Below are 143,359 nucleotides of genomic sequence, written 5' to 3'. Positions count from 1 at the left end.
GTTTTCACCTTCATGTAAGCAAACTTTTTATTTTGCTCTAAGCAATAGATAAACCTCATTCTTTTTGTTCCTATTCGGTTCCATCCTCTTAATTTCATTGTTTAAATAGTTGCCTGAACTTGACCAGACCATATTTCAAAAAGTATGGTGTACTGTAACCATAAAGAAATACAATAAAGGGATATTTTATTTTTATAGTTACAGTGCTCAGTACATTTTACTGCATAACAGGAATGACCCAATTTGACAATAAAAATCAATCAGCAACACTGCTAACATTTTGCACCACCCTACAGCAGAGGATGAACAGAAGGTTACAGCTGCTGTCTAAAAAGAAACAGGCTTCACATAGATAAATAACAAGAGTCTTTATTGCCGTTCAAATCCCTATTTAATTGTGCTCTCGTTTACAAATTGGGAAATAATGCAGTGACATACAAAAGCAAAAACAAAACCACTGCTGTGTAAACTAAGAACAATAACAAATACTGCATTGAAAAAAGTGCTTAAAAGACATTGAAAAGGGACTAAAACTAAAGTATCTCATACCCACCTGTAACAAACATTGCAGTAGGCGATCGTTTTAAACCGCAGTCGGAAATGTGCCCGATGACAGCTCATTGTGTACCCGAGGCCATGCAGCATGAAAATGCAGCTATAATACACAGCACTATTTTAAGCTCATCACAACTTGAACATTATCCACTTGTAAGCATTTAGAGTATCCAAAACACAGCGTTGTAGAAGACTGCACATAAACCCGTTAGTCAGAAGAAACCCTTATATGCTGATCAAAAACACAACAGCTTTATAGTACATAAGAGAGAAAAGTACATGATGCAGATGAACGAGTACTGTTACATTATTGTGTTTGTTGAGAAGACTGCATCAATCTTATTGCAGTATAGATAGGGCACGTTTTGGTCCAAGGAAAGGGGTTTGTGATGGATTGAACAGATTGAACAGATGAGCATGTCTTCTTTGAATAATCATTGTCCACTGGTCAGATAGTGCTGCAATACTGTAATTTTTAAAAAGCCTTCCCATTTTACAGGAAATAATCTGGAGTGCGACGAGTAACGTGAGGCTCTCCTCTGCGTGGTGCAGGGTCAAACTGTAAACTAAAGGAAATCATTCTTTTAATATTCATATTTATAACAGCAAAATTACTGATATATAACACAGGGGACGGGGAATTATTAATAAAAACAGATAATGTTATATGTTATATACGTACAAGGAATACTTAAGCGTGTCATCGAGTTCCATGATGGCAGCCTGGTTACCACATCGGTAGCAATAATTAGGTGCACTGAAGATGGTTACAACATTACGTTCATGACACCAGTTATAACCCTGTAGAAAAGTTTTACAAATATGTTAGCCACTAGCTAATCTACAGTTGATGGGTGTATTATTATTCAAATTCAAAACAAAAATTACATTGGAATTGTATACATTTCTACAAATTTGTTTCAAATTTCTATTACACTTTAGTTTCAGATATGCTGCACTTTTTCGTGTTACATTTTAATTTACTCATGTAACAAACAACATTAATCATCTTCAAAAATGATATACGGCCTATATGAGGCATGTCATAATAGCAACACTATGTAATATGTAATAAATGTACATCTAATTCATGGAAATACTCAAAATAACCCTCTTAATTACAGTAAATGTGATCAGTTTATAAATGATATCACTAGTAACCACATAACCCTTGTGGCCTTCTACAAATAAAACATTCATGTATCCAACTTATATTTATACATGGTAATTGGTTCTCTGTTACCTCCATCACTAACTGGTGAGCTCGTGAGACCAGAGTCAAGCAGTTGGCATGGTTAAATGTTTCTGAGATGTCCTGGCCAAATGTGTACCCAGCCCCCCTGGGGGAAATCCCCCAGCCTCCGCGGTCATCTGGATCTGACCACAGCAAGTCACACATGGGACCCTGCCAATGAGATTTCATAAGACCCTGTGACCTATTCACAGCTGGGACTCTTAACGATTTTGAATATAGTAACACAATACATCTTTCTGATATTCACAGGTGGAAATTATACCTCATGCGGAACTTCTTGGATACGGTCCAATGCGCGGATGTGATCCAGCGTGTCAATGGAAGGTGACAATCCTCCGTGGAGACAGAAAATCTGTGGAGACAGCGCAAAGCTTAAGCTTTATGTGCCCTCAAATTACTACGCATCAGTACAGTTACAATGGATGAAACACTGTTAATCACAAGCCATTTTACCTGTGTGTCTACGAGGGCTGTAAGAGGGAGGTAGTCAAAGAGGTCTGTGAAATATTTCCAAACATTTGCATTTCCGTATTTTCTAAGGCACTCGTCATAAAAGCCATACACTTGTGTGATCTGTCTACTTTCATGATTTCCACGGAGGATGGTGATTCTCTCTCGATATCGAACCTGGACAATTTAAAATGACAAAACAAGCCTTTAACAATGCAAATGAATTTTTCTTTAAAAAATTAATTAATTAATTAAAGCTGTATCCATTCACGTACCTTTAAAGACACCAGCAGTGTGACTGTCTCTACTGAATAGTACCCTCTATCCACATAGTCTCCCATGAATAGGTAATTGGTATCTGGTGATTTACCCCCGATCTTAAACAGTTCCATAAGATCGTGAAATTGGCCATGTACATCTCCACACACTGTGACCGGGCAACGCACCTCCTGAACGTTTGACTCTTTGGATAAAATTTCTTTAGCCTGCAACAGATCAAACCGGCAGGTTAGACTAAAAAAGCAGACAAACAGTGCTCTGAACTATTAACCTTAAGTGCATTTAAAATTCCTAACAAACTGCTAGAGGCAATGTTGACATGGATCAGTGATTAATGAATATTGGGATATGCCTAATATGCCTTTGTTCTTGGAAATGGATTGAGGGCCTGAATTAAATGAGTCTAATTGGCAAAAAATAAAAATAAAAAAAATAAAAACAATGAACAACATTATTAATTACAATAATACTACTACTTATAATAATTATTATTGATTTTTTTTTTAAATATATTATAAAAGATGTATATTTCTCCCAATACAACTCAGGTACATCGTCCTTTGTGCTCCACAGTAAAAAGTCAGTCATGCAGGTTTGGAACAACATGTGGGTGAGCACATGATGACAGGATTTTCATTTTTAGGTCAACTATTTTCAGGCAACAAGCGTACATTTTCACTTTTACAATGTGCAGGTAAAGTTGCAGGACATTGAAATATTTGGTTTAAAAGAATCAGGTCATACTGATTAATGCAGGTGGCCACTTGAAATAACCTGTGCATCTTTAACATTGCAGTCACAATTTACATAAAATGACTATTTTTAACAAATTAAAAGAACATAAATTATATATATATACATATATAAAACCCCAAAATAGGCTGTTTAGGGTTTTTTTAAATAAAGCTGGTGGATCTGTACGTTTGCTTAGAAAGCAAAAGGCAAACCCAAAACTCTGCCTGACAACGAATAACAGTAAAGTGGGCATAACCTGACGAGCTCTGGTTGCTAACTGCGCTGCACAGCCAACAACCAATAGTCACATTGATGGCGCACAGACGGCCAATAATAGAATAATTCGGCACCGCCATCTTCGGGTAAGCGGCCAGTGGGAAGGGCACACTGCAACTGTATCTGAGCCGAAAACAAATATAGCCACAGTCTGCTGCTGCGCCCACGGACCGCCTGACAAAACACGTGTTTTAACATACAATGCAACACTGACAAGGGTGAGGATGACCGTCACGCGGAACTCACCTTCTCGCATAAGATTTTCACTTGGTTTTCCGACAGTTGCTTGCACTCGTTTAGCTGCTCGATCCATTGGTCCAGTTCTTTCGTGAATACCTTCTCGTCCATTCTCGACAATTCCTTAAATCATTCAAGTAATGTTAAAAAATGAGGTAAAATGACTCAAAATGTTTTGTTTGGGTTTGGCGTCATGCGTCAAAGGAATCAATCCCAGTTAAAAAAAATAAAGCTGTTGAGTCTTTGGTCACTTGAAAAACTTCAAGGCCTCAAAATGAAGTGAAACGATGTTACTTTTACTCCCTCAAGAATAAATCGATGAATTACTATTCTCTGTAAACATTAAGCGATTAAAAGTAAGCCTGAAAGCTCCTTTGATTTCGGTCAGAGTCTGGTTATGATGCGCAGCAGCGAAGAAGAATCTGCTCATGTAGGTTGACGTCATCTAATCCGCATTCAAAATAACGAATCCTACTACAGCGAAGGCGTCCTTCTTAATATTCATGAGCCAGACTCTTTATGACCTAATTAATATGTATAAGCCAAGGCGTTCGCAATAGGCTGGCTGTCAATGAACGTCAGCATGACCTTATGAATATTGACCAGTTAAGTCTTCGCCATAGTAGTCTTTGTCGCAGATATATTGCTTTGTCTCTTGTGCGTTTAGTGCCACCAACTGATGTACAAGGGGAATGACACTAAGTTTTATTTTGAGAACCGCTACATTGTTAGGTTTAATAAATAAATAAAGTAGTAATAAAAATGATATTATCATCTATTACTTCTACTACTACATTATGTTCTGTTGCTGGAAGGTTAAGGTACTTTTTGCCTATTACTATTATTATTATTATCATTATTATGTTCTGTTTCTGGGGGGTGATGTTCTTTTTTAACCTCTGTGTATCTTGTAAAGAAGCAGCGTTCATTATGGTCTTTAACATACTTCATTTAAATATCGTTATAAATATACTTAAAATATTATCTATCTATACATTGTTTTCATGTTCATAATTTTTTTACTTTCTCATATACCATAGTTTATTCTTTACTCTGTGCTTTTCATTTAACTATCTCTTTGGATATATGACTTAAATTAAGATAAATAATATTAATAAAAAAATCCTTGTTCTGTGTGGACACAAGTGACATGGTGACATTTTCAAATGTCCTCAGCGAAATAATATATATAAATGATTAAATATCGAGGACAAAACTGGCGCGTGAGCTGACACCAGGACCTTCTGGTATTTGCTAAAGAATAGTATAAATTCCCACCAGTGCTGACGCATGCGTATAAGCTTTTCTTACTATTTTATGATTTTTTTTCTAGTGAAAATGGCTGCCTTTCAGCTTTAAACCTCAGCGGTTCAGGAGGAAAATATCCATCCCATAATCCAGAATTAGCACGATCGTTTAGGAAGAAAGCATTTTGCGGTTGAAGGATGTCCATATTCCTGCGTAAATAACATTATGCTTTTGCTTTCAAGAATGGAAGATAGATCTGTTTCATGTTTAACCCATTACATTCCGTGATCCGCGTTCCAGATGAGGTAAAATACTTTCTTTATTGCATTATTTAACGCAAAATTACATCTGTTTTATACTTAATTTTATTTTATTTGCAGTAATTACAAGAATAGTCTATATTAACGACCAAATAGAGCAGGAAAAAAGATACAGAATGACAGGACAGCGACGGACTTGCATAAGCGATATTCCGCGGTCGCTCTACATTTTATGACCAGACATTGTGTTTATCTAACTGTAAAGTGATGCGATCTACATAAAGTATGAATATTTCCATAGTTTATATATAGTTTATATAGCCACTCCTTCTTCTTCATCGACTTTCAGTGGTTAATTGCACAGGCCTGTTGTTTTCTTTTTGATTGACGTCTTCAATCAATCACTTTCGATCCACGCGGTCGATGTAAGATGTTGGAAAAGTATTGCAAAGCCTCACATTCAGTTGTTATTTCACAATATACTTTTCATTAACCACTTTATCTTGAAATATATCAAATGTTTTCAAATATAATTTATTTGAACAGAAAATGATGCACCAAGTAGCCAGCAACAGCAACGACTATGGTCTGGGAAGCATTGGGGATGATGGACAACACCCAGCCAGTCACTTTGAGTTGTGCAGTTCACAGTCCAATAAATTTTACACCACCGCCCCACCTCCTGCACTACAACTGCCACTCCCAAACTTGCCCCCCTTGCCACAGAGCATGATCAAGCCCATGTCCTGCCAGATGCAGGACTCCCAGAATGAATTTCACTCCCAAACAGTTCGAATGAGGGCTGCAGATGCTCCAGAGGGCTCCAAGAAAAAGAAGGGACTTGGAAAGTCTGGACGACGAGGCAGGCCCTCGGGTACTACTAAGTCCGCAGGCTACAGGACAAGTACAGGACGACCGCCTGGCACCACCAGAGCAGCAGGCTTTAAAACCAGCCCAGGACGGCCACTGGGCACCACCAAAGCTGCAGGCTACAAGGTGAGCCCAGGTAGGCCTCCAGGCAGCATCAAAACTCTGTCAAGGCTTAACAAACTGGACTATGGCGCCTGCAATGGTGCACCGTTCCCTTTTACCATGATGCAGAAGAGGGCCTTGTGCGAAGCCACTGTGAAAGAGAAAGACACTACTACAGAGTGAAAACTGTTTTTTTATTTATTGCAAGGGGGACTCTGGATGTGGGTGCATGTCCAAAGTCACAGTAAATTGTGTTTAAGATGTCAAACTCTTGCAAGAAAGAAAAAAAAGATGGATTTTGATACTACAGCTCATGTGTATGTGCCAGTGTTATCCTTTTTTGTATCTTTTTCCAAAGACCATTAGCATTACCTTTCTCGCAATGACATATGTTAACCTATAATGTGCATGACGGTAGTATTGTGAAATAAACTTAAAGTACTGAACACATATTAACCTTTTCAGTCCCTTGGACTTTGCTGAAGTGAGATGTAGAGAGAACTGCAATTGTGTTGTTTTACATTTAACTTGACCTTTTCCTTAATACTTTCAATGTAATGTTACTGCTAGGAACAGTCTTCATCACATAGTGGTTTCACTCTAGATTTTAGAACATTGCATTTGACTTGAAAAATCTGATCACTAGTAATAACTTCTCTGTTCCCCTGATGTTTATGTGAAAGTGCTTTGTAATGTCCAATGACATGTTGATCTTTTTTGTTGTTGCTGTATTTATGAAATGTCTGGTGCCCTTTTCAGACAGAGGATAGTGTGAATTTTTGATAAAATGTCAAGTCACAGATTTCAGCAATGACATAATGCTCTTGTAATTATAACTGTGAGTTTATATCAGCCATTGTTTTATGTTCAACCTAAAACTGTTTTGCTGATCAATGATCCACTCTAAAATTCCACTGGACTAAAACAAGTCTTGGTTTTGTGTAATTGAATACACCTGATCTGATAAAAAAATAAATAAAAAATAAACAGTTATTACTCCAAAAAAATAAGTTGTGCGGGAAAACTTCTAAAATGCAATTTTTTTCTTTACAAATTATGTGTTTTTTTTTTTTTTTTTTTTTTTTTTACTGATCTATTAAGTTGGTGTGAAATTGTCTCTATTATCAAGTAATTATATATGACTGTAACTTTGTAAACAATAGAATGTATGTAGCAAAAATATGTACACAAAATATTACAAATAATTTAATAAATAAATAATTTGGATGGGCTAAATAGGAAGTACAATATACATGTTGTAAATATGCACATATTTACAAATAAGACAAAACATATTGTAAGACATAGCATTAAAATAACTTTATGAGCGTAACTATGTAAAATGAAACCTAAAGAACTATACTGCACATATAAACATTTTACTTAAAATTGTTACATTCTTTTCCAAAAAGAATTGTTCAGAACAACTAAGATTTATGCAGAAACAGCGGGCAATTCATTAGTCTTATTATACTGTCTTTGTTAAATATGTTTTTATATAAACACTGTAAGCGGATGAGCTAATATGACCAAAAAATCAAAAAGGAAAAGTTGACAGATAAGAATAGCTTTTATTGCAAAAGAAATGCCACTTCTATATTTATTTCTCACGGGCAATCTTAAAATAGGCTGATAGACGAGTTACATTTTATCTCATGACACAATGGATGTTGACGCATGTCTGTGGCAAGCTAATTTAACATTTAATCTAACTGCAATCTGTTTCTGTTGATAGTACACATTAGTGCTTTTTAAAATGAATATTAACTATTCCAATAATGATTCATATATTATTTAATTTGATTAATTAATTTCTTATTTAAATGTTTTAATTCGATAAAAAAAAATGTTTTAATGTGAATTCATCAGATATTAGGATTTATTTTTCTGTTACTATCCCAATAGTGACAAACAACTATTCCATTTTTACAGAAATTAGTTACATCTTTTCCCAATTATTAGAGACACTGGTCTCTATCAAAACGGTTTACTTGCTTTTTTACTTGTTAGGCATATATATCAGCATGGTTCATTTATAGAAATTAAAAAATCTTACTATTAAGAATACAAATGTTAACAATTGGATTACAGCCTAATGTCTATGAATATGAGTAGTAACAAAAGGCACCACAGTTAGTGACTAGTAAGGAATGCATGTTAAACCCGCTTGCCATAACTGTCTGACATATTACACTTATGCGTGGCATGGCCTAATTTTCAACCACCCACAAAATGCGCAAAGAAAACTTAGAAAATGAAGCATGTAGGACCATGTGACTATTGATCGAGACCAATAAATTGTGTTCTCTGCTCATATGATTTATTGTGGACGGCTACCTTGCAAAGCACGAGCGGTCTCTCTAAAATGGAGGAAGTTACGCCTTTGTTAGGACAAGGAAACAAATGGCGTGAGGGTTAAAAAGCAAGGGCTCACTGTTGTGTCGTCCCATGCGCCCAACACGCACCGCGTCGACTGTTACTGTATACAGGACGCATTTGGGACAAAGTTAAACTTGCGTTTGCTTGCACATTGTCCACATGCATTTAGCGCAAGTGAGAGATGTACCTGGGAAATAGTGAGTCGGGTTAAGTGGATGTGAATGTATAGTATACTGACTGGGGGTTGGGTGTGCTGTGCCGATTGGTCGCTCTCACCAGCACACACACACACACACACACACACACACGAAGTCAGTCAGGGCTTGTTTTAACACACACATACAACCAGGGGCACACTCGGCAAGCGGGGCAAACAATCATGTATTTTAATAGAAATCGTGGCCGCTGAAAAACGTGCTTTCGATGCATTGACGTGGTGCTTCGGGGGAAGATGACAGGCGCTCAGTTTCATTCTCGTTTATTTATTAATCTCCATTTTTGATGTTGGAGAGAGAAATGAGTGCCGAGGCCGGGCCTACTGTTGCAAATGCTGCTGGGATTTTGCAGATCCGCTTTCACAAATTGACAAAAAGTAACGCTACATGCTCGAATTTGAAGGGCTTTCCGGTGGTTTTGTCGTGAACGAGTCGTAAATGGTAAGAAACCGGGGATTTCCCTCATGTACCTTTTTTTATTTAGTGCGTTTTTCATCTCACCGTGTGGGTGACGTTACTGCTGTACGAGAGTGTATGGAACTGTTGATGCACATGATGATAATGTAACATACTTTACCAGCGTTTTCACACTGAAATCGCGGCAGAGGTCATCTTTAAACAGTCCAGTAGGGGCATATCGAAGTGTCTTTGACATAGCGATTCATGTTGAGTTTTTCAAGCTCTCTTATCTTTGTCTTGATGGATTCTTGACAAGACGGCCTAAGAGCTTGTGACTGAAACCCGAGTAGCCACCTTGTTACAAAATCCGGTTTATGATGCTAGCAATGTTTTGGAACATGATAGCTGGTTTCTAGCCGGTTTAAGATGGTCATTAGCTGGTCGACCAGTTTTCGTGCTCCAAACAACATTATGACCACCTTAAGCTCGCATCTGGTTAGCTTGTCAAAGATGGTCTTCAAGCTCGCACCAGTTAGAAACCAGCTAGCAGTTTAATCAGCATTTTCAGCATTGCTATCGCATGTGCATGCTGGTGTTTTTCAGCATTAGTGTTTTTGCTGTCAAAATTTTAATGTAGAATCATCTTGTCTCCTGGATAATTGTTTTGAATTAGATTGCAATGTTCAGTTTAATGCACAATTCATCAAGTGTTTTGTGTCCAGTTGCAACACACCCTTTAAGTGTTATTATTCTTTAGGTCAAGCATTTAAAGCATTTCCCTGTATTTTGTCGCAGGATGGAGCCATGACAACATGAATCGGTCCTACAAAGTGGCTTGCAGGGATGGCTCGGGGTGTCGTGGTGATCCACAGGAGACTCAACTCAACTCCTGTGGACACCAGAGCACAAAGCGACAGGGGGACCAGGGGTCTGCCATTCATTTCTTAAACTCTGGCTACAAACTCTCGGCATCGCCGTTTGTGTACAATCAGAGAGAATCCAACTACAGTCCGCTGAGGAGACTTCAGGATCTGACCACTATGGTGAACCATGCCGACATGAGTTTGCAGGACAAGGACTTTCACGGACGAAGTAAAATGCTCATACACAATCCCATCGGTCGAGGAGAGTTCGGAATAGGCCTTTATCACACGTCCAATTCGCAAGGAAACACTGACAGGACTACTATTCAGGATGTGGACAAAAATGGTTTCTCACCAGTAAGCTCTGATAGCTTGGAACATTTTCCATCCATCCCAAATGGAATTTTGCATTTCGAGTCGACCCTGTTTGATAGTGGGGACAGCAAGGATAATGATGAAGAGGAGCATGATAGGGGTAATGCTGTGGCACCATTTAAAGACACGTCAAAGAAATGCCAGAAAATAAATCTGGCAATTGCAAAGCCTCCTAGCAGCCACAGGCTGGACCTAAGTACAAACAAACATGGAAGTAGTAACCTTGTTTCTAAAAATACAGCGAAGTCTAACCCTCCTGGTAGTCCCTCACATTGGCCTGCCGAGGTCATGATGGAGGATTTAGACAGTATGGATGATTATTCAGACAGTGACTGCGATCTTCCAAGCACTGAGAACAGTGCTTCAATATTCAACTCTGGTCTCTCTAAAAGACCAGATTCACCCTGTGACTCCCATTCAAATCCTGTAAGATGTTTTTATGTTCATCAGATTTCTTATTTTGTTGTCTTGATTGTGTTTTTTTCCTAACAGGTGTACAAGTTATATTGTTAAAGAGTTTCCACCTAAGAATGCAGGAAGGAAGATACATTATTTTTTATATACAGTGTATATATATATTCATGATGACACACACACACACACACACACACACACACAGCAGTGGGGTCCAAAAGTTCAAAACCACATTGAAAATCTGTTATTTAGACCTTGAAATAAACTTAATTAAATTTAAAGAAATGTTATTAATTTTTTTTGAATATTCTGAACAATTTCTAAGTCACTAATTTGGAAACCAGAATAGTGACCTTGATCATCTGACCTAATATGGTTTTGTTTACACTAAGGCACAAGGTTTCAAACCATGCTGGACAACACAATGTTTAGGTTTTACTCAAATATGTGGAGCATCTCAATTGCTTCTCTGCTTAAAGCAAATTAAAGTTGTTTTGTATTGGAAAATGGTATGCAGTAAGTAATGAAAGCTATCTAAGTGATGAAAATGCTTATATGATAAATATAAGCATTTTCATTAGCAGTGTCAGATTTTTGGACCCCACTGTATAATTACAGTGCATAATTATTCAATTATTTACATTTTTAAGTACACATTTATTTTCCACAAATTAAGAAATATTTGAAAACCAAATGTGTAGTATAACAAAGGTATTTCATTCTTTTAATCAAACAACCAAGAGGAATCACTTCTGTCAGTTAACCACAGTAATTGACTGATGCAGATAATGTCAACATGAAATGTTTGTGTACTTTTTAATTTAATGAACCGTGCAGCCAAAATATGCATAATTTTTAGCATATGTGCTAATAAGTAGCACAATATCTATATCAACATAATTCCATGTTTCCTTAGATAAAAGTGCTTTTTTTTTCTCATCTTAATATGTAGAAACCCAATTTATTCATAAGTGGATTTGGCAGAAAAGTATAAACACTGGCACTATCAAAACATCGCTTTGCCATAACAACTTGGTTTTAACCAGTATTTGGAGTTTTATATCTGGTGTTACCCAGATGTTTTTAAATTACATGTTGTCATAGATGGAAGTCATTTGTATTACCACCTCTTGCACCACACAGTTGCACTGAATTGTTGAGTAGGAGGTGTAGGCTAAGTGCTCGTTGGTTCATACTTCTTTTGTGAAACTTATCTGACCAAGATCTTTGACACAGTAAGACAAAGGCTGTAGTATGGTGGGTTGCAGTTAGGTTGTCACCCACTAATGGCTCTTTGCAAGGTGAAAGTATCTGTATTGATAAAAGAGTAGCCTAAACAAACAACTCAAGCTGTCTTGACGCATGTTATTGATGATTAATGAAGTGATTAAACTAACAACTTTTTATTTTAACCCAAAGTCCAACAGCCCAAAGAAGAAGCAGCTCCCAGGTATAAAGTACTCTGTTGAAGATGTTGTGTGGGCCAAATTCAACCGCAGACCCTGGTGGCCCTGTCAAGTAACCACTGACCCACAGATTGAAGTTCACACCAAAATGAAAGGTGATCTTTTTTGTTTTAATCACCTTTTGTATGACTATTCATAGTGGATGCCTAATTTCATATGGGTGATGTAACACTTCTGTAGCGGCACATGCTATTGACAAAATATAGTTAGTTATCAATGTTTTGTTTTGTTCTATGTCTTATAGGCTTACAGGGATACTCCACCCCAAAATGATTTTTTTTTTTCATTAATCACTTACCCCCATGTTGTTCCAAACCCGTAAAAGCTTTGTTCATCTTCAAAACACAATTTAAGATATTTTGGAGGAAAACCGGGAGGCTTATGACTGTCCCATAGACTGCCAAGTAAGTTACATTGTCAAGGTCCATACAAGTATGAAAAGCATCGTCAGAATAGTCCTGATCTGCCATCAGTGGTTCAAACTTAACGTTATGAAGCGACGAGAATACTGTAAGTAAAGAAAACAAAAATAACGAATTTCTTCAACAATTCCTTTGTCAACAGTCTCCTCTGTGTCTCTTCACATCACTCAAACTGCCTATGCTCTTCTGTGTCAGCCGCGCCAAAAGGATAAACTGTTTCTATATGTATTTATGCTATAATTTGAAAGATCCTTGTGGTGCGGCTGACACAGAAGAGGGTAGGCATTTACTTACAAACAGTATTCTGGTCGCTTCAAAACGTTACGGTTGAACCACTGATGGCAGATGGACTATTCTATCAACGTCTTTCATACTTTTCTGGACCTTGTCATGTAACTTATTTGGCAGTCTATGGGACAGTCCCAAGCCTCCTGGTTTCCATCCAGAATATCTTAAATTGTGTTCCGAAGATGAGCTTTTACAGGTTTGGAACGACATGGGGGTAAGTGATTAAATTTCATTTTGGGGTGGAGTTTCCCTTTAAATAATTAAATATTATAACATTTCCTTGCAGATCCCAGTCGTCGGCCATGTCGTCTCTATTTTGTCAGGATGTTTGGGGAGATCGTAGACCAAGCTTGGGTCCCGGCAAAAGCCACTTTTCCTTTTGAAGGAGGCCATCAGTTTGAAAAACTGCCTGTACTTAGACGAAGAGGAAGACAGAAGGAAAAAGATTACAAATACACGGTAAAGCTAACTTGCAACTGTTTTGTTCTCATATTTTGAAAAAGTGAATGCTTATGATTAAATGACATTTAATGCTTTTGATAGAAAGTTTATGATTTTATTTTTATTCTACAGGTTCCCAAACGTCTAATGCCATCATGGAAAGCTAGTGTCTTGGAGGCAGAGGCAGCACTGACCAAACGGTTAAATAGCGAACCTCCATTGACTTTAATTCGGGATGTGCACATGCCTATTACAGAAGACAAGGCACCAAAAAGTCCTGCTTGCCCGACATCTTCTACACAGTCCACATTATCAAGCTCACTTTTGTCCAATGGTCTCGATCCATCCGTTAAGAACAAAGGAAAACCTGCCACTGGAAGCAAAAAGAAGGCAACTAAGAAGAACAGCTCAACTGTAAAATCTCTTGTGAAAATAACTGAAAACTCTTTATCATCAAAACCATTATCAATCACTTCATCAGGCAGCTACAAACCTTCCACAGCCACCGATCGGCACAAGCCGGACCCCCTAGATAGTCTGTATTCAGATATTGACTCTGTCCCGAGGATCCTGTGTCCCAAACGTTCACAGCAATTGCCACAGGAAGAGGCAGCGAAAGAACTAAGCACTAAACATAAGAAAGTACAGCCAAGTAAAAAGATAAAAAAAGCCAACGTGGATAAGCAGGTGAAGAAGACAGAGGCTGGTTCAAAATGCACAACCAACAGTAAGCTAAAGAAGTCAACACCCAAAGAAAAAACACTTAGGGCTACGAACTCCAGACAGAAGGAAAGCAGTTCCCCAGGGTCCTCAGATGGGTCTTTTGCCATGCACTCTTTTTATTTTCCTGCCAGCACTGGCTTAATCTCAAGAGCACTTGCCGCCAGTGAAGAAACCAAGGAGAAAGATTTAAGTCAGGAGCCAAAATCTCCCTCCCCATGTGTTGGCGATGAACAATCAGAGTTTTACAAGTGTTCATCCCCCACCGCCCATTCTGAGTTCTCAAAACAACAATGGCAGGTAAAAACAGAGGACAGCAAAGAGTCCACAGATGCCTATATCTCTCACACACCGCCAAACCCAACTCTTAAGTTTACAAGAATCCAAAATGAGAAAAAGGACGTTCAGAATGGACCTCGACATAAAGGTTTCAAGTCAGATGTGACTGAATCCTCCCACAATTCTGTTAAAATCAAAAACGAGAGCATAATCTCAGACACTTCATCTTCGTCCTTCCCGTCTCCCTCCATCTCTCCCATGGACGCTTTCCAGGATATAAAGGAGCTTTCTTTCAGGTCTCTTGTCAAAGAGGAACGCAGCTCAGGAGAAACTTCGCTCCATGCGGATTCGAACTACAAATTCAGCACTTTCCTAATGCTCCTGAAGGATCTGCATGACAGCCGGGAGAAGGAAGGGAAACCTTTAACCCTTCCTCCCACATCTCCATCCTCTCTCATCAGGGAAGAACCTTCTCTTATCCCACCTGGAGAAGAAACAACAAATGAGGCGATTGCGGATCAGAACAGTCGGCAGGGAAAGACATCAACGCCAAACAGCTCAAAACAGAGCAAGGCTAAGCCAAAATCATTGGTGAAAAAGGAGACGCATAAACACGATGGTGGGAACAATTTAGTTTCTCCACTGAAAAAGCAGAACTCATCAGCAGGTTTGGATGCACTTGAAAAGAGTTTTCCTCTGTTAGCTGAACTTTCCAACTCTCACTGTGATGCTGTTCCTGATGTCTGTGGCAAAGGCACCATCTCCAAGGTTGCTCCTAAAAAGCGATGGCAGACATTTGAGTCTGGAATTGGGAAAAGCACCAAGCCAAAGAGCGATCTGGTTGGTTTGAATCAAGATGTAGTGAAGGAGTCCACAGAGCTAAATGGAGTTTTCAAAGACAGTCTTGAAGAAACGGCTCATTCTGACGTCCCTGATAAAAAAGATGCTTCAGGTAACTGAGATATTACATGAAATATCAATAGTTAGATTTAATGTTAAATGTTGTAAACCAAATTCAATGATTTTTAATGATTCTGTTGTCAGAAAACAAAAGGCTCAGAAAACCAAGCAAGAGGCTTATTGAATGCAGTGAAGAATATGAACCGATATTTTCCACAAAGAAAAAAGTCAAGAAAACTCCAGAGTCCTGTAAAACAGTAAGCTGTTTCTTTAACTCTTTACATTGTTTCTGTTGGTCCAATGGACTTCAAAACCACAGAAGCAATTCAAATTTATTTTCAGTAATTCATCGAAAAATGAACATTCTGTCATTCTGTCACTCATCTTCATGTAATTTAAGACATATTTTACTTTCTTCCACGGACACAAAAGCAGAATTTTCGATGCCATAATATTTTGCTCTTCTCCATACAACAAAAGTGGATACTAGAATTATCCGGCCTGCAAAATTACAAAAGCATATAGAAATTATAGTTTCTTTTGTAGTCTTGTTCATGCTTGCATTCAAGACATTTAAATCCATGCAAGAGCCAATGATTGTTTGGTGTCAATGACACAACATGCAACACGAAGTGTCAAGTTTGAATATACACAAATGAGATTTGAGAGCATAGGCTATAATTGATGGGTGCAAATTTTTCATACAGCAAGGTACCAAAATGATATCATAATTCAGTTTTGAGTGAGGTATTCGTAACGTGCACCAACTGTATTTCTATATGTGAATAATGTTATTTCATACCTTTCCTGAAGGAATCTTTGATCGCCAACACTAATGCTGAGCAGCTGGCACCTGAGCAGATCGCACCTGAAGCTTTAAGCTCTTCACCTGAAAAACCCTCTGAGCAGGCCACACCAGAGGTGCAGATCGAACCAGCAGATGGTCTCGTATCACCTTCAACACCATTATCACCATCCTGTGGAGGCCCATCGCTAAACAGAGAGTCATGTGAGAAGAAATCTGGTAAGAATGTATAGTTTAAGGCACTTTACTTGTAAATGTTAGCTGTAGGTATAAACATATTTTATATTGCTGTTGCAGCATCCTCAGATAGAAAGAGACCACGTAAGACTGTGCAGAAAATTCTTGACCGCATCGTTGAGGGGGATTCTGTAAAGGTCCCAAAGAAAGAGGTTAGGGGTCTATATGATTTCTAAAAAAAAATTAAATGTGTTGGGGTCTTCTGTATTTGCTTATTTTTTTTTACTTCTGTTAAATCAGGAGAGTAAACAACAACAAAATACCAGCCCAGATGAATCGGATCTCAAGGATTTGCAGGTAATGTTATGGGGTGTACTTCAATGTGCAATTAGTTTTTTAGTTATGTTTATAATTGTAATAAATTGGTAACACAAATAATAAGTGTAATTATAATAAGTATACATTAACTTTAAAATCATTTGCACAATAAAATTCATTGTTTATAATACACTATAGTTTATAATATACACTAATATGGTTTTGAGATGAAATCTAAACACTGAACAAAATTATAAACGCAACACTTTTGTTTTTGCCCACATTTTTCATGAGCTGAACTCAAAGATCTAATACTTTTCTATGTATACAAAAGGCATATTTCTCTCAAATAATGTTCACTAATCTGTCTAAATCTGTGTAAGTGAGCACTTCTCCTTTGCCGAGATAATCCATCCACCTCAGAGGTGTGGCATATCAAGATGCTGATTAGACAGCATGATTATTGCACAGGTGTGCCTTAGGCTGGCCACAATAAAAGCCCAATCTAAAATGTGCAGTGGGGTCTGAAAACCAGTCAGTATCTGGTGTGGCCACCATTTGCCTCACACAGTGCATCACATCTCCTTCGCATAGAGTTGATCAGGTTGTTGATTGTGGCTTGTGGAATGTTGGTCCACTCCTCTTCAATGGCTGTGTGAAGATCCTGGATATTGGCAGGAACTGGAACACACGGTCATATATTCTGATCCAGAGCATACCAAACATGCTCAATTGGTGACAATAATCATGCTGTCTAATCAGCATCTTGATATGCCACACCTCTGAGGTGAATGGAATATCTTGGTAAAGTAGAAGTGCTCACTAACACCGATTTAGTCAGATTAGTGAACAATATTTGAGAGAAATAGGCCTTTTGTATACATAGAAAAAGTCTTAGATATTTGAGTTCAGCTCATGAAAAATGGGGGCAAAAACAAAAGGGTTGCGTTTATAATTTTGTTCAGTTTATATGACTGAATAGTTAAATTGACATGTTTGCTTTTTCTATGAATATAACCACTGCTGCTGACATGGTGTTAAATCATAAATAATTATACACTAATATGTCATGCACAAATAGTTAGTTCTTCATTCATTGTCATGTTTTATTAAGTTTTAATTATCCCTTGTTACCAACTTTTAAACAATACCTAACTCATGTACAGTATTTATATCCATAGTAAAGAAGTTGTTAATTGTTTATTAGAAGTATGATAAGGTCTCAGAAATTATAAAATAAAGGGAATAACTTAACTTTATAAAACATTAATTGCATTAATAGCAAGCGTTCCTAAAATGTTTACAAAAACCTTAAGCATAAATGTCTATCAGTTCTCTTTGCACATAAGAATTAACTATTAATGAATAACTATCAACTTTGTAACTCATGGTGACGATAACTAACTCACTATTTGTTAATAGACTACGATTTATAAATGATTAACTACAAACTGATAGTTGATTTTAAAAGTACTTTATTCTTTATACTATATTTTGTTTTACTTTTTAAATGTATTTTTAACACCCATTTAACCATTATAAAATGTTATATTAAAAATGTATTTCGACCAGCAACACTACTGAGATATATAAATATTTTATATTTCTTTATTTTGAACAGAAACAGGAAGAGCCTGGACCTAGACCGTCAAGCCCCTGTGCTGCATCAGGTTTGTTTTCTCATGTGTGACTTTTGTCATTACAATCATGTATTTGCTGTATTTTATTGAGAATATTGTAATTGATCCACCATTATATTTTCTAAAAATGTACAGTGATATTTATTTCTGTCATCCTTAGCAGCACCACAAAGTGAGGATGAAATAAGAACATCGTCCCCGATCCAGCCGGACTCACCCAGTGTCTGCCAGATCCAGCTCGAAGAAGATCAGTGCAGCCCGTCAAAGCCTCAGGCAAATGGCGAGGACTCGCTGCTCTCTGAGGTTATTATTATTAGCTGCACATTTTTCATCAGTCTGAAATTATGATGTCATCACTTATCCTCGTGATTCAAACCTTATGATCTAGCTTCTTTCTTGTTTTGATTCTTTGATTCATCATGGTGAGATATATCTCTATTTATAGATTTATATAACTTTTTTTCATTTTATTTTATTTTTTTCAGGTTTTTGGTGCAGGACTGAATGATAGTGCTTTTTCAAGCAGAGATTCTTTATCAGGTGACTTATCAGGACTCTCAACCAATAGAAAATCAGGGGAGAAAGGTGGAGGTGCATCGTTGAAGGAGAATGTTTGCCAGGTAAAAATCTTTATATATATATATATATATATATATATATATATATATATATATATATATATATATATATATATATATATATATTAGACAATGTAATTTCACCTTTGTGTATAAGTTAGCTTTATTTTAGGGATGCACTGAATGTTACGCAGTGTGGAACCATTTAAAACGTTTTTAAAACCATTTAGTACTGTATTGCATGTCTTCGATGAGATGAGGAAGTTGTGGTTGTTGCTGGCTACTGTATGGTGATTTAAAATCACCATACAGTAGTTTAAATTGTTTAAATTCCCTTAAACAATTGTTTTCTAATACACACACAAATTGCATGTATTCTGACAGAGCAGCATGTGACAGTGTGAAATGTGTGACAAACATCTTCCCAAATTTATAATGAGAATCCTTTATAAATTTGCTGCTGTCAACAAAAAGGGGCACTGAGGTCTTCCTGTGGGGTCCCGCCAAAATATAAAGCTGAGAAAACAGCAAGAAGTCCATCAACATTCATAAATGTTTGTATTGTAATTTTACTCGTTCTGTAAAATAAAATAAAAAAGACAGTAGAAAAAGTAAGAACAAAGTAATAATAACAATAAATAATAATTACTCTTAAATAAATATTACTAATAATAACTCTTCTAGTAAAACATTTATTATAAAATTCACACATAGTGTTCAAATTGTAATATTTCTAATGTTTTGCCCCAGTGTTTTATTTTGTTTGGTTTCCGCTTTGGCCAATAATTTTCATTTCGATGCATCCCTACTTTATTCTTCCGAAAGCATTTACAATCTTGCCAACCCCCATCTTTTGAATGGTAGTGTTTGTCCTAAAAATCAGTGTAACACTGTTTTTGGATTATGTCTTGTAGGTCTGTGAGAAAACAGGTGAACTGCTCCTCTGTGAGGGACAGTGCTGTGGTGCCTTCCATCTGCAGTGCATCGGCCTCACAGAGACCCCTAAAGGCCGGTTTATCTGCCAAGAGTGTAAGACGGGTGAGTAACCACTCCATAACCAATATATCAGCCAAACTTTTTAGCCATTTTGAAACTGTTAGGATGGATAAAAACGAACACCTTCATTTCTTTGTGTGTCTTTCCTGTTCTCCCTTTCTGTAGGTGTGCACACATGTTTTGTGTGTAAGAAGCCTGACAAGGAGGTCAGGAGGTGTATGATCCCTGTGTGTGGGAAGTTTTATCACATGGAATGCATCCTGAAATATTCCCCCACCGTCGCTCAGAACCGCGGCTTCCGGTGCTCCCTCCACGTCTGTCTGGCTTGCTTCATCACCAACCCTGCCAACCCTGGTATCTCCAAAGGTGACATTATTTCAGATATTGTGTTTGCAAAGATTATTAAACTAAATCAAATCTGTTGTTTCTACGTATAAGAAAAGCGTGGTTTCTTGTCATTGATCAGAACTTGTCCATCTCACAGGTCGCTTGACCCGCTGCGTCCGCTGCCCTGTGGCCTACCACGCCAGTGATTACTGTATGGCTGCCGGCAGCGTCCCACTGGCCAATAACAGCTTCCTGTGCCCCAACCACTTCACTCCACGCAAAGGGTGCAAAAACCATGAACACATCAACGTTAGCTGGTGTTTTGTGTGTTCTGAAGGTATGCAGTCCAGTTAGAAATATTACTTGTGCTTGCTAAGGCTATTACTATCCAAGTTGGAAAAGAGTGTGTTCTAGTGAGGACAGAGCAAACATTTTACTACGGTTGTTTATTGCAATTACATTTGTTTTTTGTCTCTTCCTATAGGAGGAAGTCTGCTCTGCTGTGAATCTTGCCCTGCTGCCTTTCACCGTGAGTGTCTGAACATTGACATGCCCCAGGGAAGCTGGTTCTGTAACGACTGTCGAGCAGGAAAGAAACCCCACTACAAGGACATTCTGTGGGTCAAAGTGGGCCGCTACAGGTTTGTGTGTTGTTTCACCACTACCACTTTCACTTTTGTAGTATTGATGATGTTCTCTGATGCATTTCGGACCTTTTGTTCCAGGTGGTGGCCTGCTGAAGTGACTCAACCCAAAAATGTTCCTGAGAACATCTACCGCATGCGGCATGAGGTGGGAGAGTTTCCTGTGCACTTCTTCGGCTCCAAAGACTACGTGTGGACCTATCAGGCTCGCTGTTTTCCCTACATGGAAGGGGATGCCAACAATAAGGAAAAAATGGGAAAGGGTGCAGATGCTGTTTATAAGAAAGGTAATTTTACACTCCTGCAGTTATCTAAAATAGTTAGTTAACACAATTAGGTTATCAGGTGCCATACTTAAGATTCACACTTAATATCATTACATATTTGCTATCTAAAATATAACTGTGGAATAGGATTTTGTGGTGGTTTTGTTGATGGTGGAAGTCTGAATAATCTGCTGTATTTTGGCACTTTATCACATTATGACCGATTATGACAGTATGACAGTTTGTTTTATATATAAAAGTTGAAGTCACTGTGGAAATGTAATTAATATATGTATGCTGAATCCACTTAAAGCCTACTGGTTGTGTTGATTAGAGTTTACAATGTGGATTCTTTCAACATTGAGAGCAAATTGGTATTTTTCTTAGCTTTAAACGAAGCGGCCGAAAGATTCAGGGAACTGCAGGCGGAGAAGGAGATGAGACAGCTTCAAGAAGACCGGAAGAATGACAAGAAACCTCCGCCATACAAACACATTAAGGTAATAATGTCAAATGTTTGGTTAGTACAATGTGACTAATTTTGTTTATTTACTTGCATGTCATTTTATTATTTTCCCTGGAGCACATTATCAAACTTGTGATGAATCTTGACCCTGGTCCTTTTCATAAAACACAATTTCCTGGTGATATCCCCAAAAAAATTCCACGTTACTCAAATTCTCCCTTTGCGTTCTATGAAAAAATAACTGGTTAATGTCATGAAGGTGAAGGGTTATCCTTCAAGACTTCTTCAGCATCATGTTGATCTTCCTTTCTTAGAATTGGCCTAATGCTGGCTTCTCAGACTGACACTGATCTCTTTTGAACACTGATCGATTTTCACGTAGGTGAACAGACCGATAGGGAAAGTGCAGATCATCACGGCAGATCTGTCTGAGATCCCACGCTGCAACTGCAAAGCCGAAGACGAGAACCCGTGTGGCATTGACTCGGAGTGCATCAACCGCATGCTAATGTACGAGTGTCATCCTCAAGTGTGTCCAGCATCAGTTCGCTGTCAGAACCAAAGCTTCACCAAACGCCAGTACACCGAGGTGGAGATCTTCAGGACGCTGTCGCGTGGTTGGGGTTTACGCGGTGTGTCTGACATCAAGAAGGTGGGCTGTATTTACTTGCGGATTTATTTGAGAGATAATAATACACACAGAGCTGGGTAGACTACTTACAAATTTTAGTCTGTTACTGATTCCATGTTACATGACACAAATTGTAGTTATTAACTCAATCCAGTACATTACACATTTTAGGTAATATAATTACTTTTGACCTATTTTGTTTTCTCACATAGATTTAAACAGGAAAGTTTATCAAAATAAAACACTTAATGAAAAAATTTAATATTTGATTTGTTTACCTGCATGTTGTGACCATAGCCAATGAACATGCAAGTGTGATACTTCATTATTAAAATATTTAAATAAACTTTGAATTCTTTAAACAAAAATATATTAGGTGAAAGAGTATCAGATGACAAATTGGAGAATTTGTGCACCTTCCAAAGTAATACATGGTAAAATAACCGAATGAGTGCCAATTCAAATAAAAATAAAGGATTTTTGTGTGTATTTCCACAAAACTGGAGGACTTTCTGATTTTATATTAGCAGTAGGTTATTTTAAGAAAGGAAAATTTAAAAGATGAAAAAGAGGAATTAGGGAAAATCAATAAATTCAGAATAAATGATTTCTATGATGTAAATAATGTTATCATAATGTAATCCCTAAGAAAGTAACTGTAGTCTGAATACGACAATTTAAAAATGTAATTGAATAAGTATTTAATTTTAGGAATCCAGTTACGACCCAGCTCTGACCACACACATATGAGACTAATTATGTCTCTCTTACTCTTTTAATCAAATTACATTACTCCACCATAGGGAGCTTTTGTGAATGAGTATGTTGGAGAGGTCATTGACGAAGAGGAGTGTCGAGCCAGGATCAAACATGCACAGGAGAACAACATCTGCAACTTCTACATGCTCACACTGGATAAGGTCAGTCACTTGAGGCATTTCTCAATCCAGATTATCCTGATAACATGTTCTCCACTTATCTTGACACGGGGCTCTGTTTTCTGCGCATGTGCAGGATCGGATCATAGACGCCGGGCCGAAGGGAAACCAGTCACGTTTTATGAACCACAGCTGCCAGCCGAACTGTGAGACGCAGAAGTGGACGGTGAATGGAGACACCAGGGTCGGGCTGTTTGCATTGGAGGACATTCCTACAGGTGAGTTTGAATCTAGATAATATGGAAATAGAAAGGGGTGAATGCTTGTTTAATTGGTTTTGTTGGCTGTTTGCAGGTGTTGAACTCACTTTCAACTATAACTTGGAGTGTCTTGGTAATGGGAAGACCGTGTGTAAATGTGGAGCGCCCAACTGCAGCGGATTCCTTGGTGTCAGACCAAAGGTACGGCATAGCGTTGTTTTTAAGGTATATTCAGGGTTAAAGCTGGTGTACTCGATGTGACACAACTTTCTGTTCAGAATCAACCCTCATCTGATGACAAGATGCGGAAAATGAAGAAAAAGGTTGCAGTGAAGCGCAAGAGCCAGTTGGAGGTCACCAAGGAGCGAGAGGATGAATGTTTCTTCTGTGGGGATGGTGGGCAGATTGTGTCTTGTAAGAAGCCTGGCTGCCCCAAGGTCTATCACGCCGACTGTCTGAATCTGTCTAAGAGACCTGCAGGTGAGTGACTCCTTTTCAAAGAGCAACTAGTTTGTTTTGATAAGTTTCATTTCATGTGTCACGGTATTTTGCCTTGTATTGAAGTTTATGATGTGTTTTTTCCCATGTTGATCTCTATTTTTCTTTTGTTTTTATGTATTTTGTATTAAAATAGGAAGGTTGGGGTGTCCTCTAAAAAAACAACAAAGATGAAAGCCTTTAGTTTACACTAATGTTTAAAGCTTTAGGAGAACTTTTAAGGAATATAAAAAAAAAATCTCTTATGCTTACTTGAGTTTGACAAATACAATTATTTGTCCAGAATATAATAAAAATAATATAACAGTAATATTGTGAAACATAGTTACAATTTTAACTGTTTTAAATATTCTTTTGTTTTCTCTTTTTAATGTAAAGTTTTAATCTATTCCTGTGTTGGCAATGTTTAATTTTCAACATCCGTTACACCAGTCTTCAGTGTCACATGATCTTTCAGAAATCATTCTAATATGCTGATTTCGTGCACTTGAAACATGTCTTAGTATTATCAATATTGTTCTGTTTGTTTCTTTTCAGCATTTTAAAGGAGTTTTCTTGTTTTAGTAATGTTAAATAGTTGAAAAACTCTCCCTCTATTCGCTATTCGGTCAGCTTAGGATGTTAGTCAAGCTAAATCATGATTGAATCTGCCTTATATGCATTTTCCAGGCCGCTGGGAGTGTCCATGGCATCAGTGTAATGTGTGTAGACGGGAGGCGGCATCCTACTGCGAGATGTGTCCCAACTCCTACTGCAAACAGCACCGTGAGGGAATGCTGTTCATATCCAAACTGGACGGCAAGCTGTCCTGCAGCGATCATGACCCGTGCGGCCCCGATCCTCTGGAACCGGGAGAAATTCGAGAGTATGTGCCCGGTACACCTATCCTACCACCTCCGCCAAATATGTCAGTGTCAGGCCGAATACCTCTGCCTGCCCTACCGCCTGCTGCCCCGCTCTTCATCCCCGCCCCCAACACACCTGCGTTCCAAGCCCAAAGAGACCCGTATGCAGATGAAGTAGTGGACAATGTGGTTTTGCCTTCCTCTTCTCCTTCTAAGGACATCAAGGAAGAAGATATGAGCGATGAAGGCGAGGTGATGGAAGGGGTGATCGGGGATGAAGGGGAAGATGAAGGCCTTGAAGTCGTGGATGATGATGATGATGATGAAGAAATGGAGTACGGAGGAATGGGATTCGAAGACGAGGATGAAGAAAAGGAAGAGGAGGACTGGGGAGATGAATATGTGAATGATGAGTTCGAAGACACTGAGGACTTGGGGGAAGTGGAAGGGGACGACCAGGAATCATCGTGGGATGAGTTTGTCGAAGGAGAAAAGTGAGCTCTCCTGTATTTTTGCTAGACATCCATCTCTCGCACACAAACTCTGTTTCTGATGGGCACGGCAGGTGACCTGTAAGGAAAGCCAACTGCTGTTTTCCAGTTGGTGCCCAGCTGAACTTTTGAGAATGATGGAGATGTGCACCCTTCTTAAGTTGTTCAGCTTGCCTTCTCAACCCAAGTCCTCTTGGAAACGTTCATAAAGAGGGTTGGACCTGGTGCTGTGGGACTGTGATTTTTTTTTTTTTTTTTTCAGTCCTTTTGTTGGAATTTAATTAGTGTCTGGTGCTCTTTTGTGGTTTTTTTGTTTTACTTTTTCCTCCTGGACTTGTTTACATTCTCTGATCTACACAAAGATGACCTCACGGAGGATTGAAATGGGGCACCACAAACCATACGGTTGTGTCTTATTAACGGAATCTGCATAGATTTTGATTACGCTTCATTGACAGAGAAAAGAGAACATAAAGCAGCAGATAACTAATGTTTAGTCCCTTCACCAGGTGATAACAATGAAATAGCTACATCCTTAGGCCAAAAAATGGCTCCACGGGTCACTGTACTTGAAATGATTTCTTCAGGTCCGTCTGTTAGTGTCACAGAGTTGCTACATGAGAACGAATAATAGGCATCCTAGTACTTTTTTTAGCTGATTTGTGAATAAAAAAAAAAGTACTATCAAAAAGGACAAGGAAGATTTATATTCCCAGCATCATCCTGCTTCATTTCAATCATGCACTTTTTTTTTTGTCGCATTTGTGTTTGTCATTTTTACTTCAGACATTGTCGGAGAAATTAAAGAAACTTAGTAGTTTTAAGTTTTTGTAAAGTCTAGAGGAAGTGATTGTATCACCTTTCGTTCTCCATGCTTGTGGCCTTTGAGTCTTGAAAGCTTTTAGGAAAGATGAGTTTGTACTTCTTGTTACAAAGGAAATACAAAGGCCTATTTGTACTTTCTCTAGTTACTTAAATTCAACCACCATTTCAAAATACTGTTCAAAAATCTCCAGATGCCTCATTGCAGTAACCATACAGAATGTCAGAGAAATCCCCCCCCACCCCACGTTGTGTTACAAATCTGCAGGTTATGTTTTCCTGCTATTTGTTTTTGTATTGTGTCTATGAGCAGGTTAACTTTAAAAGGTGCCTCTGAATGTTTTGCACTCTTTCAGAGATCAGGAGAAATTCAAAGCGTCTTTTATATTCATGATTCCAAGCTGTTCATTCACCATCCTGTGTTGATCTGCCTGATGAAACCTATAGCAGCTCATTGTTGGCTGCTTTGTCATCCTCTATTAAGATTCAATCAGTCATATTTAAGGGATGCAGACAAGCCCTTAAAAATGATTATTAGACAAAGAAATTCCCTAAATGATTTGTATTTTAATTACAGATATCATCATACTGGAGCCTATTTTTTTCAAGTAGTCATATTTTGGTTTAATTTTGCAGTATATATATATATATATGAAAATTCCCATCACTTGATTCTCAAAAATTATGAAAGCACCTTTTGTTTGTAACATCATTGTGCACCAGGTACAATTCCTGGTTGAAAAACTGCCTCATGTAATGACGTGATGTTCATATTCATAGAACTTTTTGAAAACCTTTTTATTTCCATCACTGATATTGTACAATGTTTTCAGTGCCTTTAGGCCTTACGCTTATTATTTCTGGTTCTGTAACTTTGTAACCTAATCACGCAGATGCTTTTTTTCTTCTTTAGCAGCATCATCATCAACCTTTGTACTTTGCTTAGCTCTGTTTTTCTTCATACTTTTTGTCACTTTGTATTTATGGTCCTTGTATAATCTTTTTCACTCGTTCCTTGTTTCTTGTATGTTTGTTAAATCTGCTGCTGTGTTTCAGCACTATGGGCCCTTGACACCATGAACAGGACGAAATGCAGATGAGAGTTTCCTGAGGACATTTGGGCAAAATGTTTGCTGCCATGTTAGAGACCCATGATTTTGTACTGTACCTTGTGCATAATAAATATAAGTAAAAATTTTACTATAGACCGCAGTTGTTTCTGTTTTTTTATCAACAGTCCTTATGAAGGTGGATCAAACTAGATCTAGTTAATAAAGGATGAAATTTAAATTGCACAACAATAATTGCTGACAATGTTTAGATCGAAAAATTACAAAATCAATAGAGCGTTACATATGTGTACACATGCTATCTTCATTAGACATTTTCCTAGTTTTTACCTTAATTTTTTTTTTTTTAAACTAGCGTACATATTACATACCATAAATAAAACCTATCGTTGTAAAAAGCTGTTATACATTAAAATATTTTTTGCTGTGGATCCTATGAAAAACTCCTGGACCACAAAACTTAAGTCTCAAGTCCCACAGGTGTATTTGTAGCAATAGCCAACAATTTGTATTGGTAAAAATTAGCGATTTTTCTTTTATGCCAAAGATCATTAGTATATTAAGTAGAGATCATGTTCTATGAAGATAATTTGCACATTTCCTACAATAAATATAGAAAAACGTTATTTTTATTACTAATATGCATTTCTAAGGACTTCATCTGGACAACTTTAAAGGCATTTTTCTCAATATTTCGATTTTATTTTTTTCGCACCAATTCCAGATTTGCAAATAGTTGTATCTCAGCCAAATAGTTTCCTATCCTAACAAACCATACACCAATGAAACACTTATTTATTCAGCTTTCAGAAGAACCAAAATCTCCTTATGACTGGATTTGTGGTCCATGTTAACATATGTTTATATATCTGAAGTCCGTGAGTACAAGCATATTTCCTCAGATTTTGTTCATTATAGTTTGTTTTGAACTTGAACTCTTCTAGTTTGCTGGTTTTATAGACACTTTTAACCAGCTAAGAACATTAAAACTGGTCCAAGCGTCATTTGTACTTGCATATCAAAAGTTTTTGTACTTTGTTGCTCTCTTGAGGTAAATACATTCCCCTTCCAGGCCGCAGGTGGCAGCAGAGCGTCAAACAAGTGCATCGCTGCAGAAGAACAAGAGTCAAGGCATCGCTTCAGGGACGTCTGCTGGTGAAGTGGTGTCAAAACAGGCAAGAACATCATGTGTTATTTAATTTACGCGTTTAATATAGCCTTCTAAAATTCGCTCGAGGTCAGCACTAGAGTGACATACTTTAATGGATTCGTTAGTGTCAAAGTGCATGTTGAATTTTAGACTGGTTCGTATGGCTAACTTAGATGTATTGGTGGCTATGCTAACAAGCTAACTGATTGTTTTGATCCTACAGTTGCTCATTTCAACGCACAAGTTTAGAGATTATTACAGTTTTCTTTAGTTAGACATACATTTATTTGCAGTGTATTATTGAAACAGTTAAAACAAATTGGGAATAATAGCTGTGGGCTATTGTGGCTCATCATTTTGCTGTGTTTGGGCTGCATAGGCTATTTTTGTTTTGAACTGAAAAGTTCAAGGACGTTTATTCATGTTTATATTCATTCAGAGTCCTTTATGACTGATTAATTATGCGTCAATAAAGTATTGCATTTTAGAGTGACATTTAATTCCAGTTAGGATTAGTTGTGTAAAAAGTATTTCAGTCTTTCTAGGCTGTTTATTTTTATGACAACAGGCCTTTAAGCCTAAATCCTTGGAATAATATCCTATGAGTGCCTGCCTGCTAACCTTAAAATGACATATTGATAGGTATTGTATGTCTAAAATGTAGGAATCCTAAGATTTGTATTTATTTTTTGTTCTAAGGGTTGAGTCAGACTTTTGGCTCAGATTTATGATCAGATCTTCTTATCTCTAAAAATCATTTACTGACCCATTGGCTTTATTTAATCAACCCTCAGTCTCACAAACAAGTTGTTAGCTGTGAGGACCATTCAGACGATTCATATGATTCTAACAAATTAATTTGACAAATGAGCTTCTCTGAAATGCTTGGTTAAAATCTTGTCATTTATCAAAACAGTTAAACTTAAAATTCTGCTGTAATTCACTGTGTGTCATGATTGACCAAACCAGAGTATTTGCACACCTTGACAAATTTGTTATAATTGTGACCCCCCCTCCCCCCACACTAATACCTGGAATTGACCAACTAAAGAACAGAAGATTTATGCAGGGTTTATAAGGTAGTAGTATCGAGATCTGTATATGAGATTGATTTCTACGTTTTCCTGTTTTGCAGGACTATGTGTGTGTGTGTGTGTGTGTGTGAGTGAGTGAGTGTGTGTGTGTATGTGTGAAAGCTGTAACGCTGTGCTGATGGAGCAGTGTGGTTTTGTGGAACGAGAGCTGGAGAAGGTGCTACACAGGTTCGTCACATATGGACATCAGTCAGAGGAAAGGCTGGATGAACTCCTGAGGAACGTCTGTGAGCTGAGAAGTCAATTGGTTGCCTATGGTGAGCTTAGAATCCACTTGAACACCAAATTTTGGGCTTTGGTGCAATATGATCATCTAGTAGTTTAGTTTCTATACTTTAGGCCATAAATCAGCCATGAGTAACGGATGAAGTGAATGCTTGGAGATTTAATCTGAATGGCACACATTACAGAAATAAGTATAAAGAAACTGGAAAATATGAAATCTTGTTTCTGCCATAGAATAAAAAAAATTGATTAAAAATAAGGGAATTGCAACTTTCTCTCACTTTATCTCTCAATTCTGCCTTTTTTCAATTCTTAGATTATATCTTATAATTTTGACTTTTCCCAAAATTGGAAGATTATATCTCACATTTCAGACTTCTCTTCTCAGAATTTGGAGTTTATGTCTGTATGATACATAATGTGAGATATAAACTCACAATTGTAAGAACAAAAGTCAGAATTCTGAGATGAAAAAGTTGCATACATTTTTTTTTCCATGTCACCAGTTGTCAGCTTGTGTGAGAGAGTGATTCACAAGTCAGTGCTTGTACATGAAAACAAGTCTAAAGAAGAGGAGGAGGAAGTCAACCAAGTGCTTTTACAGCTTTGAAAAAAGCCAATTCAGTGATGTTAAGTCATGAACAATAGATGTACTTTAGATGCCTGCATAAATAAAAGCCTGCAGTGCAAACAAACATACAAAAACACAGGAAAAACTGCATTCAGCTGTATAACCTCTAGCCCACACGTTAGATTTGTAGATGGTTATATAAGCATAACTCCGTTACAGAGATGAGTCACAGTAGCATATGTCTGTTTAGATCAAAGTTCACAGAGTTGTTATATTTCATCATACTCCATTTCAACTCTAGGTGTTCAAGATGCAGATTTGTCAGTGCTCCATCAAACAATGGCCAAGTGCTGCAAGGAAATCAAAGAAACCGTGCAGATGCTTGCCTCCAGGCACAAGGACATCCATGGCAGTGTGTCAAAAGTGGGCAAAGCAATTGACAGAGTAAGAATTTGTAAACTTAATTGTTTAATTTAATCAAGTATTAAATGGACATTCAATTTAACAACATTTTATCTTAGAGTCTCCCAAACTGGGGGTTGTTTATGATAAATATTTATATTACAGAAAATAAAATGTTCATTTTAAAATAAAAACAAAAATACGTACTAGTGAAGGATAAAATATATTATGTTTGATTGAATAAATATCTTCAAATGAGGTCTTCCTCTCTTTTCCTCTATATTTTCTGTCTGTTAAAAGTGAAATGTGTACCTGTTTGATGATCAAATTTGACTTGTGATTTAATTTTTTTTAGTAAATCAATCACCTCAAAGTTTTGTCTAATATGTTTCTGGGTAACACTTTAGAATAAGGTTCCATTAGTTAATGTTAGTTAACTACTTATGTTAACATGAACTAAGCAAGAACAATCCTTCTACAGCATTTATAAGTCTTAGTTCATTTTAATTTCAACATTTACTAATGCATTATTTAAATCAAAAGTTGTGCTTGTTAACATTAGTTAATGCACTGTGAATTACCATGAACTAACAATGAATAACTGTATTTTCATTAACTAATATTAACGAAGATGAATAAATACAGTAATAAATGTATTATTCATTGTTTGTTCATGTTAATTAATACATTAACTAACATTAACTAATGGAACCTTATTCTAAATGGTTACCTGTTTCTGCTGTTTTCTTGCACAGAATTTTGATGCGGAGGTAAGTGCAGTTGTAACTGAGAATGTCTGGGACTCTCAAGAGAGGCAGAAATATCTCAGTGAAACCATCGTTGAACATCTTTATCGACAAGGCATGCTGAGTGTTGCAGAGGATCTCTGTCAGGTAGGAGTTTCTTTTGTAGCATTTCTGTTGTGAGTTTTTCAGCTCGTGTATTTTGTTGACAATTTGTCCCCAGCGCTAACATGTAGTGTGTTAATCTGAACTGACAGGAGTCTGGTGTAGTAATCGACATGAGCATGAAACAGCCATTTCTGGAGCTCAACCGCATTTTAGAGGCTTTAAGAACACAAGATCTCAGACCAGCTTTAGAGTATGTATCACATCCGTTTGCTTTCTACTTCTGGCTTTTATTTTTATTTGTGTACAAGGCCTTTCAAAAGTTTTCCTTTTTTAAGAAATACTTTTGCTCAGCTAGGGCACATTAAATCAATCAAAGTGATATATCTATATGGACATTTATAATATCACAAAAGATTTCTATAATAATAATAATAATGAGCTAATGAGTCCAAAACCTTTGGATGGTCTATTTATCCACATCCTCTCAGTCTTTTTTTGTCAGAACAGTGAATTTGATTACGCGTGGCTTAAATATGTGGATTGTAGATTTGAGATTACTCGTTGTAATTGTTTGTTTGGTTGTATGATTGCTGTGGTAGGTGGGCGGTGACAAACCGTCAGCGGCTGCTGGATCTAAACAGCACCCTTGAGTTCAAGCTCCACAGACTCTACTTCATCAGCCTGCTCAACGGGGGCATCAGCAAACAGCAGGAAGCTTTACAGTACGCACGGCATTTCCAACCGTTTGCCTCGCAGCATCACAGAGGTGAGGAAAGGTTCAGGCCGGAATTCATGAACCACAACTAGGCTTTATTTTTATAAACATATGGGTGGAACTGAAGCACCATTGAGGCTGTTTTATCAATTACATCATTGATGCAGTTATTTTGTTCTGTATTACACTACCTGACTCAATGTTATGCCTAAAGTTTAGGATAACGTCTGAGTCTTGTTTGTGTGTGCTCACTAGATATTCAGATCTTAATGGGTAGTTTAGTGTACCTCCGCCACGGGATCGAGAACTCTCCGTACCGCAGTCTGCTGGAGACGGATCAGTGGGCAGAGATCTGTAACATCTTCACACGAGATGCTTGCTCTCTTCTTGGACTCTCTGTGGAGTCCCCACTCAGTGTCAGGTCTGAAAAAAATCTCTGCTACACTCTGCTTTAACAAGTCCTAAGATTTCTACCGGTCCTGTAGGATTTGCAATATGGCCCATAACCAATTATTAAATAGATGGCAGGACTATTTTAGGAACCACTCAATTCAGTAATGTGTTGAAGTTTTATGAAAGTTTTACATGGTGCTCCATGGAGAGGAATAAAAAAAGAGTCCAAAGGCATGCTTTTAAAATTCAAATATTTCAAAGTTTTAACTTGAAATGCCACTTTTTGCAATGTCTATTCAGTGTTTTATTTGTCGGCATAATGTAAATGTAAAAAATCTTGGGGTAAGATTTTTAAATGATTTTGAAAAAAGCCACTTGTCTTGCTAAGATGGGATTTATTTAATAAAAAATACAGTAAAAAGCAGCCATATTGTAAAATTATTACAATTATTGAAAATTTCTGTTTTCAGCTTAAATGTTTTTTTTTTTAAGGGGTCATATTAAATTGCTAAAAAGAACAATATTTTTTTATTTGTAATACCATATAGTTAATTAGATTTAAATTAATCGAATGACCAATGTACTCTGTTTTAGACATGCATGGTTTTTTTTTTTTTCATTTGTATTGAGTGAATGACGAATGATTGTTTAATTACTGAATCCTCCCTCAGTTTTGCGTCCGGCTGTATGGCGCTGCCAGTGCTCATGAACATCAAACAGGTTATTGAACAGAGACAGTGCAGTGGTGTTTGGACGCATAAGGATGAGCTGCCAGTAGGTCTCTTTCTTTCCCTTTAATGCTTTTATTCAATCATATTCCTTTTTCTGAAGGTTTCAAACATTTCAAAGGTTTTGTTGAAATCTGTTAATTACATGAATTGTTTTTACATTTACATTATAAATAGGGATGCACCAATCACTTACTAGAACAACATTTACTGATACTAATACTTTGGTCTTTCTTTTTTTTGACTTTTCTTTTCTCTGGTAATTAATTATGGAACACAAATAATTAAGTACACAACAAAATAAACTGAAGCAGGTTTTCAAAATTTATTTAGCCAACACAAGGTGCTTTTTTAGGTGAACTTTCATAATTCAAGACCAGCAAAGATATGAAAAAAAGAAAGCGATTTTCATTTGTCAAATTTAAACCAATGAACTACCAAAATTATGAATGATAAATGACACTTTTGTTCATTTCCCTCTTCAGACTGTTCGATTTCAGATTTTGATTGCAGCTGGCTTGACTAATTGCTCTGTGTCTGATAGGTGCTTGATGCCTACTTTTATTTGCTGATATATCTGCTAATTATTATTATTAATAAGTGTGGTCATTTTAAATACATTAATGCCTCATCTGTTCATCGCTGCTGTTTGTGTGTGTGTATGTGTTTAGATTGAAATAGATCTGGGGAAGAACTGCTGGTATCACTCTGTGTTTGCCTGTCCTATCCTGAGGCAGCAGACATCAGAGAGCAATCCACCCATGAAGCTCATCTGTGGGCATGTCATATCCAGAGACGCGCTTAACAAACTCACCAATGCTGGAAAGTAAGACTCTGACATATGCATCACATTCTACATTACGTTTAAAGTTTAATCAGTGCTAGCAAACAGACCCCAGACCTGATGCCTGATGGTTATTTAACCAGGGTTAAAGTGCAGACTGCAGCTGTTGCTACAGCATTAGCACCAGTAGCCATAGTTGATTGACAGATGATTGCAAATAACTTAACTTAAGCCAGGTACTCACTGTATGATTTAATAAATCCCTCGTCTAAAATGTATTTTGAGGTGACATTTTTAGATTATAATTACACAAATAACAACTGTGGTGTATTATTTAATAACTACATGTATTTACTTTTGGGTTAGTTGCTTGGGTTAGTTTACAATAGTAACAAGGTCTCCATAAAACAAAGTGTTGCCACAATAAATGTATGGAAATTAATCTTTTATGCAGTATTAATGCTGATATTCCTTGATTACAATGTCGTAAACTCTCTCTTCTCAGGCTTAAATGCCCATATTGTCCAATGGAGCAGAATCCCTCCGATGCCAAACAGGTCTTCTTCTGATGTCTTTTTTCGGAGCGTAGCTGAAAGTCGTGTTAAAGGCTTTTTGGAGCCGCTTTTCGAATGATCCTCATTCACAGGCATGACAAGCCTTCTGTGGCGGCTTCTCCCCGCAACGCAAACACTTCCCTTTCCAAAGCTTTTAGTTTACAGAGGCAATGGCCACGGCTACATACCTGTAGAACCTGAGGCAGTACCTAACGAGGAAAACGATCTTTGTGGATCATTCGTTTGTTAACAGCCTAGTATGAATAGGCTTTTACAAGAACGTGTGTGTGTTCGCATTTCGCTTCCTCTCCATTTGTTTTAATTGCCGAGTATTTTTGTAAGTTTCCATGGTATAACGCCTCTCTTTTTCTTTCTTTGTGACTCTTATTAAGCAAATGGGCGTGATGCATCTGTGTGGGTGACTTCTTGCCGGAATATATTCATGGTTTCCTCTTTTGAGATCACATTTAAATACATGAATGGGGATTCTTCACACGTGTACATGGTAGAAAGGGCTTTTCAGTGTGTATATTAAGAGTGACATAAGGATTCGTGGATTTTAAATGAATCGCGTCTCTCTTTCCAGTATAGTAAAGGCGTAATTGGATCGAATGGCGTTTTAGTTTGATGTGTGTTAGTGTGAATATTCATAATCTGAAATCTGAGGATTTGTTTGTGCAGATTGTGTTCTTGTTCCTTGCACCCATCTGATGTCTGAGAAAACCTCCTTGTCCAAGCCATGTGTCTTGCTCTGTGTATTTAAAAAAATAAAATAATAATGTTTCATTAATATACAGCAGTGATTTGTGATGGTATAACTTTTCATTAGTATTATTACATATGTAATGTATTTAAATGCACAAACAAACTGTTTTATCATGGAGTTGAATGGACTTGCAGCTCCAGGCTTCTCCACTTCCATAATCAAAACGGGTCTATGTGTTGATTCGAGAAATGCATTAATACATTAATGTACAGTTGATGGTAGACTGACTGTGTTTTAATGTTCCCAATCAAGACAAGAGTTTCCAGGTGTTTCCCATCATCCCTGAACGTAAAAGCTCACCCTGTTTATATGTGTATAGGTGATGGGAGACGGTCGAATAATATTTTGTCCATCAGGATGTTCTTTAAATCCTCCCTGGCTCTTTGACTTTCTTGAAGGTCGGGCATGTACCAGCATAGCTTCGTTCTTGGGCGAATGATGTCTGATTTTATTTTTTTGCCGTCATCTTGTTTAATACCTTCAAGAGGCGTGTAGTAGTGCTGTGTGGCCAGTGACGTGCTGATAATAAACATTGTCTGTTTTTTCTTTTAGTAGACAATCATTTATTACCTCCTGGAAATCAATCTGTAAGATCAAAGCAGAGTACTGTGGGTTAAAACATGGGTTTAAGGAAGTGCTTTTTTGTTTTAGTTTTCATTCAGTGATTGAGTAATGACTCTGCTTTCTCTGCTAACATCTGCAAGGCAACTATTGTAAATATTGATCTTCAAAAAGTACAATATGTTTGCATCTAAAAAATAAAAAGATTTGTACTCAAAGTTTGAGTTTTTTTTTGTCTGGCTCTACACACAAATATGTATCATGGTTTCCACAAAAATATTAAGCATCACATCTGTTTTCAATATTGATAATAGTGAACACTTAATACTGGGGTAATTGCTGCTGAAAATCAATGAAACATGATGCTGTACAATCATAGGAATCATCTTCAATTGTAATATTACTTTACAATAGTGCTCTTTTTACTGTGTGACAACATAAATGCAGCTAAGATGAGCATATGAGACTTCTTTCAAAACATAAAAACTGTTAATAACAATTGCTGTGTATCAGTGATTTTGGGCGCATTATTTGTGTTGTCTTAAAATTATAAACATAAAAATGCAAACTGAAAACAATAGCAAACTGTTTTAAATGAGATGTTGACCCTTTACTCCCACAAGAGGGAAACCTCAGTTCACTGGGGAACCTGTAAGGGCTTAAACTGAGGCAATCGATATATATATATATATATATATTATGGGAATAAGAAATAGTTTTGCAGAAATATTTGTTTATACTGTTAGTTTTTTTTTTTTTAAACGGACGTAATAAAACGTCAGTCAAAATTGCATTTATCAATGTGATCACAGTGTAGGGCAAATGTTCCCATTAAGGATCTCACTCTAAATCTCACCACCCTTTTACAGGTTTTCACCTTACAGTGACGTCTGTGAGTTTCTATGGAAACACCGGTTTCTTGAATGAAATTGAGACCCTCCAATGTTTGCACACAAAGGCTCTGTCCCAAAGGGAACAATCGTGCACTTTCGGTCTTGCGGAGTTCCAGTGGCCGCCGAGTGTACGTGTCCGTTAAGTCCACTAGACCGTATGTGTCCCAATAGGGCCTGTCCTAAATGGTGCACTTCATGTGGACTTTCGGTCTCATGGACTTAAAGGGTTAGTTTACCCAAAAATTGTGTCATTAATAATTCACCCTCATGTTGTTTTAAACCCGTAAGACCTCCGTTCATCTTCGGAACAGAGTTTAAGATATTTTAAATTTAGTCAGCGAGCTCTCAGTCCCTCCATTGAAACTGTGTGTACGGTATACTGTCCATGTCCAGAAAGTTTAGAAAAACATCATCAAAGTAGTCCATGTGACATCAGAGGGTCAGTTAGGATTTTTTTGAAGCATCGAAAATACATTTTTGTCCAAAAATAACAAAAACTACAACTTTATTCAGCATTGTCTTCTCTTCCGGGTCTGTTGTGAGCGCGTTCATGAACAAATCATTCGATTTAACCGGTTCACTAAATCGAACTGAATCATTTGAAGCGGTTCAGGTCTCCAATAAGCATTAATCCACAAATGACTTAAGCTGTTACATTTTTTAACGTGGCTGACCCTCCCTCTGAGTTAAAACAAACCAATATCCCGGAGTAATTCATTTACTCAAACAGTACACTGACTGAACTGCTGTGAAGAGAGAACTGAAGATGAACACCGAGCCAGATAACGAACAAAAGATTGACTCGTTCTCGAGTCAAGAACCATTTCTGTCGGATGCGTCCAATTTGAACATTATGTATTATTACAACTGTATACATTATTTAAATAAGCATGTAGATATTGTCTAATGCCCAGGTGGCATAAGCAAAAGCAACCAGACCAGCCCGTTATTTCTGGCGTGACGATCGAGTCTGTCCAAAAAATACCTCTCAATGCGCCCTCGTGGACTCGCACCAAGGGCCCTATAGGTCTGCACTACATGACATCACCAAAGTGGTGATTCTGAGGAAGTCCACAAGTCCGGAGTGTGCCATTTGGGACAGGGCCAATCACTGTATAAAAACAGGTGTGTCCCATTTGTAATTTTAGCGTTCTAAAGGGTGCTCGCGAGCACTCCATTTGGGCTAGCTCCGCAGCAGACTTCTACCCAACAGTCAAAGCGGCACTACGTCACCAAAGTGCAGACTCAGAGGAAGACCGCAAGGGTTTAGGGTGCGATTTGGGACAGGGCCTAAGTTAGATAACCTCTGACCTGCTTTAAAAGAGCTTGACAATATAATGAACACTAGGGGGCAAAGCTATGCATTCAAGAACAAGATAATACAGCAGGATTTTTTTTCTTTGAAAACAAAAAAGTTTTATGTAACTTTTTAAAAAGTAAATAAACATTTTCTTACATTTTTTAAAGTTAGATATATATATATATAATGCTGACCCTTTCAGCGTTCTCTTAAACTTGATTTCCTTTTTGCTTCTAAAGAAGCAACTTACCTGGAGACTGAATAGACTCTTTATTGTCCCTGTGGCAATGACCCATTCTGGTCTATCAAGCACTAAATCTGGATCTGATGTGCAGGGGCTTGTGGAGGCACATCCTTGTGGGCTTGCAAAACTGTTCCTTACATGTTTGTTTATTTATTATTATTTTTTGGTTAATTTTATATATTAATATGCTTTTAGCACATTAATTATAGTTTTTACGCTCAACAGTTTTCTTCTTATTTCAGTGTTGTTTTACATGTATTATGAGAGATATCTTTATTGAATGGTATGCATAAAATTATCCTACTCCATGAAAAAAAAAAAAAAAATATATATATATATATATATAAATATATATATATATATATATATATATTACAATGTGGAAATAACTTTTTTAGCCAATTAGAACACGCTTTCTGTCTGTCAATCATTTTTCTAATCAGTTCTAAAACTGCGTAGTTTACATAAGGAATAATTGACTCCAGGCCGTTGAATTATTAGAAAAATAAGGCACACCCTTATTTACATTGACACAATAGCCTACACTTAATGATACTTTATTAACATAATAAACTTTACTTTTATTATGGACTTTATTAACATAATAAAATATAGTGTTTGTGAAAGAAAGCACTAATTGAAAGATACATTTGAAACTTTTATTTTATTTATTTTAACTGGAAGACACATTATAGAGCTGTTTTTACAGAACAAGGGAAGTAACCTTCAGTCAATGTCAGGGAAAATGGCAAGGTTTATGCAACATTGAGGAAAAGAACACCATACCTGTATAGTACAAATCTATACAATTAATACATGAAATAGAAGATGAAATTCAGTAGTTTTTAACAAGTCACAGTATAGTTTGCTATATTAAGATATCATAACGTGGGATCTAACGTTACCCTTAAATCAATGACTTTTCAACAGTTCTATGCACACACTGCCATCAAACTTTCCAGATTTTTAATTTCACATTCATGCAGTTATACACATCTTGGTTCAAAAGAATAGAAAAGCCCAACAGAGCACAACCAATACACATAGTAGCAGAAATGCTTCTATATGGATATGCTGTTTACATATTTTTTTTTCAAATGCAAAGGACAACTTAAAAGTTGTGTGCTTTTAAAGTGCAACATGAGTTTTAGGGAATGCACACTTCTGATTTCAGTCTTTAAAAAATGGCAGCATAAAAAAAAAAAATTATATTGGGATTTATGATTTACCATCCACTGGAACTGTCATGATGACCCTGAGCAATATTCGGTACCTAAAGCACGAATATACCATAGAATCAATGAAAAAATAGCGTTAGAACACTCATTGAGACTGTTTTACAATCCCAAAATCAATTATGTCTAAAATCAAATTTGGGACGAGTCACTGTTTTGATGATTCAAATTTATCAAAGCAAAATCCCTTCTGTGATACAAAACAACCCATATTATTCAGCTTGCTCCTCTGTTTGGTACACTTTTTGGTCGAACTTATATAGTTTAGTTTATTTATTCAGTTTAAAACATTGTCTTGGGTTAAGGAGCCAGAGCTGTTGGCATCAATCTAATCTCTGATGCTAAAGAACATTTGCAAAGTCAAATTTCCGAGGACTCAATCCTCTCTATCCAGGGCAGACCAGTGGGCAGCTTTGCTTCTTGTAAAGCCCCGCCCTCATCTCCGCCCCCTGACCCCACCTCTTCAACTCTTGCCCTGCCCCCTCTCAGCATTGCCAGTTCTCTCTCTAAGGCCTCATTCTTGTGGTACATCTCCAGGTAGCTGGCCTGCAGTTCCTTCTGGTAGCGTATCACCTTCTCTTTCTCATTCTGCCACGTGCTCCTCTCAGTTTCAAAAGCTGATGCCTGCGCCTCGTTCTGCCGCCTTTCCAGCAGCAGTTCAGCTCTGAGACGCTCCTCCGTAGCACCGGCTCCTCCGGTCTCACCTGCCTCTGCTCGATGCTCCTCGAAAGCAGGCATGGGGCATTTCCGCCGGGCGCCCTGTAGAGCCATCTGTAGCATGTCGATCTGACCATCCTTGCTCCGGATCTGATTGCGTGCCTCATGCAGTTGAGTCTTTAAGAGGAAGATTTCACTCAGCTTCTGTGTAACCTCTGCCTGAGAGTCCCGAAACTGTTGCTTCAGTAAAGAGATTTCTCCAGACTTTTGGCAAACCTATCAGAGAAAAACAGTTTAGTCTTTTTTTCCCTGCTTATACAATACACAAAATACGATTTGAAAAGATTGGAAAGATTGTTCATAACTAGGATGGTTGCTGTCCTTTGTTTTAATTATGAAAGCCTCACAGGGTTTTGTTCAGACAGGCAACTAAATCTTTTTTTTTTCAAACTATTATTATTATTTATTTGTTGTTTCTGATTTAAAACAATTTAGATTTTTGTACAGTCTAAGAAGTGAAAAGAAAACAAATGAAATCTGATCAGTGTGTGTGTGTATATATATATATATATATATATATATATATATATATATATGGGTCATTTCTTTAATATTATATTTGTATATTTAATTAGATATACAACGTGTCAATTCACTTCCATCTGCTCCTATAAAATATATAAATATATTTATCTTTTTCTCTCTCTCTCTCTCTCTCTCTCTCTCTCTGTCTCTCTCTACGTAGTCAGTAAACAATTCAGTGGTTCTGGATGACTGTGGTGAGATTTCCATAAAATCTGAAAGGGAAAAAAAATCTAATTTTCCATTTTCTCTGTACAATGATATATACTTTTTAATTCCTTTTTTTTCTTTGTCTCTTTTTTGTCATCACTAGTGGCAACCGATATATCGAATAGTGACTAAACTGTTTGAACAAATGGCTCTGATTATTTGCAAAACGACTGTGGACTGTCAGCCTTAAACATCTCATTTAAATTTGTGTTCAGTGTGAACAAACTAACAAGTATACATGATACGTTTATGTTGCAACTTAAATTTCTTTCCTTTATCTCTTCCAAACTTTTCTGAAATCCCCAGAGCTCTGGACCAATTGCTCTGACTTAATGCATACCTCCCATTGGGTCTCTTCCAGCTGGGGATTAATGCTTTGGCTTTGTGCCGCGGGGTTTTGACTTCTCAGGGTCTGGCACTCCAGCCTGACAGAGTCCAGCTCCTCCTGCAGCCGGTTGCGTTCCTGCTGTGCCTTGACCAGTTGCAGCTGCAGGTTTCGTTGTGAACGCTGGGACTGCTGGGATACCTGCCGCAGTTTGGCATTGTACAGGTGTTTCAGTTCTGTCACTTCCTTGTCCCACAGCCGCTGCTTCTCTTCAAAAACCTACAGGAGGACACAAACACAGAGTTTGGAAGTTTAATGTCGTTTTATTTTGTAATAATAGTAATGTAATGCTTTATTTTCAATTTCTTTATTTTTAAGTTTCTTTTCACATTTAATGTGTGGCCTATGGTTCAAATTATTTCAATGTATTATTTTATAAGGTATCAACCTTTTTAAAAATAAAAATAAAATTAAACCTTTTTTTCTAAAGAAATTTATACTTTTATTCAGCAAATATGCATTAAATTGGTCAAAAGTGGCAGGAAAGACAAATATATATTCTTTAACCATGTTACAAAATATATCTAACTGAAATAAATGCTGTTCTTTTAAACTCTGTATTCATTGTAGAATCCTGGAAGAAATGTATAACGATTTCCACAAAAAAATATACAGCACAAGTGTTCTCTACATTAATAATAATAATAAATATTTATCGAGCAACAAAACACCATATGTCTGAAGAACCATGCGACACTAAAGACAGGAGTTATGATGCCAAAAATTCAGGTTTTCCATCACAGGAATAAATTGCATTTTAATATATATATATATATATATATATATATATATATATATATATATATATATATATATATATATAAATTTTTTTATGTAATAATTTTTTCACAATATTGCTTTTTACAGTACTTTTTGATCAAATAAATGCAGCCCTGGTGAGACAAACTGACAATTTTTTTTAAATAAATAAATTACATATATATTGTATAATATATTATGAAAACTAGCACAGTTATTTTTATTATTAATATGTGTTTATCATAAGCATATATATATATATATATATATATATATATATTTACTTTATAAGAATATTTCACAACATTAATGTACATTCTTATATGAATATATACAGCATTGTCGAACATAAGAGATATTAACAACATAAAAAAAATCAATCTGAAAGATGCTGACCTGTGCAATAGCATCTTCGCTCTCATCCAGGTTCCTCCTCATCTGAAGTAGCTCATGCTCTTTTTCCTGCAGACGGTCCTCCAGGTCCTTCACCACGTCCTCCAGAGAGTGCGACAGCTCGTAGGGTGGAGGTGCCTCGCTTCCATAGCACTGCAGGCGGTTCAGCGTAGCCATACTCTGACAGGACGCGTCTGTGGCCATGGAAGCGGCTCCCTTGGAGCCCAGCGAGTTGCGATCTAGTGAGCCGATGTGGTTGATGTGACCCATAGAGGCACTGATTTGTCCCAAGTGTGGGCGGAACGGCGGCCGATAAGGTGGCAGGCTGTTCATGGAATTGTGCCCCGAGTCGGACGTGTTCTCCTCTTCCTGGCTGAAGCCCCGGGCTGCTGCTAGCACGCCTTTGCTGACACTCGCGCCTGGCCGTGAAGGGGAGGAGGACGAGGAAGAGGTGGACAGCGATTTGGACGCTGCTTTGGCATAGGATGGATGCATGCCGTTGGTTAAGCCGCTCTCTACCTTCTCTGACTTGAAGGGGTAGAGGTTCTGCATTGAACTGAAGTTTTTTGGGGTGACCGGTTTAAAGGCGGAAGGCCTGAATCGTGGCTGTGGAATGAAAAGGATAAGTCAACTGCAGCATGTGCATCAGGAGAATAGATCTACACTTAAATTATTGGAGCCATGCCAAACAACTTAAAGTAATTTAATGTAGACCACTTTTACTTCCATATTTCTTTGGTCTCGCTGAATTTCCTGCTCAATAACGTCACCTTAGGGAGACTATATTTGATTACAGAGATAAATTTAGCCAGCAGTGGCTAGTCAGTTAGTCTACACGCTGCTGGCCTGAACAGCTTATATGATTTATTTCCGTTTGAGATTGTTGGGAGTAGCCCACCTATCAATAACTTACACTTGCCTGTCAAGGAGAAAAATTGCTCTTCTGGAGCCGGACTGGAAACATTGTCACGATTCCTGCATTTCTTTGACAGTCTTTGAAACCACAATGAGGAACCTATTCATCTTGTTTCAATCCAGTCATTGCAAAGTGTGTTTTTAACACCTGCTCCCTCCCAGATTTGTTAAGTACTTACTGAAAACAAATGCTGATGGGCAAAAAAAAAGCCAGAAACTATGATAAATTCATCCCTACTTTCCTACAAAGTGGTAACCAAGTACTGAACAGTTTTTCTTTTCTTTCATTCCTGTATTAAAGAAAAATAATTTTAATATGAACAAAAATGCTGCTTTTAGGTCATGTCTGAATTACCATATTACTTTGTTTTGTTTAAAATGAACTAAACATATTAACATACTAACATACTAACTACACAAATTAACATAAATGATTAGTTTCCATGGCCAAGCTCATAATACCCTAATTAATCAATTTATTTCTCCACTCAAGCTCTTTATTTTATTATTATTATTTAAACTGCTTAAATTAATAATAATTTTTTGCAAGAAAATGTCAGATTTTAACTTGCTGGTGTTACATAAAATTAGAAGAAATTTGTGCTAATTTGTGTTTATAAATATTCTGTAATTAAAAAAATTATGAAATAAAATAAAAATAGCAGTATATATAATATTTAATATTATATGTAGTTTTAGTTTTTTCACTTTCTGCATAGTGAATTTACTGAGACCTGAGATGGTCACCAGCATAATTCTTGCGCAAAGTTTGCACATTGCTAATGTGAAATCCCTTTGCTCACCTTAAAAAATACTGAATTATGTGAACCGTTACTCCCGTAATATATATACACACACACATGCACACACAATGTGTAAAATATATGAAGCTGAAGTATGTGATTTCTGCACCACTTGAGTCTTTAAACACAGTATCAAAACTAATAACTGTTTATAACCAGGTTCCTAAACACTCCCTGTATCTACCATTGGCCAGAGGCTCAAACCTGTAATTTTTAACTTGACAAACATGGAAAATTACAATGACTGTAATTCTTACATGACATGAATGGAGCAACTCTGTTTACAGTTGTGTAGAGTGTGTACCTTGTCAAACTTGCCACCTATGGGAAGTGAGTTCTTTCCCAAATCGACCTCCTTTCCATCCCTGTGGTAGACCTTAGTGTAGACGTCGTGGTCCTCTCTCCTGTGCTCTCTCTTGATAGAGGAGGTCCCAGAGATGAGGTGCTTGCTGCCCTTTGCTTCCTTCTTGGTGATGTTCAGATAGTTAAGCAGCTCTCTCTGGTTGAAACCCTTCTTGAGCAGGCCGTGGCTCTGACGTCCTTGCACTTGTGGAACTGCTCTGTTGCTCTTGGTTGGTGACACGTCTGGTTTCTCGATTAGGCTGCCTACACTTCCCATGATGCAGCGGCCTGATGCCAAAGTGGACGCTGGATAACCGACACAGATGCTTTTGCTGGGGTCCTGGTTCAAGGACAGGGCCTGGACTGCTGCCATTGGTTACAGGATCGAATGGCTCCACTGGGATCTCTAAATTGAAAGAAGAGAAATGAGAAACAATGGAAACCCCTTCACAGGATCAAATATGAAACCTGAATCCTTCTTCTGCAGAAAATATTTCAAGACACTCTGGATGCATTCGTTTTAATGTTCCACATCATGAAGCAAGCTATTCATCTTACCATCCAACTTATCTTTACTTGCTGGTTTTCCAAAAAAGAACATGTCTTAATTATTTGATAAGGCACTGCAGGACACCATTTGGTGCTCCAAATGTCAGCTACTCATAAGAACATTTATATATGTAGTCTAATAAAAACCATTTTATTTAAGGCCACGACATGAAAATAGGTCAAAAGCTTCTGCTTTCCTTTTAGAAATGAGAACTACTGTACACGCTGAAGTTCACAAGTCTGTTATATAACTGAGATGATACAAGCTGGGAATCGTCTCATGAGCCAAATACCCTGAAAATGAGGGCAGATGCCTGTGGAACGCAATAAAAAAAAACAACTTTTAATTTACACTGCAATACTGCTGCATTAATCAATGTCCTCTGGTAATCACCAATCTTTCCCTACTAAAAAAACCCCTCAAAACCTTAGTTGAGAACATTTCCTCTCATTGGAAGTGAGGCTGATCTACTTATTCGCTCAAGTGCTGCCCTGCTTTAAAAAGGTCTGGGTTTCAATATATTTGCTTAGTAGTGCCTCCTGTCTCAATCAGTTTTCTCTTTCCAGATCACTTGTATTGATTTCACCTCAATGACCTTCTCTCTCATTGCTATAAATGTAGGCTACTGGCCTCAAACACCCATAAGGACAAACGCACTTCAGTGTTTCTGCTTGTGTGTACACTCATATACAGGCACATCCCGTGTGAATATATACTGTTTGTCTTCTATACATGTAGGACACATTTCTGTAACAAAGAATAAACAGATAGAAAAAGAACTAGTGCCTTCTGAAAGAGTCATTAATAATATAGTGACCTTGTTCAAACCACACTTAGGCCAATTGTGTATTTTGGTGGAGCTAATAGAGAGAAACGGAGGCCTTAAATATTCTAGCACTTCGCCAGATCACTACTCAGCAGCTCTGGGTCATGCTGAGAGCATCTCTAAGTGTTTCCTTTTGTCTAGTGCATCTTCACCTCTGGCATCTCACCCAGAGAAAACATTCGCTCACTGTGACCTTTCCCCAGGATGATGGATCTGGCTTTAAAGGAGCCATGCTATATATTTTTTTAAATTAATTATCTATTTTTTTTCCCTGAAGTCCACCTGGTAAAGTTTTGTTGTTGTTGTTGTTTTCCCCAAACACTAATGAATTTATAAAGATTGATACTGTAGATAAGAGAGGGAATTCTTTGTCCTGGAGATTACAGGATGTTTTTATGGTGTTTATACTGTTGTATTCCAAAAGGTCAAGGAAAATAAAATGTCTTATGATAGGTGTGTTTCATTAAAATATTAATAAATACCAACGTGCTGGGCCATATATCCAAGTTCCTAGTGAAAACTGCTTTTTGAAGCTCACAATATCTCTTGGGCATTCATTTTCATTGAACGCTGAAGCACAGGTCCTGCAGTCCTGGTAATTAAAACGCAGAGAACTCATTTATTCCGCTGGAGTTACAGTATTTTTATATACTGTAAAAATAAATATTTTGTCTTGTTTCCCATAAAAATATCTAAACATCTTGAAAACAAAATCAATTTACATTTTATATATTTTAAGGGAATGTGTCTTAGTTCAGTTTTGAGCATAAACCTCACTTAATTAAGTTTTTGCAGAATCTTGTTTATACTTAATAAAAACAATGGAGAAAAAATACTTAAAATGTGATAAAGTACTTCTTAAAACCTCAACTAATTTTGTTAAACCTAATTACATTTTGTTAACACTTAATATTTGTGCTAAACAGAAAAAAAAAAGAATTCTCATCTCAAGATATATTCTCTAAAAACAAAGGTGTTGTTTTCCCTGAATAATTTCTTAAAAAATGATAATAATAATATAAACGGGTGCACATAATTGGTCCGCAGGTCCACATGCGCGACCAAAATAAAAAATGTGTTATATGTTCTTATGAGAACCAGGCTGAAAAAATTATGTGCACCCCTGAATATAAATATTAATTTGACATTGTTTGCAATGTATTAACAGCTAAGTTATACTTACAAATGCGCAGTTAAGCACAGGATCCCCTCCAGGGTCTTCTTTATATCAACAAAATGATAATTTATCAAATTCAGCCTTACATTACTGGAGTGATTATGCAAATAGTTATAGAAGAGGCAAAGAAAATGTGGCACTTACGTTCAGGCTTCTACCCATAGAGAGATCAAAACGCCACCTCATGATTTTATGCATGAGATGTGGCCGTGCTCTCTTCAGTTTTCTGCCATCACAGCACTCAGCTAACTACAACACTTACAGCACAAGACCTGCGTCTGCGCAAGCTCTGATTATAAATATGCCATGACTCGGAGTGCCACTTTAGTTATGACTGACAGGATGAATTGTGAAGTATTCTAACGTGGGAACTTAGAGTAATAAGTGACTGCTCTCCCACAGTGTGAAAGGAAGTGGGTGTGTTGGGAAATCATTTTATGACTAGATGCTGAGTTCAGATCATTTCAGGTTTGATATGCATGATGATGCTTTGTGTCACAACATGAGTAAACACGGACTGTTATGCTTCTATCCCTAAGTGTAGAAAAATGGCTGCTACAATTATGTTCAGATAGCATAATTCCTCCTAAAATGCAGTCAGGTGAACCAAAGTGATGTTGACACACAAACAAACCAGGAAACTGATGTCTAGCTTTATTAGATATCAAAGTATACAGTTATTCATACAACATATGAAGGTTATGTTATAATATAATTCTTAGTTGTGTTTTTTGGGTAAGTTAATCTGTATATGTATGAGGTATTTCAATCAATTATATTTGTTATTTGTTGACAGGAGTAGCAACTGTGTGAGGAATGGCTGTAGTTACAAGAAAGCTTGAGTTTTTATGACGTGAGCTGAGGAATTGGGGGAAGGTTAGCAAAGGTTCAAAACCTTTTTAAAAGTGGCCACAAATCTTGAAGGACAGGGAAAATGTTGCGTCCAGTCTTTTTCCATAATTGCTTCAGACTTTTAACAGCCAGAGTGAGTTGAGAGATCAGGTTTGATTTACAGCCTAGTCAGGCCGTTCAGAGTCACACACACACACACACACACACACACACACACACACACACACACACACACACACACACACACACACACACACACACACAAACACACACACACACACGCGCACACACACACACACACACACACACACACACACACACACACACACACACACACACACACACACACACACACACTTTCATTTACATCCTCCTCCTGGAAAAGCTTTAATTAGAGGCCTGTCTACCTCACAGTGGTTCACTTCAGTTCATTTGTTTAAAGAGCAACAGAAACGTCTCATTTCTTCCTTCTGATACTGTTTTAAATGTCTCGTATTATATACATTTGCATTATGTAATGATTCTGAATGTAACAAATGACATCCAGGAGTTTAAATTTGGTGTTTGGATAAAAGTTCAAACATTTGACAAAGAGAGGGCATCAGAACTCTCAATATAATATTTAAGGTAAATTCTGCAACTCTCACTACTACTTTTGAACACTTTCTTTTAGTAGTTATTTTACCCAGATATTTAGAGTATAATGTGTCTGCCTAAATCATATACATTGGTTAAATAGCTTTTATACAAACGTGCACAAGAAATATAAAGCTAAAGCAGGTCTCAAAGATCCTTCAAATTCCAAACATACCTCTAACAATCAAGCTGAGACTTGCATTTTCTCTCATCAAGACAGTTCCCTGTCTAACTTGATGCATCTTTTAAAAAAATCTGAAGTTTACTTCCTTCTTTGGCTCTAAACATTTGTACATTCTTGTGCACAGACCAGCACAACCTTGTTCCAGCACAGACAAGAAGGTGATGTTTGGAATAGCATACTACTAACATGCTACTACTCTTACTATTTCTGCAATATGCAGCATGGATGTTCTTCATCCATTACCTGTGTGACTACATTTGTCAAAACACTGCTGTACAGAGTATACTATGTGTGCAATGTATCCTACAATGCAGTTTAATCAAAGGTAATATATTCATTATTATCCTACTATTATTAGACTAAAATTTTTAACATCATTATTAATATTTAAAGAAACAATATAATGTGTACTATGCAGTAAGCGGTACACTAGTCTTCCATTCAGAACAACAGGTTTATACTTAAAATGACTTTGGTGCCCCATTAACTGAATCTGAGAAGGACTGATATGCTGACACCATCACAGGAAATGACACATTTCATTCCACAAGGCATTTTCCAGTCAGCTATCATTCATGTACTGTCAGTCAAAAAACAACTATTCACTCATAGCTCTCTGGTCAATGATTTCTGTTACATCCTAGGCACCATGTCGTGATTAGTATCATTTAACCGGAGGCCATAGACAAACCTAGACACGAACCCTTCTGTGCATCATCACATAAATGAACATGACCAGTGATTACAAAACCTAGTAAGCTGCCTCACTGCCTAGTGCCTACTAACAATCCCCTCCCAACCGAAAAGTACTTCATAGTCATCACCTCAGAAAACAAAATGGATAAAACTGATCAATACTTTCCTGAACGAAATTAAAATAAAAGTTTATTTTAAGTTTGTACAATATATCAGTACCATATAAGCTGGTACTGTGATTTATTGGTATGGTTTAATGCTAAATACTTGTTGGTCGATATTAAATGTATTTAATTGTGCATGCTTGTTTTTCAATTTGTAAAAAATATTTAAATGACTTTTGTTGTCATCTAACTAACGCTCACTTCATAGAATACTGTAATTATCAACTTATCTGTATTTAGCAGAATTTAATATCAGCGTCTGTAGTATATTTATAATACATTTTCTGCCAGCTCACTTAACTGTGTGAACATAACAACAGCCTCTTTATTGTTTACTAATTATAGACGTTAATAAAAACTCAGTTGAGGTAAAACTGCTGGGAGTTTGTAGGACCCAAAGTGACGCCAAGTCCCCTTTTATCATCCACCCATTTAGCACCAAACAGTCATTTGGATGAATATGACTCCCTGTGAAATATGACAAGTCGAATGGTGGCGACTTCATTCATTGAAAAGGCCCTAACTTAACACTAGCTCTCTTTATAGGGATTGCATCACGTTCTTTAGAGGTCTTATTTTGGCATAGAAGCACCATTCATTTTTGACAGGCACACACACTGGAGACATTCTCTTTAGTGAGTACAGAGCCACTCAGTCATGCCACTGGAAAAGCACCATAAACTTTCCCCTTCAGGGTTAGAGACTTGGGGTCAGACAGAGAGGGCAAAGAGGAAAGTGAATGTCTTATCACAAAATAATGACCTGAGGGCCCCACAGAGACCTGAGGCACACTGCAAGTTCTCTCTGGTGCTAACAATAGTGCTAATATTAGGAGTTTATGAGCTGAATATATCAACCAGCTTTATTTTTTATTTAGTTTTTAAAGGGTTCCATATGACCACTGCTACTTATGTTAGTTTCTAAATAATTATATATATTTTTTAAAGGGCACCTATTATGCAAAATTAACTTTAAAATGTTGTTTGAACATAAATGTGTGTTTGCAGTGGGTACACAACCACCCCACAATGATAAAAATCCACACTAATTGTTTTTTAATCCCCATAAATCATAAGCAGTACCCCTAATATGTGATGTCACATTTTACAAGCCATGACAATGCCATATTAGCACAGAACCCCCACCCCACCCCCCACCAAGTGAGTCATACACAATCTGCCATGTTTACCTTCATGCTAGAGTATGTAAAAGCAGAATTCAAGTCAAACATTGATTTTTTAAATATAAATATATTAGTTATTCAGTTTAGAACAGTGAGTGTTTTTTTGTTTTTTTTTATTGATTGGGTCATATGAACAAACAGAGTAAATTGCAGTATAGGTACTGTATATAATGCTGCTGTACATTACGCTATTTCTTTCACAGCTGTTTAACTTCACACACGATTGTGTTTTTGTAACTTGTGTTTTTAACATAAACTTGTGTGTATTTGACAGTTTAAGCACAATAAGACACGAAAGAGAACTTAGTTTAATATTCATATGCCATGTGACAGTCGCTTTCTGTGTGCGTGCTTCAAAAGTGTGTGCTCAAAAAAAAAAAAAAAAAAATGTTGACCTATAATGTTTTCTGCCAACTGGCAACCTGGGGAGCCGAAATACAATTGGGAAAACTGGCAGTGGGCGGGTATCAAAAACCATCAGAGACCTACATTCTGGAACGCACATTTTCAAAGGAGAATAACTGACTGTAGCATTGTTTTTGGCAGAGTATCTGAGGTTCGAGCTGTGAAGGCACAGCCCTATTCTGGAAAAGGGGGCGGGGAGCAGCAGCTCATTTGCATTTAAAGAGCTTCCACTCAAAATAGGCATTTACAACATGATAATAAAAGGTCTGGAAGGTATTTTGTGCTGAAACTTCACATGCACATTCTGGGGACACCTAGGCTTATATTACAGATTGTAAAAAGGGGCATAATTGGTGACCTTTAAAAAAAAAGAAAAATCAGCATGTATTAAATTGATGTGGCAGTAAAGCTAGAAATGTTACAAAAGATTTTCAAATAAATGTTGTTCTTATGAATTTTTAAGAAATAACATTTTTCCACCTGTGCTTATGTACACAACAAAATTCGTAAATGTGGTCTGAAGCAGAAGCAAGCCATGTGGAGGTGTGTCAAATCCTGCACGTGCATTAATGTGAAGATCAGCTTGCGAGGAGGCTCTGTGGAGGTCACTCTGAGAGTGTTAAATCGTATTAGCCCTAAAGCTGTGAAGTGCCCAGCACAGACCTGAGCTGCTCAGGTTTGTTCTAACAGAGCAAATCCTTGTCACCCGCCTGCAGAGTGCTGTCAAAACTGACCTAAAGCACTTTTTCAAACAGTTACATGAGAAATTAGTGCATCAGGAGATTCAGATGTTACTCAACTGCAACGTGCAACTTTAAGGGCACTTGTATGTATTTTATGGATGCATTTTAAACAGTCTCCATGGCAACTGAATTGAAACTTCACACCTACCTTTAGAAACTTTCAGTAAATATAGCCAGGATGTGCTTTGCCTGTTAACACCTACAAAGGCTTTTAATGCACCATACACTGCTTTTAAATTATGCAGCAGGGTTGATTAGCATTCAGAGGGTTGTGGAAAAGAAGTATCTACCAATATATTACAGCAATCTGGCTTATGTATTTAATTGCACTAAAAATAAACGCAAATGTCCTTGTTTACAGTCGCATTAAAATTAATCAAATATAGGTCAGGGTTGCCATACTTTTCACCAATGAACTTCGATGAACTTATATGGATGAGGAATATCTCTAATATCTGAAAGAAGCCTACATTTTACAGGTACCAAGTAACACTTCAAAAGGAACAACTAGTTGCAAACTCCAGGTGTAATGTCGTAACAGGTCAGTGGTGAGGAGGGGCATCAGGTTCTATTGTTTAACAAGCTCTTTTTCTGTGTACTTTACTCATTGAGTTAATATTAGCCAGACCTTCTCTCTGTCTGACCCTTTTCAGTGGGATTCCTGTGCCCTGAGCCGAATGGTACATTCTTTAGGGGAAGTCAGTTAGATAAGTGGGTAAAAAATGGACATTCCTCACATTTCTGTGGAGGTAATAATTAATATGAGATTTATGGCTGTCTTGGTGCTGATACAAGACCAAAAGAAAGAGAAATTGCAGAGAAAGATCAACCCAAATCTACACAAGATATGGGAAATTCTGCTGTTTTAGAAATAAACAAAAGACTTACTATTAGATTGCAGCAATAGTAAAGCTTTAAGAAACATAATATTGTGAGAAATACTGTCTGAAACAGTCTGATTTACTGCAATCAGAATTCTATTAGAAAAAAGCATTTTATGTCAGAGTTTCACTGTTACTTTCGCTCACAAGGTCATGACATCGTCTTGGATTATTATTAAAGGATTACCTACTCTAGGTTCAATGCAAGATAAGCTTTATTAATAATTAATCATTTAAATTTCCCCCGCATTATGTAAAAAGATTGCATTTAGAAAGCTTTGTAATAATATTTCATAATATTACTGTTTTTACTGTAAGAGACATTAATAAAAACATTTTAAAAAATCGTAACATTCCCAACTTTTAAATGGCAGTGTGTTACAAAAACAGTATATATTACTTAATATCAATATTAATATCAATAGCTGTTATGCATAATCAGATATAAAAATTAACTGTTATAGTATCCTTCCACATATCTTCTGAAACTTAGACCCCATTATTAAGTAAATTAATATGTATGATGTTTTGCATATTGTTGCAAACAGTGGAATTTTTTACCTTTTATTCCAATATGATGCCTTGCCCCTTAGACTCATTAAAAGTGCCTTATTATAAACATGATTTTTGTTTGTTTTTCCGAACTGAAGGATGAGTCAGAATTATTTTATGTTTTATGTCATAACAGCATCTCAAATAGCTTGAATGTAGCCCAGAACATTCCATTAATTATGACATGTCACAGCATGAGATGGAAGATTTCAACCCTGTCAGTGGTCTCTAAACACAAAGCATGGATCTGAACAATGCCACCCTTGCGCAATAGCTTTTCGAATTACAATGTTGTCCCTGCAGGGAATGAGGATGTATCTTGTACTGGCAAAAAAAAAAAAACAATGCAAATTTTGTGTTTTCATTTGATGTCTGTATTAAAGAAAGTGGGGCAGTGCATTTCAATTGCAAATAAGCTTCCCAGAGCTACAAAGAGTCTCACTTCACAACTTTCTTAACAGTAAACAGAATGGAAGTTAATCAGCCAAACCATAATAGGTTTGTATACTGAGAGAATCTTTTATAATACCTTCTGTGAGGCAGAGAGAGCTGAATGTCACAGTGAGGCAGTATTTAAAGGCAAATGTCCTGTCCTGTTCTTATTTAATAATGCTACAAACACTAGAGAGAAGCCCACAATGAAATGCGGCTACATAAAATCAAATGAAAAACAAGATGTTCACCTGAGAAAAAATTGCTGCTGCTGCTCTCTTGTCTTCCAGTCAATGCACATATATTTGATTTCCTCTTAATGTCGCTGAGGAGAGATCCAAATTACCCATCAGCAGTTAAACATCTTTTCCTTCACTCCCACGGACCTGCTGCCAGACTATGGCCAGGAACACCCCTGGGAATGTCTCTGGTTACTCTCTCCTGCCACCACTACACTGATCACCCCTCTCTCCCTTTTGTAAATAAAGCACACCTTTCTTCGGTGCCGGTATGGAAGAACCTGTTCTCCTTGTTTTTTGACAAATGTGAAGGACACTAGTTGTGCTATGGGCAGCAATACTGAATTAATGCGGAACCGACTAGATGTCGGAATACAGAAAGTGGAAATCGTTTGGTTTGCTGCCAAAGAATGTTGTTTGTGATGGAGAGGTTCATAGGCTCACCACAGAATCTGGTGTCCAGTGGAAAACAAGTTGTGTTGTCATCTTGCAATGTGTTCAAACAATAGGCTTAGTCTTGCAGGCTACATCAGGCAGCCTTGGCAAGCTCTCAACTGCATCAGATTACATCATGCTGGTGGGAGACACTTGAAAAAAATGAGAGGCTTGTTCTACAGGAGAACGTTACAGAGCAAATGAGTCAGTTTCTTGTGGTATCCTCGTGACTAGAGAACCATTATTGGTTAGATAGATTTTTTTTATTTATTTTTTTATTATTTAGCAGTATTCATAATCATTGATTACTGATCATAGTTATCATGGTTTTATTTTTTATTATATCATATTATTATATTTATATTTTATTATATTAATTGATTATTATACACTGATTGTTGATTATAGTTATTGATTATGTATATTAGCTATTGATTCTAAACTGATATAGGATGTGCAAAACATTTTGTACTCAATACTTGGTCGGGGCTCCTTTAGCACAAACTGCATCATCAGTGAGGTGTGACATGGAAGCGATCAGCCTGTGGCACTGATGAAGCACTATTGAGCCTTCAGCTCGTCTGTATTGTTGAATCTACTGTTCTTATCTTTCTCTTGAAAATATACCATTGATTCCATATGGGGTTCAGGTCAGGCACGTTGACTGGCCAATCAAGCACAGTAATATCATTGTCAGCTAACCACTTGGAAGTGGCATTGGCAGTGTGGACAGGTGCTAAAGTCTTGACTTGGGACTTGATAAAACACAATGGACCAACACCAGCAGATGTCTCGGCACTTTAAATCATCACTGACTTAAGAAACTTCACACTAGACTTTGGATTCTATGCTTGTCCAGTCTCCTTACAGACTCCAGACCTTGATTTCCAAATGATATGCTAAATTTACTCGGACCACTGGGCAACAGTCCAGTTGTTTTTCTACTTAGCCCAGTTAAGATGCTTCTGACGTTGTTTCTCTTTCAGATGGGGCTTGGTAGCCCTTTTCTTGAAGCGGTCTGAGCATGATGACTCTTGATGCACTGACTCCATCTTCAGTCCACTGCTTGTGAAACTCTCCCAAGTGTTTTAATCGGCTTTGATTAACAGTATTCTGAAGCTTGCAGTCATCCTTGTTGCTTGTGCACCTTTTTCTATCCAATTTCTTTCTTACAGTCAACTCTGTATTTAATATGCTTTGATACAGCACTCTGTGAACAGCCACCCCTTTCAGTAATGACCTTCTGTGACTTAACCTATTTGTGGAGGGTGTCAATGATCGTCTTCTGGACCATTGCCAAGTCAGCATTCTTCGCCATAATTGTGGTTTCAAAGAACAAAAGATACCCGGGATTTATACAGATTTCTTCAAGTCGTTGCATTTACCATGTTTACTATGGTAGCCTAATGTTAATGGCTACAGTGGTTATAGTCTTTTGCATCAGTTATAAATATTTCTGCCTTGCATGGTGATTATAATCCACATCAGATCAAGTTATTTCAAACACTTGCTTCTTACTAAAAGTGAGTTTGAGCTCAACTTATTTAAGTACGTTTTAAATGCTGGTGTTATAGCTGTTAGCTTTATGAAATGATTCGCAGTGCTGATGCTCTCCAGATGTGGAGAAACTCCGCCTTTGTTCATAACCACTCCTATACACCAAGGTTTTCATTGGGCCAAAAAACACGGGCCGCTGGCCTATAGGAAGCACCGACAAGGCACGATCGAGCCCTGGAAGTGACAGTGGAAACACGACAGGCCCTGGCACACACTAGCGCACCCGCTTTTGGTCCAACAGTGGAAACGCAGCTAGGAGGAACTTCGAGGAGAACTTCGCTAAGAAGAGCTCGTTTCAGTGTTGCTGTCTGTGAGAAGCGGTTCTCTGCATGCGCACCGAACACAGCACGCGAGTAACCAGCTACTCAGTTGAGCTTTTCCGCGTCTTGTGTTTGAATGCTTTAAACTCTTTTCAATGTTTAAATTGGAAAGTGGCGAGGCTTAAAAACACATGAAAATGATAAGCTTTCATGACCACACGAAGCAGTGTCCTGTCAACTGTCCTGATCATCTTTTTAGGCTAGCCTCAGCCAGTCGTTTGAGATCGCAGGGCCCCCCCCTCAGCTGTGGACCCCTATAATAGTCACCACCTTTCACCCCACTTGCGACGGTCATAAGTACATGTACAGTAAATTAACATACTTTCCAGAAAGCCAACAATTCACTAAAAATGCTTTTTTAATTGGTCTTATGAAGTATTTTAATTTGTTGAGACAGTGAATTGGTGGGTTTTTGTTAAATGTGAGCCAAAATCATCAGTTAAAAGAACCAAAGACTTAAACTACTTCAGTTTGCGTGCATTGAATTTATTTAATACACAAAGCTGAATTACTGAAATAAATGAACTTTTCCACATTATTCTAATTTATTGAGCTGCACCTGTATTACAGGTCTCAGAAAGGGCCAAATCTCACCTCTGGAATGCCTCAGCTGACTTTTCTGATACACTTTAACCAAAGTACAATACGTCACTCTTGGCCAGGGATCAACCAGACAAACAAATTCATTCTGGGAAGGAGATTTTTGGAAAGGCCATATTTACATATGGGTTATTTCACTGGCAGAGAGATCAAACTGAAAAAATAAATAGCTACTGAAGGACGAAGCAGACTTTATAATGAGTGCCCCAGTCATGTTTCTTAAATACAGTGTTGCATATTCTCTCCCCTCCAGGCAAGTCAGTCTAGAAGATTCCATAAATTCAACTGGCAGGAGACTGCTTTCCCAAGATGACAGAGGAGCAAGAAAGAAAGAGAACAGAGGGAGGATGAGGACGTGTAGTGTGTTAATGTAGACAAGTTGAAGCCTGCTCCAGTTATCTATCTGACTCCTGATGACAAACAACTAACTGAGCCGGACCTGTTTCCTGAGCCTCAGCCCATCATAAAAATGTATTATATGGGTTCCTCTTAAGAAATGTAATCTTGAATAGCTATGAAAAAACCACATTAATTGCTTTAAAAAAGTCATAGCACAGCTTTCTTCAACAAACCAGGTGATTTGAGCTATTTTTCATTGTGAGCTGAAAAACAGTTCTCTGCCAACTCTGCTTTTTCTATAGTAGCAGCATGTACAGAAAAAAAATACACAACCCTGTACATTTCTGGAGAGCAGCTATTAGCCAGCTATAAAAAGAAACAATAAGTACCAGAGTTTGATCCTCTTCTACACCGCAGCCCAAGAGACCATCAGAGGAAAAACTGCAAACTGATTTCCAGGTAGTTTTGAATTACAACCTGTTTGATGCTATGAGAAATATCTGAGTGATGAAAACAAAGTGCTGTAATCGATATCATCCTGTTGCTTATTGATGATCACACAAATGATTACTTAGTTCCTCATTGACAAATTGCAGCATTCTAATTGCAGGGAAAGTCCCCTGGAGTAATCTACAGTTAAACGATTTTCAAAAAAAAAAAAAAAAAGGAACTAAGAATTCAGGAATTTAATATGTTAGGATTCTGACTAATATTAATATACTCATATATTAGTATGTACACTGAAAACATTGGTGTAGCAAAAATTTTAATTCATAAATTGCTGGTAAATTTCTTAAACAATTACAATTTTTTTTAACCGTTTAAGCACCATTTTTAAGGTAGAAACATTAAGTGGAATAAACATTTTCCAATAACAAATTATTTTGGGAATGAAACTGATCCTAGCAACCTTAAGCATTAGTTTCGTTAGCCTACCTCATTATGTCAATCCAGGAGCCACAGAAAAACTACCACCGCATTCTTCATTCTATTCAGTACACAATAGACCCACATACAAATGTTTCTAACTGAAACCCTATATAAACACTGGCTGTCAAGACCATTTTACACTCACTGTTCTTTTCTGGCCGTCAAACCTCTAAAAAACAAATGTTTAAGAAAGCAGTCCCACGGTGAAAGAAACAGACCAGAAGACTGATATACAGACATGAAAATGCCACAAGTAAATGTTTCATACTGTCAGCGAAACCAAAAGACTGTTGTGAAACCACTTTCACAAGAGTAGCAGTGCTAGGTTTGTTTAGTATGATGAAGTATCACATGGATCAGCTATATGCTTGAAGGCAAACACAGTCCAGAATGACTTCTGGCCCAGCAGAATGCAGGATAGATGGGAACGCTTAAATGTAGTCTTGATTATTTTGAGGTAATGTTGCAGCCGCAAATCTTTAATTACAACGACAGACGCGTCTCTCAATGGATAAAAGGATCTAAAGAATCTGAGTGGTGAGTGTGAGCGCGCTGTGCGTGATGTTGTCCTGAGAAAGAAAGCGGACTAATCCTAATCCTACGCAAGACTTTCTATGCAGTGTCAGAAAGAGGTTCGTGGGACAGAAGGCTAGCAAGCAGAGGTGAAGGGAGGATGATTATAGCTTAGCTTATCTGGGTCCAGCTATGTTAAAAGCCCACAGTCTTCACTAAGGTCCTGGAACTACATTCCTGTTACTTCTTCTGGCATAAAACAAGGAAGGCATTTGAATTATTGACTTACAGCATTACACAGATCCATTTGGACAGCTCCAATACTAGATTACACCCTAATTTACTCTATATAAATAAACAGTGCACTACATCGCTAAAGGTAGCTCGATACCAGATAAGCTACAGTATTTTAAAAACAGATAGACTATTGTCACAATACGTAGTTATTTCCCAACCCTAATGACTTGAGCAAAAGTTAGAAAAAAGTTTCCAGGTTTCAGATACTCAAAGCAGGAATTACGTGGCCTATAAAAATGATTGTGCCACAGGATAGAAGCACAAACAGGTGAAGGGATTGCATGCTAATGCTGAGCCACAGCCCTGCAGGGACCAGCTTTAAAGGTGTAGTTAGTTTCTGATAATCTTCACACCTGCTCTCCTGATGCTTACGCCGAATTAGTGTTAGTCACTGTTGGATTATGTCTCTTTTGGATGTTAATAAATTATACATTACTGTTATACATTACTGTTTGGAGTGTAAGTTTTTGTTTTTGAAGGAAGTCTCTTATGCTTATCCAGGCTGCAATTAGTTACTTGATGAAAAACACAGTAAAAACAATAAAAATGTAAAATGTTATTACATGACAAACTGTCACACTTTATTTTAAGGTCCAGTTCTCTGTATTAGCTAACAAATAACTATGATTTTGCCCCAATAAACTCCCAATTACTGCTTTTTAATAGTTAGGCAGGTGTTAAGTTTAGGAGTTGGGTAGGATTAAAGATGAGCAAAAGTTAAAATAAATATATGGTCATGCAAAATATGTGCTTTACAAGAAAGAACTAATAAACTGCCAATATGCTAGTAATATGCATGATAACAATTAAGCAACTGGTTAATAGTGAGGATAGATCCCTAAACTTAGGTGTCACCAAACAAAGTTATTATAATATATTTAATATCATAAAAATAAAATGTAGTTTATTTCTGTTGAGGCAAAAGCTATAATTTTCAGCAGTAATTACTTTAGTCTTCATTGTCACATGATCTTTCAGAAGTCTTTCTAATATTGCTGCTCAAGAAACACTATTATTGTAAATGTTAAAAACAGTTGTACTGCTCATTTTGTAGAAACTGAGATAAAAATGATTTGAAACATGTATAATTGAATTAACATACAGGAAGTTCCACCCCAAACTCAGACCATTGGTTGACCTTGTGTTATTATGTCTTGCACAGTATAGTAGCACAGTTACTTAACACTGGATATATTCAGCAGTGCAGGTCAAGGATGGCATGACAGTTTGTGCCAGATCTTCTGCTTGGACGAGAGCTTCTACTACTAGTCTCATTCGACAGCTCTCCTTTAGGTTTTCTGCAAGGTGACAACCAAACACAAAAGTTTAAACCCCTAAAAATAAAGCCCTAGCGCAATGGCTTGTATTAGTAGCTCTGTTTGCATGCACACTGAGAACAATTATGCCGCGTTTCCACTGAAATTACCCGGAACATTTGTACCAGGAACTTTTTTCCCAGGAACTTTTTTCCCCCCAGACCCCTTGCTTTCTGATTTTGGACATGCATCATTGGTAGTTAGTTCTGACTTCGTGCATTCGACTGGGGAGTGTGATGTCAGCGACTACGCGAATCCTGTAATTTTCCTCTCTGTATATTTACAATAAAACGAAATAGGATATAAAATACCACTGCCTCCTTTGGTTTCATTTAAACATAATAACAGCTGCAGAAATGTACTTAGTTCAGGGATATGTGTATATGCAGCCATTACAATGAAACGAAATATTATATTTAAAATATTATATTATAATATTTTATTTTCATTTTAACATATAGATAAATTGAATACAGACCAAAGAAAACCTGTTAGATTTACCCCGCAGCTGAATTATGTTATGTTTAACCACTAAAGAGACATCAGAGCCAGCGGCACATATCAGAAGATCTGTCCGAGATGAGTCTGCTCTCTGCGGATACATGAGGACTGAGCTTCCGCTGATCGAGTGGAGCTCACCGTCTACGAGATCGGCGAAATACATTTTTAAATAGGCGCTGTCTTTATAAATAAACCATAGATTTGAGATTTAAACAACTACATTCTCGCCTGAAATACTTTTAAAATTACATTTCATGACACAATAACAGTAATATTTGAAAATGATCCAAATAAATGGTGTTTGAACTCAACCAATGCTGCGTGAACTCAGATCGCTTTGGCTACTGTTATTTCCCCCTCAGTATATTTACAATAAAACGAAATAGGATATAAAATACCACTGCCTCCTTTCGTTTTCATTTAAACATAATAACAGCTGCAGAAATGTACTTAGTTCAGGGATATGTGTAATGTTATATACAGCCATTGCAATGAAACGAAATATTATATAGACTTGCCTTTTTTATTTTCATTTTAACATATAGATAAATTGAATACAGACCAAAGAAAACCTGTTAGATTTACCACGCAGCTGAATTATATTTTATGTTTAACCACTAAAGAGACATCAGAGCCAGCGGCACATATCAGAAGATCTATCCGAGATGAGGCTGCTCTCTGCGGATACATGAGGACTGAGCTCCCGCTGATCGAGTGGAGCTTACCGTCTCTGAGATCGGCGAAACACATATTTAAATAGGCACTGTCTTTATAAATAAACCACAGATTTGAGTTTTAAACAACTACATTCTCGCCTGAAATACTTTTAAAAATACATTTCATGACACAATAACAGTAATATTTTGAAAATGTTGATTCGAATAAATGGTGGTTGAACTCAACCAATGCTGCGTGAACTCAACCAATCAGAATGTTTAGCGCCAAAGTCCCGCCCCCGAAAGTTCCGGAACTTTGAAAAAGTACCACCTCGCCACCAGGGACTTTCTGAGGGGCATTTTTTTACCCGGAACTTTATTTAGTTCCTGGTTCCTGCGGTGGAAACACACCGAGTACCAGGCCAAAGTCCCTAGTTCCTGGGTAAAGTTCCTGCGGTGGAAACGCGGCTTTAGAGAATTTCACAAGAAGCTATCCACTGTCAGCCGTCGAACTGCCTTGTCTAAAAGCCACCCTAAGTGTATTTTCATGTTGTTAGACACCCCATTAATACATTCTGTGCCGCTGAAAGGAGATGTGAGACCCACAGAGGAGCTTCACGCCCTCTGACCACCTCCACTTAAGAGCCATTCCCACAATGGGCCGTGACTCTATAGGTCAGGGGTCCTGTTTTGGCCCCTGGTTTCCAAGGTTACTGCCAAGCAGAGAAGAGCTCTACGCAGTTCCCCTTTGTCCCTAAAATAAGGGCATCAAACGCAGAGCAGAGCTGGAGTCTAGAGTAAGGACTCCCACCCAAATATTTCACAACAGTCACCAGTAAATACATGTAGACACTGTGCAGAGTGAGTGAGATGGGGTCCGAGCGCTCTGCGACCACCAAGGCAGATGACAGAAACAGGCAAGCTGTACTCCAACTATGCAAAATGGCTTTTTTATGATTTGTGGCTGAGAAACCTTCTTAGTGACCTTACTTTAATGGAGCTGACCTGCTGGGAGGGCAAAGCAATTGTTTTTCAAACAAGAGTGCACTAATCTATCTCTGCACATAAAATGACTGAGATGATAACAATATCCTTCCATGACCATAAAGAGAAAATAAATGATAAATTGCGGTTAAAAAATAAATTACATATATATAATTATGTGCTATCCACTACTTATTATATAAGTGTTATACGCATGTATGTTCAATTATTTTGCCGCTCTTCAGGGTATCAAACAGAAAGACACCTGTAAACTCATTTTCAGATCACGTGCAGTAAAAATAAAGTTAAATGAATTCAAGTTCAGTGGTGTGCACCGTTAAGCTATGTTTACAGACAGATCAGGCTTAATTCTATATGTGGCGGTCTATATAGAGATACTGCAGCAAGTGCAAACCGACTCTAAAGTCACAGCAGACTCACCATTATTGCTGGCGCACAATCACGATACAGATGAGACTGACGATTTTTGTTTCTAATTGTTTTAGAGGAAAACAATGGACAGATATTCCTCGGCGCTGATGGCGATCTGTAGAGACGCGGTGGAGATGATCTGATGTCGGAGTCTTGCACAACGCAATGAGAGTTTCCCTCGCTGAGATTTAAACTAATCTGCATTAGAGCGGCTTCAGTCATTTATTACAGCGACTCTACAGCGACACCAGGCGATTACATTGAGGAACTGCTGGATGTTTTCTTTCTTTCTTTCTTTCTTTCTTTCTTTCTTTCTTTCTTTCTTTCTTTTAGTAAACAACCATTTTGTGAATATCATTACAATTAAAAATAACACTTAAAATAAAATGTGTCTATTTCAATACATTTTACAATGTAATTAATTCTCCTGATGGCTGAATTTGTGTCAATTGATCATTCAGATATAATTTTTCATCATATTGAAAAAAAAAAAAAACTTTGGAAAACTGGAATACATATTTTTCAGAATTTCTATTTTTATGTGAACATTTCTTTGTTTTAACAATTTCAATGCATCCTTGCTAAATAAAAGAATTTCTTTCAAAATGTTAAATAAAATTCTGCTGACCTCAAACATTTGAAATGTGATAATATACAGTATAAAAAGGTATAGTATGGTGATCTCTCCTTCATTTCCGCTGTGTAATTTGGAGCACAAATGACACCTTAGGCTGTGCTGTGTAAGAGCTGCATCAGCTTTATAAAAATTTTATACAGACAATGCATTTCCGATGGGAACGAACAGAACAGAATGATCAAAGAGGTGTATCCTAAGCTCTGACACATCCCCTGATTATAATTATTCATAGAACTAGACAGAGAGTCGTATCTGGCCTCCAGACCTCCTTAAACAGAGTACTAGTGACAGCACCCTGTCATTAACGCTCCTCTCCTCTCCTCTCTCTCTCTCTCTCTGATGACTGTAGCCTCTGGGCACACACCTGAGTGCACACCAAATACTTCCTGTCCTTTGAGGATAGAGCAGAGACATCCTGAATGGTTTCATTTCAGCAACAATAAATTTTGAAAACTGAAAATAAATCAACTTTTAACCAATAGAGCCCCACTGTAGCAAAATTGTAAAAATAGAAATAGTTCACACAAAAATTTAAATTTGCTTAGAATGTAGTCAATCGGGTCATTCAGGATGTAGAGGAGTTAGTTTTTTCATTGGAATAGATTTGGAAAAATTTGCAATTACAGGTACATCACTTGTTCATGGGGTGAATGGGTGCCGTCAGGATGAGAGTCCCAACAGCTGAGAAAGAAATCACAATGATCCTTACGTAAAAAACCCAATTCCTAACTCATAAATGTGATTGTTGTTGTAATATGAACACATTGCTTTTGCTCTTTCCACATCTTTCCTGTGTTTTCAATAGCGCAAATATGTCGCCCCCTGCTGGTAACGTTAAAGCTGTGGTATTTCTGAGATTCAGTGAGCGTCACAAACAATAACTTTACTCATTATAACAGTAGTACTCTAAATGGCGATAAAGAACAAGGATAACAGAAGCTGTCATTAATATACTGTGTTTTATTTGTATAGTATACAGGGTTCAAAAGTGCACAGTATTAGAAATATGTAAATAGCCAGTAGTAAAATGTTGTAACAGAGACTAAGATGGATAAATAACCTTTGTTCCAATTTTTGATCCATTTATACCAGCATTTCTATAGTTGCATGTTTGATTGTCATAATATTTATTTGTCTGTGCTCAAATAGCATTTATACAATCCTCTTTGCTTTCTTGCCATGGGGTTAATGAACAATAGTAATGCACATACTATGTAATTTAAACACTGTTTCTGCTTGGCTCTGTTGCTCCTGACTTGTGTCTACTCAGAAGAAGAATCAGTGTTCTATGGTGATCATTCTGTTTTTTTTTTCAGCATTTCAGTATAGTATGTTTCAGCTGAGAATATCATGACTGGCATGCTCCCGGTTTTCAGGTTTTTGCAGGATTACTTTGAAGGACTTTGGATGGTTTCTTAGGCTTGGTGTTGGTTCATGCTGACTGCACATTGACACTGGTTGATGCAGACTTTGAACCCTCTAAGTTTCGAGCTGTACAGGTGTATGTTTCCTGGTCAACCTCTCTGACCTCATCCACCAGCAATATCGGATGAGTTTGCTGTCAGTTCTGTCCATCCACCTGCACTGTCTGCACACTGTCTGGGTGTACAGCGGGTGCCCAATCTGATAATACAAAACATAAATTATCATTAAAAAGAAGTCTTTTAACAATAGAAATATAATTTAATTGAATGTCATTTTTGTTTATGTATGTTCTAATAAGTTGTGTGTCTTATCTCTAGTCTAATCTTTTGTCCAGGATATTCCCAGGTAAAATCCACCCCCATGTCCTGCTTTCCTCTCACAGTGCATGTCTCCTGGAGATCCTGTCCCACTGCCACAGTGTCGGAGGAGGCCTGAATCACAGGAGACGTATATCTTATTATAAAATATTATAACATAATATTATTATTATTGTTATAGTACTCCCCCTTCGAGGAGAGTATGCTAACTGATCTGTTTTTTGCTCAGAAGTTTAAACTGATTTGGTTTAAAACACATGATTTCAGCGCGATACACATGTAAAAAGAGGCATAATAGGTCTCATTTAAATTGAAATTCAGATTGTGATATTATGCAGTATGTAAGTTATACAGTCAGACCATAAAAATCTTTTCATTACTTCATTATTATATAACTTCATTATGATATATATTTTAGAAATTATTGTCTTAAAAAAGAAAAACATAGTTCATTGCGATGTATTAAACAATAGGACTAGCAACCTCATTTATTTTATTTTTTTGTGAAATCTGATAACTCTGACCGTCCAAAATCTGCAGACTGCAAATCACTTTTGGCAGCTAGGGTTGACACATCCAAATTGCAGAACTTTTAACAGATTTAACTTTAGATTTACGTCATATTTTTGTTACCTATAAAATACTATAATTTGTTCTCTGTTCATCACATTATATTCTCATATTACCAAAGAAAAAGGTGAAGACTTGGATCCTCACAGTACATAGCATAGGAGGTGTACTTCTATCTGCCACTGTTGAATTTACCAAAAACAGTATACCATAATGTACATGCTGACCTGTCCTGAAAATGCAGACAAAAAACAATTGATTACTGAATGCAATCTAATGCGATCACAGATTTAATCACACGTATATTAGCTCATACCTGAGTAGTCCTTCATCATCATATTCCAGATATGCAGGAACGGCCCACTGTACAGAATTTCATTTACATCTCAGCTCCAATGCATCGCCTACATGGACAGTCCTTGTGTCCCCCACTTTCTGGAACCTTTTCATGTTTACCACCTGAGTGGCGCTCAGGAATTGCTATTTGGTCTCTTCTCATCTTTGTTCTTCAAGTCAGGTTCAGCCTTTTGGCTGGATCATTCATTTGTGTTCATTCTACCAGTCAGAGTCTTAGGAGAGCTGACCATCCAACTGAAAAAGCGGCCAGTGTTTATTTAGCTGTAAAAACTCAGAGGCATCAGTCTAAGGTCTGCTCTGTGACATTTGTCACTAGGCAATTTATAATTACTGAAGACTTTGTGTAAAATTGATCCACAAATATGATACCTTGAAAGAAACTGCTATTAGCTTCAAAGATTTGTATCATGGTGTGGAGCTGTGAATACAACCTTAGTATGAGAATACAAATAGCCACAAGTGAGTAGGAGAAGAGGGTTCCACTCGACATCATATCAACCAATGCCTTCAGGTCAAATAAAAGAGCCATTATTGGTGGGATAAAGCAGAGCACAAGATTTCCAGGGCTTCTGTATTTTGCTCAAAAGCTGCAGACTATCTACTGTTCATCTTAAAGAGAGAAAAATCTCCCTAGTTTTATGGTTTGGTTAAGTATGTCGTATGTGTCAAATGAAAAGAGGGCCAAACTATTTGATACAATTTGTAGAATTTTGTTTTCTTTTTTTTTTTTTTGTACACTTACCCACAACAGTGGCAGAGGAAAGCATGGCCACCACTGGACTGAAGCTGACTTTATACAGTGATTTGAGCATAAGTCTGTCCCTGGCCATGGCGAACAGGGCACAGGGCATTGGGAACGTGGAACTCAAGAGACTGCAGATGAAATTAAATGTCTGTAACTGTTCCAATAAATAACAGAGATTTAGATCTCAATGTGTGACTCCTTTACTTTGTTGACAGAGAACACAGGGACCCGACTGCCACAACATACTTTGCAGCAGCCCAGCCAGTGTAAGTGAAGGCCACAGGAAAAGGACTCTGAATGTCGAATCTGTAATATGATATCAGCAAAGTGAGAGCAGCTGAAACACCAAAGTATGCCAGGAAACAGATGAGCAGAGATGCCACGATACCCACAGGTATAGACTTCAGAGGATTCTTCACCCCCTCGCCCAGAAAATCTGTTCAAACGTATGACTACCGTTGATAACATGCACTAACTTTTAAAATTTGGGATCAGGAAGATTTTTTTAAGAGAAAAATACATTTCTTGAGCACCAAATCAGCAAATTAGAATGATTTCTGAAGAATCATGTGACACTGAAGACTGTGGAGTAATGATGCTGAAAATTCAGCTTTGACATCAAAGGAACAAATTATTTACATTTTAGATAGAAACGGTTATTTTAAATTATAATAATGTTTCAATACGTAAAGTGATTCTTCTTAAAGAGGCAAAAAAAAAAAAAACACAGGAAGTGCTTGTAATACCAAGTTTTAGAAATTGTTAAAATAAGTACAATCTAGAAAGAGAAGGAATAAATAAAGAGAAAGACCTGTGTTTTTTTTTATTTTTTATGATGAAGCCAAGTAGGTGAAAGAGATGAGTTTTCAGCTGTTGCTTGAAAATTGTCAGGGATTCAGCGTTCCGGATAAAGGTGGGAAGATCATTCCACCAGCCAGGAATGATGAACGAGAATGTTCTGGAAAGTGATTTTGAGCCTCTCTTTGCTGGTACCACGAGGCATTGCTCACTAGCAGATCTCAGACTTCTGGAGGGGATGTAGATTCGTTATAGTGAGTGGAAGTAGGAGGGTGCTGAGCCTGTGGCTGTTCTATATGCAAGCATCAATGACATGAATTTGATGCGAGCAGCAGTCAGTAGCAAGTGCAAGGAGATAAAGAGAGGTGTAACATGAGCTGTTTTGGACTTGTTGAAGACTAGTTGTGCCACTGCATTATGAGTCTCATACAATGAAATCAAAGCCAACATCTCATGCAATGCAATCAAATCAATGCAATCAAAGCCAACAAATGCATACAGATACATGTCTGCCCCTGCAAGTGTTCCTTCAAATCCAAATGGAAAAAAGCCACCTACTCCATACTGAGTGGTGATGTTGATGGTGGATGTTAGGTTTCTAAAAAACAACAACAACAACAAAAAAAAAAAATAGTTTTAGAAACTAACTGAAGATGTGACTGAATTTGGAGTAGCATGCTAAGATACTAGTCCTACTATTTTTTGCCATAATAGAAAGAGTAGTATGCTATATTTGGTATGTAACATAGAGAATGAGCATTTTTATCTATTTTGTTTAATTTATGTCTATCTATCTATCTATCTGTCTGTCTGTCTGTCTGTCTGTCTGTCCGTCCGTCCGTCCGCCCGCCCGCACGCACGCACATACCAAACTCAGCATAGCAGAGCCCAGCAAAGACAGAAGTTAAAGCAGCAGTGAAGAAGGAGAGGATAAGACTTGGTCCAGCCAGTGTCCAGACTACCTCTCCAGAGAGCACATAAACACCTAAGGTGCTGCCCACTCCCAAAGCCACCAGATCTAATGTTGTAAGACAGCTACAAAAGGTGGACATCTCTTTGTCTGGTTCCAGGTTCTTTCTGCGGCACAGGGCCCTCAGGAAAGACAGCACTGACTGCATTATTGGCTTTTATAGGCGAGTGAGAGTAAAATTTTAAAGGTTTACTTTGAAAATAGCTTGTGTGTGAGGTTAATGCTACATCCATTTTTTTTAAATGAATTGTTCACCCAAAAATGAACCTTTGCTGAATATGTACTCATCCTCAGCACATCCAAGATGAGGATGAGTTGTTTTTTGTTTGGATTTGTTTCTTACAAACACACACTTGTGGATTATTGTTATGTTTTTATCAGCTGTTTGGACTCTCATTCTGATGGCACCCATTCACTGCAGAAGATCCATTTAGTAATGCAATGCTCAATTTCTCCAAATCTGTTCCTATGAACAAACAAACTCATATACATCTTGTGTGGTGTAAGGGTGAGTAAATCTTAAACAAATTGTAGTTTTTTGGGTGAACTATTTCTTTAAATTAATGACATTTTTCTGCATTTTCATTAAGCTAAAATGACTTTTGTTTGATAGTATTATCATCAAATCAAATGGGATTTTTTATATAATTTTGATGCTAATGGGCCCTATTTAAACGATCTGAAACGCAAGTGTCAAAGCGCAAAGCGCAAGTAAGTTTGTGGGCGGGTCTCGGCGCTGTTGCTATTTTCCCGGCGGGATAAATGGCTCTTGCGCCCGGCGCAAATCTAAAATGGGTTGGTCTGAAGTAGCTTCATTATTCATAGGTGTGGTTTGGGCGTAACGTGAAATAAACCAATCAGAGCGTCATCCAACATTCCCTTTAAAAGCAGGGGCGCAAGTTCCATTATGGATTGCTATTATTATGGCGTATTTACCAGGCGCACGCCAGGAGCGGTTCACAGCCGAGGAGACTGATGTTCTTGTAAGAGCAGTGAAAGACAGAGAAGTTGTGTTGTATGGGGATGGGAGAAACCCACCCAAAATAGCGTCGGTTAAACAGGCGTGGGAGGAAATAGCCACAATTGTTTCATCGATTTTTTTTCCTGGTTCTTGACTGACAAATCAATTTGTCAGATGTCCTTATATACATATATGTCTTGCCACCATTGGGCAAACAGGTCTGATCCTTAATTACTACAATTAGCCTGAATAATTTGTAAGCTAGATTTATGCCTATTTTTTCACATCTTCGTGGCACACCACAATGATTTCCGTCATTTCATGTGTTAATATTTTTTTTAGTGTAACAATTTCTGTTTTGCAAAAATAACTGTTGCATCTGTGTAGATTACATGAGCAAAGTGTATGCGCGTTGTGCACGCTATACATTATGGTCAAGCATGCGCCCTTAAAATAGCATAATGAACAACGCGCAACGCGCCACTGACTTTAGACTAGGTTTTTTCTGGTCAGTGGCGCAATTGTTTAATGGAACAGCAAAATAGCACCAGGGATTGTTTGCGCCGGAACACGCCTCCTTTTTTGCGCTGAACCGCCCAGGGAGCGCAAGTTCATTCACTAGTTTAGCGACGTGCTTCTGTGGAGGGAAAAGCGCGCTTTGCGCGGGTGCAAAATAGGAATGACACATGCGTCGGTGTACAAAGTCAATTGCGCTGGGTGCAAGATAGGGCCCATTGTGTCATTGGACAACTAATCTGGATTATGCTCAGTAATCTGCTTGAAAAATAATAGTTTTTAATCTTTTGCATGCTGGTTATTTATTTGACAATTCATTTTTATCTTCCCATTTACCTTATTACAATGTCTTCATGTTTTCACAACTACTGATTGTTTGTTTTTCTTTGTTTCTTTCCTTTGAAACCTTCAAAAAATAAATAATTTAGACTATAACGACTAAAGAGCTTGCAAAGACATTTCTTAACTCATCAAATTAGTGAATGTTTGTTTCTTTACCTTAATTGTCCAGAGAAGTTTGCAGTCTGTATCTTTGTAATAACCATCTAAATATATCCATGATTTTTTACAACAATATATACAAGAGTGGAATGTTTGACCCACCCACCCAATGCATTAGCAACAAAATAGCCTTTCTTTTCTTGTTGAAAACCAAAGAAAGATTTGTAACATTGCTTTGAGGTTATGATGACCGTATATCTCAGGAAATATTCGCACAATAAAACAGGACATAGTTTCATACAAGAAAGAAATAGGACATTCTTCTTTATTAAGCAATTTCAACAAACAGTTCACTTTCTGTACACTCGATGGCAGCCCAAATCACTTTGCCGTGATTTCCTGTTCACTGACTACAAAGAAATCAGGATGTAGATGGCGACCTTCATGATTTGTAGAGCATTTAATAATGCTTTATGTGATTCCAGCAGTTGAAGCATGTTTTACCAATAACTGTAACAAAAGTGTTTGGAAAATACTGTCAACAAGATGACACTGTATTTAGGAAGAAAAGTTTACTGTAAATGAGTAGTGGCTGTATCGGTCCCCTGTCTCTCCGTTCTGCTCTTCTGTGCTGTTCTGATCTTGGATTCCTCACCCTCTTATGGAATGACAGAAAGGCTCGGACAGAAATAGCCCTGTCACAATCTCACGCCAAGGCAGACACGATCAGCCACTGGATACTAAGAGCAGATCAGAAAACACTCTCTGCTTTTCTCTTGAAGTTTATTCAGAAGACACTGTGTTTGATTTAGTTTGTACATAGCTGCAATTCAGACTGCATCTGAGTGCTTCATTAACTGTTCTTATAAACAGTTTAAAAGATATCTCTGCCAAATATGGGTTAGGCTGCATTTCCAAGCAAGAACTTTCCTCAAGATCTTTACTTTTACTGTTTCATCTTCATGGCTAATGAAGCCTGTATGTACAGTGCCGTGAAAACGTTTTTTGCTCTTTTCCTGTTTTTTATTTATTTAAATTTTTTGCATATTTGTCACAATTAAATGATTCAGATCATCAAACAAATGTTAATATTACACAAATATAATGCAAGTAAATACCAAATGCAGTTTTTAAATGATGATTTCATAAAAATAAAAAGTATCTACATGAAAAAACAACGCTTTATATACAGTGTGTGCCATTATTATAATTTCATCAGAATATCAAAATTTGTGAGATTCAGCCGGTCAAAACTGTTTGAGGTTAAATGATCTCTCCAGAAAATTTTGATTTTTTTTATACTTTATATGATATATATATATACAGTTCAGACCAAAAGTTTGGACACAGCTTCTCATTAAAAAAGTTTTCTTTATTTTCATGACTATGAAAATTGTAGATTCACACTGAAGGCATCAAAACTATGAATTAACACATGTGGAGTTATATATGGAATTATATACATAACAAAAAAGTGTGAACAACTTAAAATATGTCATATTCTAGGTTCTTCAAAGAAGCCACCTTTTGCTTTGATTACTGCTTTGCACACTCTTGGCATTCTCTTGATGAGCTTCAAGAGGTAGTCACCTGAAATGGTCTTCCAACAGTCTTGAAGGAGTTCCCCGAGAGATGCTTAGCACTTGTTGGCCCTTTTGCCTTCTGTCTGCGGTCCAGCTCACCCCTAAACCATCTCGATTGGGTTCAGGTCCGGTGACTGTGGAGGCCAGGTCATCTGGCGCAGCACCCATCACTCTCCTTCTTGGTCAAATAGCCCTTGAGGCCTTCAGTGTGACTCTACAATTTTCATAGTCATGAAAATAAAGAAAACTCTGAATGAGAAGCTGTGTCCAAACTTTTGGTCTGTACTGTATATATATGTATATTCCATGAAATAGATGTAGACGTATTTGCTATTCGAAGAGACCATGTAGACTAACTGAGAGAAATTAATTGGAAATCATAGTGATGATTTTACAACATATTTATTTAAATGTAGGCAATTATATATGAATATTTTTGTAAAGACAATTTTCAATAGAACTGTTCATTTAGTATTTTACATATATATTAATGACACTTCATATAAAGAATGATACATTAAAAGTACATTGTTCTTGAGGAAGGCACTTTACAATCTATCTATTTATCTATCTATCTATCTATCTATCTATCTATCTATCTATCTATCTATCTATCTATCTATCTATCTATATATATATATATATATATACATATATATATATGCAAGCCACAATTTACTTAAAAATGCTTACCTTAGTTCCTTCAAATAAACTACTTTAAATATCATATAAAAAGGAGTCTATTTCGTAATGTTTCAGATATTAAAGGTGCAGGTAGGCTACTAGTTGACTTTTTATCAGGCTATTTGTCCTAAAAGTAACAGTGTTGGGATACAAACAACTCCTGTTCCAGCAAAGTACTTTTATGTTTGTTTTTATAAAGAGGCAAAAATACAAGCTTATATAAGGAAAACTATGAGAAATGCATACCACAGATGATCATTTGATGACAACATGGTGGCTGCCAGCTACAGAAATTCATTTCGTGAAGAATAACGATGTTTAATTCCCATGTCAGTCAAAGTTATTTAAGAAAAATATATTTCTTACATTTATTTGTGTAAAACTTTGCTGAGTAGATCTTTAACCACACAAATAGCCTACTGTGCATTTGTTTCTCAAATTGTCATCTTGACTCATCACTGACAGTAATCCCTACGTCATTTATGAGCAGTGGCTATCACGACACGCCGTGGACATTACGTCATAGCTGCTTATCCTGAGCTGAACACTGCGTGCGGTTTGCGCCGCATACGTTGCGTCAGAGAGGAACAGCTGATCCGTGCACACACGTTTCTTCGCGAGACCACTGACGAGAGACAACGGACCACCGTCAACCGGAGCTCGAGACTCCCTGAGATTAAGGTAAAATGCTGCTTTTCATGTTGTTATTATTTGTAACTATTCTTAACGGATGTATTAGCAAATATTGGGTCATATACTGTAGCATATAAACGCGCGTTTCATAGGCAAATGGTGCAACTTTTAATAACTTTAGCGTTCACAGATGATTTCACTTACCAATAGTATCAGTTTTTCCTACTAAACTTTATATAGACACTCATTTTTATAAAATAAACACGTATAATATTGCAAAGGTCTTAAGATTATGATTGTAGTAAACGTTTTTTTATGTCATATCAGATTCATTCATTTTTTTTTTAAATTCATTATAATTTGTGGTATTGCTGCTTGGGTGGGGCTGTGAATGTCTTTCTCAGACCTTAAATGTATTTCTGACTCTGACCACACAGAGAGACGTGCCTATTTTTGGACTGCACTGACACACATTTACAATTTTAAACAGTACAGAAAGTTGCCTATGATCTTCCATTTTCTATATTTTCTTTGTTTTGTTTTGTTTTTAAAAAGTCTGCAGAGTCAGAATGCACAATCAATAATGCTTACACAACATACAAGAAGAAGCAAGAAATTTGATGAATTGTGCAGTAACTGCTTGCATCTTCCAGATGATTTCTGCACAAGTTTGCCATTATAAGACAGAATCAAATTTCCATTGGCCCACTGCAGACTGGACGTTCTTCCATCACAGAGAGTTCCCTGTTCTGTATTTGCCTGCTATGATGTAGTGAAAGAGAGCATAGTATAAGTTCACGAGGTGGAGCTAAACAAGAGTATCCTGTGGAAAATGTGGTTTTGCCTTCAGCGTTTAAACCTATAGGAAGTAGAAGTGGTTTGAATTAGAGGAAAATTATTTTTTAGATCAAATGTGTTTAAAAAAAAGTCATTAAGATTGAACGGTTTGGGATACTTGTAGCATTAAACTTATGGAAACATTCATAATTGATTTGCTTCAGAAGCAATGTTTTTTATACACTGTGAATAGGGGATAGATAATATATATAACATATTTACATTATAACTTAGTAGACATAATTCCAGATTTGGAAAGTAATGAGCTGCTATTTTAAAAAGCACATTACATTTTGTCTTTAATCATACACAAGCTAAGGACAGACTAACATTCATTTGTTTCTTCTTTATTCTCTCTCCAGGTTCAAGACTATCATTCCACTGGCCACCAGTAACTGATCAAACATGGGCAAAGTAAGCCAAAACTTCTACTTGCAATATGCTGATGAAACGTTTGCATTTTGATCATGAAGTTAGAAAAATTGCCACAAAGAGATGACCTCTGCCTTGTTTCTCATGGTAACGAATCTCGTTTTTCATCTATTGTAGTTCAGAGAGTATAGGATATCACAGTTTTCTTTATGGAATCTCAGAGGTCAATGAATTGCTCATTAAAAAATTAGATCTGTTGCGAACACCACAATGCGGCATGTAGACATGTGGTGGCTCAGTGGTCTTATTTTTGAGTTATTATACCATTCTTGATATCTTACCTATTTTTTTTATAGTAAGTAGCAAAAGGCACACTAATAATTCATTATGTATTATTGATGTTTGTAAAATTAAGCATCACTATTGCTTTAGCTGTTATTAGGATTAGGGATTTGAATAAACCTCTTATCCTAAGCATTAAACCTTGCTTGTTCTACACTCATGAATAATACCTTAAATTATGCAGCTTATTGAGAGGTGAGCTATTACTTTTGTTAGCTCAAAATTTACAATTGCAAAATGATAAAATAGGAGGAAAAAAAAATTCAAGGAGGCACCATGCTGGTGAACCATATAGCAATGGTTTCCACTTACCACACGGTGGGGAGTTTGCCACTGATGTGTAGCAATCACATTTTCTTTAGAAGTTTATAAATTATTTTTCACCGTTTTCTTCTTTCTGTAGTTGAAATTCTATGTTTCCAAAATTTTCTTAGTGACATCTTAGATCTTTTTTGAAAGTAAGAAACTGCTTGCCACTACACTAATTGACATAAAGCATTTCTCATTATATTGTAGAAGTGTGCCTAGCCGGATGTTTGTTTGCCGAGGTCTGTGTTGCTAGGGGTCTGTTGCTGTAGACGTGGAACCCTACAGCTGCTGTGTTGAGTGATAGCTGCTGGACAGGACTTGAGCATGTGCACAGAAGCATGATGGGGAGGACCCTGGCTCTGTGCCCTACTAAGACGTACCAGCAAGGCCAATATAATCGGGGATAATTGTAGGGAGACAGTGAGTGCAGAGAAAATGCACAGTCATGCAGCATTTATGTCCTGTCAGATGTGAGGTCTGCTGCTCTCTGAAGGAGAACGATACCTCTATAGATTCTGTAGGGTTGAAAGTGTAAGGTTACAGACATTTAAGTCACATACAGGCTTTCTGTCTCTCTTTGTCACACACAAACTGACTTTTGCTGCTGACCATAACACACAAATGCTGCACTGACAGGTGTCAGCTGTCCACTCTATAGTCCCGCCTGGGTTTGGACTAAAGGCCAGATGAGGGAGAGTCTGATTGTTGGTGTAAAATTACATATTGGAATTATATAAACACATGGAGCCTGTCCCACCCATGAGCAACTTAAAATACATTCTTGAGTTCAGTATAATGCACGAGACTGTAAAAGACATCTAAATGCACGGCAAAAAAAAAAAAGCATTTTGTTTTGTTTACAGTCAAAACAAGATGAATTAACTTAAGAAGATAATGATTCCTGATTGTTTTATATATATATTTCTATATACAATACTGTTCAAAAGTTTTTAAAGAAATGACTTCTTTTTTCAGCAGACGCAGTAAATGATAACATTGTTACAAAATATTCCTATTTCAAATAGATGTGAACATTCTATTGATCATATAGCACAGTTTCCACAAAATCATTAAGCTGTTTCTAACATTAATAATAAGAAGAAATGTTTGTTGAGCCCCTAATTATGTATCAGAATGATTTCTGAAGGATCTTGTGGCACAGAAGACTGGAGTAGTGATGCTGAAAATTCGGCCTTGCCATTATAAGGATATTACAATTGTAAACAAATGAAAATAGAAAAATGTAAATGTATAATGTGTAATATTTCACAATATAACGTTTATACTAAAGGTTTTTATTTAAGCTTAAACCTCACTAAATGTATGCTTGAAGACAGAAACAAATATTTCGGGAAGAGCGTTTAATTCAAGTTATTTTCCCTGAGAATAAGTCGTAATATTTTGTGCAGTTTTGCTTCAAGGAATTTGATCTTGTAATATGGAAAGAAAACATTTTGAATGCTTATTATTTATTGGGTTTGACAATATTAATCTTGCAACAACTCTTGGAATTCACCGCTCAATAGAAACAAATACATTTCTTACATTGTTATAGGAATTCAGAGGTACAATTGCAGATCACCCTGACTTTGATGCAGGCAGTGATGCAGAGGCCCTGTATAATGCCATGAAAGGCTTTGGTGAGTGTCAGGACTCCTCATCTACAGATGTTGAATATGAAGCCAGTGGCTGCTGGGATATGTCCATATGATCACTTAAAAGTATTCTCTTTTGTGTCACAGGAAGTGACAAGGAGGCCATCTTAGACCTGATTGCGTCACGAAGCAATGCTCAGAGGCAGGAGATACGTGCTGCCTACAAATCACAGTTTGGGCAGGTACTATAAAAAATCTGCGGCAAGCTTTCAGTAAATGGATAATTGACTTATAGTACAAAATGCGCTTTATCAAAAGTATGTTATTTTGTAGGATTTAATTGATGATCTGAAATACGAGCTGACAGGGAAGTTTGAACGTCTGATTGTGGGTTTGATGAGACCTCCAGCCTATCATGATGCTAAAGAAATCAAGGATGCCATTAAGGTATGTAAGAATCTTGATGCTTTGAGAATTTGAGACATTCAGTTAAATGTGCTATGTCTGGCTGATGGGATTGTACTAACATGAACTATTAAATTGCATGGCTTGTATTTAGATAGATGTGTTATGCTGTATTATTTGATTCTATTCTTAATATTTTGTCCTTTTGGAATTATAAGGTTCTATCTGACATTTTAGTCAAAATTGAGTTATTCACCTATTCTTATTCTGTGACAACTTATTACATTATGTGATAGATTTATTAATGTTGAATACATTTTGGAACTTTTTATAAAAAAACAAAACAAAAAAAAAACAATAAGGTTCTATCTACTGTCATGATTCTGCCCTCGTGTCCTTGATTTTTCCTAGTCTTGAGGCAGGATCATGACAGACCCGTGTTTTGTGTACAAGCGCATGGCCTTGTCTTTGGGCCATGTGCTTGTGTTGTCTCGTTCCCTTGCCCCGCCCCCCTTGTTATCCTAGTCGTGTCGTGATTGTCCTATCTGTAACACCTGTCGTGTCTTAATTGTTCCCCCTATTTAGATCTCCTAGTGTGCTCTGTCCTGCGTCGGTTCATTGTGTTTCTCAGATGTGTTCTACTTATGTGATCGTGTGTGAGATTGTGCTGTACCCTCTGAAGTCCTTGTATTACCGTGAGTGTTTGTAGTTAGTGTCAAGAGTTTGTTTGTCTTATTAATCCTGCCCTGTTAAGTTGTTTAGTTCCTGCCCTAGCTGTTGTTTTCCCCCTCGTGGGTTTTGTTTTCCCTTTTTTGTAATAAACCCTTTGTTTGAGAATCCCTGTCTGCACCTGAGTCCCTCCCTTACCAAGATCCTGACAGAATGAACCGACCACAAAGGAACTCAGCAGACAGGATTCAATGCTGGATGGCATCAGCCAGCCAGCGAGATTGTTTTGAGGGCTCTCGCCTTGTGGTGTTCCGGGGGACCAGGGGAGGTCGTTCCGGAGCGAGCGGGCGAGAGGAGGAGCCCCAGAGGTCCCCACCTACCCAGCTGCTGGCGATCCCGGAGGGTCGTGTCCTGGCCGTGGCAACCCTGGGGGGTCAGGCAGGCCCCTCCCAGAGTCCTGAGGTGCCCTCCTCAGCCAGCAGTCTCCCCATGAAACGAGGGAGACGGTTTTCATGGGAGTCGGCTTCAGAGTCTTCGGCGTCCGAGTCTGCCCTGTCCGAGACCAAACTCCCCCAACCCGCCTCTGACCCAGCTGTAGCCTCTGCACCGCGCCCGAGGAGGAAGAGGAAGAAGAAGGGGCCTGCCGGTCCTGTGACCCTGTCTCCTCCCGAGCCAGCAGCGGTGAGCGCTGGCGTGCCCGTGCCAGCAGCGGTGAGCGCTGGCGTGCCCGTGCCAGCAGCGGAGAGAGCTGGCGTGCCCGTGCCAGCAGCGGAGAGAGCTGGCGTGCCCGAGCCAGCAGCGGTGGGCGTGCCCGAGCCAGCAGCGGTGGGCGTGCCCGAGCCAGCAGCGGTGGGCGTGCCCGAGCCGGCAAAGAAGAGAGCTGCAGTCGTGAGAGCGGAGGAGAGAGCCGCGGCCGACTCTGCAGCAAAGACTCTTGTACAGTCGGTCTCATCCCATAAGGAGCTGCCTATTGTCCTAGCTGCTAAAGCATTTTCTGATTATTTGTCCCGTCTTGTCCAAATTTTAGAAGTCCCCGTCAGTCCTGTTTTGTCCCCTGACCCTGTCCCCAGAAGTCCTAAGTGTCCAGCCGTTGTCTCCCCGTGTCCTGTTGATGTGGCCCCGTGTCCTGTTGATGTGGCCCCGTGTCCCGTTCATGTGCCCCCGTGTCCAGTAGATGTTGTATCCCCGTGTCCTGTCGTCTCCCCGTGCCCTGTAGATGTAGTCGCCCCTCGTCCTGTTGATGTAGTCGCCCCTCGTCCTGTTGATGTAGTCGCCCCTCGTCCTGTTGATGTAGTCGCCCCTCGTCCTGTTGATGTAGTCGCCCCTCGTCCTGTTGATGTAGTCGCCCCTCGTCCTGTAGATGTTGCCCCGCGTCCCGTAAGTGTTGCCCCGCGTCCTGTGTCTGCTCCTGTCAGTTATCCCGAGAACCCTCCCCGCCCCTCACCACCCAGACCTGCCCGTACCCCCCGTCGTCAGCCTTCGTCCTGTCCTCCTAGGATTCCTACCCCACCCACCCGCCCTGGTCTGTCCCCCATGAACTTTGTGGTCCCGCCCCCTCCCCTTCCCTGTTTGTTTTTTTTTGATTTGTCACCCCAACCCTGCCGTTGTGTACTCATGTTTGCCTTTGTTGTTATTTGTCATGTCCTGTTGGTTTGTGTCTGTGTCCCAGTCTGTCATGTCAGTCGTGTCCCGTGTTTGATGTTCCCTTGAGGAGCGTCTGGAAGCCGCTCCTTAAGGGAGGGGTTCTGTCATGATTCTGCCCTCGTGTCCTTGATTTTTCCTAGTCTTGAGGCAGGATCATGACAGACCCGTGTTTTGTGTACAAGCGCATGGCCTTGTCTTTGGGCCATGTGCTTGTGTTGTCTCGTTCCCTTGCCCCGCCCCCCTTGTTATCCTAGTCGTGTCGTGATTGTCCTATCTGTAACACCTGTCGTGTCTTAATTGTTCCCCCTATTTAGATCTCCTAGTGTGCTCTGTCCTGCGTCGGTTCATTGTGTTTCTCAGATGTGTTCTACTTATGTGATCGTGTGTGAGATTGTGCTGTACCCTCTGAAGTCCTTGTATTACCGTGAGTGTTTGTAGTTAGTGTCAAGAGTTTGTTTGTCTTATTAATCCTGCCCTGTTAAGTTGTTTAGTTCCTGCCCTAGCTGTTGTTTTCCCCCTCGTGGGTTTTGTTTTCCCTTTTTTGTAATAAACCCTTTGTTTGAGAATCCCTGTCTGCACCTGAGTCCCTCCCTTACCAAGATCCTGACATCTACAAAGTCGAAATGGAATGCAAAAAACTTTGAAGGTCAATACCTCAAACTACTCGGAATTCAGATAGAACCGTATAATTCCAAGGGGATGATTTTCTGACAATATAATAACAAAATGGCTATAGGATATGTGGTCTTTACTATATCTGTCAATCAGCTAAACAGAATAGTGACTTTATCTCTAAGCATCATTCATTAATAGATAAATTACAATATCAGCTATATTCTGTTATTTACTGCATGTTTTGTTTTGTGAATCTATTTTGCTGTTGCTATCATTAGGATTCGGTAAGTAATTTTCCTCAACTAATTAGATGGCAATAGTTAGGCCAGTTCTTTCTTTAGTGAGTGTTAACCATTTAATGATCTGTATGGCTGTGAAAAATCTGAAAGGCTTCAGTAGTAGAAAACATAGAAGAAATGTCTGACTATTCCTTTGGAAAATAACTAGATGTATAAATGTAATATGTATATCAGAGATATAGAACCTGGTTTGTTTCAACTCTTAATGGGGAGTTTAAACCTAAACTGCTGTTTATCGCAGATTAGAACTGCTTTCTGCAAATGCCTTGTTACAACAAAAGATTGCATGGTTTGAAAAAATGTTTCCTATACTAACACTATCCTATATGACACAATAATATTCTCACATTTGAACACATGCTCAATTTCAATACTTAAATATTTATTAATTTCAGTATATATACAATACTGTAATTTCCATATCATTTAATTAACTGCACTCATATCCCTCTGAATAATTATACTTGCTGGCTATACATTATCTCTTACAAATAGACAAATACAGATTAAAGATACAGAATACGCAATTTGTTGCTCAGTAATTGACCTTCTTGCTCTGCTTTAAAGGGAGCAGGAACAGATGAAAAGTGCTTGATTGAAATTCTCGCTTCAAGAACCAATGAGCAGATGCAAAATCTGGTGGCAGCATACAAAGATGGTGAGCTTTTCTTTATTTTATTTTTTTTTTTTTACACAAGATAAGAAGAGATTCTTCTGAACTGAGGCAAAGCCTGACTCTGTGATTGTATTTACAGCATATGGCAGAGACCTTGAAGAGGATGTTATAGGGGACACATCTGGACATTTTAAGAAGATGCTGGTTGTTTTGCTTCAGGTGAGTCAGATCTTGTATATGTTGATTTTATGTTGTTGTTTTTTTTGGAAATCCAGAAGCTGTGTAATTGAATTGTGTTTTGTTTCTCAGGGGACCAGAGAGGAAGATGATGTTGTAAGTGAAGACCTCGTGGAGCAAGACGCTCAAGTGAGTGCGAATATTAGAATATTAGACTTAGAACTAGCTATAAATTACAATCTGATTCAAACAGACCACTGGAAAATGATACTATGCCCAAACAGTATTACATTGATTCTGATTGGTTGATTGTGACCTTCTGTGGTCAAATGTTATTTACAATGATAGTATAACTCTGTGCTCTCTTTCTTCCCACATAAAGAAAATAAAATGTAACTGTATATTCTATGCTTATTTACATATTTATTTGGCTCTTTAGTGTTTAAAGGCAACAGGAAAACTATGTAGCATACTAGAATACCTTACCATGCAACTTTGCAAGTGTGTGTTTGACCTCCTGACTTGCATCCTAAAAGAATGATTGTGTGTTATCTCACTGTGTAGGACCTGTACGACGCAGGAGAGGCACAGTGGGGCACAGACGAGGCCAAATTCATCATGCTGCTGGGAAACCGAAGTGTGACCCATTTGCAGTTGGGTATGAGATCCGCAGCCACACACTGGACACAGAGATTTCTGCTGACTAACACCCCTCCTCCACTACACAATCTCTCTTCTGTGTGTGTAGCACTCCTCACCGCAACTGCCGATTAGATTTGACCATCAGGTTGCTGCTTTTAATACCCTGACACAAAACCACTGTGCAGTGATCGAAATGATGTGTGATTATGCAAGATGCACCACTGTGCAATTTTATGATTGTTAATGAATTTAGATTATTAATGGTTGAGATTCATTGCATTATTCGGATTAACCAGTGTAACATGGATAAATTGTGTATGACGTAACAGCAAATAAAAACCTGTGTTTTTCAGTATTTGATGAATACCAGAAAATTGCTGAGAAATCCATTGAGGACAGTATTAAGAGTGAGCTCTCCGGAGACTTTGAAACACTGATGTTGGCTGTCGGTAAGCTTTGGTACCATGCAATCAATACCTGAAAGCTCACTTCTGCATTTTCTCTAAGATCTGCTTTTTTTTTTGTTTATCTCCCATAGTTCAGTGCATCAGGAGTAAGCCCATGTTCTACGCCAGACGCCTTTACAAATCCATGAAGGTAGTGTTACCTGTTAGAATGAATTGTAATGGAGTATATATGCTTATATCAATGCATTGTCATTTTTCCCATCTGTCTGCAGGGTCTGGGCACGGCTGATAACACTCTGATCCGCATCATGGTCTGCCGCTCTGAGATTGACATGCTGGACATCAGAGAGTGCTTCAGACTGCGCTATGAGAAATCTCTGTACAACATGATTCAGGTGCATATACACAAACACATCAGAATATGGACATTTCTGCATTCGCTCAGTACATTCATCTGTGTTACATTTATTATTATTTGAAATCATTTCCAATACAGTGAAGTTTTCTCCTTGGCCTTATAATTGCATTTGTCATTTGTTGTGTAGATACTTAGGAAATATGGTTTATTCATGTCGTACATTGATGGCTCATATTTTAAAAGTTACACACAGGGTGCATGTTGTGTGTGTCTGTAAATAAATTATTAAATAATAAATTTTGCCATGCATTAACCCAACAGGATGACACATCCGGGGACTACAAGCGCACCCTGCTGAAACTGTGTGGAGGAGATGATGAGTAAGCTTTTTTAAGGGGCATGTTAAAAATCCTAGCTTTATATGCAGGGATAACTTTAAGTGAGTCATTCAAAGGCCGATTCTTCTCAAAAACTTAAGTCATTATTTTTTTAACTACATTTAATGATTCCAGTGGTGCAGAAATCACAAACTTCGCTTGATCAGTTTTGCTATTTGCTATAACTATTAATAATCAGTAGAGGGAGATATTTGTCCATCATAGTGTTATAACATAAATGTTGTCCATAAAACAGTTTTAGATATATAGAAATAAGAAATTAGTTTCTATCTATACTTTCTATAAGTGTACTTTTAATGCATGGCACTTTTTAAAAGTATTTTTTAAATGTTTTTTATGTTAGTCTTATGCTCACCAAGGCTACATTTATTTGATGAAAAACCCAGTAAAACTGTAATATTGTGAGATATTACTACAATTTGATTTTCTGTTTGAATTAATAGACATAAAGCTAAACTTTCAGCAGCCAATACTCCAGTCTACAATGTCATATGATAAGAAATCATTCTGCTGTGTTTATTTGGTACTCAAGAAACATTTCTTATTATCATCAATGTTAAAAACAGTTGTGCTGCTTAATATGTTTGTGAAAGTCATGATCCATTTTTTTCAGGATTCTTTGGTTAATAGTAATAATTTGAAATAGAAATCTTTTGTAATTTTTATTTTATTTTTTTTTTATAATCAATTTTAGGCATTATTGCTAAATGAAAATCTTTACTGTCCCCAAACTTTTGAATAGTAGTGTATTTATATAAAGTACCTCCATATTTACAGTACATACTGTATTATATTATTTGGATGTTTTTGCAGATTTCATTGAGCCAGGGCCAGAGATCAACAATTGAAGCTATTTTGTTTTTGTCAAGCCCTCAATCTAGAATTGTTATTCTGTCAGCACAAAAGGCTAAAGAGCTGTTTGTTTTTCAGTATTGCAGGGGAGTTTTTCCCAGAGGCTGCACAGATTGCCTACAAGATGTGGGAAATCAGTGCCATGACCAAAGTCCAGGTTGGAGACCCCCACGTTTTCTCTCAGCAGCATGCATTATATTACCCTTTGCACCGGCCAGGCTAGAGTTGATGTAGAGCAGAGTTTTTGTCTGCGCACAGATAGCATCCAAATGCCACTCAATTTGCTAATCAGAGTCTTGATTTGCTGCAGTTCTTGTTACACATTTCAGTGTCACACCAATCCCAAAGATCTCAGTGTGTCCTTATGTGTGCTTGTGCTGCTGCGGTTGCTGTAAATCAGTTAACAAATATGCACTGATAGATCAATGTTATCAATGGGTGTATGTCTTTTTAATGTGTATCATTTTGTCATACTTATGCATCACTAGTTGAGAGGAACTGTGCGACCATATCAAAATTTTGACCCTGCGGGTGATGCTCAAGCTCTGAGAAAAGCAATGAAGGGATTTGGTATGTGAAAACACAGTATGTTATGGATAATAGCATGCATTAGCCCAAAAATGGCAAAATATAATATATGATTTCCTGTTCTTTTTCAGGAACTGATGAAGATACGATTATTGACATTGTGGCACACAGGAGCAATGCACAGAGACAGGAGATCAGACAGACTTTTAAATCTCTTTTGGGACGGGTACGACACTCCCCTGACTAGCTTTGTTCCCATTTGAACAGAGTATATTACTGTGGTTACTGTAAATGTGCATGCATTTGGTGTTTAACTGATTTATGCAGTTGCTTTCCATCAGGATCTCATGGCTGACCTAAAATCAGAACTGTCCAAAAACCTGGAAAGACTCATCCTGGGTCTCATGATGACTCCAGCAGAGTTTGATGCTAAGATGATGAAGAAAGCCATGGAGGTACAGAGAATAAAATTGTAATGGCATGATGGAACCAAGCAAGATTCTTATTTGAGTCATCGAAAAGACTGTTTCATCATTTAGGCAGATCGACATGCTTTTGCTTTTTAACCTCTGTGTTCATTTGTTCACTGGGGGTCAGTGACCTTTCCAAATGAGAGCAGAGTTGATCTGTTTGTTTGCCAGTGTTGCTTTCATGTTGAGCTTCACTGGGTTAGTGAAAATGATGTCAAAAGCAGTGTTTTAGTGATATGTGTATATGTTTAAATATAATCATTTAATTTTTATTAGGGTGCAGGGACTGATGAACATGCATTGATTGAGATCCTGGTCACTAGGAGCAATCAGGAGATTCAGGAGATGTGTTCTGCCTATCAGGATGGTAAATAAAACCTTGCTGTAGATGTAATAATACATTGTCCCGCAGGCGGCGCCATTGATCTAGGCTAAAAAGATCAAAAGTCTTTGTAATTGGTTATTCACAGTTTTTCTCAGTTGCTTTGGTACATTTCTCGAATTATCCTTGAGATTGGAAAACAGTAAGTGCATTTCTCAAAAAAAAAAAAAAAAAAAAAAAGAAGAAGAGCAAAACACAGTGGATTACCTGCAAAAGCCAATCTCTTGCTCAAAATCCTTAGTTCATCTCTCATAAATAAATATCTTTGTCAATGAACATGTCAGTGCCATCAGAATGACAAGTCCTTGTGTCATAGTTTACGGATAAGACAGTCAAATTGTTTAGTCATGTTGTCAATATAACAGTGTACTCTGGAGGGATGTTTTGATGTAAACTATGGCAGCATTTTAGATGACAGTTACTGTATTAAACAGTATGCCAAATGTATGCCATATATCCATTTCAAAAGTACACATTTACACATTACTGTATGTGGGATATTGACTGAAAGAGACTGCATAGATTTCCCAGTTACACTTTTACTAGTGGTCTGACTAAATAAATAAATAAATAACTTTTACAATGTCATCGTGACATAGAAAAGGAAACAAATATGGGCACAAAGATGAAAATAAGTCATGAGTCATTTCAGAGAAATGGTTGATCAGTTATCATTATCTAATAATAATGTGTAAAAATACAAATAAAAAATGTGTTTTGCAGTTTATGACAACTTGATTAAGCATCTTGCAATGACTTTAATGACTTATAAAATGAACTAAAGACTAGATGTTTTGATGAGTAAGACTATTGCGCAGAAAACTATAAAATACATTTTGAGCGACATGACATTAGCAACTGATAATGTAGGATAAATGTGCATATTCAATTGAATAAATGTACAAAAGCAATCGCAGCTTGTTCAAAAGAATGAGAAACTGGTTTTATGATGTGTATAAATGACTAGATGATGTGGAGGTTGTACAAGTAGTTTTGAGAATTTCATTTCTGATTTGAGAAATGCACCAAAGTGACTGAGAGAAACTGTAATACAGTTTCAACAATTATTTATTTATGGACAAACTGTCCATCACTTTATGTCTATCCTATCCTACATTACCTTTCTTCTACATAGCCTATAAAATAAGTTTGGAGGACGCTCTCGCATCAGATACATCTGGGCATTTCAAACGGATTCTGATATCTTTGGCGCAGGTACATCTACACAGTTCTTGCATCCAAATACTGACTCACAGTTCATACTTAGTGCTTTATGAACTCATATTTTACTTCAATCTGATGGTGTTTGTCAGGGAGCCCGTGAGGAGGACCCAGCAGACATGGCCAGGGCCTTAGAAGATGCCCAGGTAAGTGTGAAATAAAAAAAAAATAAAAATAAAAACACAGCTGTCTTTTGTTAACCATGTATAAAGGTAATGCCAGAGTATTATTATAATATTACATTTTTTTGTCTAATTTGAGGAATTGGCAGATGCATGCAATGCAGACTCCGGTGACATGGAGGACAAGTTCATGAGTATTCTGTGCACGAGGAGTTTTCCTCACCTGAGGAAAGGTAATGTAAACTCATGTTTGCTTCTGGCACACATGCTAATACACGTCTTCATGGACGCTGCAGCCAACATTTGCTGTATCCCCTCCAGTGTTCCAGGAATTTGTGAGGTGCAGCAACAAAGATATCGAACAGATCATAAAGAAGGAGATGTCAGGAGATGTTAAAAATGCCATGTTTGCTATCGGTAAGACTTCTGTCAGGACAGTGACCAAGCATCAGGAAAATACTTTTTTATTTTATGACAAATTACTTAGATTTACTAATACAGGGGTCATATATATATATATATAGTTTAGCTTTATTTCGATTAACAAAACAATTTTTATAGTTTTAGTTAACAATAAAAACTCTTAGTCAGGGTAGCACCATATTTAATTTAAGCTGTGAGTGACAGAAGTACAGTGCATTTAAAGGACTGTACTGTTGTTTAACAAAATAGCGATTGTTCAGATGATGAAACATCTTTCTGAAAAACTTTCAGTAGACATAGACACCATAAAATAGTTTTGAAAGTTGTGAATTGTGAAAATGACATGCTCTAGGACCTTTATACCGTGTTCCACTGTAAAGACTGAAAGTATGTCCTTTACTGTCTTGTTTTCATCCGCATTAAATTCAATATGGTGTCTAACCTGATTAAGGGTTATAACAAAGCTGCAGACATTGTATACATGCGAAAAGTACGTCTTAAAGTCTTGCAGATGATTAATTTATGACTCTGTTTTCTAATGTTATAAGGGGTGTATGATACGACTCCTTTAACAGTTACATCAGCAAGCAGTGACATTCATGATCACATGTTTTACATTCAAAAAATCATATGACTCCAGTCATCTAAAAAATAGCAATTACATGTTTTCCAGTGCGGAGTGTGAAGAATCAGCCATCTTACTTTGCTGACCGATTGTACAAAGCCATGAAGGTAAAAGTGCATTATGTAATACACTTCCCTCAACATCTGTCTCTGAGCATGAGGAACAAACTCAAACAGCTGATGTAGCCCAAGAACGTGACATCAGTCAACTCAAAGTGACTACAGAACAGGAAAAAACTCCTAACTCGGGTCTCTTTAATATCTAAAGTGTTTCCATGCTCCCAGAGAAAGTGTTGTTCTCACACAACAGTAATCACGCTCCAGTAGTCTGGAGTTTTGAAGACATGTTTTATAATATCATTTCATAGCTCTTACTACTGGTAAACAATGAGTCCGCACACCAGAAAATGCTCCTTAGCAATTTTAATGATTGCTCACCACGTGTAACGTTTCGGGTCCAAGCCCTTCATCAGACATATGACATATGACATCATTGTTTACCTTTGCAACTACTTGTCTGCCCAGCACCCAGTTTTAAGGTTTAGGATGTGCGTGCTGTACCTTTGAATTCTATAGCTCTTACTACTCCCACTCTTACTATTTCACAAGTTAAAGCTGAAATAAAACAGAACTGAGGACTCAGTTAAGTCTCTGAGTAAAACCATTACAGACACTGATTAAAAACATGCTTTACTGAGTAAGTCGCTCACTACAAAATGAAACATGTTTTATGGTCTAAGTTCTTGTGAGCTAAACACACTTGTGTAAAGCAACAGTCATGTAGAGCTCATCTGATGAGAGAGTATCTGTGCCAGGGATGGTTCTCAGGCTTGATTATGAGTCACAGGCCCTGTGATGAGCATCTGCACAATTGCTGATGCTTTACTTCATAACCATCACACAGATCAGCGGTCAGGCCAGAGTTTCCTAAGCACTGTGACTTTCCCTGCAGGGCCTGGGAACAGACAACAGGGCTCTGATCCGTATCATGGTGTCCCGCTCCGAGATTGACCTCTTCAACATCCGCAAAGAGTTCAAGGAGACCCATGACGCCTCTTTGCATGAATTCATCCAGGTAGAGACATTTGTTGTAAGTTGTGTGCTCCTTCTCTTACATACTGCATGCATTTGTGCATGTGTTACTGGTGCGATCAGACGTTAGTGAATTTAAAAGAGAGTTGTGTAGATATTGTGTTTTGTCTTACTGTAGGCGTTGCACATCCTCTTTTGGTTAAGTCGAGGGGAACAGAGTGTTTGACAGGTTCCTGCGGTGTACTCGCTCGACTCAGCTGTTTAGGAATTCCCCCTGCATGCTTGACTTCCTCTCAGTTCGCTGAATCTGATTGGTGGAGTGAATGGAGACAGGAAGTGTTCAATAACAGGTCTATTCTGGCTCTGTAGGCAAAACTCCCTTTAGAGATCAATAACAACACTAAATTATACATTTTATGTCTTATTTTTTGGGCTTATCATGCTATTATTTGGGCAATTATGCAAATGAACCAACAGACACAAACTAATGCTTCATTTAAATTCAAATCATATATATATAAAAATCTAAAATAAGAGCATGATTTATTTTTAGATGCTTGCAGATAAAGCATGCTGAGAACAAGTCTTTCTGTCTGTGCTTTTAAGGTGTGTGTCAAAATATTTCCTAATTAGATTTAATGTTTTGTAGAATTTTCATAACATTTTAATTTGCATTTGCAAACATTATTTCCATGGAAATGCACTTTAGACTATGAAGGAAGGAAAGTGATCTGTAATTACGTAATGCAGTGAATTTCATAATGGCTTAATATCATCATGCAACACAAAACTTCCACTGATATGATTATGATATACGCTCCCAAATTATGAGGGGTGTGTTTTGTATGCTTTATTTCAAAATGTTTCGTCTGACCAAATCATATTATTTTCTCAGGGTGACACATCAGGAGACTTTCGTAAAACCCTTTTGATTCTCTGTGGAGGTGAGGACTAGAACATTGTCCGTCGTCTGGGATGTGTCACACAGGATATTCATGCCAAGTAACCAGTGCACCCCGTTCCCATTCATTGTTTGTGAGTTTCTAGTAACATACAGTCTTTGTGCCCTCTGCTGCCATGTCTATGCCAAAGCTAATGACCTGCGCAGAAGCCATACCTTGTCCCATTTTCTAAAAATCTTGTGAAACACATTTTTTTTTTACAGTTAAAAGCACTTTTTATAGTGTAACCGTACTACTAGTGCTTTATTTGTTAACCAACATCCTGTTTAAATTGATTACACCAGAAATAAAAGACGTGATCGTGTTTGAGTTTTTATTGTTGATATGGACACCATTCTTTTTGTGTTTTAATACCAAAAGTTGCTTTAAATCTAGTACAGAATGTGGTGATATGCTTCTGAACACAGTACCAAAATTGCAGATAATACAAAAGATCTGCACACTTGTTATTCTCCTTTTATTTAAAAAAAAGTTTATTTTTTTTATCTTGCACCTGGCCAAGATGTGCGTACTTTGACTATTTTCATAAAAATGTAAACAAAAAAAATGACTGACTTCAAGTGTGGTCACGTACGCAAACTTTCATGGGCATTTCAGTAGGAATCCACATTAATATTTTGCCATGCATATTTTGCAACAGGTTTCAGTTGGTCACACAGATTACACTGTTCACAATAAACAATGGACCTTTTCAGCCGCACCTTTAGCATTTTCATGAATTGCATAGGCTTATTGATGTCATGCAAACTTAATTTATATGACATACTGTGGGCTAAATAGGAAAACTGACTAATTCGTTTTTAAAAGCCCATTCACTTCCATGGATGATAATTTTAGCGAGAAAGAATATAGTTTTAAAAATTGGTCTGATTTTAAAGGGATCAAATAAAAAAAAACATTGTTTTGTGTATTTGGTGTAATGCAATGTGTGAATGGTTTTAAAGGGTTAGTTCACCCAATAATCAAAATTATGTCATTAATGACTCACCCTCATGTCGTTCCAAACCCATAAGACATCCGTTCATCTTCTAAACACAGTTTAAGATATTTTAGATTTAGTCCGAGAGCTCTCAGTCCCTCCAATGAAACTGTGTGTACGGTATACTGTACATGTCCAGAAAAGTAAGAAAAACATCATCAAAGTAGTCCATGTGACATCAGAGGGTCCGTTAGAATTTTTTGAAGCATTGAAAATACATTTTGGTCCAAAAATAGTAAAAATATGAATTTATTCAGCATTGCCTTCTCTTCCGGGTCTGTTGTGAGTGCGTTCACTGCAGTTTTTGATATCTGGTTCACAAACTAATCACTCAATGTAACCGGATCTTTTTGAACCAGTTCACCAAATCGAACTGAATCGTTTGAAATGATTCGTGTCTCCAATAAGCATTAATCCACAAATGACTTAAGATGTTAATGTGGCTGACCCTCCCTCTGAGTTAAAACAAACCAATATCCCGGAGTAATTCATTTACTCAAACAGTACACTGACTGAACTGCTGTGAAGAGAGAACTGAAGATGAACACCGAGCCGAGCCAGATAATGAACAAAAGATTGACTGGTTCTTGAGTCAAGAACCATTTCTGTCAGACGCGTCCGATTCGAGAACTGAGGAGCTGATGATACTGCGCATGTGTTGTGTGATTGAGCGTGAAGCAGACTGATTCTTTTGGTGATTGATTCTGAACTGATTCTGTGCTAGTGTTATGAGTGCGGGTAAACCGAAGTCTTGAATTAAGGGCAATCATCGCAAAAGACATCATTAGGTCGAGCGCAAAAGAACCAGTGAACCGTTTTCTTCAACTGGTTTATTGAATCGAACTGTACGAAAGAAATACTGGTGATCTGAAAAACCGATGCAACCGGTTCTTCACTCAAGAATGATTCAATCCTTTGTTCGTTATCTGGCTCGGCTCGGTGTTCATCTTCAGTTCTCTCTTCACAGCAGTTCAGTCAGTGTACTGTTTGAGTAAATGAATTACTCCGGGATATTGGTTTGTTTTAACTCAGAGGGAGTGTCAGACACATTAAAAAAAAGTTAACAGCTTAAGTCATTTGTGGATTAATGCATATTGGAGACACGAATCATTTCAAATGATTCAGTTCGATTTGGTGAACTGGTTCAAAAAGATCCAGTTACATCGAGTGATTAGTTCGTGAACCGAATATCACTAAACTGCAGCGAACGCGCTCACAACAGACACGGAAGAGAAGACAATACTAAATAAAGTCATAGGTTTTGCTATTTTTGGACCAAAATTTATTTTCAATGCTTCAAAATATTCTAACGGACCCTCTGATGTCACACGGACTACTTTGATGATGTTTTTCTTACCTTTCTGGACATGGACAGTATACCGCACATACAGTTTCAATGGAGGGACTGAGAGCTCTCGGACTAAATCTAAAATATCTTAAACTGTGTTCCGAAGATGAACGGAGGTCTTAAAGGTTTGGAATGACATGAGGGTGAGTTATTAATGACGTGATTTTGATTATTGGGCGAACTAACCCTTTAAGGTTTAAAAAACACATTATTTTCCACATAATGTACATTATTGTTTCTCCTCTATGCCTAGCATATGCCTAGAAATGCATTGTTTTTTTACAAAGCTCATCAGTCTGAATAGCGAGATGTGCTCTGATTGGCCAGCTATCCAGTTAGTTGTGGTTGGCTGAATGCCTCAAGCATGTGACAGAAATGTTACGCCCCTCACCATACTGTGATGCTGTCTCCCGGCACGACAAGACAAAGACAATAAAACCCATTCCAAACAAGGCATTTGTTGCATCCAGTGGGGACATAATTACTGATTATAATGACTTATACTGTGTTTTTACGCATTTTGTACGTTTTACGTTTGTTTTGTTTTTGTTTGTTTTCGTGCTACATAAACATAAAACCATTTCTGCATTTGTGAGAAGGGGAAACAACAAACAACAAGTGCTACACTACACTGCTCAAATCTCGCATTTGAATCATCAGTGGCAAATTCTTTAAATATGTAAACGAACTTACAGGCTGTGAGTCTGATGCCCAGACTGCCCTTGCAAAGTTTGAACTGCCCAACTTTATAGAAACAGCCTTTGTGCATAGAAGCATTGTAGGCTTCTGGTTCAGGAAACAGTCCTCGTTGTGCGTAAAATGCGCTGCACATTTTTGAATATTTGGGTTGAACTTATCTGGAACAGTGTTATAAATACAACTTAACCACTGATATCTAGTTGTGTCCTCTTTTGGAAGGCCAAACAAAGTAGTTTCGCTTTCACAACAAAACACACAGTGACTCCACGACATGATTTTATTTTACAAAAAAAGTTACGCCTTCTTTTTTTGTGTGGAATTTTGGGCAGTGTTATGCAAATCATCCCACATCATGATATAGACATGTGGGTCGTGTTAGAATGAGCCATTTTAGGTTGGAGTGGTTGACTCTTAACTTTTATGAAGAATATCTCTTTGGATTTGAGACTTAGTCTTTGCAACTTTACAGATCTTCTTTATGCACCAAGAGCTTGTAACACTCCATAGAGAAAGGAAAATTTAAAACTGCATCATATGACCCCTTTAAAAGGATAGACTTGGGTCCACACCACAACTATAATGATAAAAGCACAGAAGGAAAGATAAGATTGCTCACTTTCAGAATAATTTTTTTTTTTTTTCAGCTGATGAATGCTTAAAAACACTGACAGCCAATCACAATCAATCATGCTTTCTTGAGAAAACAACAGGCGACAAAACTGCAGCATGTTCTTATAATAAACATAGTGGACACTATCATAGTTGTTGTTATAATTATTATGGGAATAGGCATTTAATGATGTTTTCATGATCTCAGCAGCCAATAATTCACAAATTGGTGTTTATGCTCACCTATATAAAATCATATTTTTATGTAATGGGTCATATATATTTTTAGTCTGTGTAGTTTTTTTTATTTTTATTACAGGTGTCAAATTAATTTCCTAACGACAACAGAAGGCACAGGACAAACACTTCCTACTTTTTTAAAGTTAAGCATATTTATTTAGCTTTTTTATATCTTTGCATGATTATTATATAACTAGTTGCATTTAATGATTAGCATTTTCACATGATTTTCGTTACCCTTTGATCCATTTTTCAGTCACAAAAAATCAAATACCACTGGCCTTAAACATCCAGTATTTATTTCAGCAGAGGATGTTTCTCACGTCCTTATTTTCATTAGTGGCCTGAATAGCTGATTCACCCAGATCAGTCATTAACTTTATTTACATGACAGACGCCACATAAGGAAATTCCCTCCTGTTGTAATCTATGCAACTCTGTTCTGAATAGGAAATATCTGGTTATAAACTGCAGATGGTAAATGTGATCTTTGATGCTCGGTAGATTTCATTTAATTTTCTAAAGATAAATCATGCAGTATGATGTTGATAAAAATAAAAGCAGAAGGACATAAAAAAATGGAAAGTAAAAAAACATAGGACTTGATACATATATAAGTGCCTGCCCTGAATACGTTGCTTTTGTTGGATTTCTTGATGCACATCACACCTTAATTACATATCACGTGCCATTTCGAAGTTTTTTTTTTTTTAATTGTATTTCAACACATTTTCTGTTCTCTTGGGCTTCGCACCAGTTTCAAGAGAGGTTTCCCAGATAGCAGACAGCAACAGTATTGTTATCTGCTGATTTCAGGGTGTGAGTAGTAGCATTAATGGATCTTTTTCCGTGCAACAGCCTTCCGATCTCAAAAACCAACCTTTAAACCATTAATTCATTATACTCTTTTCTGCAGCTATGTGTGCATACACGCATCTGTTTGTGTGTGTGTGCAGACGTGTCTTTGTGTGAGCGCAGCTGTTGTCAGGCCATCTTTAGTTAAAAGAGGAAAGAAGAAAAAAACTTGTGGGGCTAGGAAATCCCCTGCAAGTAGACCAACATCCCATCCACCATCGATGATGTCTGCAATAGCAATAACATTGTTAAATTCAGAACAAAACATCAAATACATTTTCATAATGATATTTTCGACTGTGTGTGAACAGTTGCACATGCAAAAGCAAGACAAAACTGAACTATCTGGGGCGTTGTGAGATGTTTAATGTCAGAGGTAACAAGAGGTTACTATGCAGACAAAACTTAAACAACATGAGTGCATTTCTAAGTGTACTTTTTGTTGAGTTTGCAAATCTGCATGCAGCTTTGCATTTAAGAAATGTAAGGCTTTTTATCAGTGCACATTTTGTGCATGTAACCGTGATGACTTTTTGTGGTTTAAAAACGTTTTAAAGACAACCCAAATGCAATTATACTCGTTTTATGGACTTTCTTCTTCATTGAGCTTTATTTATGGGACAGTTTTGAGGCAAATGCATGCAGTATGATGATCATGATGATGTATTTCAATTCTCTAACTCAGTATAAGGCATTAAACTGCTGATTTATGAAGTAACTATAAATAATTTGATGCAGTAATCCTTTGCTCCTTTTTACAACATATACTTATAGCATTGTAAACAGTCAAAATATGCTATGCTGCTATTTACTATTCCACTAATTTATCTGTTGTCTGGTAACACTTAGCTAAGCAGTCTCAAGTTCCTGGATGCATACCAGGTCCCACTTTTGAGCTAAAAAAAATATCAGGGCCTTTCACTATGTGGGAATTCCCCCTTATGTTTAAAAACACAGCAAACGCTTCCCCCACTGCCACCAGTTTCCTTAAAAAACGCCTCTCGGACACAAGTATAATGTGTAGGTGAGTAATTGTACCATGTTTTTATTTTTATTTTCTAGTATTACTAATAGAAAGAGAAATTGATGTTTCTTTTTTAAAGCTTGGATAAAAATGGGAAATTATATCAGTAAATTTGGGTTTCCATAAAAGCTGTGACAAAGGTGAATTTATTTTTGATTATGATGTTGATTGTAGTACATTTTAAAGGAATTTTTATGAAAATTCACCTACTTATCTGTTGTTTACTAAAAGCATGTGTTATGCACTCGAACTGGAGTAAAGTAACTTTCTAAAATATATTTAGCTTTTTAATCAATTCCTTTTTCCAACTATCCTTGAGTGTATTTTATATATATATATATATGTATACATATATATATATATATGTATACATATATATATATATATATATATATATATATATATATATATATATATATATATATATATATATATATATATATATATATATATATATATATATATATATATATGCACTCTAATTTGGAGACTATTTACTGTACATGCAGCTGTACAAGTTTTTAAGTTGCTTGACTGTATACAACCGTTATTTAAATAAATCAAGTTTTCTTATTTTTTTGTATTATTAATTTTGATAAGTAACCACATAAATTGATCATTAAACACATTTAGATCACACACATATGTGGCAGAATCTAGTACGAGTTTGAAGTTAATCTTTAGTTTCCACAAGATGTCACCATTTATTTTCAAAGCAGGATAAGATTTACAAATAGGATGTTAGGAATAATCATTTTGAATTATGGCGATGGCTGCCATATCAATGATACTGAAAAAATGTGTTGTAAAAGTCACATTAAATTTCCTGTAAGAATATTATTGTTCTGTGGTGCTGTAATGATGGACACTGAGCTCATACTTGGATTACAGGACAAAAAGTTTATATCTGGCTGGAGTGATCCTTTTGTTCTGAAACTTTCTGTGGATTGCATGTGCAAGGTTTTTTTTTTTTTTTTTTGCACTGATTGTAAATTAAATGTAATGAACGTGAATATAAAACAGATTGGATATGGTTAAATGAATAAAGGGACGTACTAGTAGTTTTTTTTTTTTTTTTTTTTTTTTTACCCAGAATACTGTTAGAATTCTGATGATTAATGAATTTTCCTGAAGTTAACCTCAAGGGTCATAAAACGCGTTCATCCATCCATGTGTTTACTTTCATAATGAGCTTCAGTTTCTGTTTTCAATAATGGTATCATTGGAAAAATGCTGAAAATTACAAACCCAGAGATTTCCTTTAATTAATTAGACCTACCATCTCTTCATAATGGAATTTTTTTCCCACAAATTCACAACTCCTGACAGCTTTTCCTGTCAGTAATGTGAAAACCGTGGAATATTTTGACAAAAAAAAGCAAAAACAAAAAAACAAAACTAATATGCCAAGCATGTTCCAAATTGCAATGACTGTACTTTCAAAGTATTTCTAAAATCTCATATTTCTCAAATTTAAATATGTACTGTGCGTCATACATCATACATACCAAACTTAGTGTATTGATTATGCTAAGCATGTTGAAAATATGTAATTTTCATATAATGGTTTAACTTCCAGAATTGCCCAATAACGACAACTCTTCTGTTACCCAATTCAAAATCTCATTTTTTAATTTCTTAATTTCATCATGTATGAACAGCCTTTTAATTTGCATACTCAGATTGAATAAATATTATAGAATGAGTTGAGTAGGCTATAGAACTATAGTATAGCATTTACTACTGAGTACTTTTTATTTTATTTTTAATTTTTTTATTTTCAGAATAGCTACTGGGGTTTAGAACAGCTGAGACAACCAATTTAGTTTCCTGCAGTACTGATTAACGTTTTCGAGATAACTCACACCAGAATGAGTAAGTATGACAGACATCTGAATCACCATTAGGTTGCTTAATGAATGCACAGTTATTCATTTACACCCTGTTTACTTCATATGTGGGTAAAAAAAAATAATAATGCAGAGATACAATTAGATGCTTATTCTTGTCAATGAAAATACATTTTATGATAAAGTGGATTTTGCGTGTCTGTTCCATTGTGTGTGTCTAACTTTATTTGGCACCAAGTGAATTATCACTGTAATAAGTGGGCCTACTGTAAATATGTAAATTAAATTAAAAAAAAATTATTATTAAATATAAATCTGAAATATTTTATATATTATATACTACTACCAATCACTTAACACACACACACACACACACACACACACATACACACATATATATATATATATATATATATATATATATATATATATATATATATATATTTTTTTTTTTTTTTTTTTTTTTTTTTTTTTTGGCTTTATGTTAATCACGAACGTTTTAGAAATATGACATTAGATACAAGAACTAGTGCAAAGAAACGTAACATCAGATGGAAAGCAGGCGAATCATTTAAACGAATCATTTAAAGTTAATCATAAAATGTTGAAGATGAGTCAGTTTTTTTTTCTATAGCCTATATGAGCTCAGCCTAAACCACTAAAATAGTAAAGCCATCGTGTGCCATCGAAAGAACGATGACTGATTCTTGAACGAATTGTTCTTTCGAATCGAATCTTTATCATGAATCGTTTGAACCGGATAATGGTCCAGAACAATTATTTCACGAATTGCACTGAATCGATCCAAGCGGTTCGTAAAGAGAATCGATTCGTAATGATCCACGAACCGAGGAGTGCGTTGTACTGTAACTAATTTGAGAGATATTAAAGGACTGGTAATATATTTGAGGCCTGAATAAGACAGATCTTAATAAAATGTGTTAATAAGCTACAGTTCAATAAAGCATACAAAACCTTTGGCTTTTAGTGTTGTTAAAGCAAATTATATTTGTGTTCTAAATGGCTGGATGTTTTACAAGTAAACACGGGCTGCAACAAGCTGAACTGGAAACAGGAAATACAATAAACACCCTTATTATTATTATTATTATTATTATTATTATTATTATTATTATTATTATTATTATTATTATTTTTATAAAAAAATATAGAAAAACGTGTATTACATGACAAAATATACAGTGTCTTTATTTGAACGTTTCAGTTCGTGTATTAAGGGACCACTTGATGGCGCAATTACGCTCTTACATGAAAGAATCACTTCATTTGTGTTGCATCTAACGAACCGTTTGAATAAACCGATTCGCGGAAAGGAATCGGACTTCCCATCACTAGAGCGAACGCGGCTCTGTTTACATCTGCGGAATTTCCCAGCTCGCGCCGCGAACCACTTCCGCAAACCTCCGGCCGATCAAAGACGCGTCTCCGTCAAGATACAGAAAGCGCTCGTCGTTTCATTAAAAACAAAGAACTAGGGGTCAAAAACAGGTATGTATAAATGTTATCGTGCGACCAGTTTGTTTTTTCCCCTCTTAGGACATTATTGAGTGTATTTAGGTGCTGTTTGTGGCTTTAGGGAGAGCTAGCGTGAAAGCTTTGTCTGCTAGCGTGGTAAACACATCACCTGCTGTTAGCCGGATGCTAAGCTAATAGGATCATATTTGTTTTGAAAGTGAGTCATTTATTTAGAATACAAAATACGTTGGGTTTGATCTTGTGTGGGCAACGTTAGGGGGTTTCGGCTCATTAATAAAAGCTCATGGTTTCCATACTGTTTCTGTTTGAGGTCGTATTGTTAAGTGAAGTAATTCGAGAGCTGTTGATTAAGAGCTTGGAGGGGATCAGAAATAAACATGATCATCTAGATAAGGTTTCCTGTAGTCTAAGATCATCTATTAGCGTGATGTTGACACTACCAGAGCTGATTAAACAGGTCTTTTCATGGAAAGGAAAGTGAAAGGGTTTAGCTTTAGATTTAGTTGGGTTTACAGTTGCTGTGAAGGTAGGTGGCTGTGTTTTTCACGATTCTTTGTTTTTGAGATATTGTCTTTCTAGGATACGAGATATTGTCTGGTGTCTGGCTGCTGGTTTGACCTGTCACTTCATGTAACGTTAAATGTCACTTGTCATGGTTATATGGAAGTGAGGATTTATGCTGGTCTCGGTTGACTGATTTATTAAATGCTGATGGGAAAACCATAAGCTGTTTTAGAATATCTTAATGACTGCTATGACACATTTAGTTATGATATCAAAGATGTGCATTCAAATCATTATGTCTTGAAATAGGTAAAGAGAAATCCCCAAGATGCCATTATTCAAATGCTTCTCTTTGAATTGCAAATTGACAATTTTTACGCCCTTCAATGCCGTCAGTTCATGTTACAGTGCTTATCTGAGAGTTTTTGTTTAACCTGTCTGTACAGTACACACATATGAATGACCACCTGATTTCTTTGTTTTAGTACAGGGAAGCATGTTTGGTAAGTGACGGGGGTGACAGATGGAGGGAAAAGGCCCATATCGCATCTATGACCCTGGTGGGAGCGATTGCCAGGTGAAAGACGAGGCCAGCAGCCTCAGCTACAGACAGCTGCTAGAGGAAAACGCCGTTTTGAGGGAGAGAATGAAAGGGCTGAAGAGTTTAGGTGAGAGATCCTAAACTGCCAGCTATTTTTAATGCCTTTGAGCATAAAGAACCTGATTGATCCGGCTGGTTTGGTCAATATGAACCACCTGGGAAGAATATAGATAAATCACTTTATATTTTCAATTTCACCAACTGTAAGTGTCTAAGATGAGGTTACGTAATAGTTAAATGCCTTGTGTGTTGCTCAGTCTGCGCATCAAACTCATTAGATCACTGGAATCTTGTGTTGCTAATTTGGACGTTGGTTCAGAAATGAAGCTATTCTGGATTTTCAGCTTTTTGACATACAATTATGTCAGAGCAGCTGCTTTTTGTCATTGTCTCATTGTTTTCTCGTGACTGGTAGGAGACCTGTTAGAGGAGTCTCAGACAGAGGCAGCAAAGCTTCGGAAGAAGGTGGAGGAGCTGGTGAGGGATAACGAAGCGCTGAAGTCGTCCACGACCAGCTTTGCCTCCAGTCTGTGCATGGGCGCCCCTGTTCAGACAGATAGACAAGGTAGAGTTATATCATTTTTCTGATGGAGTGAAGTCTGTGAACCAAAGAGACCTCTTCTTAACCCAGATCTCATGTGACTGTGGCTTTCTTTAGGTCATGGAAAACATCACGCTCATCCTACAACAGAAAGACAAGAATCTCGGGATTGTTTAACTGGAAATACTTTACGACCAGAGGCAACTGTAAGCACTTCTACTGAAACGTTTGGAAGCATGCTATAAATATGATACCATCCAAATTTTAAGTCAATGATGTTATCTCACATAGTAATATAACTTTCAGTTTTGCGAATTGCAGTTAATTTGAATCCCATGTGAAGTCAAAATAGGAACATATCCTTTATAAATTCATACTGTATAACTGACATGTTATAACTAGTTGGATTTCCATTATCCCTTTATTGTGAAAATCCCACACTTGGATTATATATGCCAGTTAGGTGAATTGCTGGTTAAGTAGTTTCGACCTGAACAGTGAAATATCCTTCATTACTTAATATTGTGTGTGTTTATCGCAATGCACGTGTTATGATATATTCCTAATTTCCATCATAGCTGTGTTAATCGTGAAATTTTTTTCGCAACATGCTTTACAAATCTGAATGGAACTTCTAGTTTTACTTGTCATTTTCCTCATCTGTGAAGGGTAAATTATTTACAAGTTGATGTTCTGTGTGACAGTCAGAGCAAGTGTTGTAATGCTGTGAATTCTTGTATTTACAGGAAAGTTCGTCTGAGTTTGAAGTGGTGAATATGGAAGAGAAGACGGTTTCGGAAACCCAGACGGTGAGTTTTAGGGATGTTAGGAAATCCTGGGCTGCTACAGTCACTCAACTGCACGTGTGTGAACTTGGTGTGTATTTTGCTGGATTGTTGCTCCGTTTCGAACATTCCGTATTCTGTCATTTTTTGCTACGCGTGCAAGTCATGTGTGACACATTCCAGTCACTGTAGTTGCTCAGCTGTTTTCTTCCTTGTCAAGGATATATTCATTGTAATGAATCAACGTATCTGTATGAGGCTGTTCCTTCGATGACTCAGAGGGAAACTCCAGGATTTAGTTAGTATGCAGATAGACTGAAAAACTCATGCATGTGTATAAGTTTATGGAATACCTCTTTGGTTAGGTTTACAAAAACTTCTGTACACAAATTTGCAAAACTGGAAATGTATAAATAGAGGTATTTAAGGGTTTTTTTCACTTTCAGTTTATGGTTTCGCAGTGCTTTTCTTGTGTATTGGGGAAGATGAAGTCTAGATATTGACAGTAAAGGTGCCACTTGATCCCTAATGATTGTTATTATATGTTAGGGTGTTTTTGGGAAGAACGTTTGGGTAAATTCTGCTTTATAATGCAGACTGGAGGGATGCACCTGCCACAGGAGAACATGGAGCTGGCGAGTCAACTCCGGCGACTGGAGAGTTCTTTTAGTGTATTTGCTGAAGAGTCAAATCCCAACCAGCTGATGGCTCACCTGGGCCGCATGGCTGTGGAATTCCACCACTTATCATCCAAGGTCCAGAAGAACGAACAGAGAACATCTCTCCTGCAGGTGAGAGGGCTGAGCTTGTGACACCTTTTGGGCCTCTGGATTGGCTGTGAGTCCTGTTATGTGAATTAATCGAGGTTTGATTTACTGAGAATTTAATTCGCTCTTATCTCTAGACACTCTGTGAACAGCTAAGACAGGAAAACAGCGAGCTTAGGAAAAAAATGGAGGAGGACCTCCATTACCGTAACCGAGATCTGGAACAGCTGAGGTAATTTGTACATTTTTCTTATATTCTCATCTTTTATTTACTCATGGAACAACTAAAAGCAAAAAAGCCCGCTGTGAATCTGTGAGAGGAATCAGTGTGAGTAAACTGTGAAAATATCGTAAGGGGCCACAGTATTTCCTGCTGTGCTGGAACTGAGGGGTCTTTCCATCTGAGGCTTGTTCTCTGACTGTGTCAGATAGAGAATCCTGTTTCCAGTTTTGAGTTTGGTTCTGTGTGCTCTGGACAGGCAGGAGAATTTGAAACTGAAGGAGCAAGTCAGCGGAGGAGCCCAGGCAGCAGCTATTGAGCAGCCGAGTCCAAAGGAGGAGCCAGTGAAAGAAGAGATAGTCAAAACTAAGGTGGAAATGACCGTGACTCAGCAGGTGTGCACTTTCTTTCTTTTTTCTTTTCCATGAACCTCTTTATCGCAGGTGACATCACCATAGAATTCCTGGTGCTGTTCTAAATTTGTGTTGGGTTTTTTTGTCTTTAAATTCCCTTTCAGACCAGTGAAGTTGCGGTCTGGTTGCTTTTTTGTTTTGTTAGCTCTTTCAGTGGGAGTTCTTAGAAGAAGAAAAAAGAACCAATGTGTAAATTGGTCCCCGGTTTCTATATTGAGAAGCTTCTTATTTAGTCACTTTTGCCACTTCGATTAGTTTTGGGAATACCACCTTGGCTCTGAATACTGCTCTTCCTCAATGGTCTTTCTGTTTAAGTTCCTCATTTGTGGGTTTTTTTTTCACAGTATGACTAAATATTGAAGAACAATACGTACGGTCATTGTGTTACGTTCTGACTCAACCTAAAGACTGCTGTATTGTAGTATGATGGGAAAATTCTAGTGGGTTGGTCATGACCTAATGCTTTGATTGATTACATGTACATGTGAACAGTTTTCAGTCTAGCAGAGATAATTTATGGTTTTTAATTGGGAAGACCATTCAAACTGAGTTTCAGTTTCCCTAAAAAGATATAGGATGGATGTAGATTTGGTAATTATTAACAAATTTCACTTCATTATATATATATATATATATATATATATATATATGTATATGTATATGTATATATATATATATATGTATATGTATGTATATGTATGTATTTAAATACATTCATTTAGAGGAATGAAGAATGGAAAATATTAAATTTTCCATTAAGTAATATTTTAGATTCTTTTCTTGTCAAAATCTTACTCTTAAAAAAATTAATTTTTTTTTTTTTTACATTTACAGTCTGGTAAAGCTGTGGAAAAAACACCATCTAAAACTTGTGATCCGGAGGTGTATGAGAAAAAGATCAAGCTTCTGGAGAAACAGAGGAAAGATGTAAGAATTTTCTGGAGGTCCCCTGCTTTCTTTATGCTTGCTTTCCTGCTGACATAGTTTCCCATTTGACTCTGATGTGTCAACTCTTGCCTTTGACCTTTCTCAGGTACTGGAGGTGAACAAACAGTGGGACATTCAGTGGAATTCAATGAAGACACAGTTTGAGCAGAAGGTACATGTCAACATATACACGTATATAAGTGCTTTATAAATATGTTCCAGTGGGCCTTCTAACTAATCATTGTAGCTCAGCTTAATGATAGTTAAAAAAAAAAGAAACGCATTAAGAAACATGAATCACTTTACTAAGAAACAACAATTGCTTAATGAGTCCGACCAGCCAGTGTGTGAATGGTGGGAGATCGAAGCATATGAATCATCACATAAAATTCCTGTGTAACTTGAAGGCTGCTGACTGGCCCTGTTACTGCATTTGGGTGGCGGTGGAAACGCTGTTGGGGCAAAGGAATGGAAAGCAATTCTGTGTGTGTGTGTGTGTGTCACAGTATTGCACACCAGACCACAGGCCCCTCCTGTCACACCTCTGGCAGAATTTCCCTCACCTCGCCCGTACCCACTGTCTTCCTGTTGTGGCTCGCCGTAGGGGCTGGCCAAGGTTGCACAGCTGCGTGATCTCACGGCCCAGAGATGGTGATGCCTGTTGCATCTCCGCATCTGCTCGGTCTGAAAAAGCATACCGGGGCTGTTTCTCTACACGCATCCTCTGTCGTCATGGGGGGTTCGTGTTAAACTCAGAGCAGTGGAACAAAAACAGTTCCATTTTGTTATTCTTATTGCTTTGATTTCATTTTTTGCGGTTTATTATTTTTTATCATTCTTTCTACCATAAGATGCACCACACAACTATAGAACAGATTACAGCCCCTTGTCAAACTTCTGATAAATGCACACTCGGGCATGCAGATTAAAGCATACTGCAATATATAAAATTTTTGCCCATTCAGGGCTGTTCTGTAACTGATGGTCTTTGATTTTGTGATAGTATGGACTGTTAACCAATGTATCTGAAACCAATTTACAAAAACACACTGTCAGGTGAGCCTTCATCAGTTTATGACTTCTACCCTCCTTTGTAGATCACAGACCTAAGGCAGCGGCTCACTGACTCCCAAAAGGCTGTGCTTGAGCTCGAAGCAGAACGAGAACTGAGACAAAGAGATTATGACAAAAAACTCCTCCTCGCCAAGTCTAAGATCGACAATGTGCAGGTACACCCTGGTCTCAACCGCAGACAGCACACCCACAGCCAATCTTTATTACTTACAGGTGGAGAGAAATTCTGATTGTAAAAAGTCTACTAATTTTCATCTTATCACTGCATACATGCTTGACACACACACACACACACACACACACACATATTTATAGAAGTCTGTTGTTGTGGTTTAAACCAAATAAACTTGCCCCTAAATGGAACAAAAAAGCTTTAAATTTTTGTCAGACAGTCTTTTCCTGTGTAAGTCTTTCTTTATTTGATTTTTGTTTAATCATTTACATTTTCTTACTCTTTATGAAACATTTGACTGGTATTAGCACCTCTGTGGAGCTCGATAAAGGCTTCAAGTAGTCATTCAGTGCTTTCAGTTTTCTCTTGGGAAGCACCAGTCATTCCCTCTAGCTGACCATATGACATTCTTAGTATACAGGAATAGTTTCCCATCAGTCCCGGAAGGGACATTCAAGCATGCCACAGATAAACTTATACATTTATTGAGTGTCAGATATTGTAATTCTAATGCTGTTGATTTTGCCCTGAATAGAACCATTGCTGCTGATATGTTGTTAAATTGTAAAGAAATTTATGAAGTGTCATAGACTGTGTCATGTGACGACTGGTTTCATTTTCACATCCACAGCCTACTTATCTTTACATCTCAATGCTCTCATGGTTTTTAGTTTATTTATGAGTTATGGACAGCATTACTAAGGTTTTGTCCGTGATACTCACCCCCAAAGCAGACCACAGATGTTCAACAGGAGAGGCAGTACGCACATCAAAATGTCATTAAAATAGTCATTAAAATGCATTTGAATGATATTGAAATTAAAAAAATGTTGACCACAGGTTTTTATATTACATGCTTTAAAGGTCACATGAGTCTCATGTGGGCAGACTGGCATGTGTCAGGTGCTTTGACAGGTGCTTGCTTGCCATTATGAGTTGTTTTCCCCAGCACATACCATGCATATTCTTATTTGAAGATGTTGTGTATTTAAAGTCATGTGATCATTTCCATTTTGTAAAACATCAATACAGAAAGCAAGTTGCAGATGAAAATTAAAACATCCCTGAGCACCCAGCAATTTTGACTATAGTGTGTGTTGATAGACTTTTTTTGTAATTACAATACAAGAAATGAACTTGCACTTTTCACCTGATTAATCAAAGACATGGGTTATTTAGGTATTTAACCAGAAAAGTGACATTTATAGTAAAATGTTTTAAAAGACAGTCCCTCACTAGTGTCAGAAAATAAATGTCCCTAACACTGACTGCATAAAGTCTAGATGTATGATCAAGTGACTGTGTTAACAAGTGTATTTCTTAGTCCAGTGGTTAACAAGTGTATTTCTTATGTTGTCATAGGGTGAGAAAGAGTGCCTCACCTCAGAAACATGTGAGTTGAAACAAAAGGTGCGTTACCTGCAGGACCAGTTGCTTCCAATTACTAAACAAAGAGAATACCAGGAGAAAGAGATCCAGCGGCTCAATAGGGTCAGTGAAGCACACAAACTTACTAATGCACATACACTTCCTAGCTATCTCAATGAAAACATTTTCACCATCCATTGTCCTTAGTATGACAGGCACTAATCTAAAGCCTTATGGCATTTGTACAAGAAACATAGAAGAAATACATTAATTATGAAATATTACAAATTAAAATAACTTTTATATTCTCACACACACATATATACATTTATATGTATATGTATATACTGTGTGTGTGTGTCTGTCTGTGTTTGTGTGTTAATAGTATACAAACCCCATTCCAAAAAAGTTGGGACACTGTACAAATTGTGAATAAAAACAGAATGCAATGATGTGGAAGTTTCAAATTTCAATATTTTATTCAGAATACAACATAGATGACATACCAAATGTTTAAACAGAGAAAATATGTCATTTTATGGGAAAAATAAGTTGATTTTAGATTTCATGGCATCAACACATCTCAAAAATGTTGGGACAAGGCCATGTTTACCACTGTGTGGAATGCCCTCTTCTTTTTGTAACAGTCTGCAAACGTCTGGGGACTGAGGAGACAAGTTGCTCAAGTTTAGGAATATGAATGTTGTCCCATTCTTGTCTAATACAGGCTTCTAGTTGCTCAACTGTCTTAGGTCTTCTTTGTCACATCTTCCTCTTTATGATGAGCCAAATGTTTTCTGTGGGTGAAAGATCTGGACTGCAGGCTGGCTATTTTAGTACCCAGATCCTTCTTCTACATGGCCATGATGTTGTAATTGATGCAGTATGTGGTCTGGCATTGTCATGTTGGAAAATGCGAGGTCTTCCCTGAAAGAGATGACATCTGGATGGGAGCATATGTTGTTTTAGAACTTGTATATATCTTTCAGCATTGATGGTGCCTTTCCAGATGTGTAAGCTGCCCATGCCACATGCACTCATGCAACCCCATACCATTAGAGATGCAGACTTCTGATCTGAGCGCTGATAACAACTTGGGTTGTCCTTGTCCTCTTTAGTCTGGATGACATGGTGTCCCAGTTTTCCAGAAAGAACTTCAAATCAAAGATTGTCTGACTACAAAACAGTTTTCCACTTTGCCACATTAAATTTTTAATGAGCCTTGGCCCAGAGAAAATGCCTGCGCTTCTGGATCATGTTTAGATTTGGCTTCTTTTTTTAACAAATAGAGTTTTAGCCAGCAAAAGCGAATGGCACGGTGGATTGTGTTCACCGACAATGTTTTCTGGAAGTATTCCTGAGCCCATGTTCTGATTTCAATTACAGTATCATTTCTGTATGTGATGCAGTGCCGTCTTAAGGGACTTACACATAGAGATTGTTCCAGATTCTCTGAATCTTTGGATGATATTATGCACTGTAGATGATGATAACTTCAAACGCTTTACAGTTTTTCTCTGACAAACTCCTTTCTGATATTGCTCCACTATTTCTCGCCACAGCATTGGGGGAACTGGTGACACTGCCACTTTGAGAGGCTTATTTTATACCCAATCATGTTGCCGATTGACCAAATAAGTTGAAAATTGGTCCTCCAGCTGTTCCTTATATGTACATTTAACTTTTCTGGCCTCTTATTGCTACCTGTCCCAACTTTTTTGGAGTGTGTAGCTCTCATGAAATCCAAAATGAGCCAATATTTGGCATGACATTTCAAAATGTCTCACTTTCGACATTTGATATGTTATCTATATTCTATTGTGAGTAAAATATAAGTTTATGAGATTTGTAAATTATTCCATTCATTTTTTTACTTCCAATTTGTACCGTTTCCCAACTTTTTTGGATCGGGTTTGTTATTAATTCCTGTGTTGGCAAAAGCTGAATTCTCAGCAGTCATTACTCCAGGCTTCAATGTCACACGGTCCTTCAGAAATCACTCTGATTTTCAGATTTGGTGCTTAAGAAACATTTCTTATTAATTTTGTGCTGCTTTATGTTTTTGCTTAAGCAAACGTCAGTTCTGATTGTATTGTCTCTTTTACAGGCATTAGAGGAAGCTTTGAACCTCCACTCTCCTTCTTCCACTCAGCCAGGCATGAACCTGGGAGAAGGTGTGGCCAACCTGAGACAGCAGGAGCTGCACACACAGATAGCTGTATTGAAGGAGCAGGTACAAACACTTGAAGACTTATGTTGATAATGTTCATGTTGCTTTTAACATTTAACATTTATCAACATTTAGATAAATGTTAAATGTTAAAAGCAACATTCTTCTTGTCAAATTTCATTGGAATTAGTGGGGACCTGATCACTTTGGTACCAGTTGATATATTATACTTTATCATTGAACGCATTAACATTCATACAACTCAAGTGTCCGATTACTGTGGTCACAGTATACTCTGACATGGCACAGTGCTCTTCTGTGGTCAGATGAGCCAAAATAGTAAATGTGCTCCTCAGAATGCTTGAGTTTTCTCATTGCGTCAGATTTTGTCAGAGGTTTTCTAGGAGTTGAGGTTTCACTCATTTAAACTCTACATGAATTGATTCTGTAGACATTTTACCTCATTTATCAAAAATGCTTTGTAAGAAATGAGTGTGTTAAGGTTCCATGAGTCATACAGTTTGCTTGAGGTTTGATAGCTTCTCTCTGCCTTACAGTCTGCTGAAATGCACCGATGGCTGCAGAGATCTTGTAGATTTACATCCTCATCACATGCAATGTTTTCAGGTAAAAATCTTTGAAGAGGATTTCCGGAAAGAAAGGAGTGACAGAGAGAGGATGAACGAAGAGAAAGAAGACCTGAGGCGGCAGGTGGAAAGGCTGCAGGGTCAACTGACCAATCTGACGAATCAGGTCAGTATTTACACGGACCCTTAGACTGTCAGCTCTAACCAATGAAATGACTCCAGAGAAATGCCCAGTTGGTTAATAAGGAGAAACGAAAGAATCTTATGCGAGTCCTGAATTCAGTATCTCTGTTTCTCAGCTTCATCAAGCTCAGAATGAGTGTCAGAGAGAGCGTTCAGAGAGGTGTAAACTAGAGAGACTGCAGATGCAACATAAGCAGGTAAATGTGCTACGTTGGCACCACCTTGTGGTAGAAGCTCTAATATTGTTATTAATACAGATCACAGTCAACAAATCGGGTAGAATCGCTAAATGGAAAGACAACTGGATCTTATTTAGATTTTGTTTTTCAATGTTTTGGAGGGGCAACAGGAAAGGAGGACGTCTGATCCCACTTCTGGCTCGGCCAATGGCCCGATAAGCCCTCCATACTGTGGGCCGTTTGTACATGTGGGCCATCCAGGTCTCGATGGGTGGCCCATACACTTTCCACCCAGGATGCCCAACATCAGTACAGCACCCGGCAGGGATTTCCAGCCTGTCAACCCCGTAAGTATGCGATAACAACAGTAGTACAATTTCACGGTTCTTAACAGACAAAACAACAAAAGCACCCTCAGTTTAATATTAATGTCAAATATTAACAAACTAAAATATACGAATAATTGAAAAACTTAAAACAAATAATTCAAGTAAACACTTAGTACTAAAGAATAAATAAATAGAGCTTTTAAGTGTTAATAACTTTACAGAAACCAGGCTGTATACTGCACAATTAATACGTTTATTTTTCATGTCATTTCATTATTATTTTGAAGTATTTTAAGTGCAGTGTAAAGAAGTGCATTTTGGTATTTGTTTAAATCAACTTACTGATACTGAAGTACCAGTGCACCTCTAGTTAAGTTTCAGGTCCTAGTTATGCACTTACTGGAACACAGTTGTTGTTTTTTTGGTTTTATGTCAGAGGAGGTTAGTTTGATAGTGAGTGAAATTCCTGGTTTTTTTTTTGGCCGATTTTTGCTTTCGTTACATCCTGGAACAGACACGAGTGTCATTCCAGCACTTTCAAGTGGTTAACCACATGTGGTGTGAAAAAGACATGTGTGGCTATTATGATTCGTTTTTTTCATGAGGTACAGTGTGCAGAAGTGGACAGAGATTGAAACCGTTGTTCTCTACGTATAATGATTTCTTCTTTCGTGTGTGTTTGTTCAGGGTTTTCCCTGGCAGTCATCCTTCCCACAACCACGTGGTTCCAGAGGACAAGCAGACACAGCGAGACCCCCTCCAGACACTGCAGGTATTTATTAGATTCATCCTGAGGATTCATTTTGTCAGTCTGACCCAGTGATATTTCAAGCATTCCACTGGAGGCAGTTCAGATGAGTGAGAACCATGACAGACGAAACATGAAATGGCCATAGTTTAAAATTTCACAATGATTGTACAAGGCCTATGAAGTTTAGTTTCATTTTGGGTCTGTCTGGTTATCTGTATCATCAACAGACATAAAAATTGACGCAATTTGCTTTCCATTGTGCATAATTTATTAATGTACAGTTATTCTGAAGATGAAAAAGTTTGTTGACGTAATCTAGTCATTTTCCACCTCTGAAACATCATCTCTGCTAAAGTGAGAAGGCAGCTTTCCATAGTGTTTTATATACACACTACCAATATTTTGTTTGTGGTATCATAACTCAGCTTTTACACTTTTGTCAGATGCATCACCTCAAATCATGTCATTAATTTTATCCTGCTGAATATTCTTTGTTTACTCCGCAATATGATCCATTTAATATTGTCTTTCAATAGCAATATCAAGACCTGGGTTTAGTTAAATGTTAATTGATTTCAGTTAAATATACAAATTTCTGAACACTTTACATTTTAAAATGTAATTTATTCTTGTGATGGCCAAGATTAATTTTCTGCTTCCATTACCCCAGGCTTCAGTGTCACATGATCCTTCTGAAATCATTTAAATGTGCTGTTTAGTGCTCTTTTGAAAGTTGAAAAGAACAGCATTAATGTGAAATAAAAATAGTTTGTGACAATGTAAAAGTTGGTCAATTCAATGCAACCTTGTCGAAGAAAAGTGTTAAATTCTTCAAAATCCACTCTTCTCTATGCAGTGATAAAACGGAAGACATTTATGTTCAGAACACACCTCAATATTTTCTCTGAAAGAAATGTAAAGAATGTTTTAAAAATGAGGATTCTTAACTTAATTTCTTTTTTGTTGACAGAAATGGGAGCAACTGGATTTGGGAAAAGGGAGCGTCAGAACATAGACCCCGGAAAGCACTAACCACAAATTCTCTCTCCTGGAATGACTCCCGGCTAGTAGCATGATGCAGTTTATTTTTAGTTGGCATGGCGTGAACTATTGGTTTTTTTGTTTATTTGTTTTTTGTGTGTGTATATATATATACACACACACACACACACACACACACACACACACACACACACACACACACACACCACTTTAAGAAAATATTGTTTATATACTTACATCTTATAATCCTGTTTGTGAAACACTGTTCTGGCAAATTAAGAATATACACATTTATTATTTTACCTTTTTATGAGTGTTCAAGTTTAAATTATCTGCTTTATATAATTCTATGCAGTAATTGAAGTCAGTTATTTAATGGTTAATATGATTGAACGTTATTTTTATAACAATCTACCTATAGAGTTAAATCTCCACTGCTTAATTAAATGATAGCTGCCTGAAAACATGACATTTAGTGTTTTGGTACTGATCAAGACTGACAGACATTTGTATGTGCAATTAGTGAAAATGTGTATCTAAAAATATTAACTCTATAGGTGGATTGTCTTGAAAATGGCTAACAGTAGAATGTGACTGAACTGATTGATGATTCCTTCACTGGCTGTGGTTGAGATGATGGGAGAGGTCACATACTGTTGAGCGTCTGCGCCACTGTTTATTGAAGCCATATATGACACCTGTTAACCTTTCCATCTGTTCGATTACGTTCTGGGATTACTTTATTAAGCGCTTCAATGGCTTGTTGATCCTTCAGATTCATGTGATTGTAATTGAAATGATAATCTATTGAGGAGGGCTTTCATCTGGACGACAGAAGTATCACAGTAGTTTTGCTTAATATTTTTCAAGTTTCAGTGTTCAAAAACATTATTCCTTATGTGCATATGGAAGTGATAAGTTATTTATATCTATTGATTTGACAGCTGAGTGTGGTTTATTGTCTTAAGTGATGTTGTCTTGAGTGTATTGTTTCGTGTCTCCCTTTACATATTGTAGCTACTGGAAGACTGTAGGATGTGAGTTTGTGCACATGCACAACCACAGGAAGTGGGCCAGAATAAATAAGTTAATCCATCACATTAGTGCAGCCCACTTTCATTGGTCTCTTTTTTTTTTGTGTAAATTCTGAACATGAGGTGGAAATCACCAAATCACCAAATGGCTGATTACAATGGGTCCAGTGTAGCACTTAAAAACATTGTAATATGTTTGGAACAGGGTAAGAATCATCTGTTTTCACGGCCATCTGCCATCATGTGTGCAATGTCTCCAACCTCACTGACCAATGCTTTGAACCAAACGCAAAAAGGTTTGTATATGCTCACAAAAGATTCCCAATGGCGAGCAACTCATTTGCTTTCAAATGGTGTGATATTTGTCATGTAGATGTACAAAAAAAATAGACAGCCATTTATTTTATGAATATGTGGTTGGATTTAATTAACAGAACGAGTTATGATTTGTTTTTTCAAGTTGAAATGTCTTTGAGCTGGATTGCACTCTGAGATGTGAGATTTATTCTCTTGTTCCCATCAATTACTGGTTGGCAGTTTTGTGCTGTTTGGAATGATTTTTTTTTTTTTTTTTCAGTGGGTGAAAGCAGACCTCATGTGAAACTTTTGTAATTGATTAGTATAATAAACATATTAGAACTGTCTAAACCTCCAAATGTTTTTGTGTGAGAGTTAAACTACAAATTGCATCACCATATCACCCTGACATGTAATAACCAGAAGAAAACATTTCGTTTCTTGCATTTCACTCTTTATTTACTGAATGTCCACAGAGGCTGCAGCAAGTTCAAAGGATTGTTTAGGAGATGTGACATGATCGAAAAGCAACAGCAGGGCAGCCTGAATGCACTAAAGAGCTGCCCGCTGGCCCTCGAGCTCAGGTCAGGCACCACAGAGGGTCTGTTTTCAAGCCTTCCCGTCATCAACATGCCAGTCTCCAAACCCACCCATTGACAGCCTCTAGAAGGAGCAGTCTAGGAATCCTTATACTTCAACTTCATACTGTTCAAATTCTTGTAACAATAATCCAATTCACAAAGGTTTACATTTTTTTAACTCGTAACACATGTAATCTTGCTATTACAGGGTTTCTGCGGGTCTTAAAAAGTCTTGCTTCGCCCGTCCACAAATTAAGGCTTTAAATCGGAGTAGAAAGGTCTTAAATTCATTAAATAATAGCATTAAATGTATGCACTTGAGAGAAAAAATATCATATTCCTCACTATTTTTGTCTTTTTCCCAATAAAAATATCTAAACAGCCTTAAATCAAGACACATCAAATAACAACACATATCTTGAAAACTTGATTTTTCTAAGCCAATCGATTTATCTTTTTGCTTTTCTGTACATCCTGTTTTAAGACATCTGAACGGGAAAACAGGAAAAACCTAGACCCTAGAGCTTAAGATTTAGAGAACATATTGACATATTGCTTTTCCTTTAATTTATTCCTTATTTTTTCTTTACTGCTTTTAAAAGGGTCATAAAGTTCTCTTCATAAAACCTGCAGAAACCCTGTTTTGACTATTTGAACACATTTAATGCTGGAGAGAGAGAAAAAGTATCTAGTGATTTAAAGTTATTCGGCCGTTTGAACAAGCTTGAAGTATTTCAAGATGTCTTCCCTAACTTCAGATACGTTCACTCTGGGAAACCACCTCATCACAGGTCTGCCGTCTGGACCCACCAGAAACTTCTCAAAGTTCCACTTGATGTCGTTGATTTTGAGAGGTTCCCAAAACAATCTGTTGGTGGGGTTACCGAAGCTGTCTCCCACCGGTGGGCAGGCATTCTGAAAGAGAAAGAGCCTTCTTCACTCTTCACTGGCACTGATGATTCCATGAAGAACCTTTAACATTGCAGTTTACTTGAAGCAACAGATCTCAGACAGAGAAAAGTAATCCCCAAGTATTTGTGACTCTGGACCACAAAACCAGTCAGTATATTTTTAGCAATAGCCAAAAAAACATTGTATGGTCATAATTATCGATTTTTCCTTTATGCCAAAACGTACATAAATCAAAACTTAATTTTTGATTAGTAAAATGCATTGGTAAGAATTCATTTGAACAACTTTAAATGTGATTTTCTCATTATTTAGATTTTTTTTTGCACACATAGATTCCAGATTTTCAAATCGTTGTATCCCGGCAAAATATTATCTTATCCAAATAAACCACATCAATGGAAAGCTTATTAATTCAGCTTTCGGATGAAGTATACATATCAATTGCAAAAAATTCACACTTAAGATTGGTTTTGTGGTCCAGGGTCACATTTGTGTTTTTACAATAAGTTTTACAAAATTTACAATAAGTATAGAATTAACATGTAATTGAATAAGTATTATAAAGTAAAAAGACTGAAATATAATTTTCTTGTATAATGTACTTAAATAATCAGTATTTCTTTATTATTATTAATTTTTTTTTTTGCATATAACTTCAAAAAGTAAACATAAGTACAAGCTAAGATAAAACAATAGCTAATCTTTTTTTCTTTTTTTTTGGTTTGATATTTTATATTTTCTATTGTATTAATTGACATGATATCTTAATGCTTTTTGGGGCCTCTATGTAGCCTATTCCGAAATGGGTAAACTGGTTTAACTTGAATTTAACTTCATTTAAACTTTTTTTTTGTTTTTTTGTTTTTAAATAGGCTTTCCTTGCAAAACATGTTGCAGGCAATTTCAGATAAAAAAAAAAAATGCATTATTTAGCAATGACCAACCTTTAAAAATTTGAAAAGAGCGTGTTCATCGACTCCATTCACATCCACCTTCTCAAATAACTGGAAATTTGGAACAAATCCATTGCCTGGACGGACATACCTGTGAAGACAAGGAGAAATCTGTTTCATCATGGGTCTGTCTATAAGGAAAACAAATGGAGACTTTAGAGAGTCATGGCCAGAGAAGTGGCTTCAGATATCACTCCAGACAAGAGCCTTTAGGTTCAAGATATATGATATGTGCAGTAATTTAAAGGGGATGATTGATGAGAAAGACAAGCTAATCGCACACTGTCTGATGCTCAGGTAGTTTTGGCTCATGAGTGATGGCCAGTAACCTCAAGGTTAAAGAAACCTTCAGTCTTTTTTCCTTAAAGACTGTGTCTTCGAATACTTGTTGAGTCATTTATCTTTAGGATGCCTTCCATCTAATTACATCTTATTAAAAAAAAACAACAACGATTAAATAGTTTAATAGTTTTAGTAAACAATAACTCTGGTTTCACCACCACTATTAAACATCTCTATTTTCAAAGAGTGACATGAACTCACTTTAATGCAGAAAGAATTTCATTATTTTTTCCAGGCTCTTGCATCCCGAATTGGTTGCATGGAAACCCGAAGACTGCGAATCCAACATCTCGTAACTCCTGTTGCAGTGCATTCAATTCTAAATCGCATATAAAACTCATAGTCAGTACAGTTATCATGAACAAGTTTCATATTTGCTCGTCAAGCTTTGTTGTCATGAGGTCTAGAGTATATATTTGCAGCACACATGAATTTGCAAACATGAGTAATGTTTGAACATACTAAGTGAAATAATGTGCACACTTACCCAGATACTGGAAGGTGAGTCCTCAGTAGGTGGCCACATTGACAATGAGGACATGCTTTCCAGCATAATTGGAGAATGGGATGTACTGGGTCCCATTTAGGGTTTTCAAACCATAGTTGTGTATAGTGTCACTGACAGCTGGGTTACAGACCTGAGACAAAAAAATATACTATAGAAAGATATACTATAGAAAATTTGAAAATATATTATACAATATTACCAGTATTTTTAATCAGATAAGCATTCTTGGCAAGCATAAGATACTTTTTTCAAAAATATAAAAAGTTCTTCCGAACTTAAATTTTGAATTATTTAAACATTGCAGTGACCTTTGTATTCTCACTTTAAAACTGTGAAACCCCAGGCACACTCTTTATCACTGAACCAGTTAATTTTCAAGAAAACTGGATATGACTACTAAGTGAGTAAAACAACTGTAATATCATGTAATCTTAATTCTTACTACCATATAATAATTCTGTTTCCCGGAATAGACATGTTTAGGGTCAAATCACCTTGAAGCTGTAGTAGTGGAGTTAAAATACCCTGACCGGGTAAAGTAAATGTTTACCCTTATTTGACTTTTGCTGTTTGGTATTTGAAGTGCTTAAAAAACAAACAAACCAAAAAAAAAAAAAAAGAACCGTTACAAAACATTCAGTTATTTTACTATCTATAACCCTGGACTTAAGAACTAAACATGATTCTTATATTTTCCCTCAATTTATTTAATTATTTTCTGCCTCGGTTACTGTGGCAACTCACTGCACCTGCTGCTGCATGGAGAAAACAGTGCGCACGATCAAATCACACTGATTTATGGGCTATAACCTCAACATCCTTATAGCATCCATGTTAAAACCATGCTTTAGCACAGAGATTGTATAAGATCAGTGTTCCAGTATTCACTTTTAAGCTTCAATGTAACACACAAATATTCTGATGTTGTTTACTCAGTCTATTGCTTTAATAACCAGCAATGCGTTTACTTTAAATAAATAAGAATTTGCATTATTATCCTGATTCCCTTGTTCTTTATTCCTGGTTTAAAGTTTTATCCAAATGAGCGATCCAGTATTACCAAAGTAGCATATTTTAAAGACTAAAAACTGTATTAGTAATTAACATCTTACCTGGGTATTTGGTAGTCCACTAACTTTATGTAGAAGACCCACCAAGATCAGAGCAGAGATCCAGGGATTCTTCTGGTTCCCCATGAGGGTGACGTTTGGCCCCTTCAGGGTGTCTGTGTGTCGTCTGAATGAAGCGTGGCTGAGCTGGAGAAGAAAAACAGTGCAAGAGAGTGACGCAGACTAGCCAATAATATCCAGCCTCATCCCACATATTGACATAGTGAATACAGTCATGCCCTGTTTATCACAGAGCTGAGCTGTTTTGTTGCAGTCTAGTTTCGCTGTTAATGTGGTTTGTCATTTTTATTACAATAATTATTGTAATGTGATAAAAACCCACCAATCTGTTGTTGGCTTGATAGTGGTGAAAAAGTTGAATTATTTTTGTCACAAGTCTTTCAACATCTCTATTGCAACACTGATATCACAAAAAGTGCAGGAAGTCATTTCACATGCATTCAAACAATTTGAGCAAGAGAATAACTGTAAAACTCACTGTAAAAATTACCTTCAAATCTTTATTTTTTATATTTAATAATGTTTCATTCAATGAGTTACTTGCTGATTCTTAGTATTCGATTGTGAAATTTCTAGCAATGTTTGAGTAATTTTTTTTTCCAGAATAGTCTTTGTTTAGAGTTTATTAAATGCATGTGCAACCTTTTCATTTAATGACATTGCATAGAGAAGAAACCTAAAAATATTATGTGTGATCTTGGATTTTGAATGAGTTTCTCAAGCCACATTCAGCAAGAAGGAAAGCATTCTCACTTCATAGGTGCCAAAATTATTCCTTTTCTTATTCAACACAATGACGAAAAAGGACAATTTATTATTACTCACCTTGACTCATTACTACTGTAGGTACTGTAGATTACTGTAGGTCCCTCTTCACAGACCCATAAATCTTAAATGATATAAAGACCTACAGCAATAAAGTCCCAGTTTTGCATTTCACTCTGGCTATGTTTATAATTTTCCTTTTACTAGCTCACATGGCACTGCACTGCACCTGCACATACTGGTTGCTTTATAGTCTATACAGCAGCAGGCAGCTTCTGATAATCTCATGTTAAGCTTCTGAGAGTATCAAAGGATAAGCTTATGTACAGTTAAGCAGCAGCTTTCAGCTATTATTTATCTAAATTATGAAAGCTGTCAGAGTAGCAAAAACACCAAGCGCTGTTATCTTATGCAGCATTTTAAACTTGGTCTTATACATTTAGCATATACTGTATATATAGGCCTAATTTTTATTTTTTACTGAGATATGATAAAAACAACATGTAAATGATACATTAAGGATGTGCAAAATCAAGAACATTAAGTGCAAAATAAATATTTTGGAAAAACTAGATATTAAACATTTAATTATGTTAAACATGAATAATCTAAGAGGTTGCAGTGCAGCTGCTATGTCAACAGAAACAGATGCCTGCTATTTCAACTGTTATAGTGTGTGCAGAACAAATTACTTTTGATTTTTTGCACAATACTGACTTAACTTTATATTCTGTATAAGCAGTTTCTATAATGTTGATTCTCGTGAATGGGAAAAAATGGTAAATGCATAAAACATAGCTATGACTTGACTGAGATTCAATGGAGAAAAATACAAACAAATGGACATACAAACATAATTTTTGGTTGTGTAAGCATAATCATAACTAAGCTACAGGTTCATTAAGACATCCACCAAAGACTATTTATTATGTTTTGAATGGACAGCATAGGCGCTATTGACACAAAAGTGGAAAGAAGGTGATCGTGTATGACAAAACTTGTCATTCAAGTGGAAATGGGGGAATTTCCACTAAAATTAAGAAGGATTCATTCAATTAATGGATGGATCGCAGGGACATAATGACTCTCATCCCACAAAAGCAGTATTGCAGGATTGCTGGCGATGGAAGAAATTTGAAGGAAAACTTTGGTCGAATAGGAAACAAAGTATCAAAAGAGTTAGAAGTTGTTTAATCTGCAAATAAGCCCTATATGGTAGTTTTTCCAGAGATTTCCCTTGGAAGATTACATGGCCTGAGGTAGACTGGTTTGTGCTTGAGGAAAAAAGGAAACCAGAGGAAGAATTTCATTTAAAAAGCATATTTAATAATCAAGTACGAGGAAATTATAGTGAATTTTTATACAGATTTATGCAGACAGCGCTGAAAAACAGAGACCGAACAGGGCTTGGGGCAGGGAAAGAAACAGGAATTAGTAAAAGAACATCTAATAAATTAGGGGTATATGCAGTAGAGATGATGGCAACTTTAATTGCTTTGCAATCATTGCAATGCAATGGGAAAATCAATAAAAGTTGGCAAGAGAGGTGGGATAGAGAGGAGAATTCAGAGAAATGTTAAAGAGGATAGGGTGGTAACTGAAAATAGGAGAGAAGACGCAGTGATGACTAGGTTAGGGTTGGGACTGGGACACTGTTCACTGAATAAAACACTAAAGATAGCCAGGGAAGTACCAGATACGGTTGTGTGAGTGATGTCGAGAAGAGGAGTCAGTGGAGCACATACTCATGACTTGTAAGAGATATGAAACACAGCAGGTGATGAAGAATAAACTGAGGGAGATTAGGGTGCAGGAGATCACATTAACAGGGTTACTAAACATAGGACACAGAGTATAATATTGGTTAAACTTTTAAGGGAAGCAGGAGTTTTCAACAGGACTTAATGGATAATTAAACTATGATGTGTATGTGTGTGTGTGTGTTTATGTGAAGGGCCTAAGTCAGTGCCATGTAAGTGTAGGAAAGCGAATAGATTTAACGCTGCAGTCCGTAACTATTAGCGCTCTAGCGGTTAATAAACATAACTGAATACATCTCGCGGAAGAACATTAGCTGGAGCTACCCTGTTTATGTCTGTGGCGAATCACGCAGGTACTGAGCTACTCCGCAGCGGTACCGACCCGATCCAGTCTAAATAGTCCGAATATAAGCATTTATTATAGGTGTACCGTAGTGTTTCAGGACAAGCCAATAACACGGTTTAGAAAATGGATTCATGCTGTACTCGCTTGTTATATTACATTTTGTAAATTTTGACTACAAATAAATTACGAACTGCAACTTGACCACTCCGGGGGAGAAAGGGGGGCGATAATACACCAGTAAGCTGGATGGCAACCGCCGTTAAACTGGAAAGAAGAAGAAGAACACGTACGGTGACGCATGATCGTTACGTAGGCAGCAGGAACTCAGTCAGAAATGGCGACGTTGCTGCAGCCAGAGAAAGTTGTTTATCTCGTCCGAGGCGAGAAAAAAGCTCGAGTTCCGCTCTCTCAGCTGTATTTTTGCCGATATTGCAGTGAGCTGCGATCTCTGGAATGCGTGTCACACGAAGTAAGTACCGCGGGGTGTGACATCAGTTGACACAATAGAAGTTAGCAATGCTAAGAGCAAGCTAACGGGCTAGTGATGACAGTGTTGTTACCGCCTATCATTAGAAGTGGAACGAATTCTGTTTCTGTGATTGGCTAGTTTATCCTTCTGTCATACATTTTACGGCGATAGAGCTATCCAATTGGCTGTGTAACCAGTCAGTTAACTTCTGCACCACCCACTTTTTTAGGGATCTGACCTGTTTTTATAGTCCTTGGATGTGACGAGCTAAAAGCAGTAACATTATAAGAATTCTGAATGAAATTAAATATCTGTTGTTCGTTCGTTTCCATTATGTGCATAGGTACATAAAATAATGAGGTTCTGAATTCAATGTGTTGCATAAAAACAATGTTTGCAGCAGCCTTTCGTGTTATTTTGAAGGCATAAACACTACCACACCCTGTACAGAGAGCTTGGGCTATTTTTATTTATTTATCTTACGTTATTTAAGTAATGTGTGAGGTTTACCTCATGTACAATGACGAAGTTCCATTTAGTCTTTCTGTACTTTCCAATACATGTTATACAGTTACCTTGAGCTAAAACACATTTGCTTTGTCTTATAATTATTTTTGGTGTTATTACTGTTATATAGGTCGATTCCCATTTCTGTCCCAGCTGTCTGGAGAACATGCCTTCAGCTGAGGCCAAGCTCAAGAAGAATAGGTGAGCCGCATCTGTGCTAAATATCTGACAAGCTTGTGAATTAATAACGGGCAATAATCGCAATCATCTAACATCATCTGTACTTTGGCATTTGTCATTAACTAATTACATGCTTGCTATATTTGTATGTTTTGAGACTGCACTTTTTACATTTATTAAATTAACTGATTGATAATATATCAGGTCTCATAGATTGGGTTTCCTCGTAATGTTATTGAAAGCTTTGTGATCCACTGGTTTCAGGTGTGCCAATTGCTTTGACTGTCCATGCTGTATGCACACCCTCTCCACACGGGCCACCAACATCCCAGCACCACTGCCTGATGACCCAACCAAAACCACAATGAAGAAGGCCTACTACCTGGCCTGTGGATTTTGTCGCTGGACTTCAAGAGATGTAGGCATGGCTGACAAATCTGTGGGTGAGTCCTGGCACTTCCTTGATGTGGATATATGTAAAAGTGTCTGTATTGGTTCATCAGCAACTCCGATGATTTGAACTTTAATCTGTCCTATTTAATCAAAGATAGTTATTTTGGTTTAATTTTAATGGTTTAAGATCATTGTTGTATTTATGTGGGTTAATTTTATGCATACTATAAATATACATGAAAAACTTGTAATATTCGGACTAGAAGTGATGCATTCACTTACTGTAATTTTGTAATTGAGGACATTTTACTTGTCACTTTTTCTCTGGTTAGAACAGTTTAATCTTCATGCACATTGTAGTAAACATCGTTAATTTTATATTTTAGCCAGTGGAGGATGGCAGGAACCAGAAAACCCTTGTACTCAGAGGGTATGTCTAAAACAAGATCTCCATTTATTTATATTACATTTTCCATCCGACTTTCTCAAGCTGCTGACAGATCAGTTATTATCTCTATATAGATCAACAAGCTGATTGAGTATTACCAGCAGCTGGCCCAGAGAGAGAAGCTGGAGAGAGACAGGAAGAAGCTGGCACGAAGACGCCCATTCATGCCTCAGGCGTTCTCGGTAAACATTCACACCACTGTGTCTAGAAACACCCTTCTAACCTAACATTTATTTTCCATTTAGTAAGCACTAAATGGGTGTGGTTTGTCTTGTCTAGAGTCTAAACTTGGGCAGAGTCTTGTCGAAATACTAAAAAGTTACACTTAAGTACTGCTGTTTTGTGTTGTGATTATTTATGTTTTTAAATTGTGAAATTGTGCAATAAATTAAATAATTTTTTTTGCACATTTTGTACTAAACTAAAATCATCTTTACTTTAAATTTGCATCAAAACTGGCAAAAGTTTACTAAACCTAGCATGGTTTGACGTGACTACAAAAAATATACATTACAGTTTAAAAGTCTGGGGTTAGTAAGCTTTTGTTTTAACCAAGGATGCACTGAATTTGGAGAAGTGAAGGCTTGAAATGGTTAATTTTCTAACCCTGTGATACGTGACTGGTTACTGACATCACTTTGAGCTGCATGTCTTGTTCACTAATGCAATCCTTGTTTCCTTGTGCCACTTTAATGTTTGGTTGAATGCATTTGTTTCACTTGATTCTGTCTCTCTCCTTTTCTTTGCTTGTGCACGCTGATATTTTTGGTTTTATACCCCTCTCCAGCAACACACTATTCACGTGGTGGTGAGTGGTATTTTTTTCCCCACAATTCTTACATAAACACTAAGAAGTTCTTTCTTTCCCCCAAGTCCTTCCATCAGTTCAGCATGTCTAATCTGTTACTAAATGACTTTGCTGATCACATGAGCTTCACTGTTGCTACTTGGAATTCTATGCACAATCAAATCTTTGTATTTGGCAGGCGATATCTTTAATGGGACAGTCCTGGTTGGCTGCTATTAATGTTTGGAGTTTATTAATGATGTTTGAAGTTTAGCTGGAGACTTATTTGATTTTATAGATTTAGAACGAGATTTCACCCAGAATCAATCATTTAGTCAATCAGTTGGACAATCTTGGAAAGCAAATGTTTGTGTATAAACTATGTTAACTATTACTAAATGCACAGTTTCAGCAAACACTTTGACACTAGCATTCGTCTAATAATAATAATGAGCTGTACCTTAAACCTACAATAGCTCTTTATTATCATAGACTTAAGTGGTCTGTATTTATGCCTGAAGGAGAAGTATGGACTGGGAACCAGACTACAGAGACAGAGATCTGGAGCCCCAATCAGTGCCCTGTATGGCCTTTCGTGAGTATTGCCTTTCAAAAACAATTGTTATGGTACATCCTTCTGCTTAGTGGTGTTTAAAGGCAGGTTTAATTATGTTGAGTACCAATGTAATTGATTCATCACATTTAAAATTATTGTGGACTTTGTCTATATGATAATTTATTATTTTCAGATTAAAAGAAGGGGAGGACCAGAAGGAGATCACTATAGAGTCAGCGCAGGCTTTGGATGAAGTGGAGCCCCTGCCTGAAGACTATTACACTCGCCCCGTCAACCTTCCTGAAGGTTGGTCTCATCCTTGCTTCACGCATTAATACTACTTCATTACTATTTAAATCTCATACCATTTGTAGTGCAGAAATTATAGGCCCAGCCATGTATATCCAGACTGATTTTGGAGGTTGCATGTTCAGGATTAAATGTGTAAGAATTGAAATTGATATAGTTGAACCAAATTTGCTGTCCTTAGCTGATCGTGACTAGATCTTATTGATATGGTTATATGATGGGGAAGTTGTGGCCTAGTGGTTAGAGAGTTTGACTCCTTACCCTAGAGTTGTGGGTTCGAATCTCGGCCCACAACTTAGGTGCTCTTGAGCAAAGCACTGAACCCCTAACTGCTCCCTGGGCACCACAGCATAAATGGCTGCCCACTGCTCCGGGTGTGTGTTCATGTTTTGTGTGTGTTCACTGCTGTGTGTGTGTGTGTGTGTGTGTGTGTGTGTGTGTGTGTGTGTGTGTGTGTGTGTGAACTTTGGATGGGTTAAATGCAGAGCACAAATTCTGAGTATGGGTCACCATACTTGACTCAATGTCACGTCAATTTTTGATGCATATTTTAAATGTTACTTGTGTTTCAATGCAGTAACGACTCTTCGCCAGAGGCTGCTACAGCCTGATTTTCAGCCAGCAGGAGCTTCACAGCTGCACCCCAGACACAAGCACCTGCTAATGAAACGCTCTCTGCGATGCAGGGTATGTTAATACATCCACAGCTTCTCTTTCACTCAGAAGAAAGCCATTCAGGAAGCTACCATTGAATTACTGAGCTGATATCATTCAGCCTGATTTTCTTTTAAATAGATTACCATGCAAAAGTTTGTATTCTGTAGTTTTTTTTACAAATACTTTTTGAAAGGAGTCTCTTATGTAACCTGTATATAAAAAAAAAACCCCCATTGTAATACACTATATTTCCAAAAGTATTCGGCCCTTTCTAATGAACAGGTTTGACTACTTTAGTAATTTCCATGAGTACAAAGCTTAATGTTTAACCATATAATGATATTCTAGGGAATTGTTTGCTTCTTATTTTATAGGAACAGGACCCTTTTCTATTGTAACATGACAATGCATCTGTGTACAAGGCAAGGCTAAAAAAATAAATGATTGATTCAGTCAGTGTGGAAGAACTTGTGTCAGGTCTGCATAGAGCCAAGTCCTAATCCCAGCTGGACACCTCTGGTGTGACTTTAAACGCAGACATGGGCTTCATTTATATAATGTTGCGCAGAAACATCCTAAAATTGATCTTACAATCATCTCTCAAATATGCATATGTGTGATTCATAAAATGAACATATGCACAGAAAACGCATGTGCATCTCTCTTTCCGATGTGAAATCTATGAATCGCAAATGAATTGTTTCAGCTCTCTGCCTCTGCCTAATTAATGTAAAAGATCACCAGTCATCATCCAGATTCTTTAATTTGCAGCAAGAACAGCTTACTTTTTAAAAACTTGCAATACTCCATCAAGAAAATTATGTGTATTTCTGCTCAGACCCTGATGTGACACTAAGCACTTTTCCACGTCAAAACCAGTTTTTATAAATATAAGCATTGACGTGGATTTAAGCATGCACATGCTTTATAAATGAGGCATCACCAAACACCAATGAATTATTGGGACATCCCCTTCTTTAGAACAAAAAAAGGCACTTCCAAAACTGTGGCAACAAAGATGGAAACATAATTTATGTACTTAAAATTTGTATTTCCATATCGGTTGCAACAGTTTGGAAGTGTCTAAATGACTGTACCCATACGTACGAGTCAGTGGTGTTTGGTTATGAGTTTGTGGCTCGAGGTCTGCATTTAAAGTCACACCAGTGGTGTTCAGCTGGGATTAGGACTTGGGTTTTATGCAGACCAGTCAAGTTCTTTCACATTGACTGACTTTTTTTAACCTTGCCTGTTCATTGGAAGGGGGTGCACTAATACTTTTGGCAATATAGTGTATATTTTTATAAGTAATTTTATTCCTGTAATGGCAAAGCTAAATTTTGAGAAAGCCATTACTCCAGTCTTCAGTGTCACATGATCCTTCAGAAATAATTATATTTTAATAATCTCCCCTAATTCCCTATTCTACTGGGTATAATTACTTTCCTGCCTGATATGATTGTATTTCTTTCTTTCCTTTTTCCCCCATAATGTATGTTTGAGACTATCTGTATGTTTCTGGACATTGGAGTAACCCATGAAAAAATATATAATAAATCATTCTAATAAAACAGTGATAATAATAAGAGCACCAAATCAGAATATTAGAATGATTTATAATTTGTTTTGTTGGTTACTCCAATCTCCAGAAACATACAATGCATCCTTGATAAATAAAAGCGTTAATTTCTTTTAAAGAACAAAAAAGTTCTTAATGGCCACAAAATACAAATGTATATAAAATGATAGATTCTAAGCTCTTTGAGTTCATATTTGTATTGAATTCCTGTGAGCTAATCTGCAAAACTGTTAAATACCACTTTAAAAGTGCTGTTAATTACTGTTCCTCATCCTTTAATTTCAGAAATGTGAGCACAATCTGAGTAAACCAGAATTTAATCCAACTTCAATAAAGTTCAAAATCCAGCTTGTGGCAGTGTAAGTCCTGTGATTGTGACCTAAATTCTCTCATTTGCTGTTCTTAGAGCGTATATTTGATGAAATGAACCAACTAACGATTTTTTCTTCTTCTTTACAGGAGCTACATTCCTGAAGTGAGAATCATGTCCATTCCAAACCTGCGTCACCTGAAGGCAAGTTTGAGTAATGCTTGGACACTTAACCAAAATTATGCAGTTTATTTATTTGTGTTCCATTTTTAATAAATTGTAAATAAATCAAGACTTTTGAGGCTTAGTCTGGTTACTCTTCTTTGACATTTAATCTATTGACTTATTTTTTTTTTCATTTGTAAGTAATTGTAGTGTTTTGTTGTAATACAGGAGAGTCAGGTTCTGCTGACCCTGACCAACCCGGTGGAGAACATCACCCATGTGTCTCTGTACACCTGTGAAGAAGGAGACCCAGATGATATTAACAGCACTGCTAAGGTAAAACACTACAGCTGAGCCTATATCTTTAACAGTACATTTAAATTCTAAGGAATTTTAAGGAGTGTATATGTCCAGTAACGATGGCTAGTGGTTGTTTATTGCATTGGACAGGTGTGTTTATCTAGATTGAGCTGAAGCTGAAGCATGGCTCTCCAACATCAACCACTCAGTTCAGTCTCCAGACAGACATTATTAACCTTGAGTGGGCCACTGCAGAGGAAATGATAGTCATTACAGCCTCACCATAAATGTGCTGCAGTGCGTCATTGCCTTGTGTAGTGCCCCCATGGTCTTTATGATGAAATATTGTTGTTTAATAGGTGCTGGTGCCCTCAAAGGAACTGGTCCTGGCAGGGAAAGATGCGGCCGCTGAGTATGATGAACTGGCAGAACCTCAAGGTTTCCAGGATGACCCAGAGTAAGAACCACCTCTGCTGATGGATACTGAGAGCAGATAAACCAGTTTAGCAAATTTATTACCAAGAAGATGAGATTGCAGTGATACAAAGTCATTTATTTAATACTAAGTAGGGCTGCATGTAATCTGCTTTGAATTTGAACATCAGTAGGGCCTTTCGCACCACTTTAGTTCCAGATCTAAATTTACAGTACTGAAGTACTGGGACGATTTTTCGCGAACTGTTTCCCAGTAACATTTAAAGGGTTGTATTTGCATTGACAGTGTGTACTAGGATGTGACGTAAGCTGGTCGACAGAGACGTCATTTGTGGGTGGTGTTCAACAACGAAAAAAAAGAAGAACAACATTAACTACAGGAGGATGGAGGACGCTGTGATCGCAGCTGTGTCTTTGTTGTGGCAGTGCTACATTTGCTACAAGTGCCTGCACTTCAGCATTCGTACATTTATTGCTGTTTACCATACTTGTGAAATAAATTGAGTTTTGAGTGTTTACAGTATGTTACACGGCATTTTAAATTGTGGCAGGTGAGGGTGTTTTCGTACGTGTTTGGCCAATCAATGTCTGCTTACGTCAAGGTTAGTACCAGTTGTGCTGGTTAGACCCTGCTCCGGAGTGGGAGCTAATTTGGTTCTCGAAAAAGGCAGTCTGGTACTAAAATCGTACCTAGTTCCGGCGGTGTGAAAATGCCCAAAAGTGGGTAGTTCCACAGTTAGTTCTGGTACTATAAAAAGGCACCGGCGGTGCGAAAGGCCCCTAGTCATTCACTAAGTGAAACCCCTAGTTCCAGAAATATTTTTTGGGTATTTTGATGATGCTTTCAGGTACTGTATGACTTTTCTTTCTTCTGCTGAACTCAGAAGAACACATTTTGAAGAATGTTGGTAACCAACCTCTTGCTTTTCCTCATTGACTTCCATACTAGTCAGTGGCAACCAGCAACTATTTGGTTACAAACATCCTTCAAAATATATTCTTTTGTGTTCAGCAGAAGAAATATGTTTAAAACAACTTAAGGGTATGTAAATTATGACTTTTGATGACCCCCTTAAAGCTGGGGTAGGGAACTTTTGATGCTCTAGCAGTTAATAAACAGAACTTCTTGCGTCTTGCGGAAGAACATCGTAGCCGGAACTACTTCTCTCTGTTTATGTCTATGAAGAATCACAAAGGTACTGGGTTACTCCGCCGCGGTATCCCCGAAGCAATCTAAAATAGTCCGATTAAAAACACTTATTATAGGTGTACCCTAGTGATTCAGGACAAGCCAAAAACACGGTTTGGAAAATGGATTCATAGTGTACTCGCTTATTATATACATTTTTCTACATTTTGAACACAAACAAAGTTACGGACCGGACCTCTGATTGGTTGTTTCTTACCGGGAGCGCATGACTTTCTGCAAATGGCAATAGGACCACTGGGAGGAGCCAGAGGAGCTTGATTTTTTTCACAGATTATCTGTCTCATATTCTACTGTCAGGACATAATGACAGGTTTAATAAATATGTAAAAAATATTTTTTTGCAAAAGTTCCCTACAGCACCTTTAACTATAGCTGTATTTAAATCCATTCTGTGAAATTCTGCAATTTCCTACCACAATCAGTTTAGAAAATGTCAAACTAAATTCATTATTAAAGCATTATCAACCGTGCATGCAGCATAATGCTGATTACCACAGAAAATAATAAAATAAAAATAATATAATAAAACCCCGGGTTTTGTTTCAAATCAGAAATTGTGGTTAGCGTTAAGGTGCTTACAATGCAAAGTAATCTGGGTTTGTGTTTTAAAAGGTTTTAAAAGGTTAAATATAAGTGGTTTAACACAAATACAAAGCTATAGGATTTATTTTCCAAGCTGTTCTTTTTGAAGTTGGGATACTTTTTTAGATTAACCTCTGTTTATGCTTAAAAAAAAATATTGTTGTGTAGTTATGTTTAGTATACAGTTATGGCTAAAAGCTTTGGCGGTGACAAATGTTGTGTTTGCTGCTTAAGTTGTTGTGGAGTTCATTGTGTAGAGTGATCAGATACATTTTAAATAATTGCTTAAAGCTTCATTGGCCAAAAAATTGAACACTTAACAAAAAAATTTTCATCCTGACACAAAATTACCAGCTGACATTAATTGATCAATCATATCATTAGCACATGTGAAAGTGTGAATGAGTACTAGCCAGGTTAATAATTATCATACTAATTAGATTGTAAGAGCAGACTGATTGCTATAAAGGGAGGGAAGAAATGCTTTCGTTCAGTGTTCTTGTTTGCAATGGTCGCTTTGCAAGAAACATTGCAACAAAGAATATTGCACCTGAAAGAACAATTTACCAGATCATCAAGAACTTCAAGAAGAGAGGTTTGACTGCAGTGAAGAAGTTTTCAGGACATCCCAGGGTGTCCAGCAAGCACCAGGACATCTCCTCCTGAGGAGTCCGCTACAGAATCATGTCTCCAGCAGTGCAGAGCTTGCTCAGGAGGTGTGAGAGCATCTGTACGAACAGTGAGACCAAGGCTTGGTGTCAAGAAGGGCAGTAAAGAAGCCACTTGCCTCCAAGAAAAATGCCAAGGACAGACTGAAAATCTGCAGGAAGTACACAAATTAGAAGCAGAAGCCTGGTGCAAAATGATTTAATCTGATGAAGCTCCCTTTCGACTGTTTGGGCAATCTAGAAAAATTAGTTGTTTAGGGAAGAAAAGCTGAATGCTACCATGTGCCCTGTGTCGAGTCATCCTGAGAAAATCCATTTGTACTAGGGTTGCTTTTCAACCAAGACAGTGGGCTCTTTCATAAGAATGGTATCAAAAAGACCTGCAACAGTGACTTCAGCCGTGTCGTGATCCATGATTAATTTGGTGATGATCTGTGCATTTTCTTGTATGATGGAGCACCATGTCATGAAGCAAGAGTGATAAAGAAGTTTCTCGAAGATCATTACATTGAAATTTTGGATTTGTGGCCAGGCAACTCCCCGGATCTCAGTCCCAATCTACAAATACTGAAGCAGCAAACTTTGCAAAACAAAATTTATGTCACTTCCAAAACTTTTAGCCATGATTGTAGTATATCACTGTTGTAGTTACAGTGGATAGCTGTACATACTGTAGGCGTAAAACTGTCCACCCTTTTGTGGAATTCCGTACCCACTTATCAAACTTACTAACTCCTAGAACAGATGTTAGAGGGGGGTGTTTGGTAAAGAAACCAAAGCTATTCGTTATATTATACATCAGAATGATTTTGAAACTGATATTTCAAGTTAAAAATGTAAATACAGCATGTTTAAGCTTTATTTTTGAGGTGAAAGCCAAAATTATTTTCTGTGGTAATCACTATTATGCTACAAATGCTTTTGAAGTCTTGCATTTAGTCATTTTTTTTCTTGGGATGTCTGCCTTTTAATCATCTGATATCATTGGTTCCCGTGTTTTTACTGTTCACGAATAACAGTCTGCCCTCTTGTATCTTCAGTGTGGTGGCCTTTAGAAAGTCAAACAAGATTGGTTTCTTCATCAAAGTGATTCCGCAGAGGGAGGAGGGTGATGTCACAGTCGCTTTCAAACTCCGACATGACTTCCGGAACCTCGCTGCTCCGATCAGACCCACTGAGGAGGGAGAAGCCACCAGTGAGGCCATCTGGCTCACACATCATGTGGAGCTTAGCTTGGGCCCCCTGGCAACTTGAGAACGTAACACACATGAGCTACACACAAACATAAACGCACTCAGACACATAAACGGAGAAGTTACACAACGTGGCACTAAACTCACAAACTTACACAACCTCTTTCTTGCTCATGAAGACTTGTGTAAATATTATCTCACACACACACACACACACACATCACTTACAGGAACAGTTACCTAACAGTACACACACTAAGCCTACACTTGTGCTAGTGATCTCCTTCTCGCTCTCTGTTTGTAGCGCCCCCTGCTGATAGATCTAAATGCATGCGATTAATACAGTGACATCATCTACTGTTATATTTCACGGTTCCAACTCTTGTGTTAATAAACACATTTGGGTTAATGCTTTATCTATTTTTTGTGTTAATTTAATATTTTGTATTTGCTGTAAGACAAGCAGAATGTTACTTGCAGTTGTGTGTCACTAATAAGTGAGACAAAGTCATTAGTTGTGAAACACGTTTGATAACCAGCTCTGTTTATCCTGCTTTCTGTATTTAATCAGAGGGTGTACACCAGTGTATTCAGCTTTACTTAACTGTCTCATGGTAGTCGCTGGAAGTCCTGATTTAGGTTTTGATATGACCGCCTTAAATGTGGTTGAGCAGTCTTGTGCAATAAAATGTGAGAAAAGTGATGGACCTGGATGTGTTGTTGTTGTTGTTGTTATTATTAGTATTCTTAGTAAAATTATTCAACATGGCTGTGTAGTGTAGCCCTGTTGAGTTTTCCTTTATATTCTAAAAATAACATTTAAAACATTTACTTAAAGGTATACCCTTTTTTTTTATTTACAGGAACAGTTTAAATAATGTCTATCTATATGGCTCTCTTTTTGTACACTCATTTCATTATAAAAAAAAGTGAACGGAGACTATGGCTGTCAAATGATTAAAAACTTTTACTCATAAAAGTAGTTGAATTACAGCATATAATTTAGTTGAAGGCTTTGTGTGAGGACCCAAGTTTAAGTAGTTGTTCACTGAAAAGATCTACCGATTGTGTTCGTTTGAGTCAGATGTTTTTTTAATGACTTGGTTGATCCAAGTTACAAAACCAGTGAATCATTGATTCATTAACATATGCTGGATTCAAAACGACATGCTATTAATTTTTGCCAGTAAGTATTAGTATTTTTCATCCAAAGGATTATGTAAAAGAGAGGTAAACAGCTAATTTGAGGGAGGGACGATTAACTAATGAAACAGTTTCGGTCGGTTTCTCACACAAAGCAGTGTCATGACTTTCAAAATACTTAAACCTGACTAACTCCATTACTTTAGTGATTTGTGTTGTTTTGTGCCTTTTTAAAGCTTTAAAGCCTCTCATCGCCCAGTCATTAAAGACACGAGTGACCAGGATAGTCTTCAGACATTCTCCTTTTTCTGTTCCACCGAAGAAAGAAAACCACATAGCCATGGAAATGAAATGACATGACAGTGAGTAATTGAAGCATTTTAATTTTTAGGTAAACTTTTTCTGTAAAATTCAATCAATGTTAGATGGTGTCCACTAGATGGCAGTCTATCAAGGATAAAACGTTTGGTCTTAATGTTTGACATTGTGCAGTCAACAGACCAGCTTGTTAGTAAATGATCCGTCTTAATTACTTGAAAGCAACATGTTATTAGCATGTTATTGAGTTGTAATTATTATTCATTAAATGCTGTTGATTTTTTTAAACTTAACTGAGTGCTTAAATGTAAACTAGAGGCTTTAAATGGCCTTATGTTCAGTGTTTAGACATTCATGCTTAGATGAATGTACTTTCCACAGGCCTTAATGTGCTCTTACCTACTGAAGACAAGCAAAGCCAAGAATAAATTGACTTAGTCAATGGAACGATTCAGAACTGTGAGTCTGTACTGTCTGGCTAAACATTTACTGCCCTGTATTTTACAAATTACACAATATCCCCCACTCTGTTTTATGTCATAGTTCTTGTGTCCTAACTAAACAGCACACTGCACTGTAGTGCACACACATTACAGCACACCTGATTGTTATATTTTACAAAGGTGACAAAGTATGGTCTTATAATGCCTCTCACAGTCTATAGCAATTGTGCTGGGGGAGTCTGGCCGTAGAAATAACGTGAGCTTCAACAGTAATTGGCAGACCTTAGTGTTTCTCTGCACTGTTGACATTGGCATGGTCTAGTACTCACAGTAAATGATGTGGATATGGAAATCGAGACTTTTTTGTGTTCGTTTTTTGGAACAGTAACCAGATGTGTTTTGTCTCCTTGCTTCGCAGATAATCATCTTAAACTATGGCTCTATTAAGAAAAGGAAGCCGTAGCTTCCATGTATGACGCATTCATTTTTCTTCATAATAGGCATGTCTGCGTACACCAGCAAGGCCAAAACACTTTATGTGCTGATTGTTAAGTATTTTTAAAGGAAGATAAATTTAAAGATCTTTTGAGCTTTCGAAAGAAGTTGGTGTAAAGAAAAAAATATTGAAACTGAATTTGATTCACATTTATATAGAGTATGATAGGTCAGAATAGCTAAATAAACACAGGCAAGATACACTATTCATTTATTGTTTTTCATGCCTTTGACTCCATAAGTAGCATATTGTTTCCATGAGTTTTTGTTTTAATCAACTTTATTTTTTTATTTGTTGGTGTTACACCTGAAACACAGTCTATGGACATTATGATTTTTTTTTTTTTATTACTGTTGTTGTTTATTTATTTGGTCGTCTTGTAGATTTTTGACTTTTTTTTTTATATTCCATTAGCATTTAATTAATTATTTATTTAATTTAGTCCTGTTGTGTGAAAACGTCTTAAAAAGTGACGTAATAATTTGATTATTTAAAGTAAAAATATAGCATCACACGTCAGCAAACCAAATGTTTCAAATATTTCAAGTCAACCACCCATGTATTAGTAATGAGTAAACAGAAAAAAATGACCCATCAACTCATGGTTATAATTTTATTCACAAGGAAGTGGCACATCTGTAATACAAATACGTCTACAGAGGCGCAGCACAGATCAGGATTTTAAATCCTGATAATTTATTACTTTATTTAATCTTCACGAAAGACCTGTTTAGAGCCGTGAAAACTCCTTGTGTTGCCTCTTTCTGCAAATGTGCTACAGACTAATATGCAAGTAAAGTGTCTAGTGCTGCTGATCTAAAGTGCAGCTAAACCTCATAAGATATAACAGTCCAAAGTAGAAGTGAAAACTGCCACAGTAAAAACTCCCCAAACCAGGAGAGACTTTAGACTCAGGATGTTGTCAGAAACCGAAAGCCTTGTTGTCTTCTGTTCACTGGATGACATTCATTTGTAATTAAACAGCTCATAGACATCTTTGATAAACGATGTCTCAGAGAGTGTCTATGGCCATGTGAAGAATGAAGAATGTTTATATTCCAGGCTGGTCCATTACGATAGGAAAGACCCCGCTATAGTTCATTAATGGCTCCTCTGTGTAGGATTAGCCACCTCCGGTTGTTTCCCATTTAGGGAATTCTCTTTACCGTTAAACCTATATGTCATGTTATTCTGCACGGTGGAGGTCCCTCACTGCCATTATGGGCTGTTGGAAGGCCTCTTCTAATGGAATTGACACATATTTGTGTAAAGACTCAGTTCCGGCAGCATCTTTCCACTGGTGTCCTTCAGCGCTGACCTGTGACACTGCTTCGGGTGATTTCGAGTCCACATTTTAGGCAAAACAGAATTCTTTCACTTTCTATTTTCCACACTGAAGAAATGAAGCTTGAAATTATTTGATGATCTTCACCTGGAAACCTTTCGAGAGACATGCAGTATATGAAAACACTTTGAAGTCTCAGCCAGAATTAAGATTCCAGCTTAATGCTCTGACGCTTGAGCAATTTACTCAAGTAAGATTACATAAAGATGTAAAACTCAGAAATTCCCCACAATTAAATGCATTGTCCCTTATGTATTTTCTAATGGAAAATAATGATGGTTCCCATCTTGTATTTTTTTTTTTTTTTGGAAGTCTGTGATGTCCTTGTGTTGTTTTATCTTTAGTGAAAGAACAGAAAGGTTCCACATTAAATTGTGCGGCTGACAGATGTCTGGACATTTCCACCATGACATCATCTACAAAAGCAGTCTTAAATTCTGAACTCACTTCATCTCAGAGGCCAGCTGAGAGATAGCAGGGGTCCACCATTCAACATATATACCAGAAATGAAGTATTCTGAGATGCCCGTCTAGTATTGGTATTGTCTGTGCAACTCCTGAGACTCATTAAAAGCAGATGCATTGAGCATTTTTACTTTATTTTATTGCTTCCTGGACAATATTTCCAAGGTTTTTTTCTTTTCTTTTCTTTTTTTCTGTGCTAAACTTTGGGGTATTTTTGCAAGACCTGCATATTGTAGTGACCAGCCTACTGTAGTCACCAAAAAAATAAAAAATAAAAAAATTAAATCTGTTTTCAACACTGATAATAATAAAAATTATTCTTGAGCATCAAATCTTTGAATTATTTATATTATAATTATCATGTGACACTGAAGACTGGCTTTTGAAATTTTGCCTTTGCAATCACAGAATAAATTTGGATTTTTAAAATAGAATATTTACTTACTTTGTTAAAAATTTTATAATATTTAACAATATTGCTACTTTACTGTTTGAATATTAATTTTTATCCATTTATTTCATGTTTTATAATATACAATATTAATGCTTTATCAATAGGGACAGTGAGACATCAGCCAGGAAATACAGTCAATTGCAGTGAACAGTATCAGGAAATGTTGCAAGCATTGAACATGCATCGCACACATGAATGTCAAAGCGTGTGCTAACTTCTAGATTACAGCTGTGACAGTTTTATGTTTCTGCCTAAACTGGATGTTGGAAAGACCCGATTAATCACTGTTTCACTTCTATTCACCGGACCATCATCTGACTGATTACAGGTAGTTGACCATGTCTACCAAGACAAATGGCTTCAGTCTTTGAGCCTTGAGACGAGGCCAGGTCTGTGAAATCCATGCTTGCACAAAGTTCCAACAGCTCGCTGTCTTTCTTTCTTTTAGCTTGGGGTGGAATGTTGATTTTGGAGGGTTTGGTGAAAAGTAACACTCTTGAGAAAGCAGTCCCTCTCCGCTTTGCCTGAAACTGACATACATGCAGTTGTCCAAAACTCACTGTTTTCCTTAAGCATTTGTCTTTTAGTGTGTGTGATGTGTGCAAAAGCAACAAAGGCAGATCAAACCTACAGGAATCCCTCAAGAACTTACTGAAGTCCCAGCCTTCAAATAAAGAGCACCTTTGAGATGTCATCATTTGTATGCTGGCCGGGTGCTGCAGGTTCATGTTTCTTTGTTGCTGTGGCTGATTGGGCGTTGAAAGGAGCGAGAGGGTGTGGAAGGATGCTGCCGAGATGCACATCCTCCATTGCTCCCTGCAGGCTGGGTAGAGCCAAAACCACACCACATCTCTCTATTATTGTTGATGAGGACTGAGGTTTATTTTGGGTTATTAGACAAGAGGGTGCATGGCTGGTTTGAAGGCAGGACACATTTTAACATAGAACTGGAACAAGGTTGGACCTGCCTTTTGACCTCAGATGGATTGACGAGCATAAAAGGCGTAATGAAACAAACATCTGCATCCATCAGACTGCCTTTAGCATAGTGAGCAATAAACAATGATTATCCACACACAATTTAAAAACACTTTCAAACTGTGTTTGATGCATTATTATCTGTTTTTACCTATTTTTTTTGTAATAACTGTACTTCAAAGGTAATACTTACAAAAAGGTTTTATTTTTCATTTTGGTTGTGTTTTTTATCATAATGTATACTATATGAACCATCAAAAACTGATGTATTAAATATGATATTCAGATACACACACACAATGAACTGTTCAGAATTTTTTAGTTCTGAAATTTATTTTTCCTGACAGTTTTTTATGTATCTCTGCATTTAACCCATCTGAAATGCACACACACACACTGTGAGCACACACCCGGAGCAGTGGGCAGCCATTTATGCTGCGGCGCCCGGGGAGCAGTTGGGGGAGCAGTTGCCTTGCTCAAGGGCACCTAAGTCGTGGTATTGAAGGTGGAGAGTTCGTTTTGTGTTTAATCTGGATCTTCGATTGAGGTTGGTCAGAGGAGACACGCCTCTAACAAGCAGAGGCCAGTTGTGAGATGATCCAGATGTGGTTTTCTTTTCTTCAGCAACTTTATTAATAACAGTTAATACCCCCACCCACAATTCCGTCCGGCCCGAGACTAGAACTCACAACCCTTCGATTGGGAGTCCAACCCTCTAACCATTAGGCCACGACTTAACCCTCTGAGGTCTGATGCGTTTGCCATGCAGTCTTGAAGTCTTGAAGTTTCGTTTTGTGTTTAATCTGGATCTTCGATTGAGGTTGGTCAGAGGAGACACGCCTCTAACAAGCAGAGGCCAGTTGTGAGATGATCCAGATGTGGTTTTCTTTTCTTCAGCAACTTTATTAATAACAGTGGAAATGACAGGCTGGAGCACAGAACCACGTGTCTGGGCTTGATTTGATAACCCGTTCGCTAATAGAATGAGACATTTGGATAAAATACAGATCGTGTGTGCGCTTCATGGTTTCCATATGTTGGTCTGGCTTATTGTGAGATTACTAAAGCAATATTTTTGGAGGGAGGAAGATATCACTAGAGACAGATAGTGATGTTACTGCTGCAAGTTTTCTTCAAGCACATGTTCTGTAAGCTCCAGATATTTTAGCGTGTTGATCTTGATGGTTCATCTCCAGAAGAGGCAGGGCCCTGGAGAGTGTTTGAGAGTGATTGCATGAACGTCCTATTGGGTTTTGGATCATTTGGGTCTGGCATTGAGGAATCAATGCTTGGTTGGGTTTTAGTCTTTAACCATGTTGTTCTGTTTAATTTCCTGTCAAAGTGGCTCACAGATTTGATTTCCTCTAGTTCTCCAGTCGCCTCTCCAATCATTTTGAGATGGGCTACCGTAGGGCCTCTGCCTTGAGTTGTCTGCGCTAAGAACTGGGCTGAGTTTGTCAATGATAACATGTATTGGTTAAGTGAAGGATGTGGGTTTGAAATACCCTTAGAAGTAGGTCATATGACTGGGCCTTGATTATGGAGAAATCTCAGTGTCTGGGATCAATTCTTATTTTTTGAAGCAGCCAGACCAGTTTCCCATTACAATGCCTACTTGTGTTGAGAGGTTTTTCCTCTCAGATGCTTGTGTTTTATCCTGAACAAAATTGCTTTGCAGTTCCCAGATGTTCTATAGTATTGGAAACACAGAACATTCTAAACGTTACAGCATTAGCGTTAAACATATACTGCTTGATTCTCAAACAAATGACACTTATTAAGTCAGTTCTGTTTCTGACTCTTACGAGCTGATTCTTTTTAGTAAATCAAAATTATATATAGTAATTGATTCCTGCACAAAAGACTAAGTGAATCAAAACCACACAGCTCGATCAGTGTAGTCTAACTGATTCCTGAACAAATGACTCATACATGATGGTTATTTTTAGTGAATAAAAATACTGCAGCATGAGCAGTATTATTCAACCATTTCCTGAACTAATGACTGAGGCAATTCTTTGTAGTGAATTAAATCCATGTATAATGTGACCAACATGGTCCAACAGACGTGATGCGTGTATTACAGCAATTTCCTGAACAAATTACTTTATGAACTGATACTTTTTTTAGAAAATTCAAACAGTATAGCATGACCAACATGGTCCAACCATTTCTATGACTTTAACAAATGAATTTTACAGGCTGATTCATTTTAGTGAATCAAAACTGCGCCATGATCAGTGTATTTCAACCATTTCCTGAACAAATGGCTCTTATAAGATGATTATTTATTTGTGAATCAAAATCAAACAGCGGTCAGTGTATTCTTAACTGATTCATGAAAAAAATTACTTTCTCCTACGTGTCTTACTTTGTAAAATGCTACATGTCTTAATGTTCACCAGAGCTTGCACAGTAATGTTAACAGGAACACATACCAGCGAATGACAGCCGTGATCCTTTATTAAAGGGTTTTTTTCCTTCTTCCGTGGTCCACTGAGTGCATAAATATTTTCATGCAGAGGGTTATCAAAACATGACCTTTTGAAGCAGTAAAACAAAGCATTCCTTCTCCTTATGCACTCAGAACACGGCTCTGTTCCAAAACCTAGTGTGCAGTCCACGGCCCAACATGGAAAATGGAAACGAACCTCAAAAGTGAGCATATATGTATATAAAAGCATTTAACTACAAATGGTTTTCTGTACAAGAAATGCATGGGAGATGGTCTCAATGGTCTCAATAATGATATACTAATGCTGAGTCTGTGCAAATATGCACACAAAATATTCAGCTTTGACATCACAGGGAATTCTACATATTAAAATATAATAAAAATGTAAAACAATTATTTTAAATTGTAATAATATTTACCTTTTTTACAATACTTTCCATTAAAAACATGCAGCCTTGTTGAGCATAAAAGACTTGAATGATATATAGTGCACATCTTGACTTTCTTCCATTCTCTTGTTCACTAGTCACTCTTTCTATTTCCTTCCATTGCCCCTTTCCTTACAACCGCTAATTAAAGAAAGGTAACAAATGCAACTGATTTTGCTAAGCTCATGACTTCTGCGTACTCTTTACAAGCTTGGTTCGCTTCCAGACGAGTCCCGAGAGTGTGTTTGTCAGCATGCATTCGTATGTGGGTCAGAAAACTGAAACCCTGGGCATTCGTTTCTCCATCCACCTGTGAATAACATCCCTCTGGGGAGAGCCAGTGACCATATGCTGTTCTGACACCTTAAATCAACACTTAGGTTCAGTCCAGCCATCTCCAACCACAAGCTGTTTCATTACAAGCTGTCACCTGAGGCTATGAAGGTGTTTTTAGATGTTGCGGTGCTCATACAAGAGGTCAGGGACAGAAACAAGTCTCTGGAACTTGAATCAGTAATGCAATGTGAGAGGCACGTATGACTGCAGGGTTGTTACTGTGGTCTAATGAGATGATCCTGATGGCACCTGGCAGCCATTGCGCTGTTTATTTTTGCCTGTCTAGAGCGATATCCCACTCTGTGCTGCACATGCTCCATGATGCTGGATGTCTTCATATGTTTACAAACACTCTTCAAAATAAGTTTGCTCAGCATCTTTAGGATCTGGTTGTGCAAACGAAATATAAAATCGTATTGTACTTGTTATCATGATTTCTGCTTCTCACAGTTAACCAGGCATAGTTGTCTGCAATATTTGCCTGCTGGTTATTTATCCTGAAAATGTTTCATTTTCATTTGACTTTTGCATTAATGCATTGTTAAGCCTTCATAAGCTTTCGTGTTTGGTGTTGCCAGATATCAAGAGTTTTAAATCGCCCAATCAGAGTTTTCTCTTAATGGATACATTTTCTGTCCAGTACTTTACTTCTATACACATGCTCTACATATTTTTTGCGATTGTGGTTGCTGAATAAATGCACACAACCTCAGTGACCTAATGTTTTTAGTTGTTTTAATAGAGAAACATTAACATAATTTGGAATTGTTGCAGTTAATATTGGGTTGTTGTTCCAGTTTATATAAAGTGAAGTGACGTGGCCCAAGTATGGTATCCCATTCTCCGAATTTGTGCTCTGCATTTAATCCATCCAAGTGCATACACACAGCAGTGAACACACACACACACACCATGAACACACACCTGGAGCAGTGGGAAGCCAATGCTGCGGTGCCCGGGGAGCAGATGGGGGTTCGATGCCTTGCTCAAGGGTCTCTCCTCAGTCGTGGTTCTGAAGGTAGAGAGCGTTGGTTATTCACTCCCCACAATCCATGCAAGACCTGAGACTCGAACCCATTTTTCGTTTCATTTTTTACATTTTATTCAATAATATTTCACATTATACAGTTAGAGTTAGTGTGAATTCAGTGTCCAGTTAATATGGGCATTAATAAACATCAGAGATGCAGGATGCATGAAATGCCTTAGGGTTGCAAGTTTGTTCAAAAAGAATGAACTATAGTAAACATAGCAAGCACAGTTTGGTAAATTATTTCTCATTATAATCAGTCACACTGCCAAAGAGAAATAAGAAATCTGATCTTAATCAGAGTCACACTTTTTTCTTTGACTTTGTTTTCATGCTCTTTCTCTCTCTCTCTCTCCTTTTTGAGTATTGCTTTTCTGAGTTCATGCTTTCTAGAAGAAACTTTCTCATAACCAAAACTGGTATTTAACATCTGTGTAGCTTCTAATTAGGCTTTGCTATGGTTAGAAACTCTGGCAAAACTTTAGCAAAGCAGAGAGAGGCTTGGATTTTTGCTCTACACAGAATATTACTGTACAGTGTTTGATTCTCAAAACAATAATGATATGTTTTCTTGCACTGAATATTTTTCGCCTGCTCCTTACACTCGATTGGGCTGCATGTCTGGTATCTGGCACTTCAGCGGTTTTACGGTAGAGCTGCCACTCACGATGCCAGAGAAGCATGTCTGCAAAACAACTTACCTCAACTAGTTAATGACTGAGGAGAAAGCTAAGCCTTGAATTTCATGAATTTGAATGTGTTCTTTGGAAACTTGTATCATTTAAGAGTCTTTCCTTAGCAATCCTTGACTATATAAACATACATTTTAAAGATTTTTCTAAAGAAGCTGTTGAATTCCACTCAGATTCACTTCACATATGTGACATGCCGCACTAAATATGGAAATTTCATTGGCCTTTTTTGACTCTATTTATACAATCTTTGCTGTCTAACCATAAACACTGTGCATTGATCCATAAAGAACTAGTTGGGTTATTTATTGTTGGGAACTTCTGTTACTTTGTGTATATGTGTCTACAAGTGTGTGTTTGAAAGGTCAGTGCTCTGGTGAAATGAGGCCTGGACACACACACACCACACACAGACACACACACACACACTCATACACACACTGGCAGCTCTGAGTCACCGAGGGGGGATTTCCTTTCGCTTACTGAGGCTTTCAGACGTATTGAAACAACATGCCTGAGTTCAGCCATACTGAGAGAGAAAGTGCCCTGCCTCACACAGCACATGCCTTTGCCTCTTAGAAAAATGAGTAAGACACATACACTTACATAAATTATCAAATTAAGCACAGATGTAGAAATAAATAGAATATGGTTGTGTTTATTTCTATGTGATATATTTCTGACGATACACAGCAGCATATTTGTCTCAGTTTTGTTGGATTTTGAGTTCGTTTTCTGTCTCTGTTCTAGTCCTGCCTGCTTGAGAGTTTTTTTGTTAACTTTAATGTACATTAATTGTCATTCACAATAATTAATTTTTTCAGTTTGATTTAAATTTGTAAAAAAAAAAAAAAAAAAAAAGTAAACTAATGTGCACAAATGAAAAAAATTTTCTAACATTTTTTTAGGTAATATACACAAATAAATTTTTCACAATAAGACTGGGACTGTGCTATTAAGTAAATAAATAAGGTTTAAAAAATAGGGCAAGGATGTGATTGTCACCTGTTTTCAAAAACAACAGAAACTAATTCCCATGGTAACCTAATGTGCTGACGTCTGGTGACATTCGTCATGATGAATGAGGCTGGTTGTGTCAGGCCGCATTGCAGTTTTGCATCAAAGTAAACAGCTCTTGTTATCCATCCTCTTTGAAGCCTCACAGTTCATTTCCCTCAAAGGGGTGCCATGCATTTAGCAAATCTCAAAGTTCATCTGCATGAATCTGATTTCTTTTCCTGTGGCTTCTTTCAAGATAATGATATTCAGCAGTTTGTCTTAAATGGCAAGCTTTTGAATCACTGGAGCGAAACAAGATTTTGGCTTCTCTGGAACGTGATCTACTTTAATAACTCAGAGTTCATTGTTTAAAGACCTTTGGTGGTGAGGGGGCAAATAAAATCAAAATAAAACACAACAAGCAGCGAGTCCATTATAGATGATAAAGACAATCTGCTAACAGACGTCAGCATCTCTGTGGTGATATCTGTTCCTAATCAGAGTCACAGTTTAATTCCATAATCTGTGGCTGACGTCCCGAACGCCCCATGGGTTTAACTGTCTGTGAGCCTCTGGCAGCTGTTCTTACAGAAGCTGAGGGACTGATGTGTCGGAGACGCAGATCTCAGAGGGGCTGCAGAGCTGATGAAGATGCTGAAATGGAAGATTTGTAACCAACGTCTAGTTAAGTCGGCCATAGCGCTCCCTCCTGCCCTGGCGCATCTGCAGCTCTCCAC

General features: G+C 37.3%; 8 protein-coding genes and 1 pseudogene across 22 annotated transcripts; 6 read left to right on the top strand and 3 right to left on the bottom strand.

Annotated features, from left to right (window-relative positions):
* Positions 1 to 349: 349 nt before the first annotated feature.
* LOC113114011 (serine/threonine-protein phosphatase 2A catalytic subunit alpha isoform) lies at positions 350 to 4,218 on the bottom strand. The gene is made up of 7 exons (XM_026280688.1): positions 3,797 to 4,218; positions 2,536 to 2,745; positions 2,264 to 2,437; positions 2,073 to 2,162; positions 1,799 to 1,960; positions 1,238 to 1,356; positions 350 to 1,121 (listed from the first exon to the last, which is right to left on the bottom strand). The coding sequence occupies exons 1-7, from the start codon at positions 3,896 to 3,898 to the stop codon at positions 1,049 to 1,051; spliced, it is 930 nt and encodes a 309-aa protein (XP_026136473.1). The 5' UTR covers positions 3,899 to 4,218; the 3' UTR covers positions 350 to 1,048.
* An 874-nt stretch (positions 4,219 to 5,092) lies between these two features.
* On the top strand, positions 5,093 to 7,303 carry LOC113114010 (UPF0461 protein C5orf24 homolog). Its single transcript, XM_026280687.1, has 2 exons — positions 5,093 to 5,340; positions 5,842 to 7,303. The coding sequence occupies exons 1-2, from the start codon at positions 5,299 to 5,301 to the stop codon at positions 6,448 to 6,450; spliced, it is 651 nt and encodes a 216-aa protein (XP_026136472.1). The 5' UTR covers positions 5,093 to 5,298; the 3' UTR covers positions 6,451 to 7,303.
* A 1,282-nt stretch (positions 7,304 to 8,585) lies between these two features.
* LOC113114008 (histone-lysine N-methyltransferase, H3 lysine-36 and H4 lysine-20 specific-like) lies at positions 8,586 to 27,275 on the top strand. 2 transcript variants are annotated; one of them, XM_026280686.1, is made up of 24 exons: positions 8,586 to 9,302; positions 10,056 to 10,924; positions 12,332 to 12,473; positions 13,375 to 13,547; positions 13,662 to 15,480; positions 15,573 to 15,685; positions 16,242 to 16,452; positions 16,531 to 16,622; positions 16,711 to 16,767; positions 18,350 to 18,398; positions 18,532 to 18,671; positions 18,854 to 18,988; positions 19,861 to 19,984; positions 20,108 to 20,308; positions 20,427 to 20,606; positions 20,754 to 20,910; positions 20,995 to 21,200; positions 21,567 to 21,679; positions 22,028 to 22,297; positions 23,080 to 23,196; positions 23,291 to 23,432; positions 23,509 to 23,615; positions 23,693 to 23,894; positions 24,582 to 27,275. In XM_026280686.1, exons 2-24 carry the CDS (start codon positions 10,073 to 10,075, stop codon positions 25,253 to 25,255), a joined length of 6,276 nt encoding a protein of 2,091 aa, XP_026136471.1. In that variant the 5' UTR covers positions 8,586 to 9,302; positions 10,056 to 10,072; the 3' UTR covers positions 25,256 to 27,275. The 2 variants fall into 2 exon arrangements, with proteins under 2 accessions (XP_026136471.1, XP_026136470.1); XM_026280685.1 differs by having other exon boundaries at positions 18,529 to 18,671.
* Positions 27,276 to 28,209: 934 nt separating this feature from the next.
* LOC113114007 (protein RMD5 homolog B-like) lies at positions 28,210 to 36,152 on the top strand. The gene is made up of 10 exons (XM_026280684.1): positions 28,210 to 28,315; positions 29,426 to 29,641; positions 30,482 to 30,624; positions 31,338 to 31,475; positions 31,583 to 31,683; positions 32,033 to 32,199; positions 32,404 to 32,569; positions 33,213 to 33,315; positions 33,941 to 34,095; positions 34,559 to 36,152. Exons 2-10 carry the CDS (start codon positions 29,476 to 29,478, stop codon positions 34,620 to 34,622), a joined length of 1,203 nt encoding a protein of 400 aa, XP_026136469.1. The 5' UTR covers positions 28,210 to 28,315; positions 29,426 to 29,475; the 3' UTR covers positions 34,623 to 36,152.
* Positions 36,153 to 39,028: 2,876 nt separating this feature from the next.
* LOC113114006 (NEDD4-binding protein 3-A-like) lies at positions 39,029 to 63,254 on the bottom strand. 3 transcript variants are annotated; one of them, XM_026280681.1, is made up of 5 exons: positions 63,062 to 63,254; positions 44,615 to 45,058; positions 42,596 to 43,198; positions 41,396 to 41,659; positions 39,029 to 40,539 (listed from the first exon to the last, which is right to left on the bottom strand). In XM_026280681.1, exons 2-5 carry the CDS (start codon positions 45,023 to 45,025, stop codon positions 39,967 to 39,969), a joined length of 1,851 nt encoding a protein of 616 aa, XP_026136466.1. In that variant the 5' UTR covers positions 45,026 to 45,058; positions 63,062 to 63,254; the 3' UTR covers positions 39,029 to 39,966. The 3 variants fall into 3 exon arrangements, with proteins under 3 accessions (XP_026136466.1, XP_026136468.1, XP_026136467.1); XM_026280683.1 differs by lacking the exon at positions 63,062 to 63,254 and adding an exon at positions 60,266 to 60,327; XM_026280682.1 differs by lacking the exon at positions 63,062 to 63,254 and adding an exon at positions 54,185 to 54,904.
* Positions 63,255 to 73,599: 10,345 nt separating this feature from the next.
* Positions 73,600 to 90,294, top strand: LOC113114005 (annexin A6-like). 6 transcript variants are annotated; one of them, XM_026280678.1, is made up of 26 exons: positions 73,600 to 73,737; positions 74,889 to 74,940; positions 77,105 to 77,189; positions 77,292 to 77,386; positions 77,478 to 77,591; positions 80,756 to 80,761; positions 81,344 to 81,434; positions 81,532 to 81,611; positions 81,702 to 81,758; positions 82,134 to 82,227; positions 82,565 to 82,660; positions 82,750 to 82,808; positions 82,891 to 83,013; positions 83,298 to 83,356; positions 84,305 to 84,383; positions 84,715 to 84,796; positions 84,886 to 84,980; positions 85,096 to 85,209; positions 85,501 to 85,591; positions 86,742 to 86,821; positions 86,920 to 86,973; positions 87,089 to 87,182; positions 87,271 to 87,366; positions 88,046 to 88,104; positions 88,949 to 89,071; positions 89,924 to 90,294. In XM_026280678.1, exons 2-26 carry the CDS (start codon positions 74,932 to 74,934, stop codon positions 89,981 to 89,983), a joined length of 1,995 nt encoding a protein of 664 aa, XP_026136463.1. In that variant the 5' UTR covers positions 73,600 to 73,737; positions 74,889 to 74,931; the 3' UTR covers positions 89,984 to 90,294. The 6 variants fall into 6 exon arrangements, with proteins under 6 accessions (XP_026136463.1, XP_026136459.1, XP_026136465.1 ...); XM_026280674.1 differs by having other exon boundaries at positions 88,949 to 89,086; XM_026280680.1 differs by lacking the exon at positions 89,924 to 90,294 and adding an exon at positions 89,207 to 89,262.
* A 5,356-nt stretch (positions 90,295 to 95,650) lies between these two features.
* LOC113114001 (TNFAIP3-interacting protein 1-like) lies at positions 95,651 to 112,764 on the top strand. 5 transcript variants are annotated; one of them, XM_026280669.1, is made up of 19 exons: positions 95,687 to 95,744; positions 97,529 to 97,619; positions 100,081 to 100,263; positions 100,612 to 100,761; positions 100,855 to 100,943; positions 101,484 to 101,546; positions 102,119 to 102,313; positions 102,427 to 102,521; positions 102,769 to 102,904; positions 103,757 to 103,849; positions 103,956 to 104,021; positions 104,947 to 105,078; positions 106,458 to 106,586; positions 108,571 to 108,696; positions 109,261 to 109,386; positions 109,520 to 109,600; positions 109,741 to 109,929; positions 110,599 to 110,683; positions 111,633 to 112,764. In XM_026280669.1, the coding sequence occupies exons 3-19, from the start codon at positions 100,119 to 100,121 to the stop codon at positions 111,692 to 111,694; spliced, it is 1,962 nt and encodes a 653-aa protein (XP_026136454.1). In that variant the 5' UTR covers positions 95,687 to 95,744; positions 97,529 to 97,619; positions 100,081 to 100,118; the 3' UTR covers positions 111,695 to 112,764. The 5 variants fall into 5 exon arrangements, with proteins under 5 accessions (XP_026136453.1, XP_026136454.1, XP_026136455.1 ...); XM_026280668.1 differs by lacking the exon at positions 97,529 to 97,619 and having other exon boundaries at positions 95,651 to 95,744; XM_026280670.1 differs by lacking the exons at positions 95,687 to 95,744; positions 97,529 to 97,619 and adding an exon at positions 98,939 to 99,103 and having other exon boundaries at positions 109,744 to 109,929.
* A 672-nt stretch (positions 112,765 to 113,436) lies between these two features.
* On the bottom strand, positions 113,437 to 117,567 carry LOC113114004 (glutathione peroxidase 3-like; annotated as a pseudogene). Its single transcript, XR_003293666.1, has 5 exons — positions 117,404 to 117,567; positions 116,271 to 116,421; positions 115,985 to 116,102; positions 115,433 to 115,532; positions 113,437 to 114,491 (listed from the first exon to the last, which is right to left on the bottom strand). The product of XR_003293666.1 is annotated as a glutathione peroxidase 3-like (transcript).
* Positions 117,568 to 120,584: 3,017 nt separating this feature from the next.
* LOC113114002 (dynactin subunit 4-like) lies at positions 120,585 to 131,753 on the top strand. 2 transcript variants are annotated; one of them, XM_026280672.1, is made up of 14 exons: positions 120,585 to 120,761; positions 121,399 to 121,469; positions 121,713 to 121,891; positions 122,228 to 122,271; positions 122,364 to 122,471; positions 123,077 to 123,097; positions 123,598 to 123,671; positions 123,826 to 123,938; positions 124,519 to 124,628; positions 126,463 to 126,536; positions 126,637 to 126,691; positions 126,881 to 126,988; positions 127,312 to 127,409; positions 130,888 to 131,753. In XM_026280672.1, exons 1-14 carry the CDS (start codon positions 120,627 to 120,629, stop codon positions 131,099 to 131,101), a joined length of 1,404 nt encoding a protein of 467 aa, XP_026136457.1. In that variant the 5' UTR covers positions 120,585 to 120,626; the 3' UTR covers positions 131,102 to 131,753. The 2 variants fall into 2 exon arrangements, with proteins under 2 accessions (XP_026136457.1, XP_026136458.1); XM_026280673.1 differs by lacking the exon at positions 123,077 to 123,097.
* The last annotated feature ends 11,606 nt before the right edge of the window (positions 131,754 to 143,359 follow it).

The sequence above is a fragment of the Carassius auratus genome, chromosome 14 (assembly GCF_003368295.1).
Source record: "Carassius auratus strain Wakin chromosome 14, ASM336829v1, whole genome shotgun sequence".
Taxonomy (NCBI): domain Eukaryota; kingdom Metazoa; phylum Chordata; class Actinopteri; order Cypriniformes; family Cyprinidae; genus Carassius; species Carassius auratus.
Note: the sequence above shows the minus strand (reverse complement) of the source record. Positions and strands in the feature narration are given on the sequence as shown.

Coding starts and splice junctions, on each gene's coding strand:
- LOC113114011 (XM_026280688.1), bottom strand. CDS start 3,898: ATGGACGAGAAGGTATTCACGAAAGAACTGGACCAATGGATCGAGCAG. Junction 2,746..3,796: donor TGAAAATCTTATGCGAGAAG/GTGAGTTCCGCG, acceptor GATCTGTTGCAG/GCTAAAGAAATTTTATCCAA. Junction 1,961..2,072: donor TCCAAGAAGTTCCGCATGAG/GTATAATTTCCA, acceptor TCTCATTGGCAG/GGTCCCATGTGTGACTTGCT.
- LOC113114010 (XM_026280687.1), top strand. CDS start 5,299: ATGTTTAACCCATTACATTCCGTGATCCGCGTTCCAGATGAG. Junction 5,341..5,841: donor TGATCCGCGTTCCAGATGAG/GTAAAATACTTT, acceptor TTATTTGAACAG/AAAATGATGCACCAAGTAGC.
- LOC113114008 (XM_026280685.1), top strand. CDS start 10,073: ATGAATCGGTCCTACAAAGTGGCTTGCAGGGATGGCTCGGGGTGTCGT. Junction 18,672..18,853: donor AGGACTCGCTGCTCTCTGAG/GTTATTATTATT, acceptor TATTTTTTTCAG/GTTTTTGGTGCAGGACTGAA. Junction 20,911..20,994: donor GTCAAAGTGGGCCGCTACAG/GTTTGTGTGTTG, acceptor CTTTTGTTCCAG/GTGGTGGCCTGCTGAAGTGA.
- LOC113114007 (XM_026280684.1), top strand. CDS start 29,476: ATGTGTGAAAGCTGTAACGCTGTGCTGATGGAGCAGTGTGGTTTTGTG. Junction 30,625..31,337: donor TGGGCAAAGCAATTGACAGA/GTAAGAATTTGT, acceptor TTTCTTGCACAG/AATTTTGATGCGGAGGTAAG. Junction 31,684..32,032: donor GATCTCAGACCAGCTTTAGA/GTATGTATCACA, acceptor TTGCTGTGGTAG/GTGGGCGGTGACAAACCGTC.
- LOC113114006 (XM_026280681.1), bottom strand. CDS start 45,025: ATGGCAGCAGTCCAGGCCCTGTCCTTGAACCAGGACCCCAGCAAAAGC. Junction 43,199..44,614: donor TAGGTGGCAAGTTTGACAAG/GTACACACTCTA, acceptor TTCATTCCACAG/CCACGATTCAGGCCTTCCGC. Junction 40,540..41,395: donor TGGAAGAGACCCAATGGGAG/GTATGCATTAAG, acceptor TTTCTCTGATAG/GTTTGCCAAAAGTCTGGAGA.
- LOC113114005 (XM_026280674.1), top strand. Junction 83,014..83,297: donor CTCTGTACAACATGATTCAG/GTGCATATACAC, acceptor TTAACCCAACAG/GATGACACATCCGGGGACTA. Junction 86,822..86,919: donor TTCTGATATCTTTGGCGCAG/GTACATCTACAC, acceptor GGTGTTTGTCAG/GGAGCCCGTGAGGAGGACCC.
- LOC113114001 (XM_026280668.1), top strand. CDS start 100,119: ATGGAGGGAAAAGGCCCATATCGCATCTATGACCCTGGTGGGAGCGAT. Junction 100,264..100,611: donor GAAAGGGCTGAAGAGTTTAG/GTGAGAGATCCT, acceptor CGTGACTGGTAG/GAGACCTGTTAGAGGAGTCT. Junction 100,944..101,483: donor CTTTACGACCAGAGGCAACT/GTAAGCACTTCT, acceptor TTGTATTTACAG/GAAAGTTCGTCTGAGTTTGA.
- LOC113114002 (XM_026280672.1), top strand. CDS start 120,627: ATGGCGACGTTGCTGCAGCCAGAGAAAGTTGTTTATCTCGTCCGAGGC. Junction 124,629..126,462: donor AACGCTCTCTGCGATGCAGG/GTATGTTAATAC, acceptor CTTTAATTTCAG/AAATGTGAGCACAATCTGAG. Junction 126,989..127,311: donor ATATTAACAGCACTGCTAAG/GTAAAACACTAC, acceptor GTTGTTTAATAG/GTGCTGGTGCCCTCAAAGGA.